This window comes from Anopheles ziemanni, chromosome 2 (genome assembly GCF_943734765.1).
Source record: "Anopheles ziemanni chromosome 2, idAnoZiCoDA_A2_x.2, whole genome shotgun sequence".
Taxonomy (NCBI): Eukaryota; Metazoa; Arthropoda; class Insecta; order Diptera; family Culicidae; genus Anopheles; species Anopheles ziemanni.
In genome coordinates, this window is record NC_080705.1 from 82,356,031 (window position 1) to 82,492,627 (window position 136,597).

The 136,597-nt window shown below is 43.8% G+C and overlaps 1 protein-coding gene across 1 annotated transcript; it reads right to left on the reverse strand.

Annotated features, from left to right (window-relative positions):
* Nucleotides 1-2,404: 2,404 nt before the first annotated feature.
* Nucleotides 2,405-60,799, reverse strand: LOC131282601 (poly(rC)-binding protein 3). Its single transcript, XM_058312107.1, has 11 exons — nucleotides 60,680-60,799; nucleotides 48,479-48,809; nucleotides 23,436-23,492; nucleotides 19,579-19,695; nucleotides 19,335-19,431; nucleotides 19,079-19,242; nucleotides 11,425-11,544; nucleotides 10,196-10,327; nucleotides 7,035-7,128; nucleotides 6,622-6,898; nucleotides 2,405-2,909 (listed from the first exon to the last, which is right to left on the reverse strand). Exons 2-11 carry the CDS (start codon nucleotides 48,566-48,568, stop codon nucleotides 2,408-2,410), a joined length of 1,650 nt encoding a protein of 549 aa, XP_058168090.1. The 5' UTR covers nucleotides 48,569-48,809; nucleotides 60,680-60,799; the 3' UTR covers nucleotides 2,405-2,407.
* Between the last annotated feature and the right edge of the window lie 75,798 nt (nucleotides 60,800-136,597).

The following is a 136,597-nucleotide window of genomic DNA, read 5'->3' on the forward strand; positions in this document are numbered from 1 at the left end:
CCAGCACAGGAACGTCGGTTCCAAGAGGGAGGAAAAAAACAAACAAAACGGACCCCAAGAAGCGCCAAAAAACGGTTGTCGCTGCAAGAGTCTAATTCAAGAGTGAATAAAATCGAGAACCCGAGAACCTCGTCCCATTCTGCCGAGGCATCGTCATTGTAGCTTTGGCGCACCGTCTTCTGCATCTGACAGACTGACTGATTGCTTCTGACGCGCCGGTTGCACCCGAATGGCGCACCGTCCCTCTGTCGACGCTACCGCACGAAAGGGTAACTAACGCAGAACTAACACACCACTTAAAAATAGCGGGTAATCTGAAATTAAAATTCGAATCATTTCGTCGCGCTGCAGAGGGAGATTGCATTGCCCGGTTGCGCCGCAGTTAATGCAGATTTTAGGTTCCTTCCCCCCCCCCCCACCCATTTTGCCTCCCGAAAGGTATTGCAAGATAGTACGACGAGGATGTTGGCGAACTAGAGAGAGAGAGAAAGAGTGAGAGAGCGACTTGATGCTAGTCGTAAAGCGAAAAAAGAGATAGAGAGCTGGTACTGAAACCGTACAACCTAACCTTCTTCTATCTTCTATGCTCTATCTATCTATGTACTTATACATCCGAGATCTTCGAGATGGAAAACCCCGAGCGCGCACGCACAAAACTGTGTGTGTGTGTGTGTGTGTGTGTGTCCTCCCAGCCAGCCGTGTGCCTTCCTCGGGAGATTTCCCGTTCGGATTAAAACAAGGGTGCGCCCTCCTCCTCCCCCAGTCGGAAAATCCTTTACCTACCGCCAGCCAGCCAGTCAGCCAAATCTCAGCTCAAAAAGGAGTATTTGGAGGATGCTCCGCGGATACTATTTTAAGCCTTTTGCGGCGATGCTGCATCTATGGCAAATAAACGATGAAAAAAAAGCGCACGATAGCAAGTTTGCAGATGGTTTAAAATTAATCCATCCAAAGTCACAGCTCCACCCAGCCTGGCCCAGTAGAACCCAGAACCCTGGGTCTGTAGACGGCCGTCTCGGTTCTATTCCTATCCGCACATTGTCGCGTGATGGTGTTTTTTTTTCGTTCCTTCGCTTGCGTTTTCTCACCTTCAAAGCACGCGAGAGCGGGTTCCATCCTTGCGCTACCATTTCTTGTTAGTTTTTCCCGCGTATGTTCCCGTGTTGCCAACGGCAGCAGAGAACCTGCACCGTTCCGAGTCAACGATATGTCTGGTGTGTGTGTGTATGATCTATCTGCACGTACTGTGCTCGCAGGAAAAGGAGCGCATAAAATGGCGCAAGGGTGCGACCGTGCGTTCCCGAGTTTTTTTCTTTTGCGACGAAAATATAAACACTACACAGGACAGGACGAATCGGAAAAACCAGCGCGGAACCGAATTGGAAGCGAGAACCAAACCGAACATACTTAAAAAAGACGTAAAGATCCTGCGCAGCCAACTGCGAGAGAGTATTGGTAGGAGAAAGTTTCTTTAAAATCCTTATCGAATAAATGTTTAAAAATAAAACCCCCTTCATCGTCATCATCATCATCGTCGTCAGCCTGATCGGCATCTAAGTGCTAGCGACGTTCGCATGTCTGCACAATTAAGTTCTATTTCCGGCTGGAGTTTTCCACCTTACCCCCCCCCCCCCCCCCCCCCCCCCCCGTCCGCAAGAGTTTTTCTCCTTTCGCTATCCTATTTATGGCAGGCCGGAGGAAGGTTCGAAGCAGTTGGTAAAGCCCATCGCGATAGCGACGCTGGATGTTGGCCAACATCGGCGTGGACCACAATTAAAAATGGTGGAAGAAATTGTGGTAGCTTGGACCTTTTCCTTATCGAAACAGAAAAAAAATGTACGGGATACCCGATCCCGGATGTCCGGAGCGCTATTTCGAGGGTGTACGATTTATTTCCGGTGAATAAAAACGTAGGATCCGAATAATTCGTATGTCGCGTTTTTTGCGTCCCCATTCCTTTGGATGACCTTTTCTTTCTGACCTCACACGTTGGTGTCATTCCCTGCACGGTTTCTTAAAACTTAATTAGAAAATGAAAATTAAAATAAATCCTTCCGGTTTATAAAGTGTACAGTTTGAATATTGTAACACACGCACACACACGCGAGGCTTCCGGTGCGGTTTTGTCACGTGCACTCGAATCTCGGTGGTGGGTGTTGGGTGTCACTGCTGGAAAAATCTCGGGTGGTGTGCGACCCACCTCCTTCCGCTATACTCCTCTGCCTTAACTGTCTTACTTGTCTACTTGCTGTTTCACACACTTGTGTTCTCAATCATGTGTCTGTTTCTTCTTTCCTCTTCGCATTTTCACCCACCGTTGAGTGACCTCAGAGTGCCCTTTCCTTTCCAGCCCGCTGCCGGGTTGGGTCTGCCCTGCCCCCGGGGTCGTCCCCACGAACACACCCGCTTAGTACGGGTTGAACTTGTTGCGCTCGCTCTTCTTACTGCTGTCGCCGTTAATGGTGTTGTTGGCGTTCGGCGAGCGCATACGCGTCGTCTTGGGCCGATTGACGCCGGTCGTCTGGATCGGCGCGACTGCCGCGGCCCCGCTGGACAGATTGCCGAGCAGATCGGTCAGACTGCCGAGGGCGGACAGGCTGCTGAGCGCATTCAGCGTCCCCGGCTTGGACAGTAGCTGTGCCAGCGGGATGGCCGAGGCCAGCGGGTTCGAGGCCGCGGCGGCGGCGGCAGCGGCAGCAGCGACCGCGCTCGTCCCGGTCGCGCCCGCCCCGGGCACGCCCGAGTTGGCGGCGGCCGCCGCGGCTGCCGAAGCTGCCGCCGCCACCGTGGCCGCCGCCGACGGCGGCACGATACCGGCCGTGGCCGGCTGCGCGCCGCCCACCTGCGCCGTGGCGGCGGCCGCTGCCGCGCCGGCTTCGTCGCCTAAATTCGCCTTCTGAAGTTCGACGCTGTGGGAGGATAAGGAGGAAGTTTGTTAGGTTTGAGAAGAGAGAGATAGAGAGAGAGAGTGAGAGAGAAAGAGTAGAAAGAGAGAGAGAGAGAGATTCGTGTAAAGGATATTCATAGGCGGGCGGGCGGACGGACGGACGGACGGACGGAAGGATCGTTGAGTAGCATTTGCAGAAACACGGAAACAGAGAGTGAAAAGGGGTATGTTTAAGAGGGGGTGGGTTGGTGGTGGTTCGTTTTGAGTGTGCGTGTGTGTGTGTGTGTGTGCGGGGGGGGTTAGAAGGTATAAAAGAGAAAAAAGAGACAGAGACAGGCAGGTAAGGCGACTGAGAACAAAATGGTGTAGTGTAAAGGAAGGCCAGGACACGTGCACTCGGTTTTGGTTTGGTTTTCTTTTTTTTTTCCTCGTGGATGGTTTGGTTGGGGGAAATTCACCGGTGGCATGAGTTTAGTACATTGTTTTACACAACATTACAGTGGATGAACGTTGACGGCACGGCTTTACACACGGTCTCGCACGGAGGTTAGTAACATTCAGCGGAACAACATACCATCGGGAAGTGGGAGGCGGACGGATACGGCATTCAGCAAACCGGTGTATGAGTGTGTGTGTGAGGGGGGGAAAGGAAAATCGTGGGGCTCCCCGATAATATGTGTGTGTTGGCCCAAGGGAGGAGTCCGAGATCGGAATGGGAAGGACACGAACTTTACCACCAATCACCGACGTCACGTGGTGGAAATTATTCAGATTTTAGGAAATTCACCATGAAGTGGAAATGGGAAGGACGAATAGGTTAGCAGTTATTTTACAACAATAATACACGGGAACCACAAGAACACACTCATGAATACCAATTTTACACAGCTTCTCGGATCGTGTGGCTCGACTGCTTTTGGGAGGGGGGGGGGGGGGGGGGCGGGCGAAATGAGATTCACGATGGACGATATTAAATGTTTCAACCCAGTTTTCCACCAATCCTGGCGCAGCTGCGAGGAAAGCCGGGAATAATGAAACCGTTCATTATTGATGGCAACCATTATTGCTCAACAATATGCGGAGAGTATAAGGCATAAGGCGTTAATTGTAATATGCAATATGCATACGATGCGAACGGTTGTGAAGCTGGCAAACGAAAACATCAAAAATGGCACACATATTTCACCACCTGCAGGGGGGTGGATGTATGGCGCCGGTTTATTAATTATTGTTTCTATTGAAATCGAAATATCAATAACCTCCATGCGCATAACAGGGCTTCAAGCCAAAACAAAGCTGTAAACAACGACAAGCTTTCGATTGATTGTTTCCTTTCAAAATGGAATCAAACCAATGCTCTACATTCACTGTCATTTTGCAATTAAATCGTGAAAAAAGGTATGCTTCACATTTACGCGATATTAACACGTTCCGTACCGCGTCACCCAAATATGGGTGACAGCAGTTTTAGTACAAAAAAGTTTTCGACCCATAAATAAATGAAAATGCAACATAAAAATTATTATAATATTTTATATAAATTTTTGGGAAGCTAAGTTTTTGCTTGGCCTTCGAAAACAATCGGTTTAACAAATATTATAAACAAATTGTAATTTGAATAATTGTACTAAAAATTGTGCTAAAACGCTTGGTACGGAACGTGTTAAAGTGCGTAATACGTAATAGCGAATGATGTTAAACGTTGATAGAAATTATTAAACCCACGCCATTAGGTGTTAATTATAGTTCTTAGAACTTTTTTTCAAATGTAATTCTGTATTCATCTCCATAATTGCATCCTGTTTTGTTTTAGTTTATTTGTTAGCTGTTCTTCTTACTTTAATTAAATTTATTGAATTGATTGTTTATGCTACTGTGGCTTTTATTAATCTTGATTTATGAACTGTAGAGATACCATGAACAAAATAAATCAAGTACATATTTTAAAACCTGATTACATACTTAGAGCGAAAAATTTAATTCTGAAGTTATATATATATTTTTTTTTCAAATTTGTTTTCTGAAGTTTCAAGCTTTTCCAAATCAAAAGGCCTTGATATTGTTTTTGTTCTTCAATTTTAGATTTTCTCTTTTAAATCTGTATGGACAATCGCCAGGATGTTGCTTGCTAAACAGCATAAACGTATTTATTTCCCATCAAAACGTTTTGTAAAAAATATATACCGTGTTCAAATGAAATTGCCATAAAAAGTAGCCTTTTTCTGCCGGCCTCAAAAAATTGCGCGAGCACATATTTTTCACTAACCGTAAATGACACTTTTCCATCAATCTTCATTCCCAATACCGGCCCCAGCTTCACTAATGAAGCCTTTTTCCACCACCTTTAGCCATAGATTTCCATTCGCGTGGAACGATCGAGGGCGCCGGGGGGGGGGGACGAGGGCAACGGCAAGTTAAAGTTAGTAAAGGTGCTTGGGTGGTAATAATGATGATGGGAAAACCGGATAATGGCGGTGGACGTGGTGGGTGTCGTTCCCAATTTGGATTGGAAAACAAAGGGCTGAAGCATTCGCTGGAGGGTTGTAGACGGCGGCCAGGATTGCGGTTTCGGATCAGGGGACGTACAGGTTTGGTGTGTGTATGTGTGTATGTGTGTGCAGACTTTCTCTCTCGCGGTAATGGGGCTCGGACGGACGGACGGATGGATGGTGGGCGGACAGGTGGGCGGACAAGGTGGGACATCACAAACAGCGCGATGTGTCTCACAGGCAGGCAGGAAACGAATGGAGGAGGGTAGTCAACCAAAACCAGTGCTGTACACCACCGGAGGTTAGAACGGGAACAACCAAAAAACTAAAGCACACGCAACCTAATACAAGATGTATCACCAAGGAAATGGACACAAATCACGGACGGAGGAAGGATGATTTCCAGCAGCAGCAGCAGCAGCAGCAACGGCAACAACAGCAGCAGCAGCAGCAGCGGTCATAAGGAAAAGGGATGTCAAACGCGCGCGCTCACACATACACACACACACAAACGCGCGCGCCTTCTGATGGATCGATCTTAATCGGAAGGAAGTGATAGGTTGCTTCAAGGTTCTGGGAGAAGGACAAGAGTGTTTCGCGTCGGTTAATGGAGTAACACATATGGTAATAAGAGTATGGCGGGGTGGTTGTAGTGGTGGTGGTGGTGGTGGTGGTGATGAGAAGTCGTCGTACGTCGTCTTTACATTCGTGGCAAACGTTAAACAATCAAATCAAAAACCCAAAGGGACAGGATAGCATGGGAAAATAATCGAAACGAACGAGGCGAAACCAAGGGATCCTTCAACTGTATCCTAAAGTTGTAAAGAGGACGTGTAGCAACATGTTTCCTAGAGAGCCGTCGGAGGTGGACAGAGGCAACGGGGTGTCTATCGCGGAGGGATCTCAGACCGACGGGAGTGTTCGTTAACACGATGTAAGTAACAAAACACACACAAGAAAGAGCGGGGAAGAGAATCGTAGCGAAGAAACTTAGTGATAGTTCGTAGTGTTTAGTTGCAACCAAAAACACGGACCGAAGCGAAAATGGTCCCGTGGTAAGGTTTCTAATGCTCTCCGACCCGATCCGGGGTCAAGGGCTTTCGATGGAGAAGATGTGTTTGCATCCCCGCCGGAAATCATCGAGTAGAACCCGCAAATACTTGTATATATTCGGAAGATATATGCGTAAAGAGTATAAAACGAGTAAACATAGCGCACAAATCGAATCGAGAGCGGGCCACCTACCTCATGTTGATCAGATACTGGGCGAGCGCCACCGAGTCCGGATTGCCGGTGATCGTGATCGTCCGGTCCGTGTTGCCGCTGTCGCGCTCCTCGCAGTTGGAAATGCGTATCATGGCGCCGGAGATCTGGCGGATCTCGGCGATCTTGGTGCCGCCCTTGCCGATGATGCAGCCTATCAGGTCGTTTGGCACGGTCATTTCATGGGATTGCGATTGAACTGGGGCTACGTTGCGGTTGTTGTTGGTTCGCAGTTGAGAACCGGCCAATGCGGCGAGAGCTGCGTGGGGTATATATTGGAGGGCATTAGGTTTAGTGCTGACGGGCTGCTGTTGGAGGTTCGGGTACGCGGACGGAGCGCGGTCGATCGGAAAGTCGGTTCCGCTCCAAGCTGTGCGAAACGGGTAAATACTTACCAGTTGGGTTGAGTCCACCGGTGTTGGAGGGAATCGCGCCAGCCAGTCCAAGGGCGGCCAGTCCGGCGAGTGGATTCTTGGCGATTCCCGACACCTACAAAGAAGAAGAAGAAGAAGAAGAAGGGGGAAAGAAAAAGAGAATTTGAGAAAAAGGAAAAGACATTAGTCAGCGATCCAATGGTGGACACACTACACTATAAGTAATAAGCCATCTGGATCAAATGATTAAAAATAGTTAACTTTAGTTCTGTGCTAATGGGTTATTCCCTTTACATGGGAAAAATGTTTCGAAAATAATAAAAATATAGTACCTATACTTTGTTATCGTATATACAGAGGAAAACTACCAGCAACCAACATGCTCCGATAAAATTGCCAACTACATAACAAGAGGCGGAAAATCAATTTGATGATTTCCGTAACACTGTTTGCCATTTGAAAACAGGTTCAATTAACCTCAATAACATGCATACAAAAGCAAACGAACGGGATTGAATTAGAGTATCTAAGTTTATATCCAACACGAATGTTTACTAACTCATCTGCTCAACAAATTTGAGGATTTCCACTTGGTTCCACCAATTAGCATGAGGCTTTGATAGATAGCCTCAGCTGTACAGCTGTAGCAATCATGCTAGGGATACGAAATGAGGACAATGGCAATATGCTGAGTTGTTTTATAACCAAGCGAGGCTTATGTCTACCCAAAATACCGCAAATGAGCGATATGGAAACACCGGAACAAACGCTCAAAAACTGGCGCGAGGAAAATTAGCTTCACTTGTGTCGGTAAACATCGTATCATAGTGGATTGTTTAAATGGATTTTGAACGGATGTGTTGCGATCAATCGCGTTTGCAAAACAAACATCGTCGCACAATAATTATAATCCAATAACAGTATGTTCCATAAAAAAAAATGCGAAAATCGATACCTTAGATTCAATTTTGTTTTTTCATTGAAAATGTGAAAAGAAATTATAATTTTAGTTAGAGAATCGTTTTTTGAGCCTTTAATGATTAGATTACTAAATAGGTCCACCATTTTTCTCGATCACCTTCCTTTGCAGCATACCTTTTGAATGGAGTGCAACAATGCAACAATGAGTTATTTAAAGTTGTCAGGGATCCTACAATGGGGCGTGAACGTTCACAAGTACACAGGTTCATATGTCCATATTGTTCAATCCAAAGGATTCATTTCCAGGCTGTTGGGAGGTCAAATGTAATTGCCCAAAATTCCATGTTTTTCTTAAGCCACGCTTGCGTCCTTTTTTAGGTTCGTCACGATGCCTTGTACTATTAGAAAATGACGTGATTTTGTGCTCCAAAGTAGGTTTTCCTCTAAGGCAGACCGTGGTCCTTCAGAATGTTCATATTAACCTTAGTATTAAATTTTAATCCAGTTTCGATAAATGCTGGAGCCATTTTCAAGCTATTGGGTGCAACTATCTAAAATCTACGACTCCGGTCGAATGTTTGGTTGTAAACTTGATTTTCAGGTTCTCTGGAACATCCTCAATCTTCTTCGGAGATAAAAACCTGTCTCTACAGGATCGACGATGAACATTTTTTCATCAGAGAATACGATGACGGTATTCTTTTATTTTAATGTTGACTCCAAACGTTTCGAGAACTCCGTAGCCGTAATTGTTTGATCCGAGCGTTTGATCAAGGAGTGATCGTTGGATACGATAAACAATAGCCAGATGACATCCCGCAATCGGTACAATTTATTTTACGTGCTTTTGGGCGAGGAGTAAACTAGTTACTATCTCCTATGCGAACATTTTTCTCCACTTTTTTACTTGATAACCACTGTTTTGATGACATCTTGTCAAAGTATACTACCAGATGATTACACGGTAAAAATAATGTTCAAAGCTACCCGGAAAAAAGCATTGTAAACTTTCGCATTTTTTTATGGAACATACTGTACTTTTTCCTTTGATTGTATAATTACTCACTGGAGAGATTCGTTGGCGTTAGTGTAAAACTACCTTAAATTAAATTATGCACTAAAAAATGGAAAGGGATTTTACAATATGTTGACACGAACGCTTAGGACTTATCGACTATAAACATCGGTTTTGATTTCTCTGTCCTTCCCAAGCCTTTACTATTACATACAGTTTTCAAAACAAATATTGCAACAATAGTGATACATGAAATACATTTCATAAATACAATCTTCTACAAAATACCATAAAAACCGGTGTAAAACTCTATGTAAGAGCATGCCAATGTTGGATGGTTGGGGTTCATGGTTAAGCAACAGCTACACATTACTAAAAAGGACACAATGTACAAAAAGGAGCATTCCCCGCGTTTCCGCGACATGGATGCGAGTTGGGTGGAGCCAAGGGACACGATCTGTTTTCCACTTGGGGTGGGGGCGCATTTTCCGAACGTTCTTGCGAAGGGTTGTTAGTTGATGGACTTTTGCAGGATTCTCAGGATTTGATTTCGAGCCTCGGAAGACAAACGGGATGGGGGTGGGGTAAGCTACTGCTAATCTAACTCTAGTAGTTAGATGAAATGACGACAGGAGAAAATGTACACACGATATGTGGAACTTTGTTGCAACACCAACTTTTACCATAAGCCTTTGGCTTTCGTTTCTTTTTTTGGGAATTGAAGCCACACCAGCTTTAGATGAGTGGTTAATGTAGAGAGATGTTTGTTTTAAAGGGAAACTTTCTTTTTCTCTCGCTCTAAAAAGCCCCACTGCCGCACCAGAACATCGCCTCGGGAAGTATGTACACACACAGACACAGGAAGGTGGAAGGATGTCATTCGGAAAAGCGCAAGTATACAGGGAGCATCAGCTTCGGATTTATGATTTCGTTACACCATTGGGGATCGTGGCAAGGAACTCGCAAGGGTTGATCTCGAAGGGATGATTGCAGCGGATTAATTTCTAAGGGGGACATTCGTATAACAAAGGGGGTGGGGGTGTTTACTCTGCTCTAAGCCATCATTCCACGGGGAAGTGTTATCCTGGGGCATGGAAACTTGGACCGCGGTTGGACGGGTGGAAAAACAGAAGGAGTGTTTCCGCGGTGGGAAGGCTTGGGGGGACGGGAGTGGGCGGCTTTGCGTGGGTAGTTGGAAAGTTACTGCCAGGCAAACTCAGCACCAATCAAAAACGATTAAACTCACATCAGGTATCGGTTGTAGATGATGTGGAGGTATCGCTCCCTGTAGATGTGTTCCTTTTAGTAATGGATCGGCTAAACCGGAGATGCCCGCATGCAAGCCACCGGAAATGGCTAGTGGAAATACTGTGCAGGTCTAAACGAACGATTGTATGAGATAGTTATGTAGCGACGGAGAAAGAGAGAGAGAGAGAGAGAGAAAGATAGACAGAGAAAGAGATAGAGAGATACAAAAAATACGGTAGAACGACATAGCGGACGTGGTGCGCCATTAAGGATCGGTTGATCGGGAGGAGAGATTTGAGCGAGTGTGGGACTTCGTATTCGCTGCGTATTTTAGAGCGATGTGACGCAGAATTATTTTATTTAAAAAAACATCATTTCAGAGCAACATTTGCGCTCCCGCCGAGAATTGTGCGGATAGTTAATATTAAAAACGAAAAAGTATAGAGATAAAACTGGGCGAGAGTTAAAACGGACATACAAGATGACACAAACACACAGAAAAAAGATACTGTAATACGGAGTTACGGAAGGGAAGCATTCGAAACGTGTAACACCATCGGAATTTCGGGGACACTTGGACAACGAGGGTGTGTTGGGGAGTGTGGTCAATGGGTGTAAGGATGAGTTTCGTTTCATATCGGTAGCCTTGAAGAGCAAAATTAAAGAAGTAAAAACAAGTCAGCACAACGGAGACACGTACAAAACACAACAGAGGGTACTTGAGTAAGAGTAAAATATGTGTATGTATTATTGTTTGCAAATGCAGCTTGAACGAACGCCTCAAGTGATTTCATTAGCGGTGACTAATCGGTACAGTTGAAAAGATGGAAAAGCAGGCCATGAGGAGCCCGTAAAAGCAGGCGTAGGCGGCATCAAACTGATAGCAAAAACAAACAAAACAAAACAGAACGAAACGGTAACACAATAGAAGTAGCGGTTTGTTGTATGTAGCGGTACTAAATTTCGATACAGTTTGGATATAGGGCTAAATATCTAAGGAAAATTATATTTCCCCACCGAAAGGCGGACCCGCGGGGGGTAAGAGGTCCCTCCCGGTATGAAACGGTATTTGGGGGTGGGAAATGTGGAGCCTTGTTTTTTTTTAGCAAGGACTCTTAGAACAAGTGCAGACAGAGTGTCGAGATGCGATTTTTTTTTCTCTCCGTTTCTCCCACAAACAAATCCACCCCGCTCGGAACGTAAAGGAAAGCGCGGCTGCATACATACCTCTTGCGCTGGAACGGCGTAGTTACCCTGGATGGTGTACGCCTGGCCGTTGGCCACTATGACCGGGCCGTTCACCTGTGGCTTGGGCCGGTACGGGATTGTGGCTCCCTTCGGTGGTGACTGGAAGTAGGAGAAGAGCGGAAGAAGAGAGTGCATTCGTTAGGAAGTTCGTATAAGCGAGGGCGAATGTAATGTGCTTTCGGGAAACCGGGTGGCCACGGCAGGATCGTACGGAAGTGCACGGGTTCGAGATTGTAACCGGCCGGTTCGTTGCGGTGACCACGTTCATTAGAATGTAGCTCAACTGACCATTTTCACTGCGTTTGCTTTTCTATTGTTAGAAAGGGCCTATTGTCAATCGAGGTTGCTGGCCGGCCACCCAATCAATAAACTTTGGATTTGTGAAAGGACGAACGCCCATTCAATCATATCTGGGAGACAATAGGAAAATCGTAATTAAATGAAAGTAGAACTTTGCTATGGCAAAGTGAAAGATACCATTTAAAATGTCAACTGTCACAGGTTGTGTCATTCATTGGACGTACATTGGGTTTTATAAACATTAATGGCCCAGTTGAGAAGCTTTACAAAAGAGCTTTCAAAAGTGATAAACTATTACTTTAAAATTGATTGATTGAATTATTATTTGTTGAAAACCACTTTTTTTAAATCCTCTTATTAGACGTTGGTTTTTATTGTTATTGGAGCTCAGAAATTCTTTCCGTCAATTCGCGTTCGGCAGGATAATTCCTTTCGGAAAAACCGAACCTTGCATGCACTGACTTCTTTCGGGTACGTTCTGGAAATCTTGTGTTAAAGTGGCGATTTGTTTATTTTTTGTTACATTAGTTGAACATGTCTTGTTCGTTACTCTCCGTTGCACAATAGCGAAAGTGAATTCAATTTAATCAATTGTGATTTAAATTTAAAAGTGAAAGTAATCAAATAACTTCACAACATTTGGAGATTTTGTAGAATTTTACACATTTTTCTTTACATTAAAATTTTTTTTATGTAATAGACTGTAACTAGGTAGTATTGGCCAATTTCCGATGCCGTTGCATTAGCTAATTTGCAAACACTGAATTCTACGATGTTTCACACTTTTGGGACATCGTACATGCAATTACCAAAAATTACTTTATATAGAAATATCACAATTCGCCTGTATTGTATAATAGGAAAACATATGGATCATTTTAAAAAATTGTAAAGTTCATCCTTCCAACCACGACATTTCCAGTTGGAAATATTCGTTAGTCAATTTAAAGGCTTGTTTGCGCAGTGAAATAAACCACTTTTAAGGTGATCTTAACATCAATTTCGATTTTAATTACATATGCTCGACGGTACAGCTGTTGGTGGTTTAATTATTTTCAAATCAAATATGTGCCTGATGTGAATCGTATGTTCGTAGAACGGGGTTTTCACTAACTTTTCGCTCTGCAAAATCGATAAAATTTATGACGTAAAAATATGCCCCATCCCCCTGCACATCCCCTCCACCCTTCATCCGCCCGGTGTGTGGCATTTAGTGAACCACAAGCGTGTTGAACCACTTTCAGAGCGAGGGCCATGCAACCGCAACATTAATCAACTATTATTGGCAACTCCTGCGCGCAGTAGCGGCAACATGTGTGATGCTAATTAATAATTGACATCGATACGGAATTCACTTATCCCGTCCGCCAAGAGTGCCAATCAATCGACCGGTCGTCCGTAAGCGTTTGGTTGAGTAGAGATTTATTGAAAAAAAAAAAATTTCATAAAGTCTTACGTTAAACCAGGGCAAATCTCGGGCTAGGTATGCACTATGGCGTTAGCCTGAAGCGGTCGTATGGTTCCACCTGGATGGCTGTGGGGACTGTGAGTGTGCTTGTCGAACGCTCCGAACTCAGGAAAGAGGTCACCGGTAACAATTCCAATTTTTTCCCACTTTTCCCTCCCCGCTACTTGCTGCCAGCGGACACCTGCTGACCGGTGTTAAATTTAGTGATTAATTATTCACCGGTTTCATTAGACTGCTGGGATAAAGAAAGGACCGACCCACACAACTCCACACACTTCCCCCTTATAGTGGTCGTAAAACGCGTCCTGTGATTTTTGCTCCTATTAATTAATGTCGTTCCGTTTTCACCTTCCGTATGAAATGAAACCGCTAGGTGCCGAAAGCAGGCCGACCAGCCGGACGAAGTCATCGCGTTACGTCCACATGTTTGCCCCATTTTGGCCAACGGCCACCACTGTGTGTGCTGCTGTCGCTGCCTGTATTAGAGGTCCTGCTCCCGAAAAATGTCCGTCAGTGCAGTGAAACCTTGTGATTTGAATGCTTCCGGTGAAGCAACAAAACGTACGTCGAGCACCATCTGCTGGGCGTCATTTGTCGTCATCACTGCACAGTGGTACAGCTTCTCGGACAAAAGGCAGATTAAAAACATTTATTTATTGGGTTACAACCAGTGGCGGATTTAGTGCACGGTTGTCTCAAGCTACCGAGGCCCAAGGTCACAAGATTTATATACGGAACTGAATTTATATACCGGTAGGAAGAAAATGTTTTATAGTCAATCAATTGGAAACAAGCATGTATTTGCAATAAAACAACAAGGTTTTGGAATATTGTAAGCATAAGCACATGTTACTAGTTTCATCTATCTCACATGTCTTTTCGACATATCCTGTTAGATGCTGCCATACATTTGAAAACGTTTGAATTCGTTATTCGTTCTAATCCAAAGTACGTGTCAAATCAAGTATTTCAAACATTTTTTATTTAATCTCAAATGTGGGCAGTATAATTACATTATTTTTTCATTGTTTAATTAATTACAATTGATATACAAAATTGATAAAATCAAACATCAGTCCGGCACAAAACTTATTGATTGCAGGTAAAAAGTAATCGGTACGAATTTGTCAAAAAAATATATAAATAAGACGAAAATTAATTATTTTTTCCTGCTTAACCCAGGAGTGTAAACGCACGACTGGTTACAAGATACATAATGTAAAAATTTATGATCATCCAACCATTCGCTACAAATGTAAATATGTCCCTTAAGTCAACAATTATTTCAATTTTTCTTTTCCAATCATGCAAACATAATTGAACCTTTATTAGTTAGTAACTAAATACGTCGGCTAAATCAAATTAATTATCGGTAGTTTCTCTTGCAAACAATAATCCCAATCTGCCCTATTGTGCAGTAGCGAGAGATGAAACCAACCCTGGCGGACTTTTCCCAGGCCAAGAGCAATGGTTGCCTGGTGGAACGCGGTAGAATTTAATTATGACGTATTTTTCTACTGTTCTAAGCGACCATTGGAGCTGGAAAAAGCGACCCACGTGGAACAGGTAGAATGGAATAGGAAATTGTGGGGCGCGCACGAGTATGTTTGTGTGTGTATGCAACAGCTGCAAACCACATTAAAGGATGGAAAACCAGGACCCCAGTGTGGGGAGGGCCTGATGGTGGTGATGTTGTACCAAACTCGGCAGAGTGTGGCCAAAAGCTTTCTAATCTGTAAATTGAAATATTTTACTGTGTTTCGGAATGTTCCGTCACACCAGACGGTGGGGTGTAGTGAGCATGTGTTAAGCTATGCTATATAGAAACCACAAAAAACATGAAGAGAAACACAGACACACACACAAAATAGGGCAAAGAGTAGTGTTCTCCACCGACAGGGAATAATGGCTCTGCGGTGACAAATTCATAAGTGCGACACCTGTAATATATGAATAATTCACGAAATGTGTGGTTTGTTCACCCGCTCCACGAACGTTTCTTCGCAACGAGGTCGTATCGCTGCATAATACCCGGCGGATATTATTGGTTTAGCTAACGTGGCACACATAAATGATCTGTCAATTAGAGAATCCGGAATTTTGAGCATTACATTACGCTGGCTGTCCGCTGGAGATTAGACCGCAACCGCACAGGCCAATTTGATTTCAGCCAGGGCTTAGTTGAGGTTTTAAATAACGTGTAAATGACAATTGAAATTAAATTCAGTTTTTATCTATTTTTATCATTCCTGGATATTAGTGGAAACATCAAAAACATGGCGATGGATAATTTTCGGCTTCGGGTTTGTTGCGTCGAATAAAATATTGCAATGTGTGCTTTCAATACACATTTATTTACCGAAAACATTTCCTCGACACGATTCAGACAATTGCTGGAAATGTGTTAAAAAATGCCGCTGGTGCGATGTCGGAACCGCGTTGTTGTGTGTTTCTGATCTTTACGAGCGATCACACAAAATATTTGAAGAGAAAAAAAGTTAATAGCTATCTCGTCCAAACGCAGGCCACCAAAATCCCTTAATCCCATTCGTTATTAAAACTTCATAATAAGCCAGCAGCAATGAAATGGGATAATGAATGGTGCTATTCGACCGGCAGAGCGCGTGCATTACTCCTAATTGCCAGGTGGAGAATCGAGCAGGACGTGTTTTTTTCTCTTGCTTTGGTAAAGGAAAAACAAGCCAACGAACACGGGCGGCTAAAGCGGGAAAATCCTAGATGATTTTTTTATGCCGTGTCAAGCCAAATTTTGCAACATTTTTATCACGGCGCGGGTCATCGGAGGCTCGCGATTGAACGCAGGGAGGGCGAGGACAAAGAATGGCGGGGGAAAAAATACCGATTAGTTTTTCGTTAGCGTTCGGTTGTCCGCGGCGGCGAAGCGGTGGGCTGGAAAAACTTTGCCGCGCTTTGTTGGTTCCGGGTATGCTAGCAACGACGGCTCCGTCGGAAAATCCATCGTTACATTATTAATTATCTTCCTCAGCGCGGGAACGGCTCGAGCTGAATCGTTGGGTATTTTTTTCTCCTCCTCGCTGACACGCAAAAGATCGGTGAAAAGTTTTCCCCGAAAGCGCTGCTGCCCGCTAGATGAGGTAGCAAAAGTACCGGAGCGGATTGCTCCACCAAGAATAGCCGAGCTGTTTTCGTAGAAGTAGTGGCAAACCGGAGTCCCACCGGCACAGCATCATCCACGGCAAAGCTCGGAAATAATCGTACCGCACCATTCGAAATTACTTCATTAAATAAATTGCGAATTAACACTAAGCGGATTACTGCTTTTTCATTTGCTCACACAAACATCACTGCTTTTCTTCCTTCGCACATCCACAAGGAACAGACGATGATGGAGGGCACCACCATCCACACTCTTGGTTTGGTTGTTCCTTAAAATTCCCAACGAATCCAGGCGTAAGAAACCCGGGTGGCCGCATTGTAAAAGAAAGTGCGATTCAAGATGGATTCCATCGCGAAAGCATCTGACGATATTGGATCCCCACCCACCCAAGACTGACGATATTTTGGAGCGGGTGGAGAGATTCACCCGGTGTTCGCTCGCAAGACCCCACAGGAAACAATTTCTATCAAATTCGCAGTTCATTTTTCGACCACTTTTATGGTTTCCTCTTGTTTGCCAGTCTTTCCCTCCGCGGGCAGTGGAGGAAAACTTATCGCACCTCCCGCACCTTGGAGAGTTTATTGTTCAAAAATGAAAGTTCCGGCCGTGAACTGTGGTAGCGAATCGGCCAGAGTAGTCATTTGTATTAGCAGCCAAACGCGACGAGCTACCGAGTTAGCGAACTCAGCCATGCCAAAAGAAAGGCAAACTGATCGACTCAAGGCAATGTTTCCATAGGCTCGTTAATATTTTCAAAAAGCGCTAGAGAATTTATATTTATAAGTTATGGTACCGATTCTATTAGTTATAAACACTAGAATAAAAATAGGAATTGAATTTAATATCCCAAAAATGGCCGAATATTCTTTAAAAAACTGACTTAACTTTAAAAAATAATAATATAAAATAGTCAAAATTAAATGCTATATCTAAAAACGCTACAGTATTCTATTATGGACTTGAAAAATCTTCAAAACTGACTAAGCTATAGCGTGTTAAAGAGTGATTGAAAAGATCCTTAAAAAGCATTAGGGCAAGATTGGAAACCAATGTATTGTAGCTAAAATTTAATCAAATTTCATAGTTCACAGTCCTGCCTAGTTGAGAAAAGGGCTCAAAAAACAAACAAAGTGCGACAAAAAACTTTGGTAAAGCAGTACAAATTCCATCCGCTTGCCCGAGTCAGGCTCGGGCAAAACTGTGCAGGGGTTAATATTTTTTCGAATCAAGCCTGTATCCTACAAACTCCGAAATGCTTCGTTCTATCTAACGCAGATCACTCCTTTCACTTGCAGTGTATTCTATAGCAGATTGTTAGTCTGGTTGGTACTGATTCGGGGAAAAACATATACGACAAAAATAGATTACAGGAAATCGCCAGTGCCAGAAAAAACAATTTCACTTGCAGCGTGAAAGTGCGTTTTAAAAACTGGTTAGCAAATAACATTTCCTAGAGATGCAGCGATGTGATTTGAAAAGATGCACCGTTATAGTCGGTTAAATCATCATGTAATGAAAGGGGGCATCACGCAAGAGAGGAGGAGGCTTCACGTTCGCGTTTGTCACGCGAATTTATTGTTATAGTTCACAGACTGACCAGCGGCATTTGTACGGGACGCCCGGGACCCAGTCGCAAGACGAATGGGCTGACATTAGGGTTTAGGGCACGGGCACATACGATCCAAATGCCACCACCAGCATCGCGGCACCAACTGTCGCGAAATGTTGCACCGGACCGAAATCGGTCACCATCACACGAGGGATGCACAATGACCGCATGCTAGAATCCCAAAATTGGCAAGGGCACTTAATTAGAATGGTGCGTATGGAAAATGTCATGTCATTAAGGCGCACGAAAGGTATGTGGATGTTAATGTCAACTTAACTACGGTTAGATAGATGATTAAGCTCATCGCACCAATGTATGCTACATTGTAGGGGAATAAATTTGATTCCATGTTAACTGATGAACTTTGTCTTCGCCAATCGTTCGTAGAACCGGCTCGATCTATCTTTAAATCCTGATTTATTCGGTGTGCCTTTTGATAATCATTTCATTAGGTTACCATTTCATGAAAAAGATGACCTGCTCTATTACAACATTAAATTTTTTTTTCAGTAAACGGTTGACGCTACAGACAGTCCGCGGTGTGTTGAAAATATCAACAAAACAAAGTGTTGCAAATAACAACAAAATTGTATAAATAATCCAAGGATGAAAGGGTTTATAAAAAATATGTTATCACATTTGTAATTATTATTAAAAAAAAATCCACGAATGATTTTCTTCTAAACTGACCAAATAAACGTACAGCAGTAGAATAAAGAAACAGAAAATGGAAAACAACCGAAGATAACCCGTAGAAGCTTGGTTGTTTCAGCTTCTTCCCAACAAGCGGTAAGTGAATGTTGTAAAATATTTAAAATTGTAGTAAAATACATTGTAAGTAAAAACACGTTTTTCAAATGCTTGTTCACACCCCGGGCATCTTCTGGGGTTTTTGAAGTTTGCTTAAGATAATTTATTTAATAAAGTAACTTATTTGGTAAAATTAAACATTGTAATTTCAAGGGGAAGTTTTTAGTCGATTTTAGCAAGACTGTCCATTTTTATCAAGGTCGATTCATATCTCTATTTAAGTAGGATCGTTGTTATATTTGAAGGTATTGATAGATTTGTTACCATTTTTAGTGAGTCTCATAATAGTGGCACTGAGTAAACTTACCTCCAGCATAACGCAGCATATGTGATAGATGCACTGCGTAATCGCTTCGGCCGAACCGCTCAACGTGACGGCGCGTTCCGTCGAATTTGGCAACATTTCGCTTGCAACTTGTATCGAGCAGCCGGTGATTTCTCGGATTTCCTTGATTTTCGAGCCACCCTTGCCTGAAAAAAAAATTGGAATCGGAATTGGGGACGAGAAAGATGAAATGGATTCGAATTTCGCCTTTCCGAGGGCAACAAGAACATCCACTTACCGATCAGAGAGCCGCACTGACTAGCTGGGACGATCAAGCGGATTGGAATTTGTGTTTTACCCTGTGCATTTGTATTGTCTTGAAACTGTGAACACCACTGCAATCGAGAAAGCGATAAGAAACTTTTTGGTTAATAAACACGTCAACAGGACGTCGGGTTGTCAACGCCAAGGCGGCGCACGGGGGAGTGTATTGCGGGGGGACAGGGGTTTGTTTTTTTTCAAAATGAACATCTCATATTTACCTCCTCGAACTTCTTCGTGATTAGTGTAAAGGCTTTGTAGATCGCACTTCTGGACCCGGACACCGTCACGATTCGCTCCGGGCACGAGCAGTCTGATATGTTGATTTTTGCACCGGACTGAAAAGGAGCGTGGGAAGAGATGAAAAGACAGCACAAAAAAGTGTGATAAAAAATTAGAAAACTTTATTTAATTATGAACGCTTAAAGTGCAAAGATGGTGGCGGTGGTGTGTCGTGTGTTGGGCCCCCCGACCGGGTTGGTCTCGGAAGAGAAAAAAATGCCTAGGGCATCGCGTGACGTAACGCAGAGAGCGAGAGAAGGAAAGCCCGGCGAAAACTCTAAACAAATTTCGGAACGACAAAACTTTATGATTTGGCAATGTTTTTTGTTCTTTTTTTGCTTACGGCCAGGCGACTCGACGGAAACGACAAAATAGCATCCGAGTGGTCGATTTTGTGCCACAAAAAAAAAAATACGGAGTAAAGGAGCATCGAACGAGAAAGTGAACGAAAAATTCTCCCCCGAAAAACTGGAAAGAATTAAACTTCAGCGAACACACTCACTTCGGTGGTCGCTCGATGCCGGAAGTATCCCGGCAGCAAATCACATGCGGGGGCATATCAAAAAAAAAAAAGAAGGCCAAAAGTTTTCCCCGGGCTCCACTGAGTGGGTCGGATGTTGGACACTAACGGCGCGCAGCGCCGGAAGCGCCGGCGGATGTTTATATTCCGGGTGGAAAAAAAAAAACGTGAGCGTGGGGCCATTCGCTTTCGCGCTGGCCTTCACGCCCGATGGACGCGAGAATCAACCGCTTTGCACCCGATTTGTGTGTAATGGTTGTGCGGCACATAATTTATAAAAGATTTCCGCCTTAATTCGGAGCGCCGTTTCTTTGAAAGGCAGCGTCGTGTTGAGCTGCGACCATTTGCCCGAGCGAAGAACTTTACGCCGGCAGGACATTCCGAAACGATAAGAGCTAATCTAGGTGATTGAAAAGAAAAATAAAGCTTTGTTTATTGCTTGGCAGATTATTGAATAGATAGAATGCTCTTAAAGGTCGAACGATTCATCTTGTTATGCGATTACTAATGTTTTATTGCAATATCGTTTTCTTGTGAAAATCTCCATATTTTTGATTATTGTGTTCAAGTGTTAATAGTTTAAATGCAATGAAACACTTCGATCATCTAACGAAGTTTTGTTACTTTGCTATCCTCTGTTCGTCTTAACGTAAAATATTTCTTAAAGTAACTTTTTCTTAAGGAAAAAAGTATCCCTTTTTCTTAAGCGAAAAGACCAAACTTATAAAACTTATTCTAAATTAATTTATATACGTTCGCAATATATTTTGTGAATTGATGCGGGCTGTGGAAAATTCATTCAACTCTCCCTGTTAAGGCGGACAGATCTAATTTTGCAGCCATACGAAACGTCCTTTAAGCCATCGGCTCGAGGTTGATCGATTGCATTTCTATCAACGATTCTGATTGGGAATGTGAAGCGTTTACAATAGGTTTCCGTTGCAACTTAACAATCGCGAGAAGTTGCATCATAAGTCTCGATGGATGCAAGGACCGGTGAAACTAGCAGCGGAATCTTTTACCTGTTGGGGTATGTTCCTGTTCGTCGTGAAGGATCAGCGTATTTATTCATTTCTTCGTCGACGGTGGAGAAAGCCAGCTTCGTTAACGAAAGGATATGAAAGGTAACAACAACGACCGTACGAATCGTACAACGATTTTAATAACGTTTTCCCGAACGAACGCGCACCGTGCCGGAGAGGAAGGAAGGAAAATTCTACCCAACGAATGGTGTGGCACAACAAGGTGGGACAGGCAGGGAGACATTGTGAACGAACCGCGTAGATGATTGGGGGATGGTGTGGCACGGATTGGCTCTGGCTGCTTGGAGAGAAACCAGGAATTTCGATAATGGGATTATTTCATTCCCCATCCTTGCCACAGCCTTCGCCGGTTTTCCGTCTCCGAGGTGCCTTCGACGGGAAACCTCGAAGACTGAAACCATATTAGCGTTCTCTGGGGACCCGGAGGGGGGGGGGGGGGGGGGGGGGCGACCCGGGCAAGATGTAACAATAAACCGAAGCGGAAATAGATATTCTCTTCCCTGGGAAGCTTTTGTCTACCTTCGGCTTCGGCGAGCATTAGTACGTATCGTATTCCTGCTTGGTTGGCTTCTGCACGCTTCCACACCATTTGCACTCTCCTCGACACCCCGCCGCTCTCTTTCTAAGTCAAATCCTTCCGCAGTGTGGCCAGTAGTTATCGATCGGGTGAAAATCAACCTCCATTCGGCATCTTCGGAATGGCAAACACGATTGCAAATGAGCTTAACGATCGGTGTGAGCCATCCCGGGGTGCCGCAGCTTCTTGGCGCAAAGGAAACACAATATAACCTACCAGACGGAGAGGAACCAAATGGAAGACCTTTTGACTCGTGCTAGGGAAGTGCAAAACAAACCAAAAAAAAAAAACAGAAAAAGAAAGTTACGAAGTTCGCTCGCAGTAGCGCACGCGGGTCCTAATGATACTACTTTACGATTGCTGACAACGGGTGCAAATTATGAAGCCACTAATTAGGTCCAAACGCAAGTCGCTACCCCGGGGTGGAACCTTTCTGCAGTTCCATTTTACTGACGTGCCATAAGTTGGTGGGGTTGTTGAACGGGAAAGCTGGAGGGTTCGGTCATTCGTTCGCTCCCGATGTTATCGGGTGGATGGTAGAAGAAATTTCAATTTGTAAGCTTCTTAGCTTTTGCAAGCAATGAGTGTAGTAGTGTATTTTAAAATAAACCAACTTCTGCTTGTTAATAGTTTACATGCTCAGCTGGCAACACGAAAACATTCTCTTTGTAGGTATCATAAGTTTTAAACATAGTTTGTCGGTGGAAGGAAACATTAGTTGACCACATCACAAGCAAAGAACCGCAACCACTAAGGTTGGCAGGACAACTTAACGAAGTGTCATTAAATATATTCCTCAGGAAACAAACGAATGAAAACTCATTTGTTTAATGTAAACTAAATTGAATATTATAGCATGCCTTACGTAGAGAAATTTGTTACTCAACCAGAGCACTGCAGGCGTCTTTGAAAGCGTGATTTGGAATGAATTTGGCAGACAATCAAACCCTTCGGCTTCGGGGGCGGAACACAGAAGCTTTACAAAAAGCAATACCTCCCCCCACGCAAATGGAAACAATGTAGTCTGTTGTTGCTGTCTTGTTGTTCCACCCTACGCCGGTTGGCTAAATAAAAATAAAATCTCAGGTACACGAAAGCGAACAAATCTTTACACGATCGCGAAGGAAAAACACTCCCCGTGGAAAACTTGGGCAAACAAGCAACCTTCGAAAACGTGACAGATGGCATAGGAGCACGTTTATTGGATCATGCCCTTGAATGCGTTTTCTGAAAGCAGAAATCGACGACGCAGCAGCACGATGTGGAGTGAAGAACCACCTCCCACTTTTCTACCTAAATCTCCTTCAGCACTCTTAGCGAAAAGGAATGGTGGAGAAGGGAGGCGGGGTGGGGGGGTGGGGGGGGGGGGGGGTTCGGGGGGAAAATCTATTCCATCGGAAAGTAGCAAAACCTCCCCACTCTAAAGGACTGAAATTTCCAGAATCGAAGGAAAAAACCAGCACACAAAACCAAAGTAAATCAACTTTGGACAGAAACAATCGCACGGGGCAAGAAAAATGGAGTGTTTTGTGTGTTTTATGCGAGAGTGTGTTTCTGTGTGTATGTGAGTGTATTTGTGTGTTTGCAACTGGAGAGGAAAAATCAACTTGTTTTTCCTTCCCATTGCATCGGTTTTAAGCTGCCTGCCGAACTTACCTCTTCTCTGAACCGCTTGACGATTTCTCCCTTTTTTCCGATGATGCTGCCGACCTCCTGCGAAGAGGGAGATAGAGAGAGAGAGAGAGAGAGAGAGAGAGAGAGAGAGAGAGAGATGGTGGAAAGAAAACATTAGTTTAACAATCTTACAACCTGCCGCACGTGTTTGTCTTACAGGTGATTTGAGCACTTCGTTTTTGAAGCGGTTACAAGCGGCGCCGAAGAAAGGAAAACTTTTACCATACAGTTACATTTTCCAACTCTTAGGTAGCTTTACGAACTGATCGAAAATGTACAGATCTGCCCAACTGTACGGCGAGCATGGGGGAGCGTTCTCCCGATGGTAATTATGATCGAACGAACATGGGACCCGGAAGAGGATTAACTGGCGGCGTCCGAAAGCATAGGCATGCCGTTTGCAGAGGACTCGTGGTGGCTTTGGCACGAACAACTTAATTACCCACATGTTGCATATGGCGCCTCGCATGATTAATTATCTTCCCCATTTCTACCACCTCCCTCCGTCCTTCGGGGTGGCCCCACTGGAACATTGCTCTACCACTCCACGCAGCGTACAAGTACACTAAAACTAGCAAAAAGGTACGTTCGAGCTTTTTCGTGTTAATTTTTGCATCTCGCCGTTTTTACCCACTTCGGGCGTGATGCGACCCCCGGACCGGACCCGATCCGGTGGGAAACAAGAATGTTACCGACAGCCGGGAAAATGCGAAGTTCATCATTAAGTTATAAGCCAACGGTAACCCTCTCCTCTACCACCTCCACCACCTACGGGGCCGAATGTGACAATAAATCATCCCTCGATTAATATTTAATTCGTGTAAGTTATGGTGCGCGCGTAAAATCGCTTAAAAACGGAAATAATTGATTTCCAGCCGTTTTGAGCAACGTTGTGTGCTAATTAAGATTTATGTTGTTTAAAATGGCGGTAATTATCGTGTGAATGTGAACAGTAATGTTACTATGATTTAAGTACAAAGCAACTAAACCAATAAAAGTTACCTTTTTTATTTTATGAGAGTAATGGGACAGGTGTTGCCGATCAAATTTGCCTCAAAAGCGGGCGATTTTGTCTCTGAAGCATTTTGTTTTGAAATAGTTACTCGAATTTTGTCTCTAACTCATCTGACTTTGTCTCTAAACCATCTTGGTTTGTCTCAAGCCGAAAACCAGGGAATAAACAAATGAATTGTGGTTATGCTACATTTTAAAACTTCAAGAACAAGAAACACTTTATATTTGTATGCTTTAAAGTTATTCTTACGTATTTTTGAATTATTTTCCGTATTATTTTTCTATGTGCATGCGTACGTATATCAACTAAGAAGGGAACAGTGTAGTGTTTATCTCGATGGCATAAATGTACTAACTGAGATCAACCAATGTCACTCAACAGCTAACCACAATGCTGCCATCTTAGTGGACATACGTATAGATGCACGTATAAAAAGTATAAGTCAAATTGGTCAATAAGAATAATTTTAAAGCATACAAGAGTATAAATGTTTTTGGTATCTGAAATTTTAAAATGTAGCATAACCACAAATACTTTGTTTACCCTGTTTTTCGGCTGGAGACAAACCTAGATGGAGGTAAAGTCCAATGGGTTAGAGACAAAGTCAGATGAGTTAGAGGCAAAATTCGATGAGTTATTTCAATACCAGATGCTTTAGAGACAACAGTTGATGAGCCATTTCAATCATCGGTGAGCTAGAGCTGAACATAGGTGACAAACCCTGTATTTTCATTGCACACGATTATAAAGGGCACGGTAAACGAAGCGTAATCGCTGGTCTCTCGTGTAGCGTCGATATTCAGGCCAAGCGTCATCTTTGCTTTGTTTATGTTTTGCAATTTGGTAAAAATGTCAACTTTTCTTGAAGCTACTGCTATTATTTTGTTGTTTATAGTTAACAATACAAAAACCACGCTAAATTATCATAGAAATTTGATAAATAGTCACGGATGAATGAACTATTGATTCGTTTGTTTACGTACTGACAAGATTACGCATGCGATTATAGGGTAGGTGAGCCAAAATTCTTTTTGACAGATGGACCAGCAGAATGACACGATTACGCTAGCGATTACGCTTCGTTTCCCGTCCCCTTAAGAAAGCAAGAACGCATCCTTCAAGCATGCATGTGCCCTTCCTCAAGTGCATAAATCTTGCGAAGAGTTATAAATGGACTTGCACCTGTCGACTGATGCAACTCTTGCTTCCTTCGCATACTTTCGTGCATGCGATCGTTTGATAGTGTGCCACAATGTGACTGTCTGTCTTGGCAGGGACAGTGCTTTCCGCTCGGTTTGATGGGAAAAATAGATTCTGCTTGCCCGGTTGATGTGTGCGGCGTGTGGTCAGGAAGTGTGCCCGATTGATCAAACTGTAAAGGCAGGCATCACTTCCGCCTAAGCAATTGCAATGGTCCATCGGTCTTCGGTGCACAGCATCGAAATTGATTTAAAGTCGTTGAGTAAAAAATTATGTCACGGAAAAAAAATGTCAGAAAGAAGCATAAATCGTCGTTTAAATGCAGCCTCCTCCAGAAATCGATCGTTGCCTCGAAAATGTCTAACGGTGGAATAATTACTGTGGTGGCCGAGGATTATTTATTCATCCCATTGCCTTCATTAGGTAACACGCTTTGATGAACAGCTAAAAAAAGATTGGCAGTAATCTACTTAATTTGTTTTTAGTCATCTCATCTGATTTAAATTAACCTGAAATTTTGCGTCTACCTTTACTTCTACCTTTAAGCTGTTCCACAACAGCACCTACCAAAACGGACTCCCCTCGTGCCAAGATGAACTATTAATATAAAAATGCCAAGCAAAACTGTGAACACGATGTAACTTTTTCCCCCGATACACACACACACACAGAATGATGTTTCGTCTCTAAATCGTTTCGGAAAGCGGATAAAAAAACCGTCAAACAAGTACATGAACGAAAAGTAAAGTAAAAAAAAACACCTCCACGGAACTCGCGCGCAAGTAAAACTTTCCGAAACGCGAACCCCACCGACCAGACCAGACAAGGTCGGGGACAGGTTTGGCTTTTATCTCCGGTTATTTAATTTTCAGTTATGCAAATGCTCATGTTTATTTAATGTTTTCCCTTTTATCCAGCCGTATCCGCTTGTTTGAGTCCTTCACCGGTACCGAGAACTGAAGCCGGCCGCCTCCAGATATCCCCCCGGCCCGAACGACCTTCCAATCCTGTCCTAATTCTCTGTCGTTCGATTTCGTCTTCAACGCCGTACGAACGAAGAAAAAAAAACACAAAAAACCATTTTTTTTGGGGGTCCGGATTTCCGCCCAAAGGACGGTGCAAGAAGAGTGGGTGGAAAATTTCTTCTTGCGTTCCCGTGACACAAAAAAGTGTTCACCGGAATTGGCTATTTTCCGCCCGTAAATGTTGTTTTCTTCCATTACTTACAGGTCGTTCGACACTCGGAGGAGCTTGTATTCATAAATTTCCTGATTCTTTTAACGAAATTCAGGGAAAAACGGAATTATGTTTGTTGATGGGAATGTGGTTTTTAAAGCAAAAGAAAGAGGAAAGTAGTTTACATAAAGCGTCCTAGATTATTGCTATTGAAAGTAAGCAAATCGATGGGGTATTTAAAGTTATGTTTGGTTATAACTCACGACTAAATTAGAGCCCGCTTAATCGCAACCAGCAAAATGGTGGTATAAAAAAGCACATTACATGCCACAAACATAAAAAAGGAGTATCTGGCGCATAATGCGAAAATCCCCCTTTTTCCACAATAAATTTACCACGTTCCGAGGGCTACACTTAATGCCTCCGATGCGGTCCAGACAGGAGGAGGACCCAACTTAAGAGATAAATTAAAAAATCACATTATTCAATACTTTGCCACCGAAACACTGCTCCACACCATTGTAAAACCAGGGTGGTTTACGCTTGACCATTCCGACTCAGACCATTCCGCCGAGCCGCTGCGAAAACTCATTAGGGCGAGTCGAGGAAAAACACATCCGAGCGCGGGGGGAGAGGGAAGAAAAACAAAATGCGGCCGTTCATCCGAGTCCGAATGCTCGCGCCGGGCCGACCGGGATGAATACTTCACACGGAGAAAAGCACCAGCCTACACCCACACATACACACAAACACCTCAGGACGATGAAAATTTATTTCAATTTTCACGCACCGTCGCATTCGGCGGAGTCATAATATTTCGCGCGGGATGTCTGTCCTTTCGCCGCGCCGAGGAGGATCGGATTCTGTCAGGGAATGCTTTATTTTCTGACAATTTTCCACCGCCCCACTCGGTGTGAGTTTTATTATACCGTGCTCTTTGTTGTAGGGCGTCGATGCCGTTGTCGTTCGTTGAGCGAGAACGCACAGAAACACGGAAAGCGAGCCACAGAATTGGGACTACTCCCCGTCCAACGAACGGTTGAAGCACGCGTAAAGGCTTGTGTGAAGTTGGGGGACCAAGGGCTCGAGAGCGAGAACACGCGCGCCCGCCCGCCTGTTGGACATACGAGCCCCATAAATATTCACTCCGGTAATAAGCCAAACAATTTAGTATGAATTATGGTGCTCCTGTTTCGGCGCCTTTAGGCTTGCGGCGTAATGGGAAAAATGTATCCTTCTCCCCCATCTCCAACCGGTCGCATCGGTGTCATAACACACACTTCCGGGCCCGATGGGGGTGGGTTTGGAAGGGTGGGGGCGAAAAACAAACGGTAACATCGGTTCGCCACAAGGCGCGCGGACACAAGCACACGAAGGACGAACCGTTGCAGGACGACTTCGACGAACGCGTTGCCGGACGACGATGCTGTCTGCTGGAGGGGGGGGGGGGGGGGGGGGGGGGGGTTTGTTGCGGAAAACAACGGGTCGTAATCCCAGCAGACCACGGAATTTTTGTTTTCACGCTTTCCCAAACTCACCCCTTCTGGGTCAACCCCTACCCTACGGAGAAATGGAGCGAACCAAAACACGAGGGCACGTGACGTGGCAATTCCATCGCGAGCGAATGGTTGCGTGGGGTGGGGAGAGGAACTCCACCGCGTGTTTTGTTTGTTTTTTTTTCGAAAGTTGTTATCCTTTTTTATCTGGATTAAATATAAACTCTTGCAGGAATATTCATGACAGTGTCGTGAGGGACTGTAGAGCGAAACCCCAAACACCGATAAATGGCCGCGGATGGGCGGAAGTAAGCCATAATCATAAAAAGTATGCTCCCGAGGGAGCAAGCGACCACCGGCGCCCTTTCGCACGATGCAGAATTGTATCCCGTGTCGGACGAAGCTTGCCAATGACTTGTCGAAATTAATGTGTGCACCGGCACACCGATGCTGTAAACTAGCGTTCCCGCAAGCCGGCGAAGAATTCCCCACGGTTGATCAAAAGGTGGCTGTTCGTGGGAAAAAAAAAACGCTGGCCAAAACCATCCCTTGTCTCGTTATCGCGTCATTAAGTATTGCCTTCTAACACGCGACCGCTAGCTCCACTTTTCCGTAACCGGAATACGCGAGTGACGCGATTGAAGTCTTGTAGCATTCCGTCCGGCTTTCCTGGTTCCAACAACAAACCGGGTACTGCGGCACAGCTGGCGACTGATTCGTCACATAGAATCTGCCCGGTGCTGATGATGCTTAAAGAGGTGGAAAAACCTGTTCGCGTTCGGTGCGGAAAACCTCCAGTAACGATCGAAAGAAAATATCCAAAACACACATGGAACAAACCGTTATCGTCCGCAGATGGATTCGTTTACAGTTTTCCTTAGCGGCGCTCACACAAGGCATGTTTCCACTTATGGAAGGATGTGCGGACCAATTATTGCGATGTCTAAGCGAAAATATAAAACAACTTCGTTCCAACGCGATCGAACGGGATAAGAAAATAATGCAGTCGGTGTGCGATGGGCAAAGGCAAACAAAAACAATATACGACAGCATATCATGCCACCGCAAGACCGCCGGTGGTTCGTGTCCATAAAACACAGCTGGATTGAAACAACAACTTCGACACGCAACCACGATGTTGTGAGGCGATGAATCTAAATTGATTTTCTCGCGAAAGAAGGAAAACCCCCCGGGCAAATGGAATTCAGGTGAAGAATGTGAAGAATTAGATCAGGAACTCTAATAGCATGAAAGTATGAAAGCAGAAAACTCAACGACAAACAATGTTTCCATTACAAGAGTAAAGTATGATGTATAGTAAATTTGACTTTACTTTTTAATACCATCAGCTACATGTTAGACGTTTAATTTCAAGAAGATTTCAGACCAGAAAATGTTAAAAGAAATTAAAATGTATAGTATGTTCACTACTCAAGTTAATGTGATACATTTTATTTATATGGTTTTCTGTACCATTACTTTTTAATTTTACAATACGACACGTACCGTAACACAAGAAAAAAAACCTATTTTAAGATTTTGTACATTCAAAATAAAATGTAATATTTTTTAGTTTTGACACAAACTAATTGACTACGATAAATTTCTTCATGAAAGATGAAATGCTGTCAAATTATTAGTATCCCTTAAGCAAGAATCGCTTTAGGTTTAATTGTTCTCATTTGCTTTGAAGCTTAGAAATGATTTTTTCGAGGATGTTTTCGGGAGTGGAGGAGGATGCTTAAGGGATGACAAAATAGGTTCAACAATCTTATCAGTGGAAAATTAACTGCAATCGCATGTTTGTCGTGACAATAAACATTTTTTACCCGAGCTACACTTTTGTTTTGTTGCAGAAGAGAGGCCGGAGGAAGTATTAGATGAAATTTTGCATTAGGACTGTGTCTATTCGATCATCCCCGGCCCTAGACGGATGAAATTTTGATTATTTTTTATTTTTTTATGACGTGAACATATTTAAGTTAGTTGTGTACCATTTTTTGGACAAATTCGCTCCTGAATCTTAAATTTTGTTGTTGTTATTTTTCGTAATTTTAAGGTGTAGGTGTTCGAGAAGGATAGGGAGTAAGAAGGATATATCAACATGACAAATTCAAAAACATCAGAGTACAAAACATTAGCTACCTTCCAGCCTGACTTTGCGTGAAGATGACATACATGTCACAAGATTAAAAGTTTCCCAACTAAGCACCACCATTGTTTTATTACATAGGAGACGGTAGAGAGAGTTAGGGATCAGGTAGAACATTACTACGAAATCGATACCCATATTGCAATTTGATCATTTCTTAAGCTGGGGGTTATGTAGGAACCACCCTTTCCGCCTCTCACACGGGGGTGATTTTCCCCTCATAATATGTCCTTATTTGAGCAGGGTATGCACCAAGTTTGGGTGTTTTTCATCCATTTTAGCGGCGAGAAGTTAAAGTAGAAAATCCTTGGAAAATCAGCTTCCATTCCGCCAAGTTTGGTCCGAATCGGATCGGATGATTTTTCGCGATGCAATGACATATTCATGTATATACAACCAATGTTGCCTTTATAAATATACATTGACAGGTGCATGTATTGATCTATTCCAAAGCTGATCCAATTGCATATGGAAAGGAAGAATCGGGAACTCAAGGAGAAACTCTTGGGGTATGTGTCTTACCAAACGTGTGTGCTCTCGTCACTTTCTTCATTTCGTGTATTACCTAAAACGAGAGCAAAAGACAAGAAAACAAAGTTTAATAACGGTTGTTGCCTCCTGTGAACTATCTAGGCAAAGAATGTTTCCCCAATGGCGCAAATGAACGTTCTAGATCGGACTGCACCCGTTCTTGGCAGGTGCACCCAGCATCGGGAAAAGCAATAGGTCGATGATTTATGCCACCATCTCAGACGTCTTTGTACCGCGATGAAATGTGATCACCTTTCAGCACGAAGAATGTCGTGGCCACCGTGGTATTCCCGCGCTCTTCCTCCCTCCCTCTCTTCCTCTCTCCCACCCTCGATCGTCGATGGAGTAATAAATGGTATAGGAGTAAAAATTTTATTGCTGAATTCCCGTCTACGTCGACGTTGCGGTCGTCGCCGGGGTCGTCCTCCTTGTTGCGGTTTCCGCGTGCAGTGTTGGATATAAATTTAGACCAGCGTCGTGTCACTACAATCCACCCGCCTTCCACCCCCCAACCTCATTGATCTACCGACCCCAAAACGCCGAACTTCCACACATTTGAGGTGGAAGCGAAGAAGTACACCTTGATGTTCTTCAAAGTTTGATATTTATAAACAACGGCCGACCGACGACGGCGCAAATAATTATCAATCTGCGCTTCCTTGACGCTTTTTCCTGCCTCTGTTTCGCGCGCACGACGCGTTCGGCTCTTAATTTTCTAAGAAAACGGTTCCGGCAACACGCGACGGCTGATGCTGTAGCGATTGTAGCGTTATTTTCTTTGCTTCTTCCGGACGCTAGCTGGGTGCCCGCAGCGCTAGGGTGGCGATCGTTTATCTCCCAGTGTAAACAACATAGACGAAACATCACGAAACGATACCGGATCGAGCGCGAGAAGCATAAATCAACAGTCGGCTTGTGAATCATACCGCTGCTTTTGCACACGAATGAAAACTCAAACAACTGTCTAAATGGAGTAACAATATTTCAACGCGTTCGAGTGGTGATTGGCAGGAAAGTGGATTAAGTAATGGCAGTCTATTCTATTTTTGATCAACCTCCCAAGCATCTATTTAGTTGGATGTTTCTGATATCAGGCGTCAAGTTACAACACACCGGTTCAAATTGCACCAAGCGGAAGGTTCGCAACAACTAATTTTCATTGATTTTCTAAACCGACCATCTTGGGAGCAAAGGAAAGAGCAGGGGGGTACAATTGGCTCCATTCACATAATTATCACGGTAATGATAGCATCTCTTTTTTCAAGCGGGCGGCGGAACACCGTCCTGGTAGCGACGAACGAGCATCTAAAGCCTCCGTTTTTGGAACGTGAACGATATCACGTTTTGTATTGATAAGCAATTGAGTAACAGAAGGAGGGGGGTAGGGGGGAGGGGGAGGGTGATGTGAGAGCATGCGCGCCATTGAACGATGTTGTTGAAGAGCATAACGATCTCTCCGTAATCTTAAACATCTTGCTTGGACTACCTTCGGCGGTGGGTTGGTAAATTTTCTCCCCCCTCCCGAAAAAGGTGCCCCAATGGAAACCCGGGTAGGTAAACGCGTAGGGAAATTTGGCACATACACACACAGACATCTTCGTAACTGAATAAAATTGCGACCGGTGTGCGGTGTCTCGAACGCAGACGTGCGCTTATTGGCGGAAAATTGGATACGCAGGAGACGAATTAAGATAGGCGGGGACCCATCGTTTCCCGTTGCCGGTCGGTTTTCCACCCTCGCACCAGTTGACGTGTTAACCTGCCGAAGATATGTTTGCTCCAGCTCCGGTTTCCATTCCACACCAGCGTCGGAAGAAAATTATGCCCCGAGCAGCAATTTACGGCCCCCGGATTCACACCCTCGGGGGTGGAGGGGTGAGCGGAAGGAACCGGTAAATGGAAGCAATTTCGTCCCGAATAATTATGCGCATAATAAGAATTGCAAGACACTCTTTAAAGCAGTGAAAATATCGTTATTTAAAAGGCAACATGATTAGCAAACTGATAGCTGACAAAGTATCAACAATAAAAGTGCGATCAAAATTTGAGAGAAGTGCAACGTGAAGTGAAAAACTGGAGAATAAAAAACTACTTTCCCCTGAAGGAAGGATTGGAACTGGTAAAAACAACTTCTCCTATTTCTCTTTCATTGTTATCAAGCTTATCTAACTTAAATCACGCATTAGATTGGATTCAGCAAACAGGAACGCTTTCATTACCCCCAAAAAGAGACTTGAATATTAAATCCCAACCGGAAGGCTTGAAGCTGCCGCTCGGAGCTAAAATGCTAAGCACTAAATGAATGATTAATGATGCGCAGCGAAGCCAAGCTTAGGAAGAAATTGTATTTAGTTTTAGATGATTTCAATTGAAACGGCAAGGGTTGAGGTTTATTTAATTTAATGAACATCAAATCAATCCGTATTTTCAAACGAGGCTTCCGTCTTTGATCAGTGATTTGCGTAGTGGACTGAATATTTCGCTGTAGTAGATCGTTTGAAGTATAGATTGATGCATTAATTGTTGGGTTAGCATGCTGCAAAGGTTAACATGTAACTAAACACCACCGAACAACTGACGAGATCACGAAGTTCATTGCCGGATTGAGTAATTGCTGTCGGCAGCAATTACACACGATGCTTTCGTGAGAATCGTTACGTTGAATCGAACAGATCAACCGAAACTAAGCAATTGAAATCTACAATGATGATGTAACAAGCAGGTAGTGCTTTAGAACTTTTCATGTTTTTAGATAAACCAGAAAGATGGAAATTTTAACAAAAAGTATTAAGTTCTAACTTGCGATTAAGTAAACAATATGTTAACTGCAATATATTTTCAAGGGCGCCTACATTTGTAAAACACAGCCGTTTAAAGGATCCCCTCCCTTTGTTGATAGAAAGCAAAATGCCTGCTGTTTTTTAATTATGGGAAACACATCAGGTTACGACAACATGCCTTACTGTAACAACCGCCCACAGGCAGTGAGCGCGCGCGCCCGTACGTAAGCCCAGGGTATATTCCTTTGAAATTATATTCCACTGTTTCGTTTTGGGAAACTTTTCTGCTCGACTTGCGCTCGGGGGAGGTTTTGGATCGAGGGATTGGAGGGTAAAAAAGCTAAGTTCGTTTCTAAACCGTGTAACGGGCCTGCTAGCACTTTTCCACTCTTTGTGATACTTGCAGCAGTGTTTCGTCCTTTGCAGGACTTTTTTCTCTTTGCTCTAAAGCCCATTCCAATCGGCCTTCACCGGAGCACGGATCTTCACAGACGATGGATAACGGAGGGGAATCCTTGCGGTACACTGCTCTGATGCCGGTCCCTAGTAGTACGCCATTTTTGTATACCTTAAGAAGACAAACGGACCTTGTACTTTCCCTCCCCACCGCTTGGGAAAGTTACTTTCCGGAACATGGAAAATAATGGAAAACACGGTTCGTTTGAACATGATCGAACACTGTGCTAGAGTTGACAAATAAAAAGCGGAAAAGGGCGCTGCAGGCGGTAAGGGCAAACATTTGGATGGAAAACATAGGGGTAGGAAAAATCATCCCAAGACAAGGGCAGTGAAAAGTGATCGCCGGAAAAAGGTTCTTGTCCGCTGGGAGGGGAAGTTGCTTGACGGGCAGCGGAAGGAATCCAGGAAGCCGCGAAAGATGATAATATACCTGCACAGTTGGAGGAAGAAACCGGTTGAAATTGTTGTCAAATAAGGGCGGAAATGGATGCTCGGCTGCGATGGAAATATTTTAAATTCTAATAGAAGCCTTTTCGGAGAAGGTTAACAGTTCGCAGCAAAACCTAAACCTACCAAATAACATTTGTTTTCGTACGGTGATTTAAATGTTTTGCTAGAAAGGCAACGCAAACAAACCCCATTCAGGCGGTCCATATCATTTTTTTCAAGTGTAGCAGTGCTTTTCATACTCATACTCATCGCTTGATTGTAGGAAGTGTAAACAGTGAAAACATGCACAAACATATCCTCGCGCGTCTCTTTAATGATTTACTCCGGGGTCTTGGCAGGATTCGGCTGACAAGCGACCGGGAGGGCTCGGTCGGGATTGCGGGAAAATGCTGTGCAAAATTTTCCACTTCAACCACACATTAATCCATGATAATTGGTTTCCTTCAACCACAGCTACTTTTCCCTCCCAAGCCTCGGTAGAAATTTTCATAAAATTCCCTTCCTCGCTCCCTTTGAAACGCCTCTCCAATGGTTTCGACTAAGACAATATAGCTGGGCAGACAATATACCTGGTTCTTTGTTCACCCGTCAGTCTTCCGACATGGCTGTCTCCGAGTAACCACCGGCTATCGCACACACCACATCCAACCACGAGGACGACCACCGAAAACGCTGGAAAATATTTGTAAACGGACACAAACGGACTTTGAGAGAGTTGTCCCGTTTTGCATCGTTTATGATAGTTAACAACCCTCCCAAATACCACCAGCTCTATCAGGTACAGCTTCTGAGGCACCGCAAACGGCAAACAGAACGAATGGTCGCACTCTTTCCATCATCATACTATGCTCTTATAGAGTACCGACATGAGAATGCAATAAGGTACACATTTTCCCAATGTATTGTTTATTTCTGGAGAATGTTGAAATGAAACACTGTAAAATACAGGTCGAAATGTAGAACAATAACAGAAAATGTTGTGAAGCGTGAAGATTAAATGGTTGTTATGTCAATTATATGCATATGTATGAAATATATTTGAAACACTAAGTACATAAAATAACCAACGATATTTGCAAACTCTCCACTGCTCCACCAAAGCAGCAAACCGATAATATAATGTCCCCAAACTGTTGGCAAATTCCATTAGCGACAGACCGAGTGTGTGCTTGGGACAGAGAAATACAAAACAATCAGCTACGATCGGCATGAAAAGGCACAGCGAAAGTAGGGAAAAAAGTTAATTAAAAAAGTTTTGATATGTAAACCGGCAAACATCGTTTATGTGCTTATGTGCCAAAAGCAGCATGGCCTTATTGGTATTGGAGAGAAAAGGACTTATTGGTCTAGCCGATGGGCCGGGGAGGGGGGGCCTAGACACCGACGGCCATCCCAGGTAGGGCACGACAATCAGCGACAGGATGTGGTCGGGGTATTTGTGTTTTGTTTGCACACAGGCCGACGTCTATAGCCGATGCTGAATGCTGGTTGGGAACCTTCCAATTCTGGCGAGAGGCGGGGGTTCGATGTTGCGCCAACGATTTCGATTTTATCCTGCACTCCCACATTCCCCCCCATTCCGGGACAGGGTGAAGTGAAAAAAAAGAAAAGTAGAATGTGTTTCAGTACGAAGAACCACGTGCCGGTCGGGACGTGAAACCACGCTGTTTTGTGATAGTTTTCCTTTCTGTTCCGTCCATCCACAGAAGTTGACTCTAGTGTGTACATCTTGTGTGGTAATGACAGGGCACAATCGTTATCTCAAATTGTTTTGTTTGTTTCCTTTCTCTCTCCCTCTCTTACTCCCTTTTCACTTTGATACAGTCTGGAACCCAAAAGTAGGACAACTTTTACACATTAAGGACTCTTTTTTGTTGTTCAGGCAAACAAACTTGCGAAACATAGGGACATATACTAGTTTTGTTGTTTTGGCACAAGGTTTTAGGTCTTTTTATTTGACTGAAGACTAGACATAATGATGGCGTGTGATCCAGAAGATGGTTGAAATATTTAAAATTATTTTACACGTCATTTATTACGTCAAAGAATATGTTAATTAGCGTATCTAATACATTCCATGTTAATTTCACGGCTCTAAATTAAGATTTAACAAAGAAAGATTTTGCCAAAGTAGTTTAAGCTATAACCAATGTAAAAATAAAATTTTACTATCAAGCAAACGTTCATCAAGTACCCAATTTATTATTTAACGAATTCTGTACAGAATTGGCTTCATTATCCTTACATTTTGGTTATGGAAACAAAAGCAAAATGGTTATGGAGAGAAAATCCCTCAAGCTTTGCAAATTTATTGAGAATGGCACTGTTCCACCATTATTTACTCCAAGTTGTATGTATTCTGCATCCACAATGCACACATGATTAATTATCGATGTTTCTTATATTATTTCATATATGATGTAAAAGTAATCCATCAAAGTCAATATTTATAGGGAGTTGGAAGCACAGTCAATTAGATTTCTTAACATAATCTACCTTGTGTTGAAATTGTAGAAACTCAAAATATATCAAGTGTCGATAAATTTTTTTTTTTTTTAATGTGGCACGACATCCCCTAGTGGGACAAGGCCTCTCTCCGAAGAGAGTTTGTGTGACCGAAAGACGGTATATTATAAGATCGGTGGTCAGCCGTTCGTAATACCGGAGGGTGCCAGACTCGAGATTCGATCCCACACCTGTGGTGTGGTGTTTCCTCGCGCTACCGCTGCGCCATGGGCACCCCAAAGTGTCGATAAATACCTCCAATTAAACAAGTATTAACGGCGTAGCTTCTACCCCACTATTTGGGTCTTTTTCCCACGTGTTAACTTACACCATTTTGTTTCAATAATCATCTAAGAGTTTTGAACGTCGTATTTTTATTACCTGGTAGTAGAAGAGAGGGCAGTGAAGCAATATTTGAACATTTTGACTACTTAAATAATTTACGAGGATATAAAGGTTTCCGCTTAAGGGGGCATACTGTTTCACATTACCTTATTGATTCAAGAAAGCTACACTACGGGAAAAAAAACTATAAATAAACGAAACGTAGAGTAATTTCCAAACTGATAAGCCTATTAAGAATACAATTCTAATACTCAATTCCAAAAATCAGAAAATACCTTTTCAAAGCCTGTGTTTGTGTCGATTGGAAAAACTTTTACAGGAAGCAGATAAATAAGTAATAATACGTAACATAAAATTAGAATGTTCGCAGGGAATGATTCTGTGCGCTAGCTGACACCCTTTCGCGTACAAGATTGCACGAATCGTTCCCATTTACCAAGCGCACCAAATATGGCAACGATCGTGCCAGTGATATGTCTCGTATTAGCTACTGTCGGTGTAATGTCCAAAAGATTCTCCTAGAGGCTCCCAGCCACCGATGGGATGCCCACATTTACCATCTTTGGACACACAGGTCTCCGCACTCGGGTACTTTAAACAAAATGACAAATGTTTCGGTACATCAGACCCATCATTGTTGGACATTGAAGACGGGCGCGCTCACGTCCATCCATCCACTACATCCATAACCATTTAAAGAAATGCATCGTTTGCTTCGCCGATGCGATATCGAGATTTTCTTCGTCTCCACACTTCGGACGGGCATACATTGTGCATGTACGTGCACTTCCAACCGGGATTGCAATGCTGTCCATACCGTTAGCTGCCAACGGTAGCCAACGTGAGCCAATCGTGTACGAATCAAGCTGTTCGCTATCAAACCCGCGTAGGTCACCACTTCGTTTGGGGGAGGAAAACGTGGAAAATCGTGCGACGCCGGGTACAGCATTCTTGCATCACCACCGTATCGCTCCACAGTCCCCACGCTGCCCTGTATCTGATCTCTTAATCGACTTGATCAATAGGGTTCAGCATCTCTCGTGTCTTGTGCAATCGATGCGACTGCGCTCGACGTTCGTTGCGTTCTTCTTGGAGAAAAGCCGAAGGTAAACGTGGCATCCTTAAAACGGTCCGGGTATGACCCGGGTGTACGGGATGTGGGCAATACTCCGACCGGGCAGGCGTAGGCAAATGTCGACGAGGGTATTACGTGCCTCCAGCTGCTCCAGACTCCCACATACACACACGAATTCACCCAGGATGCCTGTTCCGATGTAACATCAATTATTTATCTTTCAATGGTTGCACCACCAGACGCATCAGCATCTCATTTGTATAATGTCGGCACTTCAGGGAGCCACTAGAGGTGCCGAAACCGATGGGGGGACGAGGAGAACAAGGATCCGAACACAGCCAACACAAGCAGCCTCACATGATTACGATAAGTGGGCCAGGAATGTGAAACGGGGCCGACCGAAGCGCATTCATGGGCATTGTTTTCTTCCCAAGGCCTATTCGTGTGGGGGTCAGCTCACTTTGGCAATAAACGGTAAGTAGTATCCTGGTGGTGAAGGCATTTTGGCCTGCGTCTTACGGTTCATGTTAGCGTTTGCCCAACACTGCGCCCTACGGATGGTTATATCAACGGAATAAATCTTCTCGCAAACAGCATTTTCGACATCAATTACACCGAGTGCACACAGCCTCACCAGAGTAATTTTAATTTCAATAAAAACCTATACCAATTGTCGATTGAACCGTTGCATGGTACCAGTTGTTTATATGAGTATGTTGAAACTTTGGGGATAGTTTTCCTTCCACGAAGGGTTGGTACACTTTTGGACGGATCTTTGCTTCGTTTAAACACATTAAAGGAAACCTTTTCAGTAGGTTTTCATCTCCCAGCTATCATCAGGGAATGTCTTATGTAGGTGCTGACAACTGCTGGAATCGTTACGCAACATCCACCTTTATTCGCATGTTAACTAGAGCATCAAGTTATTCCTGAGTAAAACAATTAGATAATTGCTTTTCTATGGCAGTGGAAGGGCTTCAACCGTATTCGTGTAGGGGAAGATGCTAGTAGTTCGATCGTATCCTTAGGGATTACCGAGCCTTAGAAAAGCATGCCTTAGGATACGTGGAAATGCCAGCTTACTACAGAATGTAGAAGAGGAAAATGCAACCCTTCCTGTGCTAGTAACGCAAAGGGAAGCTATTTGATCCTGTTATCGATCGGAGTCGTTTTTCCAGCATCGCACAGGTATGTTGGGCGAGTAATTTAATCATCACGCTCCCGTGCACCGAAGCTGCTAGCTAAAGCATTCTTTTGCTCAATTTTGCATAACTTGGGATACATTGACTAGAATTTACTCGCATTTCTTACAATTGCGATGCTTTCTTTTTCCTAATTTTTATTTCAATCGAATACTTCGACGAGAGTCTCACCAGGAGGTGTGGTATAATAATTGAGTGTGTTTAATTATTGACCCTCTCGAAACCATTTCTCGCCAAAATCCCCGCCCGGACTGCCGATCACAATCATGGAACAACTATTGGAAGCAAAAAATCCGCTACTATACTCCGCGCGCCATCACGCAAAGGCAATATTTGCATTCAATCTGTAAAGGAACCCAAACATAATCCCGCCAGTAAAGATAATCTCAACCTAGAGCATGCTCGATATAATTGGTAGAAACATATAACAGCACAAAGGCACCGCCGAAACTTGCTTCACCCCCACACCGGAGGGGGGAGGGAAAAACGTTTCGCAAATGGCGACCGACGCTCCGGGCACTCCCCGCCCACTCTGGGAGAATCTGCCAGCTGCCCCCGGGAGGGAAATCGATATGAATGAACTTTTCAATTATGAGAAGAATGAATCCAATTCAATTAAGCACCGACGAATCTCGGTGCAAAACCATTCGGGTATCGTTAGTTCCACTCGCCAGCGCACATTCTGGTCTGGTTCGTTGAAAATTCGCCCGATTCTTATCGGTAGCTCCAGAGCACACTGTACTTTCCCGAGGCTAGGAGCGTGGAAGAAAAAAAAATTGATCACATCGGGAAAGATATAGATGAGAGTGGAGAATGGAGTAGGTACACTTCGAAACGCTGAAAGTGTACGGGAAAATTTCATTGCAAGGACAACAAAAAATCATATTGACAGTGACGAGTATTTCCATTGAAAAGGACGAAAGCAAAAGCTTGGAAGTAAAAACCGTAAGTAAGCTGGAAAAAAAGCCAACACTTTTCTAACACAACTGCAATTGCAGTTTGCTTCGGTTTGATAATATCAAAGTCGGTTTGCTCCGTGGATTGACAAACCAACTGTGAATTAGTCCAATAATGGTATCCTTCGGTTATTGCACCTGAGATTATACACCTTTACAATAAAAAATTTTATATTTTCATTTAGAACATACCTTTTTTAATGACAATTTTGTAAAACTTGTTAAAAAAAATTGACTAAAATGTAAATTATTGGGAAACGTTTTACTTGGCTTGAGTTGTCAATGCTATGTAAATAAGAAACAAATTCTTATGAATTTGAATTTTAATTAATAACAGGTTTCTTTTTCCAAGAAAACATGGCGATCCCAATATCTATATATTTCTTCCTTCATGCCGTTGAGTTGTGTGTTCATTTATTTTTCACCAAAATATCAAATTTATCTGTAATTTGCTTGATGAATATTATCTAAATATGAAAAAATTCCTTGAATTTGATTTTTAATTAATTATAGGTTTCTTTTTCCATTAAAATATGGCGAACCCAATATCGATGAATTTCTTCCTTCATGCCATTGATTTGTGTGTTCATTTATTTTTCGTCAAAATATTAAATTTATCTGTAATTTGCTTGTTAAATGTTATCTATATATGAAAAAAATTCCTTGAATTTGAATTTGAATTAATTATAGTTTTCTCTTTGTTTCTTATAAATTTCTTCCTTTGTGCCGTTGAGTTGTGTGTTCATTTATTTGTGAAAAAATACAAATTTTATCTGTAATTTGTTTATTGAATAACGCAAAGAACTCAAATATGTCTCCTTTATAATCCTTGTTAACAAACATCTGCCCTCAACATGTTCCCGAAAATCTTGCCTTAAATCATTTAATTTCCCAAATCCGTTTACATCATGCCGCTACGGAAGCACTCTAATTGTCCCTCGGCATACTTTTAGGTATCCGAGCTTACCGTAAAACGCTACTGTTCAACAGGCGCTCGAAGCAAACCGTTGACGTGATTGTGAAATTTAATTTTTCAATTTTAATTCACACAGCCCCTACCCGTTTCGCACGACACATTAGATTTAATTACGGCCAAACAACAACGGCCGTACACACACACACGCACATGGTTAAAAGTCCATTTGCCCAGTAACAGTGACAGTTTTCTAGGTTCGGTGCCATTTTCCACCCCAAGCCCGAGGGAGCGAGTCCTTTGAAATTGAAAATGATTTTCGTACAAAAATCACATGCCAGCTTTTGCGTAATTCAATTGCCTGCGAATCCGTAGAAATGCGTCCGGACGCCAGCGCTGGGATTTTAATGCCTGCTGACTGCAAACGACACTTCGGGGGAGAAAGGGTAAACTCGCACAGTGGGTGGCCCACATGTACGTATTTTTCTAGGAATCAATCAAAGGCGAAATGTCCTCCCCGTGAAGTTATTGATTTTCATGAAAATGAGACAAACATTAAATTATTTTAAAAATAATAGAAACGGAGGCAAAAGAAGGAGTGGCTTGTAATATGCTTTGGTTCTTTTGCTCTCCTTTGCACGTTGCGTACCAAGTGTTTTAGCACAACTTTTAGTACAATCTTTTTAATTACAATTTGTTTATAATATTTGTTAAACCGATTGTTTTCGAAGGCCAAGCAAAAACTTAGCTTACCAAATAACTTATTTTTTTTTTTTTATGTGGCACGACATCCCCTAATGGGACAAGGCCTCTCTCCGAAGAGAGTTTGTGTGACCGAAAGACGGTATATTATAGATCGGTGGTCAGCCGTTTGTAATACCGGAGGGTGCCAGACTCGAGATTCGATCCCACACCTGTGGTGTGGTGTTTCCTCGCGCTACCGCTGCGCCATGGGCACCCCCACCTTATTTTTAATATAACTATAAATTTTATGTTCCATTTTCATTTATTTATGGGTCAAAAACTTTTTAGAACCAGAACTGCTGTCACCCATATTTGGGTGACGCGGTACGGAACGTGTTAAACAAAACAAAATAAAGACACTATACTTCATGTCTCAAAGTGCGCTTAAGGCCTGCCAATATCAGGCACTTCACTTTCCATATTTCAAGTACGCACGGATTTAAAATGTCTGTCTCAGGCACCGACGAGGTATTGTTTCTGACAGCTCGGAGCTGGCGTGCTCCGGACGTCGCTGCCAACTATTTGTCACGGTGTACACTGCCATGTCAGAAACACTATTTTCGCCTTAGTAACGACTATCCTACGTTTTGCGAAACATTTAAATGTCTTTTGTGGTGATCCGCGTTTTAAAGCTCTCCACAAAGACGAACAAAGCCAAAGGCATTGAATTTAAAAAAAATCCTCAAGTGAACTGATCCGTCAATAAGCGAAAGGACTCGCGAGCTCACATGTCTGACATTTCCGAAAGACTTTTCGCAACGCATTTGGCAGCTTTTCCCGCAGAGAGCCCATTGCAAGCCCGATTGAGATTTAAGCAGTTTGCTGATGATGGGGAAAAATAAAAGCAGGAAACACAAACGCTATGGACTCCCCTCGTTTGCGGTGTGCAATTCAATTAATTTAATTAGCCATAAATCACACACCACGGTTCTTCCTCGCGACACAAACTTTCACCAAGAGCGGGGTCGTCACTCGAGGACATTTATGCTTCCGCGTCATCGTCCCGAGGAGTCCCAGTCTCAAGGATAGCTGCCAGTTGTTGTCGTCATCGTCGTCGTCCCCCGTTCGGTAGTGGATAAGAAACATTCTTCTCTCGCACCGGCCGCATTCCGTTCCGAATCCAATTAGAATCTTCTGCTACCGAACGTCGACCGTCGTCCTCGGGGTTGCCAGGTTTTCACCGGCCAGAGCGTAAAGGGGTAATGGCATGTGTAGTGTGTGATGTGTTTGCCGTGCCGCGGACCGCAACAAAAGATTCAAAGTTGGAACCACCCCGCCGCCACTGGTTCACCCCGTTGGTCGTGGGTTTTGAAAGGCCTCTTATGTCGGGATGATCACGACCCGGCATTCTCGACCGCCCGGTGAGCCACGGCTCGCGTCTAGACCCGCGCGACCTAGCGGCAGTGAAAGACCTTTCGACGGAAACATGCTTCCACCTTCCACCGGACCCGTTGTCCCGATCCTGGACGCATTAATTCTACGTCACGTTGTGACCACCAACCAACCAGAGAGAGAGAGAGAGAGAGCGTCCGGGGATGAGTGGCACATCGTCACGGCAAAAAAAAAACAGGGTATTTCGTCTGGGACATACAGAGCCAGGGAGTGAAAATGCTACGCATATTTTACTTACAAAAGTAGTGGCTCACGAGCGAGTAGATCACGGGGGGAGGTATAAGAAATTCAACATTTTTCATAAGAAATTAAATAAAACAACAACCCACTTCGCTTTTGCCGTCTCAGTGTACATAGGCACGTTTTAGACGATGAGCGGGGAGAGATGAGTGTTTTCTTTCTCCGCCCAGCCTCGGACATGCGGACTAATTAACGGAATAGTCCTGCTTAGATTTGACGTATATATATAGACGCAAGCCAGACCGGTGTGTACCCGAATGTGTGTGCTGGCATTTCTCCGACTGGCGACCACGAACAGACGGTTGTTGCAACATAACGCCAAAACCGTGTGCTTGTATCGTACACATCGCTGCCAACCCCCATGGTGCGCACCTGAGATCAAACTATCCGAAGTCCGGCGGCGAAGTCCGGATCACTCACACGCGCAGTGTGACAACTAAATCCTCTGTCACATGACGCACATCGTTCGATGGGTATCGGTAAATTGTCCCCCAAAAATCCACCGACAGGATGCCGAAAGGATAAGCCTCCCCAAAAACAATGCTCCAGTGGTCCCGCCGATCGGAGCCGATCAGCGATGCCGAAATGCGGCAGGAGGCAAAATGGCCCCCACCGGACCGGGATAATAAATTATCGGTCACGATCGGAACACTGTCCCACCACACACACACACACACACAAACACCCTTCAGCTGCAACAGTCCTTTCCCGGCACGCAATGAACGCAGCACGTGCCACGTGAACGAATGTGTCGGCGAACGCGGACGAAAATAAATGCGAATTTTAATACCACTCCACGATGCGGCCGCCTCATTGCGACACTTTCACTGCGGCCAGCTACTTGCGTGTGTTGACGCGGAACAAAAATGTGCTGAAAAAATTAAATTCAGGTTCCTCAACCAGCCAAATATATTACCGGCTCGGCCGGCGGGAGATTATTATTTTTACGGAAGTATATCGCTAGAACAATGATGCTGTGCGACGGGAATTGAGGAAAAACTTATTTTATCACAATATTTATTCCACTAGGATGCCAGTTTTCGGGAAAAATAATGAGGGACTCGTGCTACGAAAAGTACACCAATGAAGAATGTAAATAAACAGGGTTTACAGATAAATTTGTAGCTACTGATAATTTGTGATTCGATGGCATTATTGTAAAAATGAAGCATAACAAATTCCCGAGCGATATTCATATTACATTTAGTGGGTGGCAGGACCAATCGTCGTCAACACACACACTTTTTCTACACTTTTTTTTATATTAAATTTGTTTATATAATATATAAAACCGACGGTATTTTACGGCTAAGCAAAGACTTAGCTTCCTAAAGAATTATTTTTCAATGTTACTATAATGTTTATGTTGCATTTTCATTTACTTATTGGACAACTACTTTTTAGAACTACAGCTGGCTATCAAAAGTGACAGCCATGGCAGTCAAGGAGTTAATACAAATACTAAACCTTGTTTGAAGGAAATTAGAAAAAAACTTCCTCGAAGATAATTATTTGTCACTTCGATAGTCTATTACTACATAAGTGCAATACTATAAAAGTTTCTATGTCGTCCATTGGCAGTAAATGATTGTACTAAAACGATGTACTAAAACTGCCATCGTGTTAAATCTAGCTTGATTCTACATTCAGCTGCTCGTAATAACACACATTCAAATAGTGTAGTTACATGGTAAAGTGTGATATCCCGGTGTAATTAAAAGCAAAACCACAAACGCATAAAACAAAGCACGTTTTAAGCTGCGAATTTCTACCGACAGGGGCGAAGCGAAAAAATAAAGGCTTTCAAAACCTGCACATTGGCAAGGGGAGAAAAATATTCGTCTAAAATTTCCCGCCCGGAACCCGCATCATAATCGTGCACCCGAGCACCGGGGGGAGGGCCCTTAAGCGGGGCGAGCCAGAAACCCTTCTTATGTCCAGGGATTTCCACCTTTCAAACATGCATAAACTCTTCAGCAACGATACCTTCCTCCTTCTCTTCCTACTCCTCATTTCCTCTTCCTCTGCTAGTGCGTGAAACGTGAGTCAGTGTTAAAAAAAATGGGAAGCAAAAACCGGGCGTTTCTTTTTGTTTCTTCCCGTTCCCTTTGTGTGTGTGTGTGTGAGTGTATCCTATAGCCGGCTTCCGGTGAAGTGGTGGGAAGGGCGAGTGCCCGGAAAAGAATCCTTTTGATGGCGAAACGCTCGACGGTGATCATGAAAATGATGAACCTGATGATAGGGAGCCACAAGGCTCCCGGGCAAAGGGGACGGAGGATGAATCGGGGGTGCCTGCTGGACTTGGCCGAACCGGTGAGGACTCTTCTGTATTTGCCGCTATCGCTGCCTGTCTGTGTAGTCCTGCTGAATATGTATAAAGCATATATCCATCGTAGTCGAGCCGAGAGTTGAGTTTCCCGTTCGTATTCCTTTTTTTTTGGTATCCAGCATCAGCTACAGCACGTGAGTTTGATCCAGACGCAATAGCTCAAGCTTGCAAAGGGAACGATAGCAATGGTGTAAGGGCGAGTGAAGGATGGTTAGTGGCGACTTTCCACGATACCACGCCATCCGCGCAACGGTACGTCGCACTCGCTCAAGTGCTGTATAATTAAAGAGTCTTCTTTTTTTGCTATGGCAGCACAATTTCTCATGCTAAATGAAAAGAACGAGCGCGCCGTATACTCAGCCACGCGCGATTCTACAATCGAGCATCTTCGCCCCCCGCCTTCGGCCGGGCCCTCCTTCTTCGCAGCAGCCCGAGATAATCGAAGGATGACTTTTTCACGAGCGTTGGAGGGTTTACAATAGTACAAAAATGGGGAAAAAAGTTGTTTCCTCGAGTTCCTCCGACTTTTTCGTCCACTTCCGTAACAACGAAAACCCTGTCCCTGGCCTCCCCCTTTGGTTTCTTCTATTACTGGGCTCAACATGTAGACAGGAAGTTCGCCGAACGGGAAAATGTTACGAAAAAGGACACGACACGAGCGTTGTTTCTTACTTTTGGCCGGCCTCGAAAGAAAGCGAAGCGAATTCTAAAGAAAAACTTTACTCGATGCTCCTTTAGATTTGGCATTTTTTCTAGTTCCTAGTAGGTTGTTTACTTTTTTGTATGCTCACGGGCAAACCCGCGTAGGAGAGGGCAAGGTTTTTCGACATTGTGTTTCTTCCTGGTAAGTTTTTGCTTTTTACTCATTGGGGCGTTACACTTATTTCAAAATTGCTTTGATCAGCATATTATGTAACTTAATTTGCAGTTGCTAAGCTTCATCGTATCTTGTTAATAGTTTACACAGCCGGAGATATTTGATTCCGTTCACTGGGTGCTAATTTTCATCGTTGGAAGGACTTGCTGAGACCATTTTCATGATTGAGGTCAAGGGTCGGAAAAGTCCGGCAAACAGACCAAAAACAAAAACATTTGAATTCTTATCGCAGTTGTTCACGATATTACTCTTTGTCTTCCTAAAAAAGTACGTTGAAAAAAAAACTCCCTCCTCCTTCCTAAAAAAGTACGTATTGAATGATGTGGTCAGTAATCAGGCAACTTCCTCGTTTACTGTTATTAGACGTTTTCGATCGCAAATCAGGTTGCCTATTGATCGTTCTAAAATTCCTATTTCCCGTGAATCTCGCTCAGAACTAATCGGAAAAATAACATGTAAACTTTGCATCCACAGTAACTCAACACTGAAGGAATACCATTTTCGACACCATTACCAAACAGAATATGGTTTACAATATTCAAAACATCCAAAAGCTCGTTTATGTTAATTCCAGAGAGCATGCCAACAAAATTTTGCCACTCTTATATAATTTGAGTGGTGGTTAATGTTAATTATAGTGAAAAAATTTATTGAAAAGTATAACGAACGTAGATTTATGTTGAAAAAGTCTAAAATAAAAATAAAGATAAAAATTAATGATTGTTTGAATGTTAAACTTTAAAATACGTTATCTTGTCTTTATGTTACTTTCTGTATTAGATAACTGATCCCCTGCTTTTAAAGCTGTTTAGTTTTTTTTTGAACAGCTTTTAAAGCTGTTTAGTATCATTTTCAAAACATTAATACATCGTTTGAGGTATCTGCCCCCCAACATGAACCCTTGATTTAGATGATTCTGGGTCAACGAGGCCGTCCTCGACGCGACTTGTCGAATTGCCTTACAAAACGTAAACAAGAACTGCCACGCAAAGTTTTACTTTTTTGCAATAAATTTTTCAATTCTTTTATGATATTTTGATAAGCCACCTATAAGAAGGTAGCATATCCAGAACGATCTCAAATGATATAAATTACATCCTTAAAATAATCTACCCCCAACTGAAATGCCTCCATCGCATCCGATCCCCAACCCGTAGATGAATGTCGTAAGACATCGATAAAACCTACCTTTCCCTGCATGATGAGCCGGATGGTGAGGGTGATCGCCGGATCATCGGACAGATTGATATCGTTGAGCTTGCCTTTGGATTCCTCCATTTCGCTGAACGACTCAATGATGCTCGCGGGTACGGAACGGTGGGGCCAAGAAAAGGGGTTTTCGCTTTCTGCGAGCGTTCGCACACTGTTTTATTCACGCGCGGGGGTTTTTTTTATTCTATTTCGCAGCACTGCAGCAACAGCGAAGGCGTTTGGTAGGGGGAATCGTGTCGATCGGCTGCCGTCACGGAGTATTGTTCACTTTGGGTTCTTCGGGTGTATGCGGTTTTGTTTTTGTCGACTGAAATATTTCGAACCGAATGCTGTAATATTTTTCTTCTCCAATGGAGAAAGGGCATTTGTCGTTTGTCGATCGGGTACGGAACAGATGCCCGATCACGATTATCAGACGGGCACAACCACTCCACGCGCTCGGACAACACACCACAATCGCAGGACGTTGTGCTTGAGTATGACTTTTTGCTCCACCACCAATCCTGCCCGCCTTAAGTTATTATCCTTTATCGGAAAACTGTCCGCATCATAAAAGGGACGATGTTGATTAATTAAAAATATCCTTCCGTCAATTAGTGGCCATAAACCACGTTTCTCCCGCCACGCGAAGTTTATACTTTCGTTCTAAAAAAGGAGCAGCGAATGATGCGAAGGACCAGTGGCACGAAATATAACAACATTTTTACCCAAAAAGGAAAAAAAAACAAACAAACCTGGGATGAAAACAACCCCTTTGCTCGGCGAAGAAAACTGTCCCCGAAAGGGGGCAAGCAAAAACATCCAATTTGAAAGAGTTCAAAAGAATTTCTCCTACGCTTTATGAACGATGTCATCGCTCAAGATGGATTAAATGAATTTAAAAAGTAAATTCAACATTCTTGCGCTTCTTCGTGGAAAGTGACGCCACTTCGGAAGCGGTTCGTTCCTCGGGATCCGTAGTTCTCGTCGCTCGTTTCTACCCCGTGTGGCTACTCCTGGCGCACCAGAGAGAGCGCGAACTAAAGGGTAAAGGAAAATAAAAGTTTCCCTCATTTTTTCCTTCCTTCTGGCCGTTCACTTTTCCTCATTGCCATTATATGGTACTTTAATTTTCCGTTCTGCTCAGCCATAAATTTAGCCACCGAGGCGACCTGGGCAGGTTTTTCAATCCACTCCCCGAAAGCGCCATCTTCGTCGCACGTCGAAAGCAACGCGCGTATCCAGAGGGAAAAGGCGCGCAAAAAAAAGGGACTCCTAAGCCATTACTGTCACCATCATTACACGGTCAGCGACACTTGGCATCAGCCGGGCCACTGCCGAAGCCCAGATTATCTGATGGTGTGGAAAATTGTACAACATCAACACATACAGCACCCTCGTCAGGAGTTTTTTTTCACCTTAGCTTGGGGATGTTGAAAGAAAGAAAAATTCTTAACTGGAAAACGGAAGCGGAGGAAACCAATTCTTATCGGATAAGCATCGCAAAACTACATTGAATTTAATTTTAACCCTCAATTGACTTCGCTAACCGTTTCCCCGGGGTCTGTTTGCCTCCCACTAATTGTATCCTTCCGAGCGCAAAGCTTTTCTTCGGTACAAACGCGGTACTGGAAAAGGACAACGAGGAAGAAACATGTTTTTCCGCTCAAAAAAAAAAAAAAGAACTTCCTCCCGTATTCTCAAGGTAGGGAGAACCTCTTTCTTGTGCTCCTTTCTATGCCCTTCCTCTGTCTAAACATTACACCCAACCCAACGCCGTAGCCGCACGTCAATCGAAAAGCGATCAACACGAAATCAACGAAACATCCATCCGAAAGCCATTCCCAGTTTAATCGAGGCCGAGGCATGGGTGGCAAACGTGGGCTTCTTGGTTGGTGGGGAATGCTGGCGGCAAATGAAATATATTTGTAAAAAAAAACAACCAAAGTGCGGGTTGAACCGAAATTGGGTTTAATAGCAGAAACCCCTCCCCTCCCAGCCAGGTTTGGCCCGGAAGGAGGGAAAGTTTTGCTGCTGCTGCTGCTGCTGAGGGGTTTGTTGGAGTTTTTCGCTTCGGGCACGTGGAAAGCGGCGTGAGATGAGTTGCGGCTTTGTGGCGTAATAGTAGGTAGGTGTGCGTGATTCAAGCCAGGATCCCCAGGATCGTCGGAAGCAGAACGTACGAACGGTTCACATGTCACTAAGCGGTAGCAGCGCGTGGATGTGAGATGGCGCGTGTCGGACGAGCGCGTGGAGGGTTTGTGGGAAAAGATTCAATTATGTAGCGATACGGGATGAATAATAAAATCTCGCATCCATCGTGCGCCTCGCGAAACGTATCCTTTTCCGCTTAGATAATTTTTTGCTCATTTAAAAAAAAAAAACATTTCTCTCGGTCTCTCTCCCTCTCTCTCTTTCTGTGTTGCTCCGCTATTCGATTGTGAGAGTCCGCAGGAATAATAAAAAAAAACAACATAAACAAGAAACTCGATCAGCAGCAACCAAGCACTGGAAGTGTGTTTCTCTCCACAGATTTGTATGGTGGCTTTCCTGTTTGGTATGGTTTGGGTTCCGTGCACTTTCGGTAAGCAGGTTTTACGTGGAGGCGGTACTTTCGGGGGAGTGCAGGAGAGAGAGAGAGAGAGCGAGTGGGGGTGGCTTTCGATTAAGCGGGGTATTGTGGGCCGGGACGGGGTGTTTCATTTTTCTTCTGCGCATCACTTCCACTAGGCGACCTTCAGGGCGCACCACTTGCGTCACCGCCACCCACCACCACCACCACCACCAAGGAGTAGCACGCCGATATACTGAGGGGTCGCGGCCACAGCCACACACACACACGCACACAAGCGCTTCGGTTGGTTCTTGTTGTTGTTGGGGGTTGGATTTCGTGGGGTTAATTCGTCTGGAAGAAAACGGAAAGAGAAAGTACGTGTCAAAATAGGAAGGAACAGGAAGAAATTTTTTGGATTAGTATCTAATCTACAACACATTAAAACATCAATCAATTCTAAGCAGATACCGCAGCAGGTTGCCCACCCCACAGTTTCCCCCCGACACCCCCGAGGGGGTGGGCGTGGATGGGTGGAAAAAAAAGTGTGCTATAAAAGAAGGAATTAAGTAACCGGCGGCAGCAATAGCAGCAGTACCACATTTCGGAACCATCAAGCGGTACGCAGGATGAATAATTCGTTCGGCCGAGGGGACGTTCGGACGGGGGAGTCCTTTGTTCGGAAAGTGAGTAAATTAAACGTACGTGAAAAACAATCGAAATCGCTCAGAAAAGTGTATGGAAAACGCATTGGGAATTACACCCGCCCGAAGGATTAACATTATTATGGTTCTTACAAAGCAATAAAATTGCTCCCCTTTTTTCTGGAACCACCCAGCAGTACCACCCAAGAATATATTAAATATTTTATTAGATACCCTAACCCTATTCTGGGAAAAAAGCTGCCTTACAACTCGAGTTTGGATTGTGTAAATCTTTCGATTCGATCTGAACAGATATCTGTCGAATGGCAACCGGGACGGTACGCCCGGCTGTCACTCACAGCAGTAACCATCAACTCCTCTCAGAAGCACCCTCTCCCCACCAAGAGGAGGGCTCACTTAGATTTTTCGCAAAAGCAAATAGACCTCTTCGCCCCCGTACCTCGAAGCATTGTTCCAAGAATGGCAACGACGATTGGCGAATGCTGCGCTTCAAAGGGCTACTTGTTTGACGAAGCCCGAATCCTTTTAAAAGCCGTTCAATAATCCACCGAGACGAATTGATTCACCCGCTGTCTGGAACGATAAAATTCCACCGGTTTGATCCATCTTCGGCTTCGGAAGGGCTTTGATGTAGCATTGGTAAAGTGGTTGGCGTTATTGATTGGAAAATTCTTCGTTCCCATAAATATCTGGAATATAATTTTATTCCCCTTTTTGTGAACCAAATCATCGGCAGCAGAACTTACATTTGATTGTCTTCAAATCATACTACGTTCTACCGTAGATTGGATAACATTAAAAGATGAATGCGTTAACGAGACCAATAATGTGGCATACATTACATCAAACACTATATAAGGAATGTGTAAGGTAGGGATAATTCTTTGATTCTTACTTTGATACGGTAAAATTTAAGTAAAATTAAAAATTGAAATTCAAAAGGCAACAAATGTTTTGTGATTATGCCCAAGAAAAATTACAATGAGTTCAACATTACATAAGTTAGAGATTCGATTGTAATGGAAAATGAATGAATCCGTCAGGAAATATTAAACATATGACAAATTAAAAGAAATCTGACCATTTGTGTTTGAAGAAAAGAGGAAGCAAAACATATTGTTTACCTCACAAACATAATAAACGTTGGTTAAACGTAGCTACAACAGGAAGCATGATTGTTGTGCGCACAATTACTTTATCTGAGCAGTGAAGCGAACAATAAAACGGGGAAAAACAAAACGAAACTCTATTGCCATTGAGTGAAACACTCTCCGAACGGGTGGCCAGCAACCACCGCCAATAAAAAGGACGACGCATGTTGCCGCACCGGCGTGGAGTGGAAACAACTATTACTGGCCGGGGCCGAAATCTTGTGCGATAAAAATATAACGCACCATAATAGGGCCATAAAAGTTTGGCAACGGCATCACGACGACGGTGGCAGCAACAACATGTTGTTTGAATCGTTCGTGGATATCCTTCCGTGCGCCCGGGGTTTTTTTTTCTTTCTTTCCGCTCTTCCTGCCCAGCTCTCGGCAAAGGACGCACACCAAAACGCACATATGTCGCCCAGACCGCCCCAGACCAAAGCACCGGCAAGCGGTTCTGGTGGCGGAGTTCTGGTTTTCATCTGTATCCGGGCCCGTTTTGTACGGTTGGGAAACGGAACCTGTGGAACAGAAGAAGAAGAAAAAAAAATGGCCAAGAACCGGCCACGGGAATGGAATATGGGAGACGCTGCCCATGTGGGGCTCTGGTGTCTTGTTTTTCCGGACCCCGTGCAACGCACATAAATGGTATTGCGGAATGCGCCCCGATGTTGGCCAAACCAGTGGTGGTGGTGGGGGGAAGCAAATCATATGAGAAAAAATCCAACTCCATACGGCAGTGAGCCGAGGCAGGCGGCTTTCGCGAGCCTGGGAGCCGAGTATCAAGTTAATACCGTTACATGAACTCGCCTGAAGGAACCAAAAGTATGTATGTGTCGCGGAGAAAAAATAAAACGAGAGCTCGATTGAAAGAGTGAGCGTCGGCACATCCAAACCCCATCGTGTACCGGTTCGGACGACAACACGCAGCATTCGGTGGCGATTTTAGGGGGGGGTAGGAGGCAGCGGTAGCGCATCATATTGCCTTGGCTGCAAAAGATGAAAAAAAAACGGTCGAACGGAGTCATAAGAGACACGCCGAACACGCCATGTATGAACGCCGTTTTCGACAAGTGATCCAATTCCAATCCACGGAAATCGGTAGAGTGGAACCATTTCGGTAGTTTTCTTTGGCAACCATTTGGAATTAGAATTGAGGTTTAGTATTGGGTAGTTTTCGGGAGGGAAAAGCTGTAACATCTTGCCCGTTCCGTATATGAAAAATTTAATTAAATAGTTTCAATGTCTATAGTAAAAATATTTTCCTAAACTTTACGCTCGTTTCAAATACGATCAATTCCTAGAACGTGCAAGATACCGTGTGACGATTTGTAGGAATTCTTCATGAAACACATGTTGCAAAGCAACGAATCAACTCAACCTTCCCATCATCGGACCTGCGAGTCACAGAATTGCTATGCTAAGTAAGAAAAAATGTTACGCTGTTATGCTCATCTTTCGTCCGTAAGCAAAGGCAAGCAAGTAAGCGACCAAAGAGACGAACGGCAGCACGACACGTGAAACATGAATAACTAAAGTCGTCGTGACGGAAAAGAAGAACCGAAGAATCGCGCCGGGGAGCGTGAAGCGAAAAGATAAAAAAAAACAACAAAAACGATACCAGCATTCATCAAAACCGGCGAAAAGTATGCATAAATTACAGGAAAACCAACGCAGTCCATGTGGCAAATGGCAGAACGAAACGACCGGCAGCCGCCATGTTGGAGAGAAAGATCGGGCCCGCGCACGGTTCTTTCGGCTGCATGGCTTTCGCCGTTTGGCATTGGCTTCTGCCACGATGGACCCAGGGTGGTTATCTCTTACACATACCGGGTTTTTGTTGGAGTATTTTTTTTGCATTTCTTCACCGAAGTCGTGGTAAGAGTCGCGGCTTTTCGACAATCACGTTGTTGCAATGTTTGCGATGAACGAAAACTGCCACGGGAGCGGGAAAGAAAACTCGTACATTCAATCGATGGGCAACCAAAACCCATCAGATGGAAGATTTGCGGCCACACAAGTACGTGTGTAACAAAGTGTGGGCTAGCCCGCGCGGTCGAGTGCCACCCTCCCGTTGGCCATTTGTCCAACCGTGCGCGACAGACAAATTAGACACCGTTTGTTGTCGTCGGTTCGGTTTCAACCCCGTTTTATCGGTGGTGGGACATTATCGATATCGATGCACGGTAGCAAACGTTGGTTCTTTCTTTTTTCTTATAACAGTTCGAAACCGCAAACGTTTCGCGGGTATGATAATACTGTTTGCAAACACTGGCTCCGGCTATTCGCGGTTTATGGAACCTTATCGGAGGCAGTTAGCAGCGTCGTACGCCCCTTCGGATTGGTATACAATGTTGGTCCGTAAGTCACAATAGGCACACATTTGGCCGTTCAACTAGAAGCCAATGCTGAGTGGCGTTCGATCCAATATTGGACAACATTATTAACATTATTTGAACGTAAATTTGTGTTCGAAAAACATTTAAGCCATGAAATTTGTTTCATTCTTACACATTCGTTTTACTTTAGGCATGAAATTTACAGGAACTTAGAAACGATATAAGTTAAAAAAAACCGTAAACAAATTATATTTCAAGTTTAGATGAGAACACTTGTACGGGTTTCTCAAACGAACAATTAAGATCATTATGTGGCAACGACGCAAACAATGGAACGAAGCACAGGACGGAAACAACCTACAAAAACTTATAAAGTCCGCAACATCAAGGACAATTTATCATCTTTAAAATAACAAATTATGTTTATGTTTTCCATCTTAAAAGTAAAAAAAAATTAAATAACCAACTTTAAAATAATAAGTGATTATAATATATTAGATTCCAAGCACATATTTTTGATATCGAAAATATAAAAGATGAAAAGGATTCAAACTTTTGGGCATCAGAAGTTAAAACTGCCAAAAGATACATAGTAAACAAGTATACTAAAAAATTCTCGTTTACCGATTGGGAAAATCTTGTAGAGTAGAGAAGCTATAGCGTGTTAAAAAGAGCAGTTAAAATTATCGCTGAAATGTATTCTGGAAAGATTCCAAAGCAATGTATTTTAATGTTAAAAAAAATGCCTTGTTTGAAAAGTTTAACAACATTTTGGGCAACAAAGCATACAGATTTCTGTGGAATTTGAAGAAACCACATTTGACAAATATCATTAAATACATCGTTTGTGAAAGGCGATCAAACAGTACGGTAGAAATGCAAATAAATAATTAGAAAAATTTTCCTTTAGGGTGACAAGATAAAACTCCAAAATGAAATTGATGTTCCCCCCATGTATCACCAAACGTACATCGGTCACAAATGGTGTAAACATTCGTGGGGCAAGTGTTTCGCGTCACATTTTTCAGATGCTATTTCAAGCAGCCATTCGGATCGATCATCGTGTCTTGCGGGTTGGCCGAAAGGAAGCGGGAAAAAGAAACGAATGAAGCACGATTGCATGGGCCGAGCCCAGTTTAAAACCTCTTGGTCACACATCCGTCATGCGTTGGGCGGTGATAAGAACGAAAGGCGACGACTCGTTCCCCTTGCCAGGCGATGGGCCAAATGTGAGTGTCGGTGAGGAGGCGCAAATTATAAGCTCCCTTAAAGAAACTGACCGATGAAGGCGTTTTTTTCCTTTTCTTTTCTTTTCTTTTCGTCTTGATGCGCTGATATCATTGGCACGCGAAAGATTCCAGTCGTAAAAGTGGATCAAAGCGCACACTGTCGCGGCAGCGATCCACCCGAAGGCGTCCGTTCCGAAGATTGTGTTGACAATGGCCACCACCCGGGCCACGCCGGAACATGAGACGTGTAAGTGAAAATGGAGGAATAAATCCTCTTATCGCTTTACGCTGGGTGCTGTCGCTGCCATCCGTCCATGTGTTGTGTGCAGCAGCAAAACCATGAAGTCGATGGTCTGTTCCCTCGGCTGGTCGTCTCGATTCGGTCATAGGCTGGTGGTCCACGGTGGGCCGTTCTCGATCGATGCCCGCCGCCGCTGGACAAGGCCTGGATATTGGTGTGCCAGTGGTGATGACTCTCTTTTTCCCTCGGATGTCGGGGCTTCCCGTACCAACGGACCGGCGGTAGGGGTGAGCTTCGCCTCGTGGTGGCATCTGGCCCCCGGTACGGTGTGCGCTTATGGCATTATGGGCCGGATATGGTGCAGATAGAGAAAACTGGCAACCGAAGCCCTCGCCGCTGGGAATACGGCAGGAAGCCATACAGAGGCATATCAGTCTCCGGCTCACGTCTGCTGGCGTTGGTTTACGTTCTTCCACTCGGAACGGGCCACTCGGAGGGGATGGGCAGATGCCCGGGGGGTTAGAAAGCTTACAGGAGCAGCCCTCCATTACCGGACCGAAGTGCGAATGAGGCTTCTAAAATCGATAGCAAAAATAAACACAACAACGGAACAATCGTCTGTCAAAGCCATGGCCTCAAACGCTTCATTGGCCGAATGACGCCTCACTGCTGCCCGAGGTACAAATATCTGGTAGTTTGCTCTCCTTCAACGGTGTGTTTTTAGATGGACTTCTTTCATTCAAGAAGAAGAAAATTGCATCAGAAAATGAACCGAATTGCTCCATGGCATACTTTTCCATTTCTACCAAACAAATAGCGTTCTTTAAAAACCAAGGATGCAATCAAACAGGATGATCACTGACGATGATAATGATGATGATAGCGATGATGGTCAACGAAATGCACAATTGTGCAGCAGACGTGCAAAAGGAGCAATCAAACACAAATAAAACGGAACAAACATATTCTCCAGCCTTCCATTTTCATTCCATTCCTCCGCTTCGCCATTTCGCCTTCCCTTCGTGGTCATCGAGAAATAAAATCATTCGATTCCAATTCTGCTGGAAGGTTGGAGTAGAATATTGAAATTTGGTTGTCGAAACGTAAAGCAAACAAATACCAACCAACAAATGCCCCTTTGAATCGAAAGCCAACCACCAGCCTGTGAAACCGATAGCGATTGGATGATAACGGGATGCAGGGCTTCTCAACTCTCTGTGAGATTTTTTTTTTTTTTTTTAATACCATTCAAAACTATTTGTACAGATTAAAGTAGCCACTTCAAAAAGCACTCAAACACGTCTACAAAGGTAATTAATTGTTTTTTTAGATCAGAATGTCTATCCGATATACTTGTTTCATGTAGTAAGAATTGCTCAAGATTTTATGATACTTTAAAGACGGCAAGAGCTTTTCCGCCAACTCACTGTTTTTCAGGTGAGTGCAAAGAGAAGACGTATGCCGTGAATTGGTGTCTGCAACCTTGGCAAAAAAATCAGTTTGCCAATAGCTTCATGACCTAATTTTTGCTTGATTTCAAATTCAATTCATGAAAGAGAAAAGAGTAATTGTGAAATATTACGGACTGATTTGCTTTTAAGTTTTTTGTGAAGCTCCATTTAGGCTCCTAGCAAGTAGCTCAAAAGGCGTTATCTGAGAACAGAATTATGACAAACTGTTAATTAAGTAAGCAATATTTCCATCAATGATAAAGCTGGGAAGAGTTACCTATATTATTACTAAAATGATCAGCAATAATAGTTTTTCTCATACCATCTACGCTTTCGAACGCTTCCAAAAGGACAACATTCAGAAACACTGCTTTTTTCGTTCGTCCTCACTGTCGTGGACCGAAACGTCATCCGGGACGAACTGTCATCCTTTACCGTGTGCATCTGGATGTGGTAAGGAACAGGCCGTGCAAGTGCACTTCGTACCCGGCGGGTAAATGTAACACAAACCGAAGGAGAACACCATCTCGGCGACTGCAACTTTCCCACATCCCAAACCGGTCACATTCCTTCCGGTCAGCGTCCATCGACAACACGGCATATTCGGTGAACGGCAAGCAAGCAAACCAAGCAACAACATCAACAACAAAAAATAACTGCAGCTGGGCAGTCTCGGTGATGATTGGTGCCGTTGCCTTTCGCCGCATCTCTTTTGGAAAGCCACGGCACAAAACGGCCGCGAAAGGAAGCGAAATGGAAGAACGAAATGATGTTGCTCGGACTGGTGCCACAATCTTACGCTGCCCTCGGGCGATTTAACTGGATGGCGCACAGGGCCACACAGCTGAACGCGAATTCGTCACATCCGGTGCCGGTCGGAGGGAGGCGTGCCGGTGGATGGCCAGCGCGTTGAAGGCTCGTTTTGATACGGGTTTTATTCTCCTGCTATCTGTGACAAAGAATGTTAACAGTGATTTTTACTTCTTCGAATTTATAGATTAGTTTTACAGCTAGAAAACACGGCATGCTGCGATTCTTTGCTAACATCCGCGATTTTTGTTTGACGAACGTCCCCCATTGTTCGGCCAGGGGCTATCTTTCCCGCTGGTGGATGGAAAACAACATGCTAGATAGAAGGATACACTTACCCGAAACAAGACGGGACAACAGGGAAACGTCGACAACCCGGCACACTGGGCGTACGGCCGGCGTGTTGAAGGATAAATCCGGAATCGATCGAAGCATGCCAAGACGTCAAAAAAAAAAAAATCCGTGCCGGGGATGAGATGACGTACCGGAAACGCTCGCGCATCGAAACAAAACATTTATCATCCACTCCGCACACCGTTAGTAGGTACAACACAGCGCAAGTTCTTCGGTGTTTTGCGAGTCAAAGAGTCCCATTACACTGAGCAATGCAAAACAAAAAAAAAACTGAAAAAAACACCGACACAAAAGGGCACCATACCCTCCGTGTTCGCGGGAAGCGCAAGCTCGCGATTGAAAACGATAGTGCGCGAGCGAGAACGCGCATCAGACGAGAAAAAAAACAACGCAAACAAAGAGCCCTTCGATGGAGCGAGAGCAACGAAGTGAACGAGATTTGCGGTTTCGTTTATGGTTCCTTTTCCATCGACACAGGCAAAAAAAACCCTTATTCACCAAGAAATGGCCGCACTTTGGCGTACGCGCTGTATGTGTCCCGAATTATTACAACCGGGAATGGCGCTATGTAAAGGGTTTATTTAGCTCGGTTGGGTTTTTTCTTCACTTCTTCTGCTGTGCATGTGGAATTCATTTCATTTCGATCACGGTTTTACGCTTGGCAGAACGCCGGGATTGTCACTTCGAAGCGATTTGTTTTTTATCTTTCTTTTTATTTTGTCTTCTCACGAACTCGAACTGAATGTCAATTGTGCCTTCCCTCGCAGCTGCAGGACGCAGGGTTGTCACGGGAAGGTGTGGTGTAAGGAATTTCGCTTTACCGGGATTATCGACTTATTAGAAAAAAACGCACACCAAACACCGTCCAAACGCACGCCGGAGCGCTTGTAAAGCTATCCTCGTTTGAGAGATTTTCATCTGAACTAAACGCTCCACCGTACGCCGCTTCCCGGTCGGACCGTCGACCGGAAACCAGGACACCGTAATAATGGCACCGAAAATTCACAACCGAACGCAGATGCACGCGCACCAAAACCCTGCTGGTGGCGGTTCCGAAGCGGGTCCTTTTTGGGAGCACCAAAATGTGTGACACTTTTCGCCGCCGTCGCACAACGCCACCGATCTCTTAGCGGCGGAAGGTCCAGAGTTCAGCGGCGACCACGTATCACGATGGTTCCAGCACGGTTTTCTTGGCACGATGCCCACAAAACAAACATAAAAAAGGAAAAGCCAAGAGGAAAATCTATCCGCCTGGCGTAGCACATACGCTCGTGCTGGGGGGAAAAAATCGAAGCGGCGTAGCACCGAAAAATCGACCCGCCGTCACACCGAGCATAAAAGTCGAACGCAGCCACGTTTAATTCACCTGCCCGGAAAAGCGCGCACGCAACCCGCAAAGCAAATTCTCACCGGAAACTGTGGGAAATGCTAGATTTCCAATCGCTGCCGACGGTGAGGTGTTTAAAAAACTACTACTTTTGGGATTGATGAGAGAAATGTAGGGAAGCGTGTGTAGCTCAAAACAAAGATAATACAAAACTAGCAGCGAGTTTGACAAAACACACTCGCATTGATCGCAACGAGAATACAGTCGCGGTACGGGTGTGTGTGCGTGGTACGAATTCTGCGAATCGTTTTCAATGCATACACTCACACCACAGCAGGAACCGGGTAGCAACACACCAACACCACTGCAAAATGCGGTCATCTACGTTCGAGGAATTACTAACACACAATCAAATGCTACTCGAATTCTTCTCACCAACACCATCCTGCGAAGCGCGAGATGAAACATGACGGAATCGTTTATACTCTCTCTTTGAAAAGTGCAACATAGATTCGTGTTTCGTTTGGTGCTTTCATTTATGAATTTAAAATCGTCAATTCAATTCAATTTTTCTTTTGTTGACTTCATGAAATTGACTTGTGATCATTTTCATTTCATGGTTTAGATTTTTAATAAGATTGTACTCCAATAGAAATCGTTGAAAACCGCACGCTTAACAATAGAAATCGTCATTGCAATCAAATTTGAACATTGTAAATCAGTCAACATGAGATAGAGAGAAATGAGGCAAAGCTTCTCTTAGTGAATAATTTCAAGAAATTACAAATTACAGTGGTAACAGTTGGAAAACATTGTTTGATTAGAATCAATCTGAAATCCAAGAAGCACCATTATGATAAACTTTTTGCAGACTTATTGTGAAATACTCAAAAGAGGTAAAATACGTTAAGATATGAATAAAAAGGTATAAATCATCTAACATTGTTCATTACGATTCGAATAGGCATATAATTACTTTTCATATGAGCTTTATTAGCCGACAATCCGTTTATTTGCCGCGTGCTTTTGACAAGAACAATCCACTTTTGTTATCTGACTCGTACTTTTGCCACACAATGCTGCCGATATGGAGGATTACGCGAAACGCTTGTGAACTCGGTTGATAGTTAAATAATCGGGACTATCTAACCGTGAAATATAATCTTGATGATGATTTTCTACCCCTCCTAGTCCGTAGAATCGACCTTCCAGCCATTTCCTATCATTTCCAAAAGTACAATACACCTAGGCACAAACCATCTCCATCCTTCCAAACAATGGAACATAAACCCCTCCACCCGCCGGGCCGAAGAGCCAAACTGTTTCTTTTACGAACCGTGCGTTAACCGTTGCTTGGTGGGACGAGGCTTTCACGAGCGCACCGCAAAATTGTTCAATCAGGGTGGTTTTCGTATGATTTTTCTGTTATTTTTTGTTCACCCTTCGGCAGGATTCTGATACTGCGGGACCTTTCCTGCTAGAAGAAGCAACACTACAGTAGAGGAATCGGGTTTATCACTGACGAACGTGCCATTCGCGGAATATTGGAGAAATTGCTGCATAAGCTTATATTTTGATCCCTTCACTTTCCGTTCGCCAAGGGGATACTTTTTTCTCCTTGCCATGTCGTCCACGTTTCTGAGCGATTTTCCAGCGTGCCAGCGGGTTTCCGTGTCCCATTGTCCGCACGGTTCGTGTCCCAATCGGTACTTAGGGAAATTGAACGGTCGCACCCGAGTGCCACTCGCCAGATCGAACAAACGTTCCGGCTGGTCGAGCATTATTGCGACTGCCCTCCCGGTCGCCAAACGATTCGTCCGATCCGGCGTCCGGATCCTTCGCGTGCCTCTGTTTTGTCGATTAAACAATCGAACGTAGCAAAAACGGTCGGATGCTGGACCGGTAAAGAGGCAGCAAAATAACATGAAGCTACAAAAAAAGGAAAACAAGTGGCACGTAATACTTGAACGGAAACGCAAGCAAAAGAATATTTTGTGCAAACACTTTGCGTTCCTTAATTTTTTCTGTCAATGTTATCGGGGCAAATAAATCCGTGCCGAGCAGGAAATCGAATTTGTGTTTGGGATGAGGGGTACCTTTTCGATAATTTTTAATGGGCGTTATGAAAGCGATCCAAATATATTTGTCTTGCGAAATGGTCTTAAAAACAATTATAACGCAATCTAACATTGAGGAAAATTTTACCTGAATTGAACAGAATCGCAACGGGTTGTATATTTCATGGAACAAAAACATTTACATAAAAATGCTAAATCCCTAGAAAAGTTAGTTGTAATTTCATTTCGCGTGGATCATACTTTCCACGTTGACAGTTCCGGCTTCCGATTGTTTTTCTCAAACAATTCAAAAGAAAACTGATTATAGTTTAGTGGCAATTTTATGTTTTGCTAACATGGCTCGTATCCACAAAGAGTATTCTATTCAAACTAGTTTATCAAAGGTCTATAAACTTTATCGACTATAAAACAACCATTTCCTCACCGGATCCAACCAACCTGTTGTTTTCCCTCATTTTCGGCTGTGTAATTCGGGCCGACCATACCCAAAGTTGCCGGATCAAATAACAAATCAGCTCCGTTTAGGGAAGAATCATCAGCAAGAAAAAAAGCCAAGAACATGCAAACAACAAATGGGTCAAAAGCCGTGCCACAAAATCGGATACTTTGAATGTCTTTCTTCCACCCTCGGTTTCCCAGTTGACAAGAGTGTGCGAATGAGCAAATCGCAACAAACGAGTATCGATATCCGGGATGATTAATATATCCCTTATCCGTGGCGAATCCGGCAGTAATCCTCGCAATATGTGCCCCGCTTGCATGGGCAAACATACTTAACGCTCGTGCCTGTAAACACTTGGTGCGATGGAAGTGGCTGGGGCCGCGCCATGTGACGGCAGTCACATAAAACCTAATAAAAGCGAACTTCGCCCTCCCCCCCACCGCGCCGGCGCTCCGTTTCGTGCTAATTTATGATCCTTGCTTTATCCTTTTGAAAAGTCATGCTGCCGGGATTGTGATGGGCGCCTGTCGCACGTATATCATTGTTCGTTTGTGCGCACGTTTTCGTATTATTCGTTCAACATCTAGCGCTGTCTGTTGAATGGTTCGGAATGGGAAGTGAGAATCAACACGATTTCAATTTTGTCACCCAGTTCGGGCTGGAGTCTTGTCCTCCTGTTCCACCCCGTAGTCCGAGTCTGTTGTTGGCCCCACCTTTTTTATGTCTATGTGTGGGTGTGTGTCACCGGCCGGCGGATCTTCTTGCATTAATGTCTCGGGGCGAAAACGAAAACTCGGCGCCCCCTCGGAGGAATCATCGCGACTGGTGACGGATTGTGGCGAGAAAGCAATAGAGCTGCTACATTTAATCAGATCCCTCCGGAGGTTTATTGCGATTACCGCTGTGCCCTTACGGTTCACTCTTTGTTCCTTCCAAAGACGCCAAAGTGTGACACCGCGGGGTAATGAGGTGCTTAAAGTTGCAATAAAAGCAACTTTAAAATGGTTAATGGTGCACCCGCGACTGCAGGATCAGCCCGGGATGAGCCAAATCCGAATGCCATTAGAAGTCAAGTAAAGAAAAATACAAAATAACAACAGAATAAAAAAAAAGCGTCCTAAGACGAGGTCAAACGAGATTGGCGCCTTTGCCCGACGGCGTAAACGAGGTGTCCTTAATTTATGGCTGTTTCATTAAGGATCTCGTCACTAATGTGCCATCGCAGCCGACGATAAATTAGCCGAAAGTTTTAGCTTTTTAATACCTCTTCATTTTTAACTTTGTCGGAGCCATTTCCGGGAACGTGACCCGTGCGTCCAGCTTTGATTAAATGTTGCGCTGTGTTTATGGCGAATGTTGAAGTAAAGCTATAAACTCTCAATTGATGAAACTGCACTGAAATAAATCTAATTATATTGTGTAATCGAAGTTGTGTTTGTGAAAATTATGATTGTTTTGTTACTTTGTTTGGTTTACAAGAATAACATTTTGGCAGTATAAGTATATTTAGTATTTCTTTCAAAGTGAAATTTGCACATTCATTGTATCGATAAGAATGGTGAAAGTAGATGCAAAATTCGAAAAGGTTTTTATCGTGGAAAATTGTACAACCCCAGTCCTGAAAGCGAAAAGCGGCGGTATTCCAACATCAAACATCGCACCCTTGTGCATTCCGGAACTGCTCAACGCTGGACGAACGATACCCTAAACACCCCCGGTATGCTTGTCAAGAAGCATCCGCTCAACATCAATCTCGTACGCAGCGTGACAGGAAGTCCTCCCCCCACCATTTCCGCCCACCGCTTCTCCGAAGGCTCCGCAACGCGGGCCTACAGGAGATGAAGGGAAGCATTCTTCGTGACACTACCACAACGCTTGGGTTTCATGGGAGGCTCCAAGGGGTGGTAATAGAAAAAAAAACAGGGCACCCAAGCAAACTCGGGAAAAATGGCGAAACCCATACACAGCGCAAAGCAGAAGGGAGGAATAAAAAGAGATTGACATCAAATCGCTATCCAGAACCTTCGCCAAACGCAGCTGGTCGCGCCCGCGCTCGATCCCCGGCCGAGTTATTCTTCGCCGATCAGTGTCGGTGCTTGTCGCCGATTTTGCACATCCTTATTTAGCAAGCGAGCATCCTGCTTGCGCCCGCCCAGAACGCGACACACAGAACGAAAACTTACAATCAAAACCCGGGCACGACAATGACTTTGTTGGCACGCGGGACGTCAAGACGGAGACGTTGAAGGTCTTGAGATTTCGTTCGCACTTTTCCAGCGCACTTTGCCGGTGCTTCACCGTTTGATGCTGATGGCAAAGGAGGGAAACAACAGGAGCGGAAAGGAAACCTTTTCCCTTTCTGTGAAAAACTACGGAGGAATCTCTTCGGGATAAAAGTGAACAAATACCAACACGTTGTCGTGCTGGTTCTCCGTAGGGAATTGGCAGCGGAAAAAAGGGAACTTTCCGATAGTATCTACCATTCGTTCATATTGCAATATCATAAACCCACGTGGTGGCAAATAAATTGAAACTTATGTCCCTGCCTACCTACTGGCTTTGCTAGGATTTTTCCTTCCACCAGTGATCTTATCGCATATTTGCACCTGCTTTTATGCGTTATATTTCTCTTGTGTATTTTTTTACTGCTCCGAATTTCTCTTCCCGTCTAGACGTGCGAAAATTCGAGGTTTTGTATAGCAGCGTGTTCATAAATCGCGCACAAAAATGGCGCTGGATTTTCCTTTTGTTGCGATTTCAATCGAAGTCAACCCGGCGTTCCCGGCGGGTGGTCATCGACCGGGGTGGTATTTTCTTTTCAAACGTTTCACAGATTTTCACCAACCTCGTTTCACAGCGGTGCGTCTTTATGCACGCCCTGTCCAGTTTGGATGACAATGAGTGGATCAAAACGTTGGTTAAGACTTTTATTCCTTTTTTTGTTCCCTTAGAAGTTTCATCTGTTGACCTGATGAGGGTTGCATTCATTTTAAATTTTATTTACGCAAAATTTACAAACTTTTTACCTCAAAATTGGTCTCATAGACATGCACAATTTATCAAAGATGAGGCGATGGCTAACATGAAGTGGGTGCATGGGGAGTATATCACTTTTCCATATATCAGTCACGTCATGCGCAGAGATGTACTTCCTAATGGTCCTAATGGTTTGTAATGAAGTGTGAGTAGTGTTTATATTAGGACTTTTTCTTTGATATATTTTAGCTTTTTTGTATTGTTTTTTGGTGTTCACTAAAAATACCATCAAATCTGAACCAATCTAAAGTTTTGTCGGGAAGAGTTATTTTACTATACATATGAAATGGAATCTAGCATAACTTTTAAATAAGTCTAAACACAAAACTCGTAAGCACAGAGGAAAAACATTACTCTTTTCTCCAAATCTCTCGTCTCACCGGGGCGTCAAGCTAGTTGGCTAATAAATTACATCAGTATCATCTACAATTTTAGGTGTTTTCACCAAATATAGGAGGATTAAACTACCCCAAATTGGGTATTATTTTCTCATAAAATAGTTTTCCAAATAAAGTGACAAACCCTTTCATAAAATCACATTTGAATTTATGCTGGTATTACAGCTATGCTGGATAAAAATAAGGCCCATATTTCTCTGTTGGATCATCACTGGGTGGGATGGGTTGTACAGTCAAACATATCGTATTTATTGGAGCACCTCTCGTAAGCCTCTTATCAAACATGAAAGACATATGTATGGATCCTTTTCCTCACACACACACACACACAGCCTTACACCCACATCTCCTATTTGAAAGTGGGGTATCCAAATTGGATGCCCTTGTGTGAACGGGAACGGGTGGATGCGGGCAGGGAGAAACAAGCCTCCGGCAGATGAAGGTGGGCGTCGGCTCGAACAGGGTCGTCCATTAACAACCTCCTTCGGGATGGGTCTGGTTGGGCGATCTCTTGACTTTCGAGCCGATGGAAACAAATAAAAGATCCAACGAAGTTGACAACTTCGACGCGATGATGATGTTGATGTCAGAAAGTCGAAATAATAAGTCGTCTCCATTTTATGGCAAAATGTGCGGCCGTTTGTTTGATTCGGGCCCAACCCACCGTAGGGCTGTTTGTCGTTTGTTCAATCGTGCAGACGGAAAGCTGGACGGAAAATTCATATCGTCGAGCAATGCGACTAAGCCCCAAGCTCGACCGAGTTGAGCTCCGGGATGGTATCCGGGGGCGCAAAACATTCTGCATTCATCCATGGTTTGGGAGAGGGTGGGAAAACGCTACCACAACTCGCTTTCAAAGCCCGATTGGGAGCCGTCTGGGCAGCGGGCGCCCTATCTTCGTTCCCGGCCCGGTCGGATCCTTAACCGGGGGGCGAAAATCCGCCTGTCTATCCGAAGCGTTTGCGGTTGAAGCGAGTCTGATTAAATTTTCAACGAAACTGTCAACATAAGGCTTAAATCATTAGGTAATATTGCTTCGAAGGTGACGCGCTTCGCTCTTCGCTACGTGACAAGTGCCAGTTTATACTAATTGAAGGCTTACGCTGACGTCCTGCGTCCTCACCCGGGAGTAGGTCGTCTCTGCCGACAATGTGTCGTGCCGACACAACAAGTACGTGGCAGTCGGATTAAATGCACGGAGGTGAACTAAGTGGACGGACTAGTTTTGAATAAGCAAAAAGCCTCTTCCACATACCAAGCAATTGGTGACGATGGGTAATTTACTCTTCCGAGCAGGCATTCACCATTTATCGTAGGTCTGCTGTTGGATTTTTTACCATCCTTTCGACGTCGTGTTTTGTGTTATATTCGACTTTTTCATTGTGGTCTTCGATTCGATCAATGTTGAAGACCTTTTCTGTTCCATCGATCCAAAAATAGATTAGTTTCATATTTAAATCGATGAGTAATGAAGGATAATTGCACACCGGAAAATCAAACAATCAACTCCCTGCTTGGGATTTCATTTTATTGAAAATTCGCCCCGAGTTCGTGTACGTTTACGGTGAACCTTGTCGTATACGGAGGGTGTATATGTAATGTACAATTAGCATATCTCATCAATATTCTTAAAGCACCCCGAGGGTGCCATTGCAACGCCATAGCGTACCCCATTGTTTCATCCGCCAGGACCTCATTTTCATTTCATTAGCCTCCGGTGGGCGAGCGAACCGTATCGATGATTTTATGCCCAGTTTCTTTTCAGACGCAACGAAATGAAGGGGAGCTTCCGGGCAGCTCGTGCACGGCTCGAGGGAGAATAAGAAGATCGTTTCGATTTCATCGACCCACTGAAAGGGTAAGGAAAACGGCTTGGGGCCAAATTTAAGCGATTGTATGGAGTGAGCTGGTGCTTGACGAACGTTCGAAAATTGAAAACTATGAACGAAACGAACGTTGCTAGTTGCTTAGCTGAAGATGGTAGATGAGATCAGATGACTGGTAATTAATAAACGATATCCGAAGCATAATTTACCGCTTGAAAATCAAAAGAAAATTGAAAATGAAGATAAAATTCATTCGATGGAGTAAGAAAAACTGAATATCGTGTACAACCTATTCAGTAAAAGTGTTGGAGCAACAATTTATGCCTTATTTAATACACGTTGTCAAAAATTTTAATTCTCCACCAAATTTATTTCAGCTTGTGGTTTGAAAAAACATATTTTAGGTACATTATATGGCGTTTAGTTTAAGTAGATTTTTTTTGAAATGGTATTTTAGATGCAATAAAATCCTTCTGGTGTTGCAGAAACAAATTTTAAAAGCTAAAAAATAATTATTTTAAATTACACTACAGTAAAAACCCTCAAGCTCAATAAAAGATGCAGCATGGGTTAAGACATAAATATGGACTGGTTTACAATTGAAGTAGGTATACTATATCATCATGTTGAATTTGTTAGATAGTTTTACATCAAGGAAATACATGAGATCGTGTCAATATTTTTTTCATTTTTTGTGAAGAATACTAAAAGTTAAATTTTAAATAGAAATGACACTCTGCACCCCCCTTTTAATTTTATTTAATAAACTTCACAATGTAAAAATAAAATAAAAAGAAACCGGTATGAAACTAAGAACTCAAAGTTTATTTTTATCACGAAAAAACGCCGATCCTACTCTTCACGATTAAATCTTTCGACGATTTGAAATTGCGAAACATTTATGATCTACCTTACCGCGGGAGACAGTTGGGTGAACATTTATAGCATAAATACTATTACCGGCATAAGTGCTACATAAAATCAAAGCACCTGCACTGCCATTAGAGTGGTGCTTTGAGCTTATTACATTAGCTTGGCACGACCTTGCTAAATAATTCCGTTCCGCTGGGTATGGAAGGAGTGCTTAAAAGCAAGGAATTTAAAGCGTGCTTGTGCGCGAACGAGGAAAAGAGAGTATGCTTCCTTTTTTCTTCCCTTCGTTATGCCTCCTCGTGAGCGTGGTTCGAAATTCACCCATGGATTGAGTGTGCGCCTCACTGGTCATGGTCGTAAGGCACAACGTAAACACCTCATATTTGCTCGTTGATGGTGGGCCATTTATTGCGTGGGGGTTGGGGTGAGATTGGGTGGTGGAAAACCAGACCCGCTGTTCCCCGCGCGCCCGTTGAAGTAGCGGGGACGTCAGGGATTTCCCTATCGCGACATCGAAACGCAAACACGGACGCACCCGTATTGGGTTGTTTGTGAAGTATTCGAACAATATTTCCACCAGATTGCGTCTTATCAACTCAATCTCGTCATCGTCACCGCCATCCATCCACCCTGGTTGTTTTTGTCCCTCCTACTCTCCGTGTCGCCCAAGGTGTCGAGTGTTATGGGTGTGTGGGAAATGAAAATCGGATGGAGTGAGTCGGGTTCGGGAAACAACGGGGGACACCGACTTTGCCGGTTGCTCTTCGCCGAGCCGTATCCTTCCGCTTCTATAACGGAAAATTGTTAAAAATAAGAAGACGAGGTCGTCTCTGGAGAACGCTGAGAATAAACAACATTCTGAACAGTCGTTTGCCCCAGATGCTCGGATAGAAAAATAAGCCATGCATATGTGCGACGATGTTTGCCGTTTGTGGGATATTTTTTTCTCTTTCTATCTTCCACACACACACACACATAGACATACACAGGCAAATCATCACATTCAAATAGATACGGACGAAGTAGTTAAGCCTTCAGCAACTCGTCTCCTAGGCAACACTTGTGCGTTGTTGAAAACACATAGGGGGCATGTTTGGTTTTTCAAAGGTTGATTTCGATTTTTCCACATCAACAAAGCAGGCTACGAATACTACTTTAAAGCTACCAGCCCACTCAACCCAAAAAAAAAAAAAAAACATCGCAATGGAAAAGACAAGCCAGTTCTTATATTTATCACCATTGCACTGACAAATTTATTCCCCTCAGGGAGTACCGAGTACGAGCCGATGGTGGCAAGTGATGGGGGCGCCTGGTAGCTGGTGAGAGTGGTGGCCGAAAAAAAAGGTGGGAAAAATAAACTGACAATTGAATTAAGGAACCTACCGTTTTTCGTCCCGAGCGTTTGTTTTTATAGAACCACCCGCTCCCGGTACGTTTTTACTCGTTCGAACTAAACGACAAGTAGCGGCGCTGAGTAGCTCTATCAAGTGCCGGGAAAAGGGGTACGACAGTGTGGGCGGGGAGATAGGGCATCGGGTCTTCGGGCAGCACCGGACAAAAAGGAGTTTTTCCCTCCGAAAGGTTACTTGATGGTTGGTGCGATCCCAAACGAGCGAAAATCAAGCGCAAAACGGTGTTGAAGATGTGCTGATACCCGAAATGTGCCATCAGAGAAGGCTCCCGGTCAAAGGTCCGCTGGGAAATCCACGACACCGTTGTCCTTCGGTTGAGGTTCCGTGGTGAAGCATTTTGTTTTTGTTGTTGAATTTTTAAACACGTCAATTTTCGTTAGTTACTTGTTCGTGTTTAATTTCGAACCACTTTTTGTTCGTTGCTTTTGTTTAATGTTGGTTAAAATCTCTGCCAGAGAATGTGGTTTGAAGAATTTTCGAATGTTACCCTTCAAACCATTGAGGCTAACGTTATGTAATAAAATGCTCTCAATCAACTTTGTTTAAATTCGGACAGCTGTTTATATTTATCAAATGTTCTAATTCTTAACCATCTTTGCTATAATTGAGCCATTATTTTATCTCCCTCCCAAGCCCATGAGACAAATTAAGCTTGCTAACATACAAGATTGCCTGTTCATCCAACAAGTTTATTTTAAAAGCAGGATAGTTGAACCCGCTTAGTTTTCCCTGCGGAATTTCCGTTACGAGCGTTTCATATCGATGAGAGATTGCTGATGAAAGTGCCATTCCGGTGTTCAACGAGTCCAATGGAGTGCCTGGTCACTTTTCAATGATCGCTTTGGGCCCAAGCGACCCCGGAACCCGGCAGGAAGGAAGCAGGCAAGCAGAACGACATGTGATGACAGTCACACCCCCAACAATGGACCTCAACGACCTGGTCGCCCTAAAGCGTTGCCATCGTTCCTGTGACTCCCCCGATGAAATACGTGAGCAATTGGAAGCGTCGGATAAATTACGACAATGTATCACAAGCCTGCGGCCCCCTCGAAGGCTCGATGAATTGAACGAGTAAATCCCCACGCCCACCGGCCCGCGTGCGATGTCCTCCGGGTGTAAACAAAATATAATAAATCTTTATTAAAGTCGGCCCTCTGGAGGGTTTTCCGGAAATTACCTCCCGCGTGGGCCGATGGTCGGTTGGTTTTTTGGAACCGTAGACCTACGGACCACGCAGGAATCTCCAATATCCGCCACGCCCTGGTGGTCCTGCCGTGGTTCGTTTTTCTTCATTTATGTCCCACATTCCTCCTTCCCCTTCCCCTCGGTACGCAACGTTCCGTTAAATGCGGTCAAACACATAAGTCATTCGGTGTCATCGGGGAAAGTTAATTAAGATGATCAACAGTCATGCACGGGCCAGGATGTCCTTTGATTTAGTGTGTGCCACGCATGGGAGTTAGTTTTGGTATATTGATTTTGAATTTTGTTCTTTTTCGGATGGTGAGGAATATATAGTGGATTGTGTCCTAATCAAACTCATTTTTCAAAGAATTATACGGTCCATTTGAAGTACGCATTGGAGGGAAAGCATTCTGAAAAACATTCAGGTTTTATATATATTTGTTTTGGTTTTCTTTTTTCATAGTCAAATAATGTAGTTGTAATGGAATGTCCTACTGTCGTTGCCGTTCACTATCTGAATATTTCTCCTCAGTTTGCAGTGGTTTGGTCTGGTAAACCACATGATTTCGTTTTCCATTTTTATTTTTTCGAGCCGTTAACCGCAAGTAGTAATTAAAATATATATGCTCGCTTGTCAGATTTCCCAGCCACAAATGAAAATCCCCTACGGTGCTTTGCGCTGCTTGTTCGTTCTTCGTTCGCCCACAGCTTTTGTTAGATGAATGTTTTAATGAAGGAACAGACACGGCTGGTGTGTGGGAAGAAAAACGGGAGGAAAAAATAAAAATAAAAATAACCAACGCCATACAAAGTCAAATGGTCAGTTTTGGTCGGCAAAATGAAAAGTAATGTAAAGCCACTGGATGGACAGCAGCTTCGGGGAATCTTTTGCTCGACTTGGACGGTCCAGGTGTAGACAGATGGAGAAAGAAAAAAAAGGGCCACACCAAACGAGCCTCGGAGACGAGCTTTCGCTTTACAAAAGGGAGGATCATGGGGGGATGGTTCTATTTTTGAAAGAAGAAATAACTACGCCGATGCTACACTATATGACGGGACTAACGCTGTGACAGGGGTCGTACAGGTGAGGGGCACAGATTTTTCAATTACCAAATGGACCGCTTGGTGGAGAGAGTTTTGTGCTGCAGTCGGTTGGAAAGCAATCCGAGTTACAGACGAAGTTTTTTTTAACTTTAGTTTTCTAGGTATAAGATAGTGGACAAACAATGGAAAGAGAATTGCCTGATGGATTAAGTTGATTTAAATGTCACAAACCGATGTACAGAAGTATCCCCTGAAGGATTGGCAGGAAACTGTTAGATAATTATAAAACTAAATGTTTATGAATGGTTTGAAGCATTTAAAATGAGCAATTCAAATTGATAAAAATGAAAAACAAAACTATCAATATGGTAAAGAGAAACATTTCAAATAATATTGAAGATTTAGAGGTAAGAAAATGTATAGTACTAGCTGGACGCTTCGACGATGTTCGGCTAAAAAGAGGTAGAAAGTAGAGTTATTTTTTTAACTCTTCACTTTAGAGCTATGGTTTTACGCTTCTTCAAAACATATGCTTGCACCTTTTCACCCCCCACCCGCTTATTTGATACTTATAATCATGGCATTTGACGAATGATTACCACACAAAGTAGTAAAAATTCTTAGTCTTCTGCAACACAAGTAAACATTTTGTACATTCATACAAATGTACTGTTTTTTGGTGCACAGTTCGTGCATGTTTCGAACGTTTTTGTATTGTTTATGTTAGTCAAACTTAGTTTCAAATGCAGAAGTTAGATGATTTTTTTTCAAAAACAGGAATCGAAGAAATATTCAACAACATCTGCAGTGTTTGACCATAATATGTACAAAGTTTCATAAGAACTAATTATTGGTCGAGTTTTTATTGTACCCAAACTTCATACAAAGAAAGCTATAATATTTGATAGATAAGAAAAAAAACCTTCAAAGATCCAATACAAAAAAGTACTACTGAACTTAATTTATTTTCCAACTCTCTGTGTTTGCTAAAGTTGTAAAGGATGTATCTAATGTAATGTTTCAGTTTTGCAATACTAGCAACTACAATCACGCACTGGACTTTTGCTTGAAAGTGGAACATTTTCCTATTTAATCACTACCGGCGACCGATGGCAGCCAACGTGAACTATAATTACGTTGCACGGGTTAACATAATCATCACCATTATGCAGCGCATGAAGTAAAGAAGCAGCGAACACAAAGCCCTCAATGACAGCATCTGCTTTCGGAAGGATAAATCACTCCTTTCAAATCACTACGGTTAGGCAAAAAGCTTCGAAAAAAGAAAATCTACCCCATCAACCGATGGCAGTCCCATTTCCACCAGTACGATAGTGTTGCAACAGATAAAGGGAAAACTTTCCAACTTCAACCATGGCTGAATGATGTCGACGAGTTTGCATGAAAACGTACATGTGCAGGTTCCGTTGTTAGAATTCAACATTCGACGGAGCAATGGAGTTCTTCTACGAAGCGCAAGAGTTTCAGTTCCTCTTATCCGTCGAAACACCGAATCTAGAGGATAAGCTTTCGGACCAAAGTACCGCCCCCGTTGTTGCCCCCGCATCGACAGGGGCGCGTTTTTATACGTCTAGATAAATTAAGCTCATTGTTCGTCATGCTTCGACTCGGAGAAGGAATGAGTGCTGTAAAATTTCGCTACAACATGAACTACATATACATCCTACTCGAAGCCTCTTCGAACTCGGGCTCGGGTCGGATCTGGCCGTCGTGGGCAGTCGGCATTTTTCCCGCTGCACAAAGTTCGAGACAGCAGATTTTGTCAGAAGTCCCTCATCGGAAGGGGAATCCGTTCGGACATAACGATGTTTAACATGGGTTTGCTTTGGCCGGAAGTATCGAATTACCTGCTAGTTTTCCGTGTAATACAGCTGGTGTGCTGGTCGCGTAATGGGGGGGAGTTATATTTGAACAAGAGGAGTTTTTCCTGTAATAAAATGTCTAAACCTCTCTATTGGAAATTTTAGATAATGGTCCGAAGGATGGTTATTTGGCTGAACATTCCACGGAAAATTGAAAGGTTTTGGTTAAACCTATGTCGACCGTTGAGTTGCCTGAGGGCCCAGAGAGCATTATAATCAACGTGGAAAAATACCCGTCACCCGTAAAACAATCGAGTACTTTTCGCTGCCCACCCCCAACGCCGCGTTGACAGCCTTTTCCGGTGCGATCCTAATTATAAGCAATGGATTATTAGACAATTTATAACAAATATGCCTGCCAGGGTAGGGGACGCTAATGAAACCATTTAGCAAGGTCCTAGCGTGGGCCAACCGTTACCGAAGCACTTTCGCTGCTTTCGTGTCGTCTTTTGCATACCCACTGGCGAACGAAAAGGTTTCAGGTATCACCGAGCGCTTGTCGTTTTTCCTTTTGCCGGTAGAACATTTGGCAAGTGCCACTCCACTGCGTTCCCCTTCGAGTTTCCCTCTCCCATCCACAATAAAAGGACGAAAAATGCAAATTAACAAACATTGGCCCGTGGCGAAATGTAAGAAATATAATTACTTCCAACCTACAAGGACGCACCTTCTTCGTTTCACGACTACTTACGCTCGGAATGCTGTGAGGTGTAGTGTTTCTTTGTTGTTTGCCCCCCCTCCCTCGTTCGCTGCACTGCAACCACCTGCGGGCGGTATGGAAAACCCCTTTCGCACCCTGACACTCTGCTCAGCCGGAAGCGCAGGTTTGGGAACGCAATTAGGCAAAAACATCTGCCGCAAGTGAAACTTCCGTCCCGTAACACCCCGGATAAGCTGACTTTCTGCGCCCGGAAACCACCCGGTTTTCCGTAATGGCAGAAAGCTTTCTTCTAATTTTCATAAGCCACAAATCGCTTTCCGCTCAGCACCACCTTCCCACCTTCGCACGGGCTGCAAAATCGGGGTTTCAGCTAGCGAGCTGTGAAATTTGTAATTTAATGTACGTGTATAATCAGGAGTGCCTTCAACGAAACCTCCACCATCTCCTGTCGCCGAGTGATGGTGCAAAGTTGACTACGCTGTCAACTGTTAGTTGAGATTTGTGCCGGTAGTTAAATCGATGTAATAGATTCGGTGCGACCAACGTGGGTGAGGAAGTATATAAATACACACAGACACGCACACAGATTCACTGCAGGCGATGGGTCTTCCTGTGCATTATTATCTTTAGGTGCCTGACAAAGTTTATTCTCTGCCAAGTTATACTGTATGTCGTCTGTGTGGCTTTTCTGGACAGATTTTGAGTAATCATTCATGATTTCCGTCAAGCTCGTGACGTGGAACCATTAAGAATTTTGAGTTTCAACACAAGGTTAGCAGCACGAAATGCTCTCCATTAGAAAGGGTAGGGAGTTGTTCAATGATGCCCTGCATTAGATGATTAAAAGATCGAGTGCCATCGGTAGGTTTTGGAAAGCGCTGTGATGATTTTGGTTGTTATGCTCCAAACAATCCTTAAAATATCGACTAAGAAAAATTGTTTCCCGAAAGCGCAAGACACTGTTAAGGTCTTTGAAAAACATGGAATTAAATGAAATAAGAATCCCGAAAACCAATTCCACAGATCGCGAGCCCGTATTATTCTGTAAGCGCATTCGTTCTACCAAACCCCTACATCCATTGGATTTGCGAGCACGAATAAATTAATTATTTGGCCCTGTCAATCATAGTCAAAAGCCCCGCCCGGATGCTGTCCTAAATGACGGATTACGTCCGTAATGGCACCTGAACGCGGCAGAATGGCGGATTCCACGGATCGCGGTGGGATTTCGCGAGCAACATTCCACGAAAGATTCACCTTGGCAAATGGAAGCCCAGAATGGAAATCACACCATGCGTCCATTAGCTAAGTGGATGGTTTTGTTGGCGAGCACAATTGGTCCTGTTTGATGCACGATCTAAAACAACAAAACACACCGGGAAGCCCTTAGAATTTTGTTTGCATGTTTGAATGCTTGAAAACTAGAAACGCTTCCATCCAAAGAAATTAAGGCAAACGTGTGCACGGGTGCATTATAAGAGTTTGACGTATAAGGTGTTTGTGTTTCGGTTCCGCACCGAGTGCCTACAATGGATGTTTTAACTTGGCCACGCGTGTCCACGGCCATCCAATGGAGTTTTCTTTCTTACACCATTATGAGCCAAAAGTGCTGACTTTACATCCGACTTGAATCCGCTCGAGCGTTCATTGAAGGCCTACAAATGGATTGTGTGCTGAAAAATGCTCACAAATGGGAATTTCTATCGCACCGGGACCATGCCTGGGTGCATGTGCAACGCATGTAGGAAAGCGGGAAATGCAGAAAACTAGAAGACTGTTGGTGTACGAGCGATTTGTGAAGATGTAAGAAGCTACAAATAGCCTTTTGAGCACGTTGAATTACTCGAAATGGATTCGCTTGGCAGCGATATTTTTCGAAGCGACTGCTGGGTTGTTGCCGCTGCCGTTATTGTTGCTGGTTTTATTCGCATCCCATCCATTTCCTGTCCTATTTATTGGGCGTGCAATAACAAGCATTAAACCATTTTAAGCGAAGATTGTCGTATCGTATCCGCAAGCGGAAAACCTAACCCACCGAATGATTTTGTGGAGATGTTAGAAAGGACATTTTTTCACATACACACACTCACACACTCACAAACCCACACACACACAGCCAGTCATGGTTGCTGTGCCACTAAGTTCTTTTTCCTTTTCCCTTCAAGTATCCATGCAGCCGTTTTTCACACCAGCAGCGATATGACAGAAGTTTTTCGTACGTGACAGTCCTTTGTATCGTTTTCAAGCGGAACGAACAACTTCAACGATATAGCAGATTTGTGTTTCTTCCTTGTCGCTTCCTTTGCTGGTTCCTGGAGCTGAAGCCATCGCAAGCGCTGTTTGCCGCTACTTGCCTCTTGTTAGTTTTCCCACTCAAGGACAACAGACGGGGGTATCTATTTCCGTGCTGAGTTGCAACATGATTTCTATCTCGTGAAGGACAAGTTTTTCTAAAAGAAAAACACCTCCAAGCTTTTATCTGCCCGGCGAAAGCGTATCTCATTTTCACACCCTGTGCTGAGAGTGTTGTACTGATGTGTATGTCATAATAATACCCATCAACAGTGAACTAATTGAACAACCAATTAATGCTTTTATGGGACTAACAATATTTTTCCTTGTGGCATATTGATTTTTATTAGTTGCATATGAGAAGGGTAGCAAGATTTCTCTTTGTTGCATATTGCTTAAACAACCATGCAATACAACCAAAACCGTTTGTACTCCCTTGTGAAAATCATCCTGTGTTCTCATTGTGATGTTATAACCGCTTTGAAATGTTTTTTACCTTTGATGAAAAGCTAACAAACCCCATGGAAACCAGTTAATATAGGGGTTGATTCCCCATCGATTTTCAGTGCAAACATTTATAAACCAAAATAGTAAACATTGGTGCAAAAGAATTATGTTGGTGGAAAATGTTTAAAAAAAGCTGGCATCAACGGTTTTAAACGGTTGTTGTTGGATGCGTTTTGGAAAAACCTAATAAAAACAGTCTGTGTGGATACTACTACTATTGATAGATGGATTAAATATTTGAGCCCCTTTAAATAGCTAACAATGTTGTAGACCTAAAGCGAAACCGTATCAGATTGTGTTGTAAACAAAGTCAACCTTTCAAACTAAGGTTTATTCGAACAATTAGTTCCCATTAAAGGTTTGTAGCTGTGTTTATTTATTCACAATTGATTTCATTTGGTTTCATGTAGTATAACCAAAATATCAAATATCTTGTTCAGATTTGCTAATAAGGAAATAGGAGACAACTTAAAAGGTACATGGAAGATTTTAAAAATATAAGGGAAGTATCCTCAATCATAACAAGCGTTCGTGAGTGAAGAGAACTTCAATGGCTACAAAATGAATTTTAAATTCTAATGATCAGGAAATACTTTTGTGACCTGAGAAACACGGCTTGAAAGCACGAAGTTGATATTCAAAACCATCTACAAACCACCACTAGCGGAAATTGGACCCGTGTTGTCCCTGCCGAGGCACAAGGCAGTATTAAACTACCAACGACCAGGATGATGCACTGAACTTTTCAACTTTCTGACTCACAAACATAAGTTCTGCAATTTATAGTTGAAATGCACCTGGTGTTTATTTGTGAACTTTCTCCGCTATCTCTGAAACGGTTTGAAAATTGGTATCTCCGGTCTGGCAGACTATGTTCCCGCGCAGTTGGTTCCCAGTTCGGTCTCCGGTCAAGTATATGATAGAAGGAATATCAATTGGACGGATAGCTGTTGCGTTCGTTGGGCAAAGTTTAACGATCCGAACCCGACCAGGAGTAAATGGACAAACAAAGTTCGTGGTAGTATGATTTAGCTGGCTTTGTTGTGTTTGTGTTAGGAAAGTTCACTGCGAAATGGAGACGAGCTGTTTTAGCAGATGCGTTTTAAATTTTGACAACTTTATTCATCCTAATACTCAGTGACTTCACTGCTATTGGTTTGGAAACAAGAAACATTTTGGTGGCTTGAACCGGGCACGTTTCAACCTACCCTGGGTGATGCAAATATTCGTCCCTAAAAGTAGTTACCTAAAATGACCTGTAAACTGTAACTTTTTACAAACTTTCGAAACTGAACTTTCAGCAGCAATAACATATCCGTACCCTGCGATGGACGGAAAATCGTTGCTACAACATACTTCATGTTCCTCAAGGGTGTGAGTAATGCTCGCACCGGATTCCATTAGCCATCGGTGGTCGAGCCAGCTCAGAAAGGATCATCCCCAGCGTCCCATTTGCTTCTTCACGCTTCTCTACGCCGGCTCCTGCGGACGTTCACGTGCGGGCACAAAACACAAAACCACAATGAGTAAGCTTTCGATGAACTACAGAATCAATTCTCATATACTCACGGATTCGGGAAAAACAACGTTGGCGGGGAAAGTAGTGGGCAGGCAACGAATGGAGCAAAAAACAATTCACTTCTTGTTTTTTCCTCTTGCCACGTGCAAGTAACGAAGCACGGAGGATGTAGCTGAGCTTATCGTTGATCTCTCCAGCGAATACTTGTCCGTCCGTTGCTTTATTTTTCGCCCTAATTCTATGTTTTTTCCAAGAATATCTTCTATGAACTAAACAAAACATGGAAGTGGGATCGAGTATGCTTCAATCGCAAGGAAGTGCCGTCGAGTTACTCGGATTCGAACTCATCTTGAACTCATTTTATTAGTTTATTAGGCAAGCATTTGGTGACGCGTGAACAGACACAAGGAAAGGAAAATTTTCGATCGTTGTTTGTTACTTTTTATTCTTGCACTTTAAAACCTACACACTTTTCAAGCAAACATTTGAAAAACATACACTGGTAACTTTTCGTACCGCCTCCATTGGTGTGGAAAAATAATTCGACAAACTTTGCTCGACTCACACACACACACAAACGTGCACGAGGGAGGAAGGTGTGGGAAGGAGAAATTACGAGAAAATAACGAGAGTAGAAAAACGGCTCCCGCTGGCTCGGGATCGTAGCAAGAAATTGATTATTATGAGATTTTCCCCCAAAACGCAAAAAAGCTACAAAAATTGGAACGATGTATATTTGAGTGGTTTATTCGAGTGTGCATAAGACGAACGAACGTGTGAGAACGACGAGGGAGTGGCCAGGGATGGCTTCAGAACGGTGCAGGGCAGGGTGTAGGGGACATTTGAGATGCTTCAAGATGTTCCCTGGACGACCATACCGTGATGGACTGAAGCCGCACTTGATTCGGGATCCGTTTCGCAACGAGGAAAGAATTCGTTGGTGAATTTTCTTATGCTTCTCCCGGCGCTCGGTGGAGGTGGTTTATTTTTTACTCATGTTCCAGCGTGGCTAGGCCACCGTTTGCGTGGGCGCAACCCCCTCCTACCTTTGGTAGTATTTTATGGCGCACCCGTCGTACGACTTTCGCTGGCGAGCCAACGCGCAACAATCGTGAGCTTTCGAATCATCATTGCTGGCACTTGTGCACGCGTTATTTTATATGTTTTTCAATTTGCCTGAGTATTCTTTGGTATGTTTTCTAATGTCATATAAACTTAAGTTAATTGGAAGACTTGAGGCACGGTACGGGTTTACGATGCTGCCGCTTTTTATATCCTCCATTTCGTGCTTAGCCTTTTCCCCCCATTTCGTTGTTACAGATGTCTCCCAACGCCGCGCGCTTGGAGGGAGGATATTGTGCTCGTCTGCTATTCCTTAACCCACGGGTTCACCTACAGCGAGATGAGCCACACACCTTACCAAGGGGAGAGTTATGATGAGCCCATTACCATGGCATGTAGCCATCGTATCAGCATAATCGTCGGCATAAACATCCGCCCGAAAACTGGAAAGGGTCTCGCCGGTCGCACGGAACCAGTTGACTTTTTCTTTGATTTATTTTCCTCCCCCTCATCCCCTTGACTTCCTTCTCTCCCTCAAGCCACCTCAGCCGAGGCACAGATGTATCCTGCATGGATCTATCTATTAACGAGCTCCATCCGGGCGCAACAGAATGGAGGGCAAAAAGATTGCCACATAAAAAGTTTCACCCAAGACAGCTCGTCCTACTAATTAGAGCGATTGCGTCTTGGTGAGGGTATGTTGTGCATGCTCGTCGAACGGGAAGGTTAAAATAAATGGTTGCCCTAGGAGAAACATGAATTGGCCACGTTTGTCTGCAGAGCTTCTTCAGCTGTATAACACATGTTGCCTTAATGCGGCCATTATTTCGTGCCGTGAATTATAAAAATATGATTTTTCAAACAAAACTGTGAAGAGGTGTTTCAATTCTATGTTTCATTATATGTTAAATGATATTTAAAAAAACCGGAGATTTTGCTATACTATTTATCAACCAATTAGATATTTGTAGTAATGTCGTAACATGAAAGTATTCATATTTAAAATAGATTAAGGCATTCATTATCAGATCATTAATCATTTGATCATTTCAAAAAGAAAAATGTACTCCTTTGAATATAGAAACTAATCAACAATTTAAAAATAGAATTGGTTTTTAAATATACATTCCAAACACCATAATAAACATTCCAAAAGAGCAATCAATACTAAATAAACAGCGTACAGGACTTTAAAATTTCAAAACGGGGGGTGATATGTTTAAAAGTGTGGTGTTTCAAGCTCAAAGCGAAATAAATCAAACAGATGTTTCCGGCATTAGGGTGCTTAAGGCATACAACACACAAAAAGGATCTCATAAGTTCGACACCTCATGCCTATTTGGTTTACTATTAGGCCAGTGCTTAGGAGTTGAGATTTAGTAAAAATATTGACCCTTATCATTATACCCTCAACCTTGGCGTGCAAGGAACAATCGATGGGCTCTATTCAAACATGTAAACATTTTCACTCCCGATGTTTACCCTCCAAGGCTCGGTGGAACCCAAACTCATTCGAAACTGGGTCCCGAAGGGGGTCGCCTCGGGCTGCCGACACGAGGAAGCCTTTCCCAGTTTGACTGTCTGCGCTCATCGGTATCGAGATGTTTCATCCAAGCCGACGTTTTAAGGACACGTTTCCGGTTTAGTTTTTTTTTTGTTGTCTTAAAGCAGGAAGCTAGGTGTGGAGCAATTACGGTGGGAAATGCTTGCACGGAAAACCGAGCGGATGCATCGGGATGAGGGAAAGTGGGGTGAAGAGTTCGGGTTGACAGTTTTCTTCCGAACCGCTCGGAAAAGGAGCCAATGGAGAGTGGTGAGGAGGGAAAAATCTGAAGAAAGTATGAAGAAACGCTAAAAGCTTGTCTAATTGAATTTGCTTTCCTATAATTTACCGTAAAATGGTTCACTCTCTTACATCCGAGCGATGCTGATAATAATGCATCGTGGCAGAAAGTGTGGCACGGAAACACAACGGAAAGAAAGGTCTCTTTTCAATCCATCTTGGCGCTTTTTCTTTCGCCTCCACCTTCACCATTCATTCAATTTTAGTTATCACATCCACCGTCTGATGGACTTCCTGGGATGGAAAGGGAAATAATAATGCATTCAAGCCGGCTAGAGCCAAGCGTCCCGTGTGGCCCTCGGCCAGCCTCCGTACTGTCATTTGACAAACGGTTGATGTGCCCGGCTCAAGCGTTTGACGGCGAGCAAAAAGCGCTACGCTTCCTTTGCCTGTCGTTTCCAACTGGTATTAATCTTTACGCCAGCGAAGATGATCGAGTGTAATAAGTGCACAATGCATGCGGAACTAATGCGAAATACGCTTACGCTACGTTAATGTGAGAAAAGTCGCCAGCACACTTACCACCGACTGTTCGGAACGGGAGGAAAATCTGCAAGGAATAAAGAGAAAAATAAACGTGAGAAATTCAGTAGTCAATTAATCTTCGTTCATCCACGTGAATCGAGACTGGATTGCGTATGCCATAAAAAGCAGCCCAGATTGGGAACGAGCTGAGGGCTAATTAGATTGACCCCTAATGGTTCTGTTCCGACGGGCTCGAGTGACACATCCGGTGGCGTGCCATTGCGAATTGGACGATTAGCGAAGTTAACCATGCGAAACCTTTCGCCACCGGCGTGCCGAAAAAGAAACAAACTCAGCTTAATTTCCGTTTGGCTAAACCTCACCCCACAGCAGCGGGAAACAAACCCGGCCAAGGAGTCAGAGAAGAGGCCACTCACGGGGAGGCTGCTTTTATGAATGAAATTTTGTCACACTCTCGGCAGGGAGGGCAGTTTGTAAGGTTAAGGATCAGCCGTGCGGTGCATCTCGGTGTGACATCCGTGTCGATTGGAGCAGACAGCCTGGAGTGTGTGATTTTCTCACCGACCCCGAAACGGCTGCTACGGCATTCCGAGCACGAACAAACGTTCCACCGTCGGCTTCAAAGACGCCCACCCGCCCCTCTTTGCGTCCGATCAAGGGGCGGAATGGGGGGGGGGGGGGGGGGATGGCTTGATTTATATTCCAAACATGACAGCGATCACTTTCGGAACCCTTGGGAAGGAACGGAGCGAAACGGTGGGCGGATCGGGGTGGCTGCAGAAGGCGTAAGGTGTCACAGTGTTTGAGGTAAAGTGCCCGAAGAAGTGCACCGAGCTGGTTGACATCGCACCAGAAAGCAAGTGGCACGCCGTACGGCAGGACTTAAATATTGTGATGTCAAGCAATTGGGTAGAATTTATGGTTCAGCTATTAAGGAATCCTTGCATATTTGGACTGAGGAAATTTGTTAAACTTTTCTACGTGCGAGAAAAATATATTTACGCACGGTAGGATCAATTATACCCTTTTTAGTTCTGTTCTTTCTATTGTAGAATAAAACGAATAAAATAACCCTATACCGTCGGAGCTTTGTAGAAACTATATTAAACAAGAACATTAAACATAAATGAGCATGAATAAAAATAAAATCACAAATATAAAAATCAGCACATAACTTTTATCCCATTTTGATCCCTTTTAGGTAGTGAATAAATTAAATTAGCCACTATTTAAAGCCGACCAAAACACCTAAAACCAATTTAAACATTCATCAATGTTTGATAAAAAAATTTAACAAATTTATTTAATTTAACACGTTGACTGCCAAGCGTACCATCTTTTTTAATAAAATTAGTGGATAACATTTATTAAGGCTAAGTAAAGATTTAGCTTCCCTAAGAATTAATATTAAATTTTACTATAATTTTTCATTTATTTATGGGGCTAAAACTTTTTAGAACTAATGACAGCTGGCGATCAAAAATGATAGCCATGACAGTCAACGTTTTAAACTTTACTTATTTAAAAACATTCTTTTAAAAAATGTTTGTTCTCAATAACAAACATTCTCTGCTGCTGTAAACATTGAAAACTAATCATGTTACATGATATAAACTCAACAGTGAAGTTTATTTACTGCAAGCTCATTGAGTTTTTATTTCTGTTGAACAATAAGTTAGTTTTCATTAGCTTTGGTACACGTATTGTGAGTTTTCCGATTGTAGCGTGGTGTGTGAAATGAGATACCCTGCCCTAATTAGTTGCTGAGCATTTTAGAATGATATGTTTTTGGCTCTTTGCGTCACATTGTCACCACTTAATTAAACTTTAATTATTTGAAATGATGTATACCGTGCCGGACCACATCAAGCCGATATGTACCGGTAATGGGGAGGAATTTTCCCATAACTAGCCGGAGTGGTTTCCACTTAATGATGACAAATTCGTTGCCAGCATAAATATTGACTTAGACCAAAGTTAAATGAAAGACAACACTGCTTGCCAGCAGTTCGGTGTGGGCTGTGGAAACCCGAACGAAACGATCTATCACTAGCCACTCTCGAGCGGGAGGTGGTTTTGTGTGAAGAAATTGTCATCCAGTTACAACCCGCACGGTCCCGAGCCACCACCGCCGCTCCGGTCGGCCTCCGTGGTCAGTATTTGGTTTTGGAGCGAAACCACGGGCGCAAATAAATTTAATGATTTGCTGCCTGCCCCAGCTAGACCCAGTCGGTTCCCGATGGAGAGTGACGGCTTTGCGTTGGTTTTGGCTTAATGAAAGTGGTTTCGAGGTCGACAGCGCACGTGCAGCCTCGAAAGTGACACTGAAGCCGAGTGGCCAGTGCCTTCAAAATATGCTCCATCATTAGAGTCGAGAATGGAAGATACAGGATAGGCAGAAAAAAAAACAGAACGCAAACCTGGAGTCACTCGGAACGGAATTGGATCAATTCAATGGGATTAATTATGGAGCTTGCAGTGGATAGTGAACCGAAAGCATGGCCTTGTCAACGATCCCCCGGATTACACCAGATGTCCTCGTCGTCGGCTTCTCACTTGTGTAGCGAACGGCGTGGAGTAATTTGCTTTTTAACAATTTTCATCTTGAAAATTTTCAAATCCCATAACACTCGGACGCTTCTGGCCAGGGTAATTCACAGCCACTTCACGGCGTTTTCCCACAGACAGACACTTAGTGCACCGCGGATGGCATGTTTTGGCTCGGAGTCGATCTAAAATTTATGCTGCATTAAAAGATGGAAATGACAATTTCGACACCGACATCCTCCGCACGGTTCCGCCCGATCGGAGGCAGGATTCGCGGATCTGTGGGATATATTGTTCAACTTTTTCCCTTCCCCGAAACCGCCCGCCAAAAACATCTCACGCTGGAGAGGGTTTTCCACCGCTTTTCCGGAGAATCTGTACCGCTTCTTGGTTGACTCGTTGACTTGTTTGGTAGAGCACAGGAGGTGGGTCCCGGGAAGGAGGCACGTGGCAAGCGGTTACTGGTAAACCAGACCATCGTATGTCCGGGGGCGCATGGTGGGAGGGACGGTGGGGGGGGGGGGGGGGGGGGGCTGCAACATAAATTGATTTTGCTTGTTTCGAGCGACAGTCTCGTTATTATTCAATTACTGACTGAAACTTTCCTAGCTTCGCTGTTTCAATTTCATACATTCCGGCCTGCCATCCTCCCGGCACTTTCGGTCTCCCTTTCCCTCCATCCGTCTGCTTACTATCTAGTCGACACCATTTCCCTGCAAACGGTACGTGTATGTGTGTGTGGGAGTGATTTTGTCGGCATGAGATTTTTTGCCATCGTTCCTGTAATGATCTTTACCAACTAGCGAGTGCATACTCGCAAACAGACCGTTCCCGCATCCGGCATCCCGGTGTTGCCCCTTGGTGACATACGGTTCGTCTTCCTACACTCCTGCAACACATACACACACACCCACACACATCGCCCATAGAGGACATCCGGTATCTTTGTTCGCCGCCATCGCCATCCTCTGTCGGCTGTTCGATGCCGATAGAATATTTTACAACGTACAAAGGAGCGCACATAAACTCGAAATCGAAGCGACAAGTCGGTGATCGACCGTACCCGCTTCCGGGTTTCCGGGAAGCCCGTTGCAAAGGAAGTGGCACGCCGGAAATGGCCCGGTGTGACGCTGGAAGAGACTGTTGGAGCCGGTGCCAACTGTACGGTGAAACCTGATGCAGCATCACCGACATTCGCTGCCTTGCGGTTTCTTTACGGCGACGGTTATAAACGGCTGGCTATAGGTTATTGTGTGTGTATGTAAATGCATTTGTGTGTGGGTGCTTTTGCCGCTGCCTTTCGGGTGCAATTCACCCCTTTTGCGAGGGTGTTTGAATTTGATAGTGCAATTCACGGCAACGTACCGCACGACGGTTTGGTGGAAAAGTTCGCGAGTTGATAATTACTTCGTACTCCGCTGTTTGGCGTACTTCTCGCGAGTTTGAAAAGGTTTTTGGTCGCGTTTGAAGGGGTATGGTTGAGTTTTTCCCTGGAAAGTGGTGACATGTTTTTTTTTGTGTTTTCGGTATGATGTTGTCAGTGACAAATAAAATATGTAAATTTTGAGAATCTACTACAAAGTCGGAGAAAGTTTTGTGGCTGTGGTTGAGTCAAATTAACATGTTATCAGTGATTTTAAATAGTTCCTTACAGCCATGTCACTGTCGACAGCTCAAGGTATCAAATAGACAGTTTAAGTCAACAACCTAATAAACAATTGTTACAAGATACTCAAACTACAACCAGAGGAATCTTCTCGGTTAGGAGGATGAAAACAGCACAACAAGAACAAGAACTAAATCGAATTCGTCAAATTTAATATTTAATAGAATCCAGAAAAATAGAAAACTCATGCTTTTTACATGTTTTGTTTACTTGATATTTTTATGGTTTTTTCAATGTAATTTAAATTCACAAAACATGTATGGACTTAAGTTTAAGTATTACTAAAAACACTCGAATCCAGATAGCGGTTATTTTGACACCGCACCGCAGTTTTTGAATTGATTTTCTCAAAAATAGCTAAACATTAAAATAGACCTTTTTCAAAATCCAAAGCTACATTTAAAACAAAAACTTCAGATTTTACTGTTTGACCAGTTCCGGGAAGCAAGTTGACCAGCCCTATATTGATTTTTAGCGTTCATTATACTCGCTCTTTTTAAGATGCGAAAACCTTTCTATGTTTGAAACTAGATTTTTCAATTCTGTAAATGACTACTTTTTAGGCTGCTATATTTGTTGACTATCAAATAAGTTTTTTGGATTTTTTTAGTTTTTTGGTATTTTTTAAGTATTTTGGATTTTTTATGCACCTTTCCATCATTTCACAAGCTCGGTGTAAAGCAAAACAGCGCGAATGTTATTTGAACTAATTTTATTTATCATATTTGAAGTACTACAAAAATTTTATATTAGTTATCCGCTACATATTACAGAATTATGAGTAGATTATAATTGAAATATACTATTCTACTATATTTGTACAAGTTTTTTAAATGGTTACCGACGACGAAAGTATTGCATTTTTGTTAAAGCTGCTCTCCATAAAACCTTTAAGTTTAATTTCAATTCAGACTATACATATTAAATGACATTCTTCTGTTTTATAATTATACAGTTGGATTGATGACTGTAAAATAAAGTATCAACACTTTGGCGAGATTTTTCTCAAAATATGCGGTAGGTTTTATCATTTGTTTTTGTCTGAGTATTGGACGTTTTCAACAATCATATCGTGTTGTTCTGCGGCTGCGAAAAGCAATTAATTTTAACTTTACCAAACGATCAAAAATCTTTGATGTTTCCGATCAAGACAAAACCCAAGATTGCTTGTCATTCATTATGCTAAAAGCAGAAAACGCATTGAAAGAAATCCATTCTCCCGATATGCATGATTGCTTTTCTATTCTCAGGCAGGGGAAAAAATTGTGAAAGAAAACGAAAAATATCAACCCATCTGTGGCAGCGTGGGTTTCGCAAGTCTTTTGGTTTCACCTGTCCGTTGTCGGATGAGTATACGAATTTTTCGGAAGTGCAACTGAATCATTCGAAGGTAAAATAGTGTTTCTTTCTTTCACACAGTATGAACCGCAATTGGTAGGTGCTTTGCGGCTAAGGACGACAGTTTTGGGGTCTAGTTGTGTCCGGGAGTGTTATTTTCAATCTTAATCTTTTGCTATTTCAACCTGTTCTGCTCGTATTCTTGCATTACAACCCACAAGCACATGCCAAGGATGAGTTTTTCCGTAACGACTCGGTTGCTGACCATAAAGCGTGCAGTTTTCGCAACAATCAACTACCTCGTAACAGTATTGCAATGGGTAGAAAGAACAGGCTTGGAGAGGAAAAGAACAACAGTACCAACCAATCGCTGCAAGTCACGCCACATTTCTTAATGCATCCATTAGAACTGGAGACAAGTACGCGGCACACGAAAAGACGCAACGGGAGGACTCTTCCGCGTGGCAAGGTGTGGCCCGAGGGATTCCAGTTTTGGGGGGTAGTAACCAAGACAGCGTGCACCGGGGGGGCGTATCGGCCATTGTTGTCGCCGTTGCCATGTTGTCGGGCATGCTCGAGTGACACTTCGCCGCGACAGATCGTGACTGGGAGTAAAAATACGTCCTTATAAATCTTTCATACCGCAGAACATTGCTGCTTGCTACAACGCGGCGTATCACCTCTCTCCTCCTGGTCTCAACCATGCGCCACGTCTTATGTCTGCGATACTTCTATTAGCCTCTCCTTCCTTCTAGTACTTGGCTTTTTTCCGCTTTCGCATCAAATCAGCCTCATCATTATGGGAATAATGGAGCTTGCGAAAAGAAGCTGCACAAAACTCTCCTTTCCCAGCCTGTTTCACCTTCGCCTGTTTTCGCCTTAAACCCGGGCGGGTGTACACAACACCGTTGAAACGGAACGGCCGTAGATGAATATTATTAAAAAGGTACCGCCTTCAGACCGTCCCTACCAATGTGCTAGAAGCTGCAGTGTGTGTGTATGTATGCGGCACACGCCAGCCAGAGATATAGAAAAAAAAATCGTTGTAGAAGGAAAGGATACAATGCCAGCACCGTGTTCCGCTCGTGTGGCGTATGAAATATAAACCTGTAGCGCCCGCGATGGCACGCACGCCGGGTGGCACTTTACAATACCGCGCCCGAAGTTTCTCCTCCACCGGAAGATGCGAAGACATTAAACGTTCGTGATAAGAAATAATTATTATTCTTTTATGACTCCATTTTCCTCCACCGTGTGCTCCACGTTACTTGGCGGCGTCCTTTAACATGGCTACGTTTTCAAAGACACTGTCGTTTCGGGATTGTTTGTGAGAGGCTCGTGCAACGACCGCGTACTGGAAGTGCCCGAAGCGGAAGGTTGTACCGGGTAACATGATTCCCCAAACTCGATGGTTCCGCGTTGAGCATTTTGTTTGAAGCGAGAAATATCTAATTGAATTATTGAAAAGTCTTTTAAATTGAATGAAATGCACACCGGAATGGCAATGTGCGTACAGAAAATAATGATTATTGCTGTCGACAGTTACAATTGCTTTTGTTTTCCCAGGAACTTTTAAAGTAACATTAAAAGCAATGAAAATTCATGAGCACACTACTCTTTAAAAGTCTACCAAGTTTTTGAAGTGTTTTAAATATGAATATAAATGATTCTAGGTGAAAGAAATCTTTAAAATGAATACAGTTATAAAAATTCCATGTTATCGTTTTAGAAAATCTACTTACTTCCTGAGTAGATACTATCTACTACTTACTGATTTAGAATCTTTACAGCACTTTCCAACCGTTTTCTGTGTTTAGTATAGATATTTACGGCATGTAGAACTAATAAGCCATGTTTTCTATTTTCATCCGATACGATGAACGAATCAGGGCTTAAGCCAACAATTACTTTCCGCGAAAATGTTAACGCTCTCAGGCTAACGTATGCGAATGAGTTGCAGCATTGGACTACAAATGACCAACCAGCATCGAGGAAAATACAGAGATTGGACTGACGTAAAATCAATACGCCTGCGGTGGCTCATGGTTACACATCACCGCCGCATCAATGATTGGTTTATTAAAATATCCGTAAACTCTGATGCTGTGTTTCTATTTCGACCCGTCAGTTATACTCAGAAATTGGAGCCCTTTTCCCAACCCTTGCCACGCCCAACGGTCATTAGTTTGGCGTTACAGTTGTTTGACCAACCAGTGCATTCAGCGTGTTTCAGAAATTCATTCGCATCAATAAATCCACCTAGAGTACCATGGACGGGTTGTTTCTGAAAATCCTATATGTATTCATAGAATTTCGCCCTATTCGAAACTGGAACGCTGTGCGAACGATTTTGCTTTTTCGTTTTAGCGTGTTCTGTGGTTTATAAAGCACAGTTTTAAATCTAACATTCATTGATTTTTCTGCGTTCAAAAAACTAAATTGACAAGCAGTCCCCAAACAAAACCATTAAGAAAAACAAACAGCATGTTAGAACGATTTGTTTTTCCTCAACACCGAGTTTTTCAACACTTCATTCCGAGTGAAATAAAAACTAATGCGGGAGCTAAAACATGATTGTGGTGTATGGGATGGACACAAACCCGAGATTAGTTTTCTACAAACAGCCTTTGGGGTGGAAGTCAAATCCTCTTAATGTGTTCAATGCACTCACTAGTCGCCAACGCCGTGTCTGTCACGGTCAGCTGAATCTGATCGTGTGTGGAAGTTCCGGTAGCTTTCACCAAACCACCAGGAGTACGACTTTTTCCGACGTTTTAATAACAAACGAAGCAATCGCGCACAAAATGAAGCGTGCTGATAAATAACTTCACGCACCGGTGAGTCACAAACGGGTGGGGAAAATCGGCAAACATCTGATGAAAACTGGAGTGCCGGTGAGTGAGTGATGATAAAACACCGATTCAATAATACTGGGTCTCTCGGGGAAGGAGGAGAAGGACCAAACTAATCCATGTCCACCGAGAAGGTACTATTGTTCGCGGCCACCGGAGACGGTGAAGCGTGGGAAAACTGAATTCAATTTTCCGATAATTTGATTGAGTGGCACTAGTTTGCCAACGTACATTTTTCCCGCACGCGGCCCAACAATGCCTGTCAGTCCGGTTTTACAACGCTTTCACTCAGCTCGACCTCAGGTGTTTTGTTTTTCCGACGGATCAGCTCTCGCTCCATTTGGCGAGCAGTGGTTTTTCCCTGCGGCTTGGGCTGACCTCCGGGACGTGGATTGTGATGAGCAGCAATGGGACGACGGTGGAAAAATAAAACAATCTGAATCTTCCCGATTAATTGCCAGCGCCCACAGAGCATAACGGAGCAGGTCGGTCGGTGGATGCACCAGGCACGAAGATTGGCATCCATTCAACGGCGAACGCTGATTGCGTTCACCTTCGCTTGTCGTTTGTCGAACCATGTGCACATGTGATAGCAATTCAGCGTACAGTAATAATGCATTTTTACAGCGGCATGTGGCGGTAAGTAAAATCAATTTTACGGTCGCGAAAAAACATCCTTTCTACTGCGAATAAGGTACTGCGTTAAAATGTATATCCAAAGGCAATAAATAGCTTTAGTTTCGTTTCAGGACGAATTTGTCAAAACTGCGTTTAACGGCATTAAAACATGCTAGTTTTTTGAGTCCTTATTTACACAGAATACTTATAGTATTGAGTTAAATTAAAAGTGAATTGATTGAAAAATCGAAACTTATTTTGCAATCATAATAACATCCACACAGAATTCGATAAGCCATGTTCATAAATTACAAACAAATAAATTACAATCATGGTTGGAACTGCTTTTGATTTTCCACAAAAAAGCAGGCCAAATCATTGTTAATTCAATACGTATCAGAAGAAAAAATTTAGACCGGATAGAAGGGCAGCAAAAATTGAAAACAACATACCTTACAACCAATCGTTCTGGAAGCCTTTGTTTCCAAATCAAACCCCACGCAGCGTACGATGTGAATTTCTCTTTGAAACAATTTTCATTCTTGAATTTATGTCCCCTTTGTGTCATCATTGGCAATGACAGGGAGTAGCAAAAGAACCGAAGCAAAAAATTCTATTAAAAAGTAATATTCGTCAGTAGATTAAACAACGCCTCAGCGCATCCCGGTAGCGAACCGATTCGTTCCGAGGGAAGCACAAATTCAAATCTCTGCACATCAGCGCCGACATGTAACGGGAGAAGCAAAGGTGGGAAAGGATTTATGCTACCAGGAACCACATCAAATGGGACCAAAATGAAGCAATGGAGGATGAAAAAGAGAGCCGAACGAGGGAACGCAAATGGGAATGCATTTTTAATTGGAGTGGTTTATTATTAATATACAAACTTGGAGCTGTGCTCAATGGAACGTACAATAATCGTGCTCATATGCAAACTGCACCGACGCGTACGTATGTGTGTGTTGCCGTGCGGCTAGCGTTCGGTTGTGTTTGTGGGTAGGACTGTGTTTTGAAGTGGAGTTTTCATAGAAAAAGGGTAGAAAACGGCGGAAGAAAAACTTCCCCGTCACACATACACGCACGCTCGCGAGTGTGCAGATGATGCACCTGGGCAGTTTTGCTTCTCTCTTTTCGGGTGCAGTTGCGTCATTACAGTGACTGTCGGCCCGGAAAACTCACGACCACCGGCCTTTTTCATAAATACGGTACCGCAGCGGAAAAACCAAGGCGAAGACCAGACCAACGCTTAAAACGCTTCTCTCAGCCGTCTCTGCTTCCTCCTTTTCGGCGCTGCAAGGTGAGTATCGTAGCTTAAGCAGCACGTGGCGCATGGTGTGAGTGAAAGTAGCCCCCCAGAGCAAATCAAACTCCAGTCCCGTGGTTCGCATACGTGGGTACATATTTACCAAAACCAAACACCGGCTGAATGCACACCGGAGTACAAAGTCTCGGGTAGGAAAATTTGCCCCTTTCGCTCCCATTCTCGCACACTACACACTACTCTAGGCACCATACTGCTGCGTCGTCGTCATTGCAGCGATGCAGCCCGACCCGATTTTCCGATTTCCATTTCCTTCCATCCCCTGGCCTGTGGCTGTGCAAACATCAACTCCGTCGCACTTGCTCGCTGACATATTGCCCTTGTTGATGATGTAGTTGTTGACTACGACCAACGAGGATGCTGACGGTGATGATGACGTTGGTGGTGGTGGTGGTGGTGGTGGTGGTGGTGCCGGAGGGAATGCATCAACCCTCGGGGGAGTACTGGAAAGTACGCCGGAGTGCCGACACTCGTTCGGAAAATGGCTGCGGGCCACGCAGTCCGGGGCGGGGGGTTGCCATGGTGGTGCACCCATGGTTTGATGCGAAATGAAAATGTCCACCGGCACATCTGCCCAACATGCAACAGCACGCGCCCGGAAGGAGGAGTGGAGCGTTGCCCTCGTATGCGCTGGAATTAAAATATCAGCTTGTCATCTTTCGTTCTAGTTTTATGTCATAGACGTGGGTGTGTGTGTGTGTGCTCGTTCCTTTTTTTCGTGTCCAGGTTTTCACCAAACAGTACAACATCTCTTGACACTACACTCGGGGAGAACATTCCACTCCCATCCCTGCGCACCACACCCCCTCTCCCGCTCTCTCTCTCTCTGTCCAACGATTGTGTGTACAAGTCCTTGTCAATCCCCGTCGGCGGGTTTTGATGAAGGCTGGAAAAAAAGAGACTCATCACGTTCGAAACCGGGGAAAAGAAGCAAGTTGAAAAAAGGTAACATAACATAACATAACACTGCCTGACTGGTTAGGAGAGGATATTGCGTTCGTCCGCCAGCCCGTGGAAGCGCCAACCGGAAACAGGTGGCTTGATACGCGAAGGCTTATCCCGTGACTCGGCTGGACGATCAATGTTTGCATCAATCTAAATGAACCCCCTCCTCCCACGACATGTCATCTAGGAATGTCGGTGGAGTTCATGCAACGCGATCGATGACAATCGACACGCGCCAGCGAGCTGCTGCATAATGCACTTCGTCGCTACATTGCGACGATAATAGGATGGGTTAATAATTGATCCACAGTCAACGCGCCTCTTGCGGCACGATTACACGTGGCCACGCGGCGTTCGCCGGAAGCTGATGGCTGCTAATGCCATCCTAATGGGTACGTGAAATCTCCATTAAGCGGTCATACGATGATCATCTTAATTAACATTCAATTGCCGCCGCCACAAGTCCTTTTACAAACGCACTCCGTAATCTGTGTTGCACACATACACACACCCTTTTCGATGACACCGAAGGATGCCCCTAAAAGTACGTAGCGGCCATCTCTAGAAGTCTGCACTTTTCGCTAGCAACCGTCGAAAGTTCACTCCACTTACGCCGTGCAAAGTTGCTGACGATGCTACCCTGCGCTCTTTTACACGCTGCCGAACGATCACCACCATCACAACCTGAGCGCTGAGTGCCTCAAGCGATGCCGTGCAAAACCTCGCTTGCTCCGGGGTTTTCACATTCGACCCAAGTCGGGCGCTTTTCTCCAAAATCTCCGGACTCGCCGGGCTTCCGCAGCACAGATTAAACAATCGTGCAACAAACTTGTCCCTAAATGCTTGGTGTATGTGTGTGTGTGTGTGTGCTCTTGTTAAAGATTCTTCCCCCAAGTCCGACCGAACCGGAGTCGAAGCGGCCCTTAAGCTTGTGCTGGAAAGTGGAAAATGGTGCGCGCGGGCAAACGATTCTCGAGTACATCCCGTGCTCCGAAGCGATCGGAGGTAAACATATGCGTCGATAAGCCGTTAAGATTCGTCGGGGAAATAAAATATTCCTCGAGCAGTCGACAAGTGCGGAGATTACGGGCGGACGGTCGAACGGAACAAACAAGCAGCTGAGCAGAACTGTTAATGCCTGGCTCGGAAACTTCCTTGCCCTGGTTTGGTTGAAGTTGAGTTGAATATTTTTCCTCGCTCTCATACTTTGCTTTCTTTTTTCAATGATAGTTAAGCTCTACTTTTTCCAAATCGAGTGTGTTCATGGAGTTGAATATCGTGGTTGTAAAAGATTTTCAATGTTTGTAACTTTTTGACATACTACGTCAGAATTGTTTACTGCACGATGGTGAAATTGTCTTGGAAAACTTCCAAAACAGTATTATAGTTGTTTACTAAACATCAAGACAACTGTATTCACTAAAAATACAGAATTCGATAAGCGTTATCAATCGATAAGCTGGATTAAAATCATTATCTACTGATTTTAACATCTTCCTTGAGATTTCTTCAACAAATCGACGCCGTTCAATAATAATCCGATGCGCAATAAAAAGCTTCACATAATCTGAATTTCCTAGAATTTTAAATCTACCAGAAGGCGTCACTTGAACTCGGGTTTTTTTTTATTAACTAAGGGTTTAGTTGAGATGTATGATTCTTGGAAGAATGATGTACTCCAATGCTCAAAGTAGTATGCTTGTTTACAAATTTTCTAGAATACCATGCACGTGTATCTATCAGATCTAAATTCAAAAGCCTCTGGTAAGTAGTTGTGTGAATCGTAGTTTAGTTTAGTGTTTTCATATCGGTTTCACAACTACTCGGTACTTTTTGTGTGGTTCGTTTACTGGAAAATGTATTACATTTAATCCCGCATCCAAAGCAAACTACCACTGTAGGTATCAGGTGAGAGGGTATTTACCAGTAAACACACACACACACACATCCCGGGTAATGATTCGTTACTTTTCCCGTGCGCTTCCCGAATGGCCCCTGAGCCATGAGAAACCGGCCAAGTGGTTGGTGTTTCAATTTCTGCTCAACCATAAGGGAACGCTTTCATGTTTGTTTGCGGAGGTGACTAGGCGCCCCGGGAGTCGGGGATGTTTGACAGGCATTTCGTTTGGCCACAAGGAGCAGGAACACATCGAGACCGAAGCGAGAACGTCTCGGCGAGACGTGTTTGCACGCACATCAAGCAAAAAGACCCACCCAGGGTCGGGATGGCGAGTGTAATCGGGCCACTCTTGTCCCATTACCCTGCCCGGGAAGGGGGCATCAAGACGTGTCGGCATCAAGTGAAATAAAATAATATTATTTTACGACATAATAACGATTATGTATAAATAGAGCGAACACGCTTGGACACGGAGGGGAGGGCACGCGGTAATGACGATAATGTCGGTAATGACGATTGCCTCGGCGACCGGGCGATTCTACCGGTTCGTCCTGGTTCTGGGGTGAAGTCCTGTGCCGATGGGTACGTTCTGCCGCTCCGACGGTGTTGCGGATTACGTTCAGTGAGCTGGAAATTTTTACCACCATATCTTCCTGGAACACTGCCGGCACTGGCGGGATTTGCGTCATTGTTTCGGGGAGTATTCGGGTCGGTCCACAATCTACCACGATGGCAGCTGCTTGCGCTGGCTCGGCTGCATCACCGCCACCGGAGGTCGGTGTGGTTTTACTCCAACCGATTGCACTCTGCCGAGAGGGCCTTCGCTTAGCGCCAGACGGCGAGCGATGAACTCGAACAGCTTTGCGACCTGCCAGTGCGGTGCAGATGGTGGACCGGTTTACGTTCTGGATTTCAGGACACGATAAGACGTGCGATTGCACACTTCCCCGACGAGTAGAGTGTTTGGATCCATCTCGTCTTTTGTCGTCTCATCGTCCAGCCAAGTTGAGTGCGTATAGTTCACGCAGCTGATTAAAGCCGAAGGCTTAGTGGGTTTATATCGGATGGATTTTTTTATAATTACCTGGAGCTCGTTGTTACCCAACTCGATGCATACAGAAGTGCTGAACATAAGGATGGGAATAATTAATTATGTCCATATCAAATATCCACCCCTTGCAGGCCCGGACCCCAGAACGGCTGAACGGGAAGACAGATTTTGACCTACCGCCGACCCCACTAAATACATGCAATTAATTCCCTGTCGCTTCATCGACTGTATCGTCATTAAAACGGACTGCGGAGTGAATCTGAAGCATACGCGCCGAAGCAGTTTTCACTTCTGTTGGCGGATGGATGGATATGGACACGGATGGAAACATGCGATCTTAATGTTGCTTTCCGGCTCACCCGAAACCTTCAACCAACCATTGAAACAATCCCATTTGCTGCCGCCCGTAAGGCCTCAAAATGTGTTCTTGAGGTCGAAAATCATGCTCCAACCGGCAGCCCACCGACGCTTAGCGCAACATTAAACTCCATTAATGGTAAACAAGTTAATTTCCCCAGGGTCAATAAAAGCACCATTAAGCCCGCACGGCCCACCGTTAATGCCGTGCGCTTCACTGGGCATATTCATTTTTTTAAGCGTGTGAATTTAAGCTTTTATTCGTACGAGAGTGTGTGCTTGTTTGTTTGTGTGAAAAGCTTTCATTCGAGTGGGCTGGAAAGGAATTTCGTTGCTTTTTTTCACATCTTCTTGCTGTGCAGCACATACCGACGTGATTGACACTGCTTTTAATTAAAAGTTCATTTTGGATTTGATTTTTTACCCCTCCCGCTGCGATATCATAATGCGTTAATTATGCTACATATGGGAGCAATGTTTGCAGTTGATAAATGGCCATGAATGTAGGAGGAATCTCAAATGGGATGTAAAACACCAGGCGTCTCCATCTGGTGATAAATTGGAAAATAAACCATGGCTGATTCAATGTCAGGAGGAAAGCTCTCATAAAATGGTGGTTTGATAAGCAAATTTGTTTATCAAAATCAATTTAACCATCTTTAGTCCTTAGATTTTAATTTACTTCAGCATTGACCCCAAATGTTTCATGTTCTGTATTTGATAGCCCGAATTTAAACACAAACACCCAACATAATTGGATTGGAATGGGAAAATAACTCAATTAGTGCTTTTTGAGGGTCAGTTTCAGAGATTCGCGTACACTCTTTCCTGTGACTGATTCAACGGAACAAATTGTAACAATCCTAAGCGAAAAGACAATAAATTCTCAATTAAAGTGAAGCCTCATCCTCGCGCAAGAAAAAAGTCTGTCACAAAGAAAAAAGATTCAGGAAAAAGTATGAAGCCAATGTAAAAATATCCCAAGTATGTTGTTTTTGGTCCATTAACTTATCCGAATATTTTCCAATTACATTATACTGAGATCGTGTATTTTAGTATTCATTGCAAAACGTTGATTGATGATTTATGACATCTTTAAAAGAAATTGAATAATCTTTCCATCCTGGTGGACGTCAAAACCCAGATGAGACCTGACTATGTTAAGGATTTATTTTCTACAAGTAATTCAATAAATATTTGAGAACAGCATTAAGATTAGCTTGAACATAAACACAGTGGCGGATTAAACGGTACGCGGACAGAGCGGCAGCGGGACCTTCAAGGGCTAAATTTACGAGATTTATACTTCTAAATGTTCGACTGGTTGGAATGAGATCAATCTTTTAATAAAGGATGTTACTGTATCCTATAGAAATTAATACTTAGAACCATAACGAAATACGAAACGTAGTGATGATTCACTATATAATAAAGCAGTATAAGCATGTATTTGCTTAAAAACAACAATGTTTTGGAATATATCAAGTATAGGACTATAACAATGCGTTTAAAACAATTTCATCTATCTGATATCGAACAATTCGTTTTTGACATATCTTGTTAGATGTTAACATACTCTGCGCAAAAACGCATGCATACCATTCCAAATGAAAATCATTATTCATTCTGAAACAAGATACGTGTTTAAACGCGTACTTTAAGCGGTTCTTAAAAGGAGACATAATTTTTCTCTTACATATTTTTTTGAAATTCTATATATTTAATAAGAATTATTTAACGACATTGATAAAACTAACCATCAAGGAGTCAGCAAAAAACTTATTTATTGTAAAAAAAGAAGTAGGTAACAATTCATTTGTTGAAAATAATTCAAAATAGACAAAAATTTATCATATTTTACGATATAGTATAGCGTAGTGCAATGTAGTTTAGCATAGTTTAGTATAGTATAGTATAGTATAATATAGTATAGTATAGTATAGTATAATACAATATTGTATAGTATACTTTTGCTTAGTGTTCTCCGTTCATTTTACCGCTTAACCTGCATAAACATTTTCAACTGTGCTCTGGTTTTAGATGAACTTAACAACAATGTTATAAAAAAACTGATTCACAAGAATCTTGTAGAACTAATGAAATCATACTCGCTTTTCACACGGATGGGTCGCAATTAGCAAAACACATTCTAAACTTTGCTACTGCGAACAAATAAACGCTCTGCGGAATATATGGCTTCAAAAAACATGCCGGAACCGTGATGACCATATGGGTTAAACAGAAAATTGAAACACCAACACACTGCTTGAGGGAATTTATTTGCAAAGGGTATCTGCTAGCCTAATGTTTGTTGGTGTTTGTCTTGCTTTCAGTTGGCAAAGAATTACTTCTGAGTCGCAAAAGCCCCACCAGCGAGCACGTGCTGAAAAACGATAAGTAACCCCAAAAACAAAGCAAGAAAGAAAAAAACGAAAGTAAACCCCAAATTCAACAGATCTAAGGGATGGATCAAGCTCAGAGCGCGTTCCGGGGGTGGACTAAAGTACGTTTCAATAAGTCATTCCCATCCCTGATTACCGCCCATTTGGGCGCAATGAAAAATTCAGTAGGGCAACATTCAATCAGCTAACAAATTATCCGTAGGAAAGTTATTATTTTCTAAGGTTTACTTTCATGATACGATATCCGCATTGTGGGGCAGTGTGAGAATGAGTGTTAGCGTATAAGTGTGTGTGTGTGTGTTTGTTTGGGATATTCCCTAGATACTACAGCATCATTGCTAGTGCTGTGCATAAATTTGTACCATTCTGCCATGAGTTTGTGTTTCTTAACTTTTAAAAAGTAGAAAAGCATTGTAACGTTTTCAAACAGGTATTCCGTTCAAAGCAGGAAACACTTATTGATGTAATGAAGGAACACTAGTTCAGTCACTTTTAACTTTTAAAACAAAGTAAAACTTCTCGGGTTCATATTAAATTGTGTTAAAAAGCATTCATCTTAATTTGAAGATTTTTCAGTTTACATTATTAGTGTTTACTCCTTTTTTTCTAAAGAGGTTTTCCCCCAATTTCGAAGTTTTTAAAGTAAAATCTTCTTTGCAAAACATTTTTTTTATATTTAAAAAACCTGTTTAAATCTTTCATGGACAATTTTTTCCCAGAGAAAAGGGTAAAGAATGAATGGAACCATGTTCGAGCATTACCTCTAGGAAGGTACAGTGTTTGATGCAAGTGCCTTTTTCGCTCCTCTCCCCATTGTTCAGCTGTATCCTTTTTGTCAGGCATCCTTTCAAAATCGACACAAGGTTGCCCTCTGCCGTCGACGTTATGTTGAAATAAAAAGCGCCCAGAAATGAGACCCGAAAATTTTCCTTTTCCCTTCCCTGCGGTGTCGTGCGCGTGGCCAGCGCCTTCCACGCGCTTGTTCCTTCTCGCCAGCCATATTTTTCGTTAAAAAAGTATATTTACGCATACTGAATATTTAATGCCCCGCAGAGGTTGGCCCCGGTACGCTACGGTGAGGCCCGATGGTAATGGCGGAAGAAACTCGCCACCGTCGAGAGAACTGTAAGAAAAAAGGCAACCCGGTGGCTTTTCTCGCTTTCTTTGCCGAGGTTTTCGGCGGCGATGACTTGATTCTTATACACTGCGGACCCGCTAGTGGGCCATGTGGTGGGCGCTTCCCGCACCAGGCCGCCGGGACCACCGCCGCGGGGCGTAAACGATCCACCTGGGCTCCTTGTTGAGCGCTGGAAAGTAAAAGAGATCGTCTCCGTTCGAGAGTCGATTACACAGCAGGAGGGCACCGAGGTCAGAGTTCAGAGGTGATGTGCTTTTGGGGTTTTGCCAGTTTCGCAGAACCCAACAAACAACGGCGAATCCTTTTCGGCTCGGTACGCTATCGCTGGCCATGGATCGCAGGAGCAAATTTGGTTACAATTTACACTATAATTCGAAATAATAAATAACTTCCCCATCCCGTCCTGCGGGAGTTTCATTTTATTCAAATTGAAGTTTTGATGAAATTGAATATTTGTACGTGTACTGATCTGGTTTTTTTCCGGGTGGGTGTTTGTTTCTTTTGTGATTGAATTCCAAACACAACCCATTTGTTTTGGAAGGGAAAAGCATACGGACGGAATTTACGAGTTCTTATTTATCAGCATGTGTTTGCTGGAATTTTTAAAATAACGAAGTTTTATCAATTTACCCGCATCCATTCGAAAGGATGATGTAAGAAAAATAAAGCAATATGCAATTCACATAAACAATGTGGATCACTTTTCTAATACTAGGGATCATATTTATTGCTTTCGAGGTATGCTCAACATTAAAACTTGTGTTCATGTATACATTTATTTGACTAGTTTACGTGAACATTTCGTGACTGAGGTTTTGGTGTTAATTTTTTTTAATTGTTTAACAGCAAACAAATACCTTTCATCAGTTTCCATGTTATATATTTTAGTGATAATAACCACAAACGGATGCAATATATTTTAAAAACATATCAAAATTATTCGAAAAGTTTAAAATAAAATTTCAGAAAAAATAAAGCGTAAAATAAACGGATTGACGACTTTAAAAACCAGCATTCGATAGTAATATGATGACTGCTCAGCAAATAAAACAGTAAGTAAATGAACCAATAAGGAAAACCGTTGGATATGTTATCGTATTCATAATTTTTTTACAATAAATTCTACAATAACTTCAATGTTTGCCGATTTTCTTTCAGCTAAAACTAAAATGAGCTTTTACATACCATAACAACAAATGGAAAGTGCACTGAAATATCATAGCTACCGGTTGGTTTTCACCGGATAAGGATTGAGTTGCCTAAATTTGCCTATCTTAGTTTCAAATTAAAAGTAAAGGCATCGTGAACCAAACACCTTAAGTTGCGTAACTTGAGAAGTCGTAATGGAACTTGAATGGAAAAAAATATACCTAACCCAAGTGTCGCCCGAGTGTCGGTCGCTTCGGGGAAGTGCGGCTCGAGCCTCGAAAGCGTCGCACCGCAGTCGCCGAGAAACATGAGACTTATTGAAACTCGTGCTGAAGCATCATTGATGCCTAATTTGACGCGAAAAGAGCCCGAAGAAGTTGGCGCTTCCGGGCCAGGTTACGCACACGCGCGACGACTGGGAACCGATTTCCTGGAAGATTTCATCGGAACGGAAGAATATGCAAATTGGGTAAGCTGGAATCTCTGGCAACCGAGACCGAGGGCCCAGCTAAACCACACCGTCATCAACGTCAACGAGTGGGTTAATTTTACCAGCGTCGAATGTCTCAACGTTTGAAGAGTGGATGGTATTTATTACTGGGACATAATTCACTCGGATGGTGTAACCAATTTTATGGAGTGATGTTTAACTCCCGAATGCAAAGTATTGTAGAAACTTGAGGAAGCAAGACGTGAAGAAAAAACACTTGGGAAACAGAAATAGTATTACAAGAAGTATAAAAATATAAGAATTTAACATTCCCAGATTCCGACAACCGGGAACACTTTCATGCGCAAAGAACGATGAGAAATGAGTGTTTACTCATAAAATCGCGCAAAGGGTAACGAAAGGCAAGGTGAGCATGTCTGCTCGGAAGGGCCAACGACAAAGTTCAGGAAAGCGACGTTTCTTCTGACGGTTTTATTGCAAAATATTGATTTACTGCTCCGGACGATGACGAGAGGTGGCGAGGAACAGCGATAGATTGAGCAGCACGAATGTACCATTTCGAGACCGAAGTCAGTTTCTTTAAGAACAAAACACACACACACACACCACCATAAATACACCGACAACAAACACGCAGGAAAACCCCGAAAGCGAACCGTCTTCAAAGAGCCGATTTTTCCACCTAGACAAACAGGTAACTCTAGGTGAGTGTTTCACTTGCGAGACGAGAAATTTCCGTTCGGTAGTACTTTTCCGCCGGAGGGGTTATTCGGGCTGTGAGAGGTGGGGGAGCGGGAGGAGTCTATCGTCATCGTCATATTTACCTTCGCACCGCGCGCAAAGGGCCACCCGGGACGTTCCGGATCGAGCTCTTTGATGGTTGAGGCTTACTGTGCGAGCACCAAACTGATTTCACCGCAGCAATGCCATCCGGTGGCCTTCGCCTGTCCCGAGATTCTGTTTACCTTGCGCCCCCTCGTGCCAATGAAGTGATGTAATGTAATGGCCATCGAGTCGGCCCGCGGGGAAGCCACCGGGACTCCGGTTGTGGGTGGGTGGGCCGATAGTCCGCCGAGTCCCGGAGTCCCGGTCCCTTTTTTGATACCAGCGCGCTCGGTGGAAATATTTGTGATGCGAAATTTGTGTACCGTAGGCCGTTCAGCCAGCCGTTGATCCCCGTCCGTTGCCACCCCAGCTCGTCTGTCTGCACATGAAAGCCTGCCTGTTGTGTCTTCAGAGTCGGGACGCTTCCGAGCAAAGCGCAAACTTTCCCCCCAAAGTAGCGAGTTTCTTTCGTGGAAAAGTGAAACGAGAAATGGCCGGTTGGCTCCTAGACAAAGGCAGAAGAGAATGGGAGGGGGAGAGGGGGAAATCTTCGAAAGTCGTTTCACAGGCTAGAGTAGCCTCGATCCCCGGTTGGCCCGACCTTTGACATCAGGGTAGAGATGGAGATGGTGTGCCCAACCCCTAGTAGAGCTGGCATCCATAATCAGAACGGATCGAACCATTGAGGAAACGGTTCGCTGCGCCCTGGAAGTGAACCTGTCTTAGGGGAATTATAGGAAAGGTAGGGATGATTTTTTTCCCCCGCGTGGAGGAGATGCACATCGAGAAGCACAAAGGTAACGAGGCCGAGTTCTTTTGCGTCCTTCAACCAAGCACCAAGCTCCAACGGTGCACCGTTGGAGGCTGCGTGGCATAAAAGAGCAACCGTTTCGGGCAGCCACTGATTGCTGGCGTGCCACCGCTTCGAGCGCCAGCTTTGACGTGTTCACCGTTCCGCCTCGCCTCGGCGATGGAGTTTCCGAGCTTCGGGCGGGCGAAAGCACCGCCGATACGCCTGGGCGGACACCCAACGGACGGAAACGAGCGTAGATGGATGGCGAAAGAAGTTTACCAGGCGGGGAGGAAAGAACCAACCGGCAGCCGAGCAAAGGATGAGGAGCGAAAATAATAATAAATCTATAAATATCACGGATTAAGGAAAGAAATTTGTTTGCTCCGATTGCTTTCCGCAGCCTCAATATACTTTTTCTCATGTTATTTCTTTCTCTCTCTGTATTTCTCTCTCCCTCTCTTTCCCTCGTTTTATCCTTCCTGCGATGGACGCAAAGGTGAGTTTTCTTTCCCTGAACCAGCCAGCGTAACGGTTGCGCCAAAGGTAATGCGAAATGGTACGTGGCTCATGCTTTCACCGTCGATTTGATTACCATTCCGAGTGGAGCTTGAGACGAACGGTGGCATCGGTTTGGGTTGGAAAAATCAGTTCGAATTTGTGCACATTTATCAGCAGCCACCTGCGCGGCAGGTGGAGGGTGCGCAATAATTTCTGAGCACTGAGCAGTAAATCGGTGATGTTTTACAAGACCCGAGTGCGGTTAAAGGCTCCATCGGTTGGAAGCATAGCTCACGGGGGACATTGTGTGTAACCAGTCTTTAAGAACCAATTCATCCTTTAGCAATTTATTTGTGGATGGTACGACTGTTCACTCTTTCTTATAGAAGAGATGTTTGTTTTTGGCTGTTTTACATATTTTTGTAAGAGTTACTCTTAACCTCGGATTTAAGTATGTTGTCTTAAATAAGTAATAAATCTTGAAAAATTGAAATTTATAAAAAAAAATATTGTACAATCGAATCAGGTTTATTCATAACATTACTTTTGGAATAATGTAGTGGTATGAATTAAGTACTATTTGTGAACTAAAGATTGTAAACTATTTGTTAAATTTAATGATTTGTTGGGTATCGTACCTGTAAAAATATTAATAATATACCTTAACACCTTATCAATATTGTCTACCAAGGATATACAAAGTATCAAAGGATGAATACTAATGCATTTTTCGTCAGCATTAGTTAAAGTGGAACTAAATTATAAATTATTTAAAATTATTTCGCGACCGTTTCCGAAATCTATTTTTCCAATTATTTACAATAAAAATGAAGAGAAAGGTAAAGGTTAATATACTCCTACGAAGAAAACTTTTACTCTTGGTCAAAACAAAGAATCAACTTGATGGAAAATTATCAACTTTTACATACCTTGTTTGACAAGATCCCACCGAAAAGTAACCAAATCCAAAGTGCAGATAGTTTCAAATTAGACTTAAATGTTGCTTTGTAACACGATTCTTTTTATGTTCTTCATACACAGATCACATTAAAGTTTAACGATAGTTATACTGCACTGAAGTTTAATATTTCTCTTTGTTACGTTTTTCGGTGACGTTTGACTTTCACGATGATGAGTTTTAAACCAGAGTTTTCTCCTTTATCTCACGATAACTTACGTTTGTCAACGTTTCTTAACTTGATCATCGTGATCAACCTATCGTTTTCACTTATACAACGTAGAGTACACACGAGTTCGATTTCATTTCGTATATCGTTTCATCTTTTATTGATTGCAACTAAACCGATGGCAAGACCAGCATATTGTGGGCACAATAAACAACTGGCAACCGTTTGAAAAATAAAACGAAACTGTAACCTTTGTAGACAACGTGTTTTCTTGACGATTTCTCAAAATGGGTCCCTTACACCCGAATGTTGTTTTGCGCTTCCTCTGCCTTCCTATTTAACCTGCTCGAGGTTTTGGGGGGTGATTTCCGGTCGTCTCGGTTGACTTCGGGGCGATTACGAGTATATAAATGTTTATTACGGTGGAGAAAAGGTACCAGTATTTACGCACTCCGAGTTAAATCGATGTAGGATATTACTGTTTGGGGGGTGTCGATTCGGATGGAAAATGTGTTTTTCAAGAGCTTAGGAACCGCAGGTTAAAGACACATTTTGAAACTCCTTAAGCAATAAGCATTCCCACTTTACACCTGGTAATTGTTTTGTCGTCACAACCAAGAAGTTCGGTCACAAACATAGATTCACAAACACATTCATGGATTTTTATTTGAGTTTTAAACTAGTTGCTTATAAACTAAATTCAACGCGACACGTGTAGTTAACTTAAAATTAACAAGTTGAAAGCACTGATAAATCAATTACCGATATGTTGAAGGATCACAAATTATGAGGGTTCGGTGGAGGATATACCAACTTTCAAATATTCTCGCGTATTTTCACTCGCCTAAGATGTACGCTCTAATCACGTGGGGGATATTCGTAGCGGGTAAGCACACGCGGTCAGAGCACACGGTTCGGTACGGATGTCGATAGCAGAAGGAACGCTCCGGAGCACACGGTGAACCGGTTGGCACGGAACACGGAAAACGCGCGTGGATTCGCGAGGGAGTCGAAGGATTCTCGGTTCGGTCGAGTCACTATCGCCCGGACCGGCTGTTGGTTTCGGCTGGCCGATGGAAGGAGGACCGAGTGTGTGTGTGCGTGTATGATCGGGAAGTGATGTGTAATGTTGGAAATGTTGTGGTTCTGTTGGTCTGGCGGAGTAAGAAAATTGTTCAAAAGCGTTCAGCGCGCGCGGCCGTACGGGTCAAAACTGCACAGAAGACTGAAGCGTTCGCGCTGCTGGCACGAGATGGGAAATCTCATCTCGGGTCGTCGGTGGTAAGCTAACTGCCAGCATCCCAAGCGGCAGGTGAACCCACACACACACACACATACTCACCAGCAACCGCCCCACACCCGTCCCGAACAACCACGGACCGATGCATCGTGTAACGGACCAGGCGCCTCCATGCGCTTCACTCCACCGGAAGACGACGCATTTTCCATCTCCGCTTTCGTTCCGGCTGCCTTCCAGCCACGCGGCACGGCCGCTTTGTTGGTGTGTTGGTTCTTCGGTCTTCGGGCTCGTACGCTCGGCTCTGCGTCCTTCCCCCCTCCGGTATACTCCTTGCGGGCGTCGCCCGATCGTCCACAGGAAGCCCGCTTTTCTGCCTGTTAACTTCATTTGAAGAGCACTTTGCCCGATGCTGGGTGTCCTGGGGGCAGAAGAGCGGGAGAGTACGAGCGAGAGAGAGAGCAAACAAACAGAGGGGAGTGGAAAGAAAGAATGAAAGAAAACAGAGAGTGAACGAGCGGAAAAAAAGAAGAAGTAACAGCCGGCCAAACGGAGTTCCTCTCGCAGCTCGATATCGCTCTTTCATTCGCTCCGTTCGTTCACTTCGCGCTGGCAGGCAACATCCTGGCAGCCATGCCGGTTCCCATAGCACCATACGGTGGGAAAGCTTTTCCCTCGCGGTGAGCTTTCACGGCTTCGGAGGACGAAAAGCTCCGAGTGAGGAAGCGTGCGGAGAAGAACAGCTGTCACTTCGCGCCTGAATGCACCTCACGTTGAGCAGAGCGGGAGCACCGGATGTTTGTGCCTCGTGGTCGGAACGGGTGGCTTGCTCCACTTTACGTTGCTCTGATTTCTACCCTTTGCCTGCGCCCGTGTGCGATGGTTGACGTTGGGCACTGTAAATTACAACACTGTTGTATGGCACGCTCGCGAGCATAAACGCTGACAGCGAGCGATGGAAAGCGAAGAGAGCGAAAGACGTATCGGCACATGGAGCTTTCCCTTTGACGGACAATGTACCATCGACCACGGTCGATATGGGTGTGTGTGTGTGTGCTTGTAAGGACTTTCCCGCTGGAGATGCGGGATGCTGGGGGCGGCGCTGGGTGGAAGCATTGACGAATGCCGAGCAAAGAGTTATGTGCAGCATCGTCTGTTTCATCAAATCTCCTCCACCTTTCCACCACCCTCCGTTCACCGGGGGGGAAGACATGCATTTCCACTCGAAGGGTTTTTGCTCGCACCGGCGAAGGCGTCTCCCGGGGACAGGTACGGACGAGTTTGTGGAATCATTTCCCTTGTAAGTTATTTCAGCAAAATTGTTCTGCATACGCCAAACGTTCCTGACGGAGCAGGTTTGTCGTGGGGCAGGCGAGGCGCGAGGCGTAGGTCCGGGCGAGGAAACTGTAACCCGAAGCAGAGTGCAGGTTAGCAAGGATACACGGAAATTAACTGCGGCAAGCTAATCGATGAGCGACGATTCGTTACCGGTCTGGTACATACGTTTCGGGTGTGGGGATAGTTTATTCAACCGAAAGGTAGGAAAATCGCGGTCTTTAAGTGTCAACCGGTGCACGGTGTGGACGAAACTGATCCACGGCACGATTTTTCACTCAGGTGTTGATTGTGTGAGCTCCCAATATTAATCTCGAATGAAACTTTTACTCAGAAAAACGAGATTTTGTACAGTTCTTACGTTTTTGCGGGATATTTTCAATGAAGACGTGCAAATTGGTGGAAAAATGGAAAAATGGAAAAGTGTCTCGTTGTTCTGTTATCAGTAATTTTTTAATAAGGAAAAATGTAAATATTACTCATATTTCAATGAGCCTCAAAACATAATAGATGAAAAATACAAATTAATCCATTCCTTGAAAGCCACCTTTGAATCGATCAATCATTTAGTAAAATAAAATCTAAAACTAGAATAATAAGTTTAGAGAAAAATGCGGTTGGATGATTGCAATATTTGTTTTTATTTTCACTTGTTTTGAGGTTTTGAGGAGGAACAAGTACTAAAATTACATTTGAAATAATTTTCAAAACTATTTAATCGAGTAAAAACAATGATTGAAACTTATGAAACTGTTTTTGTTTATATATCATGGTTGAAAAATATTATGCAATTTTGTAAAAAGTGAATTTGAATCTATATTACGTTATTTGGCGTACGCAATGGTAAACCAAACATACAGAAATTTATGTTGTATTTTTTAATACCGTGTTTTATTTCTCTTGGTTGTTTTGCTTGGTTTTAAAGTTGTTATTTTTTTTTGTTTTTAAGCGATATCAAACAATTGACCTTTAAATTTAAATTTTTTTAAATTTAAAATTGACCAATTGAATTTAAAATTTTAAAAAACAGTTTGGGAACCTTTGAACCCAACGAAAAAGACTGAAACAAAATAAACTATCAGCTAGTTTTCTACGGTTGTATCGATATCAGCGGTTGTTTTCACATCAATGACTATTTGTTGGACCTTCTAACCTCGAAACTGTGCGGAATGACCTTTCGGGGGAGCTTCCCAGGGTACATTTTCAAAATTGCGTAATAACCTTTCCGATTCCGGTGAGTTGGGGGTTTCACTCACGTGAAGTTAAACCATCCCTGATCAAGGTGGTGAACTTGTATTTCGACCGCCACTCACATCGTTCCCAGGAACAAATCATTAATCGCCGGAATTCATCCACTCCAAATTCCCGAAACATCGGCAGGACTATAGTAGCTCCGATCGACCCCGCAGTGCTTCCGACAATTGGCAAATACACCCTCCCTCGAGGTCAACCAAACGCACACGGGCACACGTTGGGCGCTTGAACAATGCATTGGAAGCCCCGTTGGAGTGCACCGATTGTTTTCCAGCACGCTTCACTGCTTGAAGGTCGGACCAAGTGGTGGAGGAGTGGAGTGATGGTATCGAGAAAGGAATAAACAAATGCGTTGTGGTAGCGAGGGTTTCGACATGTCATTGATATGGTCTAGTAGTGATATGGTTTCCACAGACACACACACACCCCAAGGTAGGAGTTGTTCTGAACCATACCGTGCGGAGGAGGCTGAAGGGAGGAGGGCGGTCATGTGAGAGAACGAGGGCAAATGTTATGATGAAAAGCTCAATACGTCGGTTTATGGTTAGCTATTTTACCTCCCGACCAGCAGACCTCTTCATCCAAGCCTGTCTACATGCCGGGTTCACTTCTTCACCCAGAAAATGTTCCCGTGTGCAAGCAACGCTTTCGGAAGCTGCCGCGCCAACCAACGATTCGAGCACTGTATGTGTGAGTGTGTGTGTGTTTTGGACGGGACGCCAGCCGATATCATTTACGTTAGCCAGCACACATTCGGCGGAGAAAAAGGGGGGGAGCTTTTCACACCCGTGTTTCAGTGAAAGCTTTCCTTTCATCGCACCATCCATTTCCGGTGGCAGGTTTTTCCCAGCATCCCGGTTTTCCCTACCGGTCGGTGCATTCAAATACATGCGAACTGGAGCTGGGAGGGGGTCTTTGGTCGAAGGGAGGGATAAAAACCTCACCAGTTAAACAATGTTTGGCGCTGAATAGAGGACGTATGCTGCCAGCGCGATAACAGACTGCAAGGGATGATCGCTAGAGTGGGAAATGGCTCAATGCTGTCCGCCCGTCCGAGTAAGGGGCTGTGATCGAGCGCTACAATGCACCTGTTCTGCGGGGAATGGCTACGGGGCGTGATGTAAAAACCCTGGCAACAAGCAAGTGCGGTGCGATGAGGGAAACGGGACGCGTGGCACGAGCCACGTCAAAGGTGTGTGTGGAACAAAAATATGCAATGCAATTTGCATGGGATATTTTGCCGCTTTACTGTCGTGTTTTTTTCTCCGTGCCGTGCTTCTCTTTCTTACAAACAAATAATTTCCCAGGATCTATTGCACTCTTTCTTCCGGGGTTTCCACTTACAGTGTTTACCGGAAAATCGTGATCGGCTCGAAAAATTTGCAATTTTTAGGAAAAACTATGAACGAAGCAAAAATAATTGCTTATTCCGGCACCTTTACACCCAATTTACAAATATTTATCCAACTTTAAACTCTTTATTCCGATAAAAATGATGACGACCACATCACAAAAAAAACAACAGATTGCTAAAAATATGTTTTTGGATTTTAAAGCTGCAGCAATGATCAAATTATCTTCTTATTTTGCAGTGCATCAATCTGTTCGAGTATATTCAATCACATCTGAATCATTTTTCATTCTAGCAAATGCAACACAGCAGATGCAAATGAGCAAGTGAATTTGAAATACGAGACAAATTAAAATTAATTCATAAGGAAATTTCCGCTTACTAAGATATGTTTACAGTAAAATTTTAATTTTTTTTTTTTTTAATTAATAATAGAAACTGAAAAGAAATCTAAAAGAAAAAGAGACCACATCTGTTTCAAAACAACGAATCAGCAAACAAAAGGAGAATCACAAAAGAAACTTATTCGTGTCTGGAAATAGGTAAGGAATAAATTCGCTTTTCCAGTACTCAACGCGGCCACATTTTTGTGGACGAGACTGTATCCGATATTATACAACATCGTTTTTTTTTGTTCCAGGTGAAGGTTTTAACAGCGAGCAACGCCAAAATGGAAGGAAACCACGCGTGTTTCTCCTTACACATACAACCAAACCCTTCCTGCTGCGAGGGGGAAAAACATTTTTATTGATATTTAATGTATCGAAAACAGGTTTTTCGTTGGTTTTCACCCCCGCTACTGGTAAGCTTCCTGTTTGCACGCTACCACGGAGCGGAAGTTTATGCAAAACGGTAGTAATAAACGATTACCGAATAAGGGGGTAGTAAGTAACAGGGTTTAACGCAAAAAAGTGGAGAAAACATTCAAAACAGCATAAACAACCACAAGAAGAATAAATAAAATCGTGAACCTTTAAAACGAGTGTGGAGGGGGAAGATGATAGTCATCGACCACATTGGGCGGGTTGGGTGGATTTATTCCGCTTATCCAGATCTGCCCATTACGAAATGCGAGCCTGGGAAAAGCTCTTCGGTAGGCCCTTAATTAAGTCATTGCAAAATGAAATGCTCCAATTGACACCCATCATGTGGGCAGGAGCGGTGGGGAGATAAAAGGGAAGAGCGAGGGAGAGTTTGCGAAACGCGGGGAAAGCGGGGAAAACGGCAAGAAAGGAACCCAACGATGATACACTGTTGTGGAATGGGATGTAATATTACGAATGTTAACATCCTCATCGTTGCTGTACCTTCATCAAAACCCTCCCCGAAGTCCTGATGGTTCCTCGGGCCTCACTTTACACTTTACATTTCCTACACTTTACACTCCCTCCCTTACTCTTTCCCTCTCACAAACACACACTTTCTCTCTGTTATTTTCACTGTTTATATTCCTGTTTTTATATGTATTAACTACATCATCAACTTCTTTGTTTCCCGGATCTCTTCATTCGCCCGACTCGGCGAGTGACTGGCGCGAGTGGCTACATGACCCAAATTCATCCAATCGAAGAATTTATTCAAATGAAAAGATTATGCTACTTCAGCGACCTTTGTGTGCCAATGGATGGACGGCGGTCGGCAGGACCGGCAGTTGGAGCATCATTCGCGTGGGAAAGGACCTGAATTTAATATCCTTTCAGTCAAGCACGATCCCGGCGAAAGGAGTACCAGAGGAGAGGGTCTGTTCTCCCCACGAAAAAAGATCGTATGCCCAGGATCACACACACACACACACACACACACACACACACACACACACACACACAATGGGAGACGGGCTGGATAAAAGGATTTTGCTTTCGTTAAAATTGTGCCTGTGGGAAGCTTGCTTCGGTGCCGTCTGTTTTTTGGAGCTCCGTTCGAGTGGTCCATTGTTGACTACCTTTATCGTATTTCTCGAAAAAGGGTACTTCTGGTACGGGCCATCCCGGCACTGGGCTGTTTCCATTGGCAACAGCTTCATACCATCCCAGATGAATACATCATCCGAGCGTTTGTTGCCATAATGATGATGAACCGGGGTCGGTAATTGAAGAACGTTTTTCCCGAGGCAACGCATCGCCGGGGTAGGTTTATTATTGGCAACGGAAAAATCAAAGTTCGTACGACCACGAGGGGCACTTAGTTGCTGAAGTTTACGAAAATAGAAAGTCTCACAACATTCACATGGATGGAAGAGCACGTAAGCTACCTTGTGATCTTTAATTGGCCTGGAGAGCAATCTCTCCAGGTACCTTCCAGGAAGCTTTGATGAAAAATGTTCACCCGAGCCTTCGGAGAAGATTTCAGCGGCTTTTGGCATCTTAAAAATACACATGGTTTCGGTTCCCGTATCACTCGCCAACACTAATTCACTTTAAAAGATTGTTTTCCAGTGAGAAAATGTGTTGTACAGAAATTAATATATTAATTTTAATTAAATAACCAAATTAAATGGAAAGGACGATAGAATAGACAGGATTTTGAACGACGTTGATCAAACGGTCGTGATCTTGAAACGACGTTTTCAGAAGTGTTCTTTTAGAAATAAAAACAACATGTAGCTAACCTATGCACAAAAAATTCTATCGTCACACCATTCCCCTGACCTGCCCCAAGAAGGCCATTTATCTTCATAAAAAATACACACACGGTCGTTCAAATCGAACAAACAGAAAAGATGGAGTACATTTTCATGCCCCTTTCATGTACGGACACACTAAGGTTTGGAAGTTCCGAGTGTCTTTTTGCTCCCCAAATTTATGACATTTATTAAGAAATCATACGATTAAGATTAATGATTCTTCAGGGCGAGCGCAAAGAGGGACAAGGAAAACGATAACCATTTCCCAGTTTTTCCATCCGAATGTGTGTTTCTTGTTTTTTTCTTTTGAAAAAGTTTTGCTCACCTGCCTCGTTCGGTTTCTTTTAAGGATTTCATATCGCCCCTCTTTTTTTCAGCAGGTGAAGCGTTTCTTAAAACATTGGAAAACAGGCAAACAGCGCAAAAGTCTAGCACGAAATTCGATTATGTTTACTGCTAGTGTGGAGGAAGTCGCGCGCCTTTTAGAAGCGATTGATTTTTCCATTGTGGTTGGTGTTGAGTGTATTGGAACGTGGAGCGAATTGGAGGGGATGGCAAAAATGCCATCTGTATGGAAAGATATATGTCCATGCTATCGGCGATTGTTTTGCTGATATTGAGAATTATTTTTCAGTCTTAAAGAATCAGAAGGCAAGATTTATTGTACACGGAGCGACACCGGCGGGGTCTTTTTCGATAAAATACATAAACATGGCTAACATACTTTGTTTGTCAAAGAGTGCCACTGGAAGAAAAGTGAATGCGATTGGGTTCGGTAAAGTTTTGCCAAACCAACTGGAAGCGGCACGGACAGTCTTGAGGCCCGTTCAATGTCGGGAAAAGTTGGTTCGGCCACCGGCAACCTATTCGGATCATCAAAAAATCATTCGTATAATATATGATATCAATCAAATTATCTTCTTTGTGCCATCAATAATTGACCATTTTCTCGTTGATGAAGGTGTACGGACTGGCCTGTTCGGCGTTAGGAAACTCCATTTTCCTTCTCCATTACGCACACACACACACACACACACACACACACACACACACACACACACACACACCCAACCGTCGAAACCATTCGGTGTGCGGAGAGTTGTAAAGAAAGCAAGCCAACCGCCGGCGACCACCGGTGACAAAGCGAATGGGAAAAAGATTCGGAAAAGCTGGAAATGTCATGCCAACGGATGGAAACGAACAAAAGTTTTCCCTTACTTGGCACGGCTCGTCCGGTGGGTCCAAAGCATTGTAGCAGCTGAATACATATTGAGTGAGTACTGTGCATGATACGCTTGATGTGACGTGACACAAAACGGGGAAGGAAAAAATAATAATTGCAATGATTGATGTCTTTGCAGCATTTCAATCAACAGCAACATTCGACAGGCGTATGCAAGTCGGTCGACTTTACCGACTTTAGGCTGCACGGGAATGGTGCAAATGTGTTGGCGGCGTCGAAGAAGTGAATACTTATTTTGCAGCACCGCCGTTGACATGTTATGAAGTAAATTTCGATTTCTGAATTTGACATGTAACGAATGTTTTGCTAGAGAAGAGTGCCGGACTTGAGTTCAGCTGGTTCGATTTGAATGTATGCATCTTTGTATTCAGCCGCCCTAGGTCTATTTTCATTTTTTGAAAATAGACACACATCAGATATGGTGAAAATTCTGGAGCGTTTTTCCAATGCTCAACTGTATTGTGATTTTATCAGGCAGTTGATTGGAAAAGGTACACCAGACTTGATTTCCATTCATTATCGTCCTACAAAGGCAAATAGAAAATTTATGTTGGGTATGAAAAATCAAATAAAAATTTATTCGAGATCTAAATTTGTTGCAAGCAACTTAATTATTTTCCTGTTGATTAATTGAAACCTTTTGTTGAACTTTCAATCACTATTAGTGCAACAATCGTCGGACCTTTCCCGTTCGAATCGTTTTATCGTGATGTAGCACGAGGTGTCAGGTTTTACAGGCACACGGACACCCGTGTGTCAATATTTAATACTTGCTCCCAGCTGCAAACACTAACACACTTGTTAGCTGAAGTGACTCTCGTATTACCGACGTGTCCTTCATCGCAGCACCGGACCGTCGCCGTCATTCGATTGCCAAATATTATGCTCCCAAATTTCCGCTCGTTACATGCAGACCTTGGTGCACTCGGTACCGGGTATCCACCGACTGTTCCGTTTGGTACCGCAGGAAAAACCCCGGTCGGGTTGTTGTTGGGTTCCTGGTTCGCCCGCACCAGGAGTGCATCGCACAAGGGCTGGGTTAACGCAATTATCGGGCCTATTAAATTATGACTGAAAGTAAATTCAATTTCCTGCCCCCTTCCCCCTGTTCGTTAGACGGTGCAGCGGCGTAGTTTTTAAAAGAGCTCAGCAACCGGTAGCAACCCTCTTCAGTGCTGCTTCCTGTTTGCCTCTCGAGCGTGTGCCCCGGTCCGGTTGAGATATGATACCATTTAGTGCATGTTGCAAAACGCTTTGATGAGTTCGTCCTCGGCCCACACTCGCACGGGACGATGGACAAGCTCGGATCGAACCCGTCCGATACCCGTCCCATCCGAAGGGGGGACCTGCTAATGACTAACGATGTGGAAAATGTGGCAGGTATGGGTTTGCTACACGGTGAAATGAGCATTAATGAGCAGTTGGAATATCAAAGGCGCTTTGATGGTTAACATGTTTGCCTCGGTGCCTTCGCGTGTTTGTTTCATTTGGTGTAGCCATAAATAAATAGCCGTGGAAACTCCGCACGATGTGATGGAAAATTAGGAATGAATCATGGTAGATATTTCAATTTTAAAGCTTGTTCTATTTGAATTACCCATGGTTATAAGATACAAACATGACATAAATAAAAGGTAACACTAAGTCGTGTGTTTAAAAGAAGCATATTACTTGCTGTATGCTTTTAAAGTTTTTATGTTATGCATGGGAATTGCACTAAAACAAATATATTGTAAGGTTTAAAAAGGTTTGAATTGAGTTTTGACAATAAAAGAGTGAATTACAATGATAGGGATTCAAATTATTCCAATTGTAAATCGTTAAAAATTATTATTGAGTCAAAAAAGAGCTTCATCTCTAATTAATTTAATTTAATATGTTGAAAAGGAAAGAGCTGTTTGGTTTTACAAAATGAAAGAGAAATAAACTTCAAATTGGATGAAGTGGATGATTTTTGCTTCATTTTGAATGGTTTTTGGTTTGTTTTTGCGGCTAAACCACGACTATGTATTCATAATGATGAGTTTCGGATTTGATACAACCTAAGTGTATCTAAAATTAGATTTTTTGAAGAGCACATCACAAAGTGCAATATATTTAAATGACGAGCAACTCTAAGTGATCCTAAAAACATTCACTCAACGCTGGACGGTGATGAGGAGTTGAGTGTTTTGTGATGAAATTCTTGTTTTGCCGCACTCGAACGTTTACTAGTTGTGCAATAACGAAATGAATTTCATGACGGGGTTTTTGAAATCCACTAAAACTGTTTCTAGCACGGAATATTACATACCGGCAGGCAGTGGGTTGGAAAGTGTTCTATCATTTTTTGACGGACATGACAATGCATTCCGCCACGTTGAGGAAGCTCCAGCACACAAGGCCTAGGTTTGTGTGCCTACACATACTAAGTGCAATGGAAAGCAGCTATGGTAATGTACACCAGGAATGAACCACACATCGGGGGGCTCGATATGAGCAACAGACCTTCCCAACCCCGGTTGCCAGCGAAGCACAACGAGACGGAAAACCGAGATATGAAGTTTTGCGAATGGAAGCGAGCGCTGGCCCAACAATCGACCCAACCGAGCCGCCTTGCATGACGTTTGCCCGACACAGACGACACCTCGCCCACTGGAGGTCCTTCAGGCGTCGCACCGTAGTCCGCGATTGTTGCCGGTGACGTTGTTGCCTGACAGCTTCTGGCTCGTCCGCTCCCCTCCACCTCCGCTGTAGTGCGAACCGTTGGCGGGAAACTTTCAATTGGAGCGAAGGAAAAACTGAAACAAAAAAAGACACTCACACATCCTGACAGTCGCCGGGTATTAATAGTGGCCCGGTAGAGTGTGGTGGGACTATATTTTTCCAAACTAATGGAAACATTTATTTCACTTACCGTGTAGATGAAAAGTGTCGTGTCTCAGTGCCTCGTTTACCGGTGACTGCTTTTCCGAAGGATTTCCTCTTGCGCCCGGTTGGACACATCACGAGCCCAAATGTTCGATTTACCGCAACCGTTCGTATCCCTCCTGCCCCGCGGGACTCACGACACGGATGAATGGTTAAACGATCTGGGATACGTACGTCACACGCTCCGGGGCTCAACACACCCAACCTCCCAACCAAAACCGTTCCTCCCATGTATTGGGGGTGAAATGAAGAAAAAAAAAAGTAGAACCGTCCCCTCTCTATTTACGCACACACTCCCGAGAAGGATTTAGCGCTGACAGGGTTCGATCCGAGATTTTCACCCGAGACCGACACCACAAAACAGTGAGAGGCGGCACACTCTCTACGCAGACGAGGGACGCTGAAATTGTAGCTTTACTGCACCTGAAATGTTATGATTTTCCCATTTGGGATTCGGTGTGTTTGGTTACCCGTACCCAGGATGGCTGGCTGCCTGGATGGTCCACACACACACACACACACACGTACGGGGGGCGACGTGTGAGCAACAGAGAGTTTGGGCAACGGCGGGACGTACGAAAGAAAAAGCCTTACCGTGTATTCATTTATGTTTTGCTTCAATTAAAATCCTTTTCTATTTCACTTTGGCAGCTGAACGGGGGGACGGGTAGACGGTACAAATGCAGGTCAGCTAGTGGACGAGGATAGGATCCGAATGTTCTAACGCTTCCCGGGTGGGGTGGGAAAGCTGAGTTGATTAAGGTTAGAACAGGATTTCATTTTAATTGGTTCGGAATCGCTCGGCAGTCACCTGAGCTGTTGGTAGTGGAATAATTAAAATAACAGGATTTTCCCAGCTGTCAGCAATGCAGCTCGATGCAAGGTGTACGATTTTCCAAAGAGCCTGTTCCATGGCGTATGGGTTGTTGGATGTCGAAACTCCGACGTTTGTTCGTTTATGGAGACGCAAATGTGGGAGTGAAATGATTTGCCCATCAATTTTTTTTTAACTTTATTTTACTTCTTTGTGCTTATGATCTTACACTGATTTTCTTATGTGAAATTTACATGCGCAATTTAAAGTTGTTGGGAATGGGTAATGTCAAATTCATGATTTTCCTACTGTACCGTCCTTTTGGCCCATATTGTTTTTTTTTAATTTTAATGTCGAAAATATTTTGCAATAAATCTGATTTTTTTTATCAAATGTGTGACAATTTTGTGAATTTACTTTTCAGTGAAAGAAAATTAATAATATAAAAATGGGAGAGTGATCCAACCTTCATGGATTGTGCTTTGATGCAGAAAAGCTAACTTAATTTAAAGAAACCAGTGTAAAGGTTTTATTAATTAAGAGAAAAATTCGCAGAATGGTTTGAGGATGATGGACATGGATTTGTAAAATAAAACATTTCATAGAAAACGATATTGGTGGAAAATTGTTCTCTTGGAAAGTTATTGATGGTTTCGCAGAAAATAAGGCTTTTGGCAATGAAAATTTGTCAGTGGACACATAACATAAAGGAAAATAGTAGGTCAATTTAAAATTTTACTCCTTGTCAAAAATGTGCGGTTTAAGCTAAATTAAATTTGTTTTAATTTTGAAATAAAAAAATCAAATGGTGGATGTATTGCATGTTTTTAAGGCCTTCAGCTTTTAGTTGCTTGTGCCCCCTAGAATGCTAAATCCACCTCTGACTGTATCCAATATATATTAGCATCATAAACACATAAACATCTCTCCAGAAGAATCTTTATGTTCCATAAAATCAATGATCAGTTCAGATTATAAATGATCCAACGCTCAAATTAGAAAACTCTTCATTAATTAATAAAAATCTATTGTGCCGCCAGCCGGCTTCTGCGTGCACAGTCATTTTTCCCCGTCGTCGAAGGAAGTTTGCAATCAATTTTAAAGTCGCTTCCATCGCTGCGCCATGTAACCGATGCTGGAGGGTGTTTAGAGGGCTCTAAAAACTCAACCATGAATCAGCACTTACCTAGCCAATAATTACACCTTACGGCGGCATCAGGGATCTCTTGCCCTCACTCTTTCTCTCTCTCTCTGTCTCTTACTCTTTCCATTTTAGAGGAGCCTACCACCAGCACTACCGGCATAGTAGGTTTTGGCCGGGCATACAAAAGCAGATGCCATCAAACGGACTAATTTTAATTAATTAATTAATAATTCACACAACAATACGCCTCGAGGGTGGCGGAGCCGAGGGCGTACCTGGCGGCATCGAGCCGTATCAAAGATCGCCATGCTCTCGATGCGGGGAGAGATCTTTGAGTTTCAATCTTCGTTCGTTTGTCGCGCCGGAATTCCTTCCGCCATCGGAGGGGGCAGCAATCCGGCGCGCGCGTGCCCTACAGCTATGTTTGTCTGCTTGCCAGGCGCAGCACGAAGTTTAACTCCTGTTCCCTCTCTCCCCCACCCCCACCCTTGACAACCTCCGGAAACGAGAGTAAAAAGGCGGTAAACATTCCAGAGCTCCGCAAATATTATCAGAACCACCCCTGACCCCGGCTCTACGCCCTGGCCGGGATGTATATTCCGAGTGGCTTCTTTCCTTCCTTCCTTCCTTCCTTCCTTCCTTCCTTCCTTCCTTCCTTTCTTTCTTTCCGTACCCTTCAAAAGTGAAAGCCCAAAGCAAGGGTGAGTATCTGATTCCGGAGTCCCGATTGTACCAAGTTCTGCCGAGAACCCACCCTGCCTACTAGGCTTCTCAGACCACACGGTTCCGACTCGGTCCTGCCCTCTTCGACAATCTATTCCACTCTCAAAGGAAGCCAATTAAAATGGAAAAACTTGTCCCCACTTTCGAGCTTATGCGGACTATTATTCCGGCCGTTGTATTACAATAACAAAAGAGGAAAATTAGTACTCACCAAGTGCACCCAGGGAGCGTTACAAACTACGCCGACCCGTTGCGTTACGAAGAGCAAAGGGTGTTGTTCCAGGCCGCCCGGAAAGACAACCGGAAGTCGTGCCGTGTCAAGCGGGAAACTTTTGCCATGCGAGAAAGGGCGAAACGAAACGCACCCTGCCGGATAAGATGGTTCCTGGGCGGATGCGCTGGACTGTGTGGTTTTGCTAACCACTTGGCGGTAAAGTTCGTCTGCTCGGTGCAAGACACGATAGAGAGGCTACCTGGTCAGCACAATCGGATAGTTCCGTCCGTGATCCGGAACCGGTGAATCAAGACGGAGTGTGTTTTTCTTTATTCTATTAATTAAACTCTTAAGTAATGCAGCAGCGTTGGGATGTTGTAATTGAGGTTAGGAGCAAGAAAAATAAATGCATCCAAAGAGCTTTGTCAGCTTGCGGAGCAAATTGTTGTCTTACAAGGCGTGAAATTATTTGAAATGTTAATAACCTTCATGCCTTTTCACCACACTAAATCATGCTCTTTGTGGCCTTCATCGTCTTAAATTTGCCATAGTTATAAGCGAATGCAAGGTTTACAGATTGTTTGAAGCAAGATAGGCAAACCATATCCGGTACATATGGTAAAATTTGCTTAGATTGTGATTTTGATCGGATAATCAAGTTAGGAGCGCAGCTACAAAGCACAAACTGTACAGAACTTATCCTTTTCTCGGACCCGCTCTAGCGCAGGCGGAAAACTGTGGACGGTGCTAGAAAGTTGAAAATTGTAAGAGGGCTCGAGCAGCTCAATGAAGGAACAAGGTGTGAGGGAATATGGAGTAAGGTACGGATTGACCGGTCTCCTCTCGAAACGGAAACCATGTTCATGCCAATGTCGCGAAATTCCATGGCCATCATGGCTGAAACTGGAAGTTATTTCTGAGCTAGTGTCGAGCTCAGGGTGATCGTATGCCGGTGGTCTCAGTGTGTAGTTTGGCATGCCTTTTCGGAAAATTCTTCCTCCCTACTCTATCGGGACAAAAGGCAGAAGCTATCGGCCTTGTGGCTGCGGAATGTATGCCAACATGTGGAGTAAGTATTTTATCGCTTGAATGATTTTATTCACGTCAGTTGGTTTACATACTTTTGAAATATGAACTTTTCTTTCGAAAATATGTTTTAAATTATTCCGTTGGGTTGAGCAACTATAGTCAACACATTTTCAAAATCAATCTAAAAGCAAGATCTTCAACTTTCTGAGTTCGCCCACTGAACACATTTAAATTTAAATTGAACAAAAATCCGACACAACCCATGAAGAAAAACCCCCGGAACTCGAAACGGATAAGAAAAACCATTAGGAATCCCTAAAATGTTTTATTAGATTGCAAACAAAACTAATTAAGAAACTAATCAAATCTGTCCACCTGAAAACCGTGCACTAGATTTTCCAAATTAAAATTTAATCGACATTAAAATAATTACCCATCACCGGGGCCGGGCCGACGAGGCGAAATCTTTGGCGAACTTTTTCCGCCCGGCACGCCAAGCCAAACGTCATGCTGAACCGCGACTTCCGGGACTTACAGTCCGTCCGTGGGACAATAAACAAGTTCGGCAAAGCAGAAGTTTACGTTTACCATTTACCAGCTCCGTTTCGCTTGGTAGGTTAGGAGGTATTTTCGGCTTCGGGTTTTACTTTTCCGGGGTTTGCTAGAATAAACCATCGCTAATTCGGGGGGGGGGGGGGGGACGTCTTGAACGATTGACAGCGGGGCAGTAGTTTCACTAACGTTATCATCAGTTGATCAAGATGCAGACTGCGGTAGAGGTTAGAGTTGACTGGCTTCTGGTTAGAGACAAATGAATGAATTTATAAGTTTCAGTAATTGCAAGATTTGTGTTTGTGAAAAGTGATATTATGGGGTAGTTTTGGTAGGGTTTATGTTGGTGAAGAATTAGTTTACTTGTTATTTATGATAGTTTGCAATTCATAAGTGAGAAGCTACCAAACGATCATAAATTTAAAAATACATTGTCATTTTTACATTATAAGAAATGTTCAGAAAATCAATCTTTTCCGAAAATTACTCTTCTAATAAATCACTCCCTCTAAATAACTCTCTATACTTACTTACTTACTTACTTATGTGGCGCTACAACCGCTGAGCGGTCTTGGCCTGACGAAGCTCCATCCGAAACCGCTCACGGTCGCTCGCCACGCTGGTCCAATTCCGTATCCCGGCTTTATTGGCGGCTTCGTCTACGCCATCCTTCCACCTCAATTTAGGCCTACCACGCCTCCTCTGTCCTTGGGGACAGCCTAAAAGGACTTTACGGGCTGGGTCGTCTGGTGCCATTCTCATGACATGACCAGCCCACCGGAGCCTGGCGAGTCTAATTCGCTGTACGACAGTAAGGTCGCCGTACAGCTCGTAGAGCTCGTCGTTATAACGGCTCCTCCATTGTCCCTCCTCACATACTGGGCCAAAAATCCTCCTGAGCATCTTCCTCTCGAACACGGCTAAGAGGGTTTCGTCCGATTTGGACAGAGTCCATGTCTCGGAGGCGTATGTGAGCACTGGTACTATGTATGTTCGGTATAGTCCCAGCTTCGACTGTCTTGACAGGTATCGTGAGTGGAAGAGATTTCTCAGACTGTAATATGACCGGTTGGCTGCCAGCACCCTAGCGCGAATTTCATCTTCAATGTTGTTGTCGGTGCTGACCTTTGACCCAAGATAGGTGAAATTTTGGACGACTTCAAAAGTGCGTTCACCTACTTGTACGTCACCCCCGCGTAGGCTTTCGGCAATTGTTGGCAGGGCCGCTGATGGTGCCACCATCATCTTGGTTTTTCCCTCGTTTATCTGCAGTCCGAGGTTATTCGCCGCTTGCTCGATCCTTTGGTATGCTTCTGCTACATAGGAGAGTCTTCTACCAATAATATCAATATCATCAGCGTATGCCAGGATCTGGATTGACTTATAGAAGATGGTCCCCGAAGTTTCCACCTCCGAGTCTCGGATGGCCCTCTCTAGCGCTAGGTTGAAGAGTATGCAGGCAAGCCCATCCCCTTGGCGCAGTCCCTTGGTGGTAGCGAAAGAACTTGAGAGTTTTCCATCCACCTTCACCTGACAAGTGACGTTGGTCATGGTCATTCTTACAAGTCTGATTAATTTAGCCGGGATTCCAAATGAGCTCATGGCTTGATACAGTTTTACCCTGGCTATGCTATCATATGCGGCTATGTGTTTTGTTGGTACTCTGCCATCTTCTCCAAGACTTGCCGCATGGTGAAGATCTGATCAGTGGTTGATCTCCCTCTTCGGAATCCCCTCTGATAGTTTCCTACTATCTCTTCAGCGTATGGGTCAAGTCGTTCTTGAAGAACGAGGGAGAATATTTTGTAGGCGGTATTCAACACCGTAATACCCCTGTAGTTACTGCAGTCTAACTTATCTCCCTTTTTGTATATGGGGTAGATGATACCAAGATTCCAATCACAAGGCATCGATTCGCTATCCCATATCTCAGATATCAGTCGATGAATTTCGTTCTCTAGATTTGCGCCTCCGTTTTTGATCAGTTCGGCTGTTATTCCGTCCGTGCCAGGCGACTTGTTGTTCTTGAGGCGACGGATAGCCTTTCGTGTTTCTTCAATGCTAGGTGGCTGAAGCATGATTACATCTGCTGGTGGAGCCTCCAGCTGCTCGTTAAACTGATCATTTAGTAATTCATCGAAGTACTGAGCCCACCGCGAGAGGACCTCTGGCTGGTTGCTGACCAGATCTCCATCCTTGCTGCGACAGCAGGTCACCTTCGGAGTAAAGGTGCTTCGGTGGCCTGCTATTGCTTGGTAAAACTGTCTTGTGGGTCCGTAACGCACTCTGGTTTCCTCGAGTTTTTGCATTTTGGCGTCCTCCCACAATTGCTTCTTTCGCTTGAAAACTCGTTTCTCTTCTCGTCTGAACCGGTGATATTCTTCTGCGCATGCCCGTGTTCTTTGTTTCTGCTGCATTGCTCGGTATGCGCAGTTTTTGCGTTCATTCACAAGTCTACACTCCTCGTCGTACCAGCCAGATCTGGTGTTGCCACGACGTTCTCCTAAAATGTTTTTGGCACAGTTCGTGATCGTTGATTTTAGAGCATCCCATCTCCCACTCGTATCTGTTTCTCCTTGTTGCAGTAGTAGAGACTCATTTATGGCTCCCTGGTAGGAGAGTTGGACTCGACTGTCCTTAAGAGAGTCCGTGTTGTATCGTGTCTGCGTGTTGTTTCTACCCACATTGGCTCGTGGGCAGGCGATCCTGCATCTTATCATTAAGCCAACCAGGTAATGATCAGAATCGATGTTGGCCCCTCTATAAGTTCTGACGTTTAACAGACTCGATTGGTGGCGGCGATTTATCAACACGTGGTCGATCTGGTTGGAAGTGGCTCCATCCGGGGATACTCACGTGATTTTGTGGATGTCCCGTCGCGCAAACTTGGTACTTCCGATGACCAGATTGCTCGCTGCTGCGAACTGGACCAATCTACTACCGTTTTCATTACTGTGCTCGTGTAGACTGTGGGTTCCGATGTACTGGCGGTACATCGACTCCCTACCGACTTTTGCATTGAAGTCCCCCAGGATGATTTTGAAGTCATACCTGGGGCAACTTTCATAGAGTTTCGCGAGGCGGCCGTAAAACAGGTCCTTCTCCTCTTCATCTTTGTCTTCGGTAGGGGCATGAACGTTAATGAGGCTTATATTATAAAATTTGCCTCGCATGCGTAGGTAGCATAGCCTATCGTTTATAGCCTTGAAATCAATGACTGCGGACTTCGCGCGTTGACCTACGGCGAAGCCCGTGCCGAGCATGTGGTGGCGGTCGTGGCAGCTATAGTAGATGTCGTAGCTACTGCCACGCCTATTCTGCACACCACTACCTAGCCAGCGTATCTCTTGTAGTGCGACGAGGTCCATGTTTAGCTTGGCTAGTTCTTCGTCCAATTGTTTCAAGGCTCCGGTTCTATACATTGTGCGTACGTTCCATGAGCCCATTTTAATCGTTGTCCGGGGGCGTTGCATATGTCCGTTACCGTTGAATCCGTTCCGTATATTCGTTCGTCTTTCTGTAGTCGGAAGTACTGGGGCCGAGTGACTGGCCCTGCGACCCAGTGGCAGCTTTGGTTGCGCCTGGTTGCCCCCCAGGCGTTCAAGCAGCCCGGCAACCCGGACTGAAATAACTCTCTATATGAATGTAAAATTTGTCTATTTTCATAGCAGCAAATTTCTATTTAGATCAATTTTCTTCTCTTTCTTTAATTTTAAATTGAATTTAATTTAAACTATGGGCTTATAAATTAAAAATAATTTGATTTGCTTTTTTAAATAATTTATCTTTGGTTTTGTTTATCTCCAAACTCTGCTAGATAAATTTACAATTTATTGGTTAGACTTGATTTTTTCTGTAAAATCTTTCGGACACTGATATCTCCGGACTAACAAATCACCTATTTGAATGCCTTATGTTTTGCGTGATACCGAATTTACCGTAACTGCTTCATACAGGTCCAAATAAACCCAAGCGCAGGGGCCTACGTTGTATGGCCACTATTGGAGGTTTCTTCACATATCTTTCTTTTTATCGCAGTTGTCGTCTTCAGTCGACCAACTTGGTTCGTTCCCTCTCATGGGACCAACACGTTACGGACTAGTTCCTTCAGGCCCTCGCTCTGGGGGTTTTTCGGTGCGGCGTTACGCTTGAACTGCGTTGCGAACGACTACTTTGAGGAACAATTTTTGCATCATTAGTTTCCTCTCCGCCCATTCGCTCTGTGGCCGGAAATCTGCCCCTCCTTCCCTCGTTGCGTCATGGCCGATGGTAGAAAGGGCCCTACGTGTCGCTGTGTTTGTATGTGCGTTCCCCATTGTACAGGTACTTACCCAGTTGGCGTATGTCCTGTCTGTAACAACGACCGTCCGTGTGACCATAACAACAACCGTCCAGCCTCAGCCCCCTCTCATCCACCGCGCGAACGAGAGGCCGGAAAAGAAAGCACTCATCTTCAAGGAGCAATGGATAACGTTGCCTGGTGCCTCACACACGAGCACACGATAACATCTTCTCGCAAATGCATCACGAAGCGAGGGCGACTGGTGCAGATGGGTTTCTTACCCGGCACGGAAGATGGCGACCTTCCGGTGCCGCCCCCTCCGTTCACCCACCACCCAGCAGGCACCTCATTGTTCGCTTCGAAACCGATGGGGTCGCCCGATGGTACGTTTGGGAAATTTCCCGCACCCGCTAGCGAACCGACACGAGAGTGGAAATGTTAACAAAAAGTAAATATGACATGCTGTCAAAATGCCACGGAAATGATATCGTTAGGCAAAATTTGCTCAATCGCTAAAGCTCCGGCTGTGGTGGCATTACGTCACGACAAGGATCTCGTGTCGGTGAATGCACGCCAACGACGGACGGCTTTTCCAAGCCGAGACGGGACACGGATGCCGGTGATCGGAAGCAAGTGTACGAAAATTGACTGTGATGAATTATTGCAATTGCTGGTTTTAAGAAAACTCCAGAAGCCCCGTCTCTCCGTGGGGTTTCTTTTTGATGAAACTTTCAGGGTTTTCAGTACAAACAGCGAATCATACTTCTGTTGTTCTCTTCGCAATGCTTCTCCCTATAGCATTTCCCCGTTTTCTATAAGACAGTAATCTTTGAAATTTAGTTTTAAGTTTTGTGAAATATGCACAAGATTTTTAAATTTCTCATAACGTTTGTAATTATAAAAATAGACAAATTTTCATCGGTGATAAGAAAAAAATTAACCAAGCTAATTGAATGAAGTAAATTTTTTTGTAAAGTTACATCTTTTCAGTACATTCTAAAATTATTCCGACGGCCAGTAAGCCAGCCTTACGGTACTTGGCCGAAACTATAGCCATAGCTGACAAAACCAATCGTTGAAGGATGTTTTTCAGTTGTTGTGTGGCATGCACAACCAAATGCTACTTCGTTTGGACTTCAAAATTTTGCAATAGATTCTTCCCTTAAGTATTGTAAACTTTTTTCCGACTGGTTGTAGTTGAAAGGCATAAGGAGGGTTAACTGTGTTGGGTATATCAATTATATTTAATCCGTTCAACTCCTCCAATGCTCTTTGGACATGATTTACTGTTACCAGATATGCCCAAACCACTGAATCGTACTCATGATGATGTTTTCTGATAAAGTTGTTTAATTTCGGAAGGCACTTCACACTATACACTTCTCCATACACCGGAAGACTTGACAAGGAGAACAGAGACCTGCTCGCTGGTTTTCAGCCACGATATGGCGATCTATGGGAGTTAAGGGACCCCAAAACAATTTAAATATACTGTAACTGTAAGCTTCAAGAGCAACGTAAGGTACCAGGGTTTTTTACTATTTGTCGCAGTCTGGCTATAAATAATCTTTGGTCACGTGGTCAGCGATAAATCTGGATGTTTTCGTTAAAATCTATCAATTTTTTTTAATGCAAACATAAGAAATTATTGGACATGTGTAGATTTTTTAATTTAATTTAATTTAAAATTATATATTTATTAACTTATACTTTTAAATATTAATCTTTTTGAAATAACACCCAGTTTGTGACGACATTTGATAGAAAATAAATAGCATGTTTTATTTCCGATGCAACGTGCGGTTAATTACCCGCTCTAATGGTTCAAAATTGTCTTTTCATTTAATTTTGAGCGTGTTTTTATGTGCATCACATCATTCACACTTACTCCAACGATGTCTCGGGCGGTCACAATACTCTGCCGTTCTTCATTGCTGCTGCTTCCAGTGCTCCCGAGGGAAGGGTTTTTAATGTTTTCCCGTTTCATAACGGCGAAAAACAACATTTGTCTCCAGCCAGACACCGTGTTAACCATCCTCACCCCCTCGGTATCGGACGTAGGTTGGATGTTTTTCTGCAAACGACTGCCGATCGTTTCACAAGTGTGCCGATAATAATTACTTCATCAAACAAACCATGCATGATCATTAAAAGTTTTATTAATTCACATCGCTAGCAGCACCCGGAGCCCACTTTTGCGGGGATTTTCCCGCCAAGCACAAAACGAACGTCGGCGGTCCAAGATGGTGGAAAAATCGAGAGCACCATCGACATCGACTGGCAGCGCCGGTTGTGCGTCGTTAAAATGCCGTCATTGCCGGCGTTGGCAGATCGACGCAAAAGTTTATTGAGCCTTCCGTTCCACACCACACGCCAACCCGAAGGTGGGGGTGCTTATCGCGAACAGCGGCTGTGGCGGAAATGTGTAAACACGGGCTCTGTTTCGCACCGCTCTGCAGACTGTTGATTCATTTTTGGCTCCGATAGGTAGCCATTTTCTAATGTCACTGCACTGCAGAAGGCAGGTTGTGGTGTTTTTTCCCCTTCTTAGGAAATTCCTAGCTTTTATATAGCGTATATAAAGTAGTGCCATCGTGGGCAACATAAGCGGGATGTTGTTGCAAAACTTTTCCGAAAGAACGCTCCCGGAGTGCGAACGACTCGTTTACGGTAATGGAAATGACGAAGCTAGAACGAACGGTGGGCTGTATTTTTTGTCTGCTAAACAAAAACTCGGGAAACGAAACGCCAGCTAGAAAATTCTTTATTATTTTTCGGTTCTATTTTTCGCTCCGTTTCGACGTCGAAAAGATTCGATACCGCACGCGCCACGTTTGAACAACGCTCCTCCACCTTCGAAACCCGGGGCCCCGGTGGGAAATGGTGTGCGCTGACAGCAAAATTAAGAACAACAACTTAATGACAGTGATTAATACTGGGTAGGTGCAAAATAGTTAAAAAACTGTGCACTACTCTTGGCATAGTTTGCAAGTTCGTTTCGGCAAGCTGCCGGAAAAAGGTGAGCGGTTTGCACCGTCGGCGGTTTCGGGCAGACGTGCGGTGGTGGGAAACATCCCGGGGGGATTGGTTTCTTTTTTGTTAGTTTTCTTCTTGGCCAAACTTGATTAATTTTGGATAGTTCTGGCACGAAGGCAACGGCTCCATCCATTTACATTGGGTGCATCGGAGGGGTGGGCGAAGGGGGTCAGCATCAATTTGTGAGAAATTCAACTTTTAATTAATTGCAAGAAGGTAAACAAGGTCATTTTGAAAAATCTTCAGTATGTGCTAGGAAAAGAGACACATTGTTTTTCCAAGGAAATCGTGTACAAATTTCTTAGAACTAATGCATTAGCAATTGACCGAACAATACTTGTAAAATAAAAATGTGCTGCATGGAAATGTGTTTCATAATTCATCACGATTCGAGTAAAACCAATTCACAAAATACCTTCAATTTTAGGCAAAAATATCAAAAGCCCATACTCGACATGCTGAAAACGTTAAAGGATCAATCCATTTATTTTCACACGCACCACAAAACCCTACTCGGATGGTTGGTAAACGGTCGAACCGGGCCGACAATAAATCCAGGAGGCGTCGGTGCAATGGGGTCGCCTGGTGCCTCAACAACAGCGACACAGTTTTCCACTCACCGGCGCCGGAGCGCCAGCGTTCTCAGGCATGTAGTTTTAATTTCAAAGAGCATCATTTTATGCTCCAAATAATAATATCAAAGCAGGCCGTTTTCTAGATACCTGCACATTACCGGAACCATTAATCCGGTTAGGTGGTGCACGGGAAACCCCGGCTACGGTGGATCAGTGGAAAAAGGGACCGTGTGAGCATTACTCGTGTGTGTGAGTTTTTTTTTTTGTTTTTTTTTTGTGGCATCCTTACTCGGCCCAGGAGCACGAACTCTTGTAAATGTATCCTTATTAGTGCCGACTGAATGAGTTTTATTTATAAATGCTTCCATGATACATCACGGCTGAACGGTCGAGACGGGGCATCGGGCCTTCCCCGCACTGGATCTAGCAAACGCCCTACAATACACACACACGTGCTTACACACATAAACACACTCCACTCGACACATTCCAGCGTGGTAAGAAATGAATACCGACCACGGAGCTACAACCTTCACCTGGTGTAAGCAGTTTAGCGCACCGGCGGGGGTAAAAAAAAACAGGCAAAAATAGCCACAGGAAATCGGATACATATGATAAACGCTACAATGTATGTAGAGTGGACTGGTCGGAGCTTCTTCAAGCGTAACGGAGCCTGAACGATGCACGACGGAAGAAATCCAGACAGCGGACTAGCGGAGGGTGGCTGCCGATTCGGTGGCTTTGCGATGGGCAAAGGGAGGGAAAACCAGAGGGAGGAAGAGCGGTAGCTAGGTACCGGAGCAAAACCCGTCGGTGGTGGATTGCGCAAAAATTACTGTTGATGCCGGGTCGAAAGGTCGTTTTCCTGCTCGAGATGTCCTTAATACCTGTTTTCTTTTCGTGGCGCAACAGAATGAAAGTAGAAAAGGGGGGAGAGGGAAATACACACACACACGCCCCGTGTGTAGGCATATGCTCGGTAAAACTGACTCATTGAACGTAGTCTGTCATCACCCCACGCAGCCAGCCAGCCTCCGGCCGAACCACCGGCAATAGGCCAACACAGTGGTATTAACACACATTCAAGCTCGAGCAAACATACCCTCTTCCGCCATAATTATCTCATATTTTATTTAAACCTTAATTAAAATACCGTGTTTTTCGGAGGACGAGAACTATGCCACAAACTTACTGAAAAGGCTTGCTCCTCTTTGTACCGGGTTTTTTTTCCTACCCCCTACAAGAGAAACCTGAGAAAAGCCACCAAAAACACACTGCTTCAGGAGATGATCGCGTGACAAGACTTTCTCCTTAAGGCTGCAAACCGCGACGCGAATTTCCTCAGCGTCGACCGTTTGGCCCAACCACCGAACAAGCTTCGCTATTAGCTTTTTCACGCGTGAATACGAGTAGACGCGTGTCAGCCAGGTTTCCCACCCCCCTCCCGTTTGTGAACTTCAAGATGCGTACCGAACTTGGTTGGTTTGCTTGCTGATTCAGTTGAATACTTGGAAGCGTAACTTAAATATTTTGACTGTAAACAATTACTGCTTGCGTCATCGTGTAGGTTTGAAAAAGGGGCCTACAATCAAAGCATTTGGAAACGAAATTCTTGAGAAAAATGTGTAATTAAGTCTGTAAAAGGATATTACTTAACCTATGCAGGTTTGAACGAGAATTGAAGCTTGTCGAGAAAACAGAAGCAAACAATTATCTCCACCTTTTGTGCGAATGTTATGTTGATTTAATGACCCTTATGTAATGGTTTTTTTTAAACGTTTTTCTATTTTCGATGTTACCAATCAAGCTATTGCAGTATGAAAAAGAGGAAAGAGGAATAAAATTTAAATACAGATTTGGATGTTTGTGTAAGAATTTACATTACATCATATCTAAAGAAAGACAAAAAATACAATTATTTTGTTGTACTACTTATGTTGACAATATGAGAATAAAAAGATAAAAATGATGCTATCAATAATTAAACAGCACCTGTTTAATGAAAAGGAACGAGATTTAAAGTTAGGAAAAACATAAAACAAGTGGAAAGCAGGAAAACGTCTCTCTTTACTCTGATATAAGCACAAGGAGCACATCCTGTAATAAGCAGCAGGAAAAAAGGGAAAAAAATTTAAAAATAAATCAACAAATTTGTAAAAACGACAACAATTCTATAAAAACCAGAAATTTTGTTGTTTTTATATTTGCAAATGTGTTGCGTTTTTAAATGTACGGAATCGAATATAACGAGCAAAAATGGATTTGAGATTTAGTACAGATGGGTTATTATGTTTGTTCGTTCGTTTTTATGGCAACCTTACTATTCAAATGCAAAGTTCTACTACAAAGTTCTCGGACGATGATAATGCACTCGCATCCTTTTTTAATCCTGAGCTTTTTTCGCTTGTTAGCTTTCTCTCTGAGAAAGCATATTGAAAGCATGAAAGCTTATGTTTGTTTCGTTAGAGAATCAAGCTTGCGTAGCATACAAAATGGCATGCAAATCGTTGTACTATTACTTGTTTATTTTTCCTCTAAATTGTATGTTGTAATTGTTCCAGTTAGGTAATAAAAAATTCAAATATTTATATATTTTACATGAGAAATGCTAATGACAACTTCGTAATGTTTTAGTCGTTTCCATAGCTGCGGGTTCCTGCACTCATGCATATGTTCCAAAGATCCTTTCATAGGCCAATATATGTAAGTGGAAGCCCATAAGAACAATTGGTTACCACTAATGCTCATAATTGAGTATCCATCTTTTATTTGAACATACTTAGCCAACTATTAGCGCCCCACAGTAACCGTCAATATTGACTCGGACAAACATCTCGCATGATTTCTTATTTATTATACACTACGGGCTCACTCTAGCGGCAACTCGTTTCTCGCTCGGCTATCGTGTTACAGCCGACGCATCGGTATTTACATGAAACCAATACGCGGCGCCTGGTGGTCGGGCCGGCTTATTTATTGTTATTATCTTCCTCTTCATAGGACTCGCTGCTCGTGTACACAGCCGCGTGCTGCCAGTGATATGCATCAGAAGTGAAAGCGGTACGGGTCGCATCATCTTTGCGCGTTATGGTAAACGATTAATTCCAACAAACACTTAGAGGACAACACCGGAAGTTAGCATTGGAACGCACAAAGCGCAAAAAGGAAGTGAAAAGTGCCATGGAAATCTCGCGACCAGCTTTGTTTGCTCGGTTGCGTGACAGTTTGCAAACAAACCAAAACACATGTCATTCTTTCGATAGTAAATGTTGCGCCTAGTAGATCGTAAAACCGTATTTTTGTCCCTCTTCGGGAGTCCTTGCGCGGTGAGCAAGTTTGAGGAGCGTGGCAGCTCACCAACCTTTGCTCAGCAGTCTCACGGACAGCCACATTTTTCTCTCTCCTTCTCAGCTAGTTCTGCTCAAAGAGAACGAGAGCGCCATTCCTCGAATCCTTCCGAGCAACCGAGGGAAAATTTCCATGAGCACTTCCGAGCAGGAAAGCTTTCACGCCGTCAGTTCACGTCGTACTACTTTCCAAGCAGCACCACACCACGGGTTTTTGGCTCCGGAGCACCTATCACCTACATTATATACCACCTTTTGCTTCACTTCCTTCACGGTGAAAACCTATCGAAGCCACCCTGTTCCGGTGCGGGGAAAAGGCATACCCTTCACGTTCGCTTCACGCTTCTCGCGCGCACGGTTGCAGTTTCACGATTGAAAAAAACGACTCGGTTTGAAGTGCAAGAAAGCTTTCGCTGTAGGTAAAACGAGGGAAGAGTGGACGAATTGTTCTTCTTTCTTTCGCCATGGCGGCCCCATCCGTGGGGGTTCGTTAAGAAGTGGTTTGAAGTGATGTAGAACGAAGAAAAATGGACGAAGATTCTTGAGGTTTTACAGCAATCCCGAATGGTGAAACCAACCCCCGTCACAAAAGGGGAAAAGAACAAAAACTCATTCTCAAACAGACACACATACACCTGCGCACACACACATACAAAGAAACACCCATACACCAATAAGCGTGATAGTGTGCCTCTCCAATAAGTTTATCGGGCCTGTAACGTTCGGAATCGTTTCGTTTTGGAGGAAAGCAATGGCGTTTGGTTTGCGAGGCGATTGATAAGATAAATTTGCACGTAAGAAAATGTGCCAGCAACGGGAGAAACTCGGGAAAATTCTTTGTTTGTCTTTGGATTTAGGAGTGAGGATCGATTTATGTAATGTCTACAACGCTTCGTTGAATGTGATCGCCGTGGCGTTGTGTACGTGGGTGGAAATGGGAACCGATGCATGCTATTTGTGTGTGTGTATGTGTATGTGTACATGATAGTGTAGTGTGTAAGTGGCGGATAAGATGGGCACCGTTGCATGCCTGTAAAATCGATTATACTTTTCCCATCGTGTCGAGTGGAGGTTATCCACGAGAAATGCAATCCTTGTTTTCTTGTGCTCGAAGAAAGTTTCAGAATAGACACACATGCAAGAGGCCTCTTTCCCATAATGTCGAGGGGAAAAGTCCACAGCACCTGTCTAGCTCTAGCCAACACCGGTGTCGTAAATAGTTGTTGTATAAGTATCACGTTCCAAACTTGAGGAGCCTCTACGTTGTGACACGAACCAGCAACGTTCTGGCCTAATCTCTCGCCCAGGAGGTTCACTTAAATCGGATTAGTGCACCGTTGCCCCCCCAGGTCGGTTGCAAGAGAGTCCTCGAGTGGCGATGAAAACGGGTACACGCTGGACAACATGCTACGCACATCGACCACTCCGAAGAACCCTTATCACCAGTCGTTATGTAATCCGTCAAATGTCCGACGAAATAGACCATTTCCGGACGAGATGATGGATCCCGCAGTTTAATCTATTTAAAATGCCAACCGATTTTGGGGTCATCGGGAGCGGGCGGTGTGCGGGAGGTAAGGCTACAGACCAGTGGAGCCCGTTTTTTGGAGTCTTCTTCCCCATTTGACGGCGTCTTCTTCCAATGCACTCCTTCCCGATCCCGAGAGCCTGCGAGGCAGCGTCCCCGTCTGAAGCGTCCGCACGCACACACACACAGTATGAATCTTCCCTCCACGGGAGCGACGAACGCGTGCGGACACTGAGCATCGCCATGTTTTTGGGCATGTGCAGAACGCTCCAGCATGCCGAGCACGAGAGCATCCCTCCGAGGACTATGTAGTTCCACTTCGAACCGATGGAGAAACCTCGGTTGGATAGTGAGAAAGAGAACTTTGGTTCTCTCGGGACGAAGCGTCGGAGTAGCAACGAGTTGCTGGCGACCGGAGGCGGTATGACGCGCGGCAGAAAATAACATACCGGCTCCATGACACAGCACGAAACGGGACGCAAAGGCCTGATTCTGCCCCGAAAAAGGGGCGCCGATAAGCGGAAAAGCCAACTTCACCGGTTGCGAATATTTTCGAGCTAATTGTCCTCGCGGGCAACATCCGGAAAATTGGCGAAACAACATCCACCGTTTCGGGCAACATCCGAACCGGACACTCGCACTTTCGGAAGCACTTTTGACCGGGGAGGGGGTGGAAGTTGTTAAAAGTCGCCGATCGAACGTTGTTGTTGTTGTTCGGTTGTGTGCCGGAAAAGAATACCGTCTTCTTTCAAAATAGAAAATGAGCTTTTGGGCTACTTCCAGGAACATCTTGTTGCTTTTTTCCACTCCCCCCCAAAATGGAGTTTCCGGTGCCCGCCCCACTCATAACACGTTTGGCAACAACGATGGCAGTTTAATGCTTTTGCTTTTCGTGTCGCTACCTCCCCTCCAATCGTCCTTCCCGCCAGGGGTTTGTTGATGGCCATAGGCGCCATAGCCATGTTGATGCGCTCCGATGGTCGACTTTCGCCGCCCTCGGCACGGTCCGACGCTGGCCGGAGGATCAAGGGCAGGGAAGGGCGGGTCGGGAGGGGCCACATTTAAGCCGTATGTAGGTCAGCCACAGGCCAGATTCGGACTGATTGTTGTTTCGTGTTCCGGGAATCCTGCCTCGGCGCGCTCCAGGGCCAACGGGAACACATTAGAGCTGGGCGGAAGGAAGTAGTTCGTTTTCGTTCGTTTCTTCGCTCCGACCTCAGGGCGATGGACGGCTTGATACACGGCACCAAATCCTCCTTTCGAACATACGTACGTGTCT

What these genes read in the sequence shown, in the direction of transcription:
- LOC131282601 (XM_058312107.1), bottom strand. Translation starts at nt 48,568, where the DNA reads ATGGAGGAATCCAAAGGCAAGCTCAACGATATCAATCTGTCCGATGAT. An exon ending in TCAAGCGGTTCAGAGAAGAG is followed by an intron (nt 19,696 to 23,435) that starts GTAAGTTCGGCA and finishes GCTCCTTTTCAG; the next exon opens with TCCGGTGCAAAAATCAACAT. An exon ending in CAGTATCTGATCAACATGAG is followed by an intron (nt 2,910 to 6,621) that starts GTAGGTGGCCCG and finishes ATCCTCCCACAG; the next exon opens with CGTCGAACTTCAGAAGGCGA.